Raw genomic sequence first — 144,179 nt, 5'->3', positions numbered from 1 at the left:
TGGCCTGATCTTGGCCCTGGTTGGCTGCCTACTGGTCATCTCACTGGCATGCTCCACTGGACAGACCTTGTGGAAGATCAGACACGGAGACTACGCCTGGTACATGGACCTCAACTGTGAGTGCAACGGAATAGACCAAAAATCAAAGTGTATGTCTTTATTTTCACAGAGAATCAAACATAACTTTCAAATGTGACTTTTTTTTATGTCTTTTTAACAGCACCAGGTACTGTAACAACCCTCTGAGAAACCGTGACAATAAGCTTTAGCATACATCTAGCTTTAGTACAGTACATCTGTCCCCAGACCACTAGAGCCGACAGCCCTCTGTTGACTAGCATAGAGATGTGGACCATAATTAGATATTGTAGTCTTGTTATGGTTGAGGCGTATTGTCATTGACTGTTGTGTGTGACTTCATATCCATCCATGAACATGCAAAAGGATTTAGATAGGTAGGTAATTACCTCTGCCCCAGCAACAGCACAGGGTGAGAGGTCATGTTTTCAGTGGCGTGTGTTTGTTTGTTTGTTCGTGTGTTCGCAGGATTACGCAAAAACTACCAGACCGATTTTCATGAAACTCAGTGGATCCGACTCACAGGGTAGTTTCATGAGCCGTCCAAACACGGCCGGCCATTCACCTCCATTCATTTTATAGACCAGGTTTACGCTAAAACTACAGGACTTCATGAAACTTGGTGGAGGGGTGTAGCATGGGCCAATTTAGAACCCATTAAATTTGAGAGTGGATCCGAATAAGAGGTTGTCTCCATGAGCTGCCCAAACATGGTCGCACATGGCTGGCCATTCACCTCCATTCAGTTTTTGGACTCAGGGAGTGAAAAATTCCCCCCATTCATTGTCAATATTAGGGGGATATGAAACGGCCATATCTCAACATGGGAAGGTCACAGAGACATGGGGTTTTAACTGGCATAAAGCTTTCGACCTAATAAATATAGCAATACCAAACATATCCTGCTCACACACCGAGCCACAAAATTCATTCGTGAGCGGATGTCTGTGCTCTCTGAGCACCATTTCTAGTTTAGAATAAAACTGCTGATGTAATCACTTTTCTTGCGCCCAACTCGTTCCCATAGATGGGAGTGCTGCAAACTTTGGCCTGAACTTCCTCACCTTCATCATCCTGTTCAACAACCTCATCCCCATCAGCCTCCTGGTAACCCTGGAAGTCATCAGGTTTGTCCAGGCCTACTTCATCAACTGGGTGAGAATCTTCTGTCCTAGCAACCCTTCATTTACACTGCTTATCAGGCACCTATCAATTAATAGCCTATGTTATCAAAGCATTGTGTTGTGTGATGAGGGGCCAGCGTGACTTTTCCTGCTGTGGGAAGGACTTCAGTGCCATGAATACACACTCGGCAGGCTATGCCCATTTCATGAAGACATGTTAAGCCCCTGTTTTCATTTGACACTATATTGATTAATACAAAAATGAGTGATATCTTCTTTTCATCCTCACTGTAGCTAAGATTCCCTTCACTTTCAAGACTGAAGATATTTTTGGCTTGTTAAGCCATTTCCATATTAATCATATAAACATATATTTTATTCTGTATAGCCCAAAACAGTTGTCAGCATTTGAAACAGACAAGCCAAACCAAGCTCATATTATTTGATAAATGTGTGGTTTATTTCCACTTCCTGTGCTTTCCTCAAATATATGGGCAGTTTGATGCAAATCCATAGACCCGTACATACACATGTAAACTTCACAACTGAACATTGCAACAAATAACCATTTTAAGAAAATGTTTTGATGGTTTATTTACTTGACTATGACATCTGTGTGCGTTTTATTCATTCAGGACATGGATATGCACTTTGAGCCGACAGACACGTCTGCCATGGCGCGTACGTCTAACCTGAATGAGGAGCTTGGCCAGGTCTGCTCCCATTGAGGCCCAGCTTACCTACACTACATTCATCACCCTTCATTCCTCCTGTACTCAATGTAGAATCTCTGATCTAAAGTGATTGGATGGTGGTTTATTTATCACACTCAGGTCAAGTACATCTTTTCTGACAAAACGGGTACCCTGACCTGCAACGTGATGCAGTTTAAGAAGTGCTCCATTGCGGGGGAGTCCTATGGGTAAGGATCTCATATGGGCAATCAGGGGAGTCTAACCTCTTGACTCCCCTGCGGCCGTCAGCATCAACCATCAGCGTTGACATTCTACCATCAGTCAAGAAATGAACCTCGGCAATTCTCTAACGTTGGATGCTGGTGTCGAATGCGACGCAACATCTGCAGTGGAGCAACTGTCATTAATTACAATGGATTCATTTCCTAAGCGTCTGTCTGATGGTTGATCCTGACGCTAATGCACACAGGGGAGCCAAGCTGTAACAGATCAGATAAGACAGTGAGCTCTTTAGAAGGGGGGGATCTTCACTGTGGCGCACTGTAGCGGGAAGCAACACTCCCCACTACCACATGTCAACCACAAGGGAGAGGTAGGATACTAAGAAAAAGCTGTCAGTTCAATTTGAATGCTGCTGAACGATGCTGCTGCACTACACTTCCGAATTTCACTATATGTTGCAGAGCTTTCAGTACACCATGGACCTGGGTAAATTACAGATACTCTGTTGTAATTGTATTTGAAAATAATTGCCTTGTATTTGAGTATTTGAAAATAACTAGCCCTAAAGCAACTACTTGTATTTAAAGTATTGGACTTCGAAATTGGAAAATACAGTACTATAATTAAGTTAAATATGAAACACATCATACATGCAATATTTATCAGTACATTTTAATTATTCTCAATTACTCTTTTCCGTAACACAACATGTTTTTTCCCCCACAAAGGCACAGAACAGAGGTGCCTGAAGAGGGAGGCTTTGATGACCCCACTTTACTGGACAACCTCACAACGAATCATGTGAGAGACGAAAACAGAAACTAATATCAAAACCGAAATCTACTCTGTCTGTGTGAACTTCAGCATTTGTTGTTTTGATTGTGTGTGTGTCTGTCTGTGTGTGTCTGTGTACACTCACATGTTTCTCATTCTGTCCAGGTAACAGCACCCATTATCCAGGAGTTTCTGACCATGATGGCTGTATGCCATACTGTTGTGCCCGAGGAGACCGAGGATGCTATAGTCTATCAAGCCTCTTCTCCAGGTACACAAACATGGATCAAACGTCAACGTGAATGTTTATTGTATTCATTACTGAAACATGTAAAGTTGAAAACATCTCTGCATTTTTACCTTGTTTGCCCACAGTCATGATATTGTGGGCTTGTTGTAAAAATGCTATACAAAGCTGTGAATGCTGCGTAACCATTGCCTTAAGGACTTTTGATGGTGCTAATTTATTTCACACATGAAGTTAAATTAAGTTTTAAATGCCTTTTAAACTGATATTTTGGCATTTTATGAATGTTTCAGATGAATGAGATAATGTTATTCAATTTAGTAGAAATACATTGCAGAAAAATATATTAAGCTCACTTTTTCACGGATAATATCATGGCCCCACCGCCACCACATCAAGATGAGGGTGCCCTTGTTAGAGCCGCTAGCAACCTAGGCTTCATATTCTCTGGGCGAACCCCTGACTCTGTCATCATACAGGCGGTAAGTACAGTAAATTAGACTTGTTAAGATCAGGGTTGGGATCTATGCAGTTTCAATTCAACCAATTCATAATTCAACTTGAAATAACAGTTTCATAACTGCATTAGTGCTTTTGTAAAAGATTGATAAGAAGCTTTTTGCATTAAACATTTTTAGATTTTGTATTTTAATTTTGTATTTCGATCTCACTTCCAGAATTAACTGAACTGAAAGTGAATTAATCCCAACACTGGTCTAGATGCTTTATTAGTTCCTAAAAATAAAATATCCAGACTACAAAATCTAGACTCCATTCTACAGTAATTATATGGCTGGCCTTCAATTAACTATTAATTAATAGGACATCTCCTTTTTACAGTTTGGAGCTGAGCAAAGGTTTCAGTTGCTGAATGTCCTTGAATTTACAAGGTAGTGTTTTTTACGGTGTATGTTTACGCATGCTCATATGTACAGTATATTCTTTATTGTGGGGTTTTCCATGTTTTGTTGTTCTTTTAAGCATTGGACTATGTTTCCTGGCTACGTTTTATTTAAAGCACTGTTACCCCTTTTTGCAGTGCAAGAAAAAGGATGTCAGTAATCATGCGCACTCCATCAGGACGGATCCGACTGTACTGCAAAGGAGCAGTAAGTACCAACATGTACTAATCATGCTTGTTGTCAGGGCAGCTAGCCGAGCTAAGACACTGGAAACAGTAAAGGTGGATAGAGAAGTTGAGATGAGAACTAAAGCAGAAGTAAAAAGTAAGTGTTCTAGTGTAACAGGTGCTAGTTGTTAGTAACATGTAATGTAATGTACTGGTATGTTTACATTTATGTAATCACAGCTTCTCTACAAAATAACAGGATTTGATGTGAAGTGTGAGAATTTGTTATGTAACAAAGTATGCTTTTCTTGTCTAAAGTTAAGGGCGAATAAAAGTATAGTCTCTCTAACTCTCAAAAGTACCAATCCTTGACATTTTTTTCTCAAGAACTTGTAACGTAGCTCTTTACTACCCATCTCTGGCGATGCTAAATTAAGTAGCCTGAGGGGAAAAACAGCTTGCATTTCATTGCATCCCAGCTCTGTTCTCTTTTTGCATCATTTTGTTGAGTTATAAGGAATGGCACCTTTCACTGATATGCACTCACATTGATTTGACATTGGCAACCCTAAGTGGCAATGGTAATATTGCAAGTAAAATGGTAGGCATAAGGCCCTATGGGAATCGAGCCTTTAAACATGTTTTTGGTGATAAGGTGATTCAACCGTGCCATTGTAAACTCTCACTCCCATTAGTTTTTTCTTATAGTAGTGGTTAGCTGATGTTATAAGTAGATTTGACTCCTTGGATTACTCTCTGTCTTTGACCATAGAGTAGACTACTCCCAGGGTAAAGAACCATCTGACTGTATAATGAAAATCCTACTCGCCCATTCATTCCACAGTGACTGCACATGAAGTTTATAATCTTGTGCCACTGTGTACCCCCAAATGTAACACTGTGCATTTTTTATATTTATTGGAATGAAAGTCAAACCAAAATGTGAGTTTAGTTATTGGAGATTTGCATTCCATTGCATAATCCAATCAATTGCTCTTGTTGGTGGCTCCAAAGAGGCTATTCTAGCCTGTCAAGGAACCAGATTAGATTTAACCAGTTGATTCCCTTGTCTCTGTGGTAGGACTCAGCTATCTATGAGAGACTGGCTAACAACTCCAAGTACAGAGACATCACTCTGCTTCACCTGGAGCAGTTTGCCACAGAGGGTAAATCTTGCCTTAAGATGACACTCAGACTGAATTGCCATTTCGTTTCACTTCATTATTCAGTGTGAAGGTGCTCCCATTGCAGCCCTTTTCTGAGATGGACATCGCTGAAGAGGAAGTTGATTAGTTCATCGTCTAACCTAACCTATCACATTGCACAGTTTAATTCTGGCATCACATTCAAAGGACACTGATTAGCTTTGTTGGAATTTCAACTGAGAAATCAATCTGGACGACAGCCTTTCCAGACCCTGAATTAAAATAAAAGCGGGCGGGCAATTCAGGGGCTGGAGCCAGGCTAGTCATGCCTTTCAATATCAGTGTCTTTGCTCATACCTCTTTCACATCATTTGCTCTTCTAATCAGAACTCTGGAATCAGAACTCTTTGGATGTATCTCTTTTTCTCTCGACTTCCTTTGTCAGGACTACGGACCTTGTGTTACGCTGTAGCCAACCTCTCTGAGGAAACCTATGCGGAGTGGTCAGAGTTGTATCAGAGAGCTGCCACTTCACTCAACAACAGAACTCTAAAGATGGAGGAGAGCTATGACTTCATTGAGAGGGTTAGTACACTTTAGATCAAAAGGAAACTAAAGTAAGTAGATTATTCTCTTCCACAAAGAACAATGGACCTCATTCCTGAACGCAGTTAAGAAAAAGTTCAGAATAAATTTCTTCTTAACTCCAGTTCCTGGGACAATTCTGGCATTCCTGAATGGTTTCTTATCTGGGATTTGTTCTTATCTAAGAACAGGATTTAAGAACGCGGAAATGCAGTCGTAGGTAGGCCAGAGTGCGCCCATGTTCGCAAGGGCTGAATTTATGAGAAATCCGAGGTAATTGCGTTCACATCAATTCTACAGACATCCTAGGCTTGAAATAAGAATAATAAATACAAGAATATTTGTGTCATTTACAATTACGTTTCACATTTATAGTCATGATTCTACGAGGCATCGTGGTGTCCTAAAATAAATAAAAGCTCTACACAAACACTGCAAATGGCAGTGAATGAATAAATAAGCACTAAACTCAGTCGCTATACTCAGACGCACCTTCTATTATATAGTCGTCAGAATGGACACATCTACATTCTGTAAATAAACGTGAATATCCATAACTAAAATATATCATATGGGCCTACATAATATAGATAGGGCATATGAAGATCCACAAGTAGCCTACTCATGCATTTAACTAAACTGTACAATTTAATCATCTGTTCCCAGCACATCCCATCTCTTTCATGTAGGCCATATATTTTGCCTTTTGTATTAAAAGTCCATATACCGTCTTGTTTTCTATTGTTATTTTGTATTGTTTTTTTCACCTTGCTTAAGCTTAGTGTGCACGTTATAAGAGCCAAGGGAGAAACATCTCACTGCTAATATTACTGGTATGTTGCGTGACGAATAAAACGTCAAATTTGCACGTGAACTTGAACATCAATCAACTTTTTCCGTGCTGTCTGGAGATTCTGTGTGCACACGAGTCTGTAGTATTTTAATTTCATTTCAAACCTTTATTTAAACTTGTGGGGCAATTGAGGTTTCCCCCATTTCCAATGCCGACGAGCTCACAAGCAAACACAAACATCAATCAAGTAAGGAGCTGGCGGGGCGTTTATGTATGCAAATTCAGGTGTACGAGAACACGCATTCAACTTAAGAAGGGGAGCACAGCTGAGAACACTTTGGCAGTTTAAGAACACATTTACACGCGTTCATGAATCCGGCAGGGATCTTTCTTAGGGTTGGTCTTACGAAGTTCATAAGAAGACATTTAAGAAGACACTTAAGAAAATGTTCAGGAATGAGGTCCATTGTTTCCCATTGTGACCTCTTTAGATTCTGGGGAAAAATAATGTTTGATGTGTTTGATCATTTTGACTGGTTGCAGAAAAAAACATGTTCTGTATAATGGGATCAAGTGGGTAATTTTTGTCCAGATAAGCAAACGAAAAGCAAACAGTAATTTCCTTGTTAGATGTTAAAGCATGAGGAGAACATGAAAACCAAGGGATTGCTGTGAAATTAAGTTGATTGATTGCTGCTGCCGTGGTAGCTATAGTATATTTGATATCTCATCTGAACAGCGTGGTTTCTGTAATTGTTTGGCCTTTCTTCAGGAGCTCCAGCTGTTGGGTGTCACGGCAATAGAAGACAAACTCCAGGACCAGGTCCCAGAGACCATCGAGAGTTTGCTTGGGGCTGACATCAAGATCTGGATCCTCACAGGGGACAAGCAGGAAACTGCAATCAATATAGGTGAGGACTTACAAGTGCGTGCACATAAGAGACACAAATAAGTTCTCTCTTGAACAAAAGGGGTGGCTTTCAAAACAAACAAAATACACAACCACAACAAATATAAATGCAAAGAGTTCACATACAGTGCATTCTGGCAGCTCTACTACTCTTCCAATGTGACTGACCTGGGAATGTATACTGCCTGTATGCATCTCATCCCACTCTCCCTCACTCGAATGTTAAGGTTACTCCTGTAGACTGCTGAGGAAGTCCATGGGGCTGCTTGTAGTGAATGAGGACACACTGGATGTAAGTGTCTTATATATGGCTCAGGACCTCTCCTAACCCTAACCCTTTCCTAACCCTAACCCTGCATGAAGAAAAACAGATTTCACCTAGAGGAGTTATGGGGAAACGTTTTGCTTCTGCCTGTACTCGCAGTTGGATTGAAGGTGGTAGTGCGTGCGTGCGTGCGTTCACATGCACTTGTTTGTGCATGTGTCTGTCCTCCAGGGCACACGAGAGGCTTTGAGTCGCCACTGGGGCATGCTGGGAGAGGCTCTCCACAAGAAGAATGACCTTGCCTTGGTGATTGACGGACAGACCCTGAAGTATGCCCTCACGTTTGAAACCCGTCAATACTTCTTGGATTTGGCCCTCTCATGCAAGGCTGTCATCTGCTGCAGGTAGCCAATCATCAACTTCTGGTACTTTTGGCACTGACTAAACCCTAGAAACACCTGTAGACTCTGGCATTAAAAGCATGTTAGAAAAGTGTACTGTAAATGGTATGTGTATTGTACTTCATATCAGACAGTTCAATTAAATTGTTTCAATTAGTTGGGACAAAGAGCGGGATTGAACCATAATTTAGGGTCAAACAATAATTTAGAATTATTTTCAGGCAGCACCAAAACTCTTTGTCAGCATATCACTTCTATGCGTCCGCGGCTGTCCGTGTACATTTGGGAGTATAACCAACGCTTCATATCTCAATCACAATTCATACAAATTTTTACATGTACCATTGTACAGTATTTGATCGTAAATAACCTTATAACAGGGCTTATGATGCTTAATACCAAACTAGTCTTTTAAATAACTTTCCTTTGAGTAATGATTCTCTAAGGCACATAAACAATGGATTACACCGTTTCCCCCCAGAGTGTCACCCATGCAGAAGTCTGAGGTGGTGGACCTGGTGAAGAAGCAGGTTAAAGTGATCACTCTGGCCATAGGCGATGGTGCCAACGATGTTGGCATGATCCAGACTGCTCATGTAGGTGTGGGTATCTCTGGCGAAGAAGGTCTGCAGGCTGCCAACTCCTCAGACTACTCCATTGCACAGGTAACTAATGGCAGCCCATCTCCATGGTTATCAACCTGTGAATCATTGCCTGTCAAAAGGTACATACTGTATGTATCTCCTGTTCAGGTCAAGTAATATGCAAATACATACATTTGGATTTGCTTCACTTTAGCTCAAAGATGATAGCAAATGCAGAAAAAATTAAAAGTAACCATGTTGCTGGAAATTCCCCTGTCTCTCTTGTAACCATCTGTAACCATGGTCTCTGTAGTTCAAGTTCCTGAGAAACCTGCTGCTTGTGCATGGAGCATGGAACTACAACAGAGTTACCAAGTGTATCCTGTACTGTTTCTACAAGAACATTGTCTTGTACATCATTGAGGTAAGATATCATATTGTAGATCTGCAGTACTCAGTCCACGGTTTATAACATTATACTAATACCAAGTACATACATGTCCTTGATGACTACCACACTCAGGAATCCATGTTCTTAGTATTGGCATGGCAATGAAAGCATTTCAAACTGAGGCCTCCACCCATGTATGCATTTTGTTGGTGTAACAGAGTTGAAATAGTTAAACTCACTCCTCAGTATAAATATCACCCACTTGCACCATCGAAGAGTAAGCTTTTCGGTGGCGTAAGTGTTTATGTCCATCCACGTCTAGTGCTCCAACAACTAGATTGATATAATTTTGTTTTATATGCATTGAAAGATAAGATAATATTGTTTGCGAAAACAGAAGATAAATAAAGTTGATATCTATCTAAAGATGAATTGACTCCTCATTGTAACGAAGATGAAGAACAAGTTTTGTTTTAATTTGTGTATTCGCCCAGTGATTCGGATCGGCTCCAAAATTTAATGGGTTTGTGAAAATCAGTCTGGTAGTTTTTACGTAATCCTGCTTAAGTAACAAACGAACAAACACATGGAAGCAAAAACATATAGCTCCACCCCAGCGATCACTGAGGCGGAAGCAATTACTCACAAGTTCAAATAAGCATCTGGTCCACATGACATCATCTGCTAGCCATCAAGCAACCCGACCAGATGCCTCATTTTGAGCCACTGAATAGATGCCAATTTCAAACCCAGCTTGGAAACATATCTGTTACGAGTCCAGCTGTTTTTCTGTGAGTGGGGTCCAACCTTGAATGGAGTCCAAAATTAAATCACTAGAGCAGCATGTTGAAGGTCTCTGTACTTTTTCCCCGGTCAGTTCTGGTTATTACTGATGTGTTTAGAGCAAGCTCCTTTGACAGAGCATGCCTGGGTGTTTATTTATGACATGTTAATCCCTTGTCGTATGCAATTCCTGAATTGAACTGATTTGAATGAAAGCAAAGGCATATTTTGAGATCAAGGCATGTTGGAATGTTTGTGGGATGTGATTCTTCCCCTCCTCTCACTTTACCTTTGTCACGCTTCTTCTCTTACAGATCTGGTTTGCGTTTGTCAATGGTTTTTCTGGCCAGATCCTCTTTGAGCGCTGGTGCATAGGTCTTTACAATGTGGTAAGCGTATGGGATACTACTCTCATATGTGTTTGTTCGTGAAGGTACTGTACATGTATTGATATAACTGTGTGTCAGATCTTCACGGCGATGCCTCCTCTGGCTATGGGTATATTTGAACGCTGCTGCAGAAAAGAAAACATGTTGAAATACCCCAAGTTATACAAGACCTCCCAGAACACATTGGACTTCAACACTAAGGTACATAATTTCCCGCTATCATGATATCAGCACAGCTTCATCATATCAACACAGCTTTATCATATTAACACGGCTTCATCACATCAACACAGCTTCATCATATCAACACAGCTTCATCATATCAACACAGCTTCATCATATCAACACAGCTTCATCATATCAACACAGCTTCATATCAACACAACTTCATCATCATATTAACCCAGCTTCATCACATCAACACAGCTTCATCATATCAACACAGCTTTATCATATTATCAACACAGCTTCATCATATCAACACAGCTTCATCATAATATCAACACACCATCATATCAAGTGTCATCATATCAAGACAGCTTCATCATAATATCAACACAGCTTCATCATATCAACACATTTTTATCATATCAACACAGCTTCATCATGATATCAACACAGCTTCATCATATCAAAACAGCTTATCATGATATCAACACAGCTTCATAATATCGACACAGTTTCATCATATCAACACAGCTTTATCATATCAACACAGCTTCATCATGATATCAACACAGCTTCATATTATCAACAGTTTTATCATATTATCAAAACAGCTTCATTAAGACATTTTACATGCTTGCAGACAGTTTCATCATATCAACACAGCTTTATCATATCAGCACAGCTTCATCATGATATCAACACAGCTTCATATTATCAACAATTTTATCATATTATCAAAATGTCTTCATTAAGACATTTTACATGCTTTCAGACACCCACTCATTCCCTGGGATACAGTAGGAAACAGCAACAATACACAATGAAAGTACATATGTTACAGAATATAAAATAAGACTTGGGTTATTTTTGGAGTAATATTGCTAGTGGTAAAGGTTTCGTAAAATGGGGGGCTATGTTCCATGCTACGGTTAAAGGGGTAGTTCAGAATTTTCGACAGAGCCTCATTTACCACTTACCCATAATTTTGATTGATGAAGAACATTTTCAGTTTTCTTTGAATGCTAGCCATTTCGGTTCGATTGCTCTAGCATTAGCATGTCGCTAACGCGGGAACAAGAGAGCATGGAATCGGCTGAAAATGTCCTCCATCAATCAACAACATTATGGGTCAATCGTATTTGAGGCTCTATGTACAAAATTCTGAACTACCCCTTTAAGTCAGCTAACAGAGACTAGATTGATGGAGCTAGACTGTTTACTGATCCAAATGTATTTGTCTTTAATTATTCTTATCCACAACTGGGACAAAGGTAAGCTGGAGAGGTCTCCAAAATGATGAGTGTCTAAATGTTGTTTACATTGTGCATAAACGATGTCTCCACTTTCATTGAATATAGTCCCAGATTAGAACACTTCGCTTGGAAAAGCATAATTAACAAATGAAAACTGGTTAATAAATGTAATTAAAGATTATAAAAAGTTTCGCAGCTGAAATTACATAATGATGATCTGTTATTCTTATTCCCTGTCAGCAGAATTCAATTTACAATTTGAAAGTTTGAATAGAAACGCATCAACTGTCTGGTGTTGGTAAACAGCTGTGTGTAATACTGTCACACCCAGACAAATAAGGACTGGACCATGGTCCAATTAATATGTGCATTAGTAAGAGTACAGAATACATAGTCCTGCTCCTTGGTGGCCAAACCTCCCCAAAGTACACATGAAATGAATAGATGACTCCGGTGCACACAGTTCCACAGCATACCTTTGTCTCCTTCTGTTCACTGGATCTAGCTCAATTCACCTGATTAACATGGCATCACTTGTAATAAGACCTCTTCTATATTTAATCAAAATCTTAAAGTCATTTGGTTCTGATGTTCCGGTGCAGGTGTTTTGTGCTCACTGTGTGAACGGCCTCCTGCATTCGGCCATCTTGTTCTGGCTCCCCCTGCAGGCCTTCCGACACGGTACACTCATCCACAGACATTTGTAGCACTGATACATTGAAATTCAGAACTGCCTTTTGTGCTTGCTTGTGGACATGTTTGAGTTTGTTTGTTAGCAGTTCTGTTTTGGGTGGTGCTTATGGCCCTTATGCTTATTCCAGACACTGTATCTTGGAATGGAAGGACGTCTGACTACCTCCTCCTAGGAAATACGGTTTACACGGTAAGCTCAACACTTAATGAAAGAATCTTTCTTTTACAATATATTGCATGAAGAACAACTAGAAATGGTGCTCAGAGAGCACAGACCTCGGCCCATGAATGCATTTTGTGGCTCTGTGCACAACATGTTTGGTATTGCTGCATTCGTTAGGTCAAGCTTTATGCCAGTCAAACTCTGTGTTGCTGTGACCTTCCCATGTCGAGATATGGCCAAAAAATGAATGGAGGTGAATGGCCGGCCAGATCCATGAGTTTCATGAAAATCGGTCTGGTAGTTTTTACGTAATCCTGCTAAAGAACCAACCAACCAACAAACACACCACCGAAAACTTAACCTCTCACCCTGCGCTGTCGCTGTGGTGGGGATAATAAGCTTTCTACTCAATGTTTTTCACCATGGTCATGGGGCCCTGAGGATTAATTGTATTGTTATAAAATTCATTCATTCAATCTTTATTTAACCTCGAGAGTCATTTGAGAGCAAGCTCTCATTTACATATTACATGTTTAATAACATTTGCAGTCTGTTTCATATGTATGTAATTCTGAAGCGGATATTGTCACGGTAGTATATATTTGAATATACTGATGATAAACACACTTGGTTTGTAACATCTCTTTCCTTCCTTCAGTGTGTTGTGGTAACTGTTTGTCTGAAAGCTGGATTGGAGACTTCATCTTGGACCATGGTGTGTTGAGTAAACTCATTCCCTTTTATAAATTGATCTTAAAAGATTATGACAATGACATTGTGACATTAAGAATCCTAACTATAAGAATCCTAACTATAATAATATTGTCTCTTATTTTGTTTTGACTGTAGTTCAGTCACATTGCTATCTGGGGCAGTGTCTGTCTGTGGGTTCTCTTCTTCTGGCTCTACTCCATCTTGTGGCCAGACATCGCTGTTGCACCGGATATGTCAGGAGAGGTATGGAATCAATACTGGGCATCTTTCATCAATTGGTTATACACTCATTTGTTGAAAAATGCATGTGGCTTTCTTTTTCCCTAGTAGTTATTTGGTTCAAATAACATGTTTGATAATTCTATTGTGTCTTGTGATACATTTTGTAAACATACGCTTGTTTACAAGAATTGATGTGATGAAAATCCTTGCCGATGTTTTGATTGCAGCGTATGACATCAACTTTATCTACTGTATTCTACTTATACATGTCACAATATAACAAAGTATGAAGGAATATTGAAGTGTGTGTGCATGCATGCGTGCCTGTGTGCGCGTTTGTGTTTTCCAGGCGGAGATGATGTTCACCTCATCAGTATTCTGGCTGTGTCTTCTCTTCATCCCTGTCACCTCACTGCTGTTTGATGTGTCTTTCAGCGTGTGAGTTAAAATAACTGGAATATAAACCACTGTATAAGACTACCTCCTCCTGTCTCTCTTCATTTTGTTGTGTAAAATAATTCACTATATACTTGGTCAATATTCAAAATAATTGAGAGTCCAAAATAAAGCAAGTTGAGGCACGCAGAAGTCCAATGCAATTGACTTGATTACTGCTGTTTGTCACTAAAGAAGCAAAGTCGGTGGTTCCCAAGAAGACACACACTCCTCTCGTCTGTGCGCCGTCTTATATAGTCTACGGCAATCCCCGCCCCTCTACCTTAACCACAACCCATTTTTTAAAACACGCCCCTAATTTGGCAGGAATCTAATTGTGTCCAACATGCCGTTTCTACAACAGAACATGCCCTAACACGCCCCCTCGAGACACCATTAGTTATGGCTGGGGCTTTCCAGTATTTAAAAAAATAAAATAATCCATGGCAACCAAACACAAACATTGGTCACTAAGCAGGTGCACAGGTAACTCAACTTGACAGACCAGGAGGGAGAGTGGTGGTCAGGAGAAAAAGGATTGCCGAGTGGTCACATCTGGTATTACTCTGAGCAGATCCTTGTTATAACATCGGTATTGTCTAAAACAATTAATACCATATTATGATTGATGATGATGAGGGGAGCTAAATCAAATTAAATCACAACAATTTCTCACATGGTATTTTGAGGGTGAAAGCATGCAGTTTTAAGGGTGGATGATGTTTATAAGGTGACGGCTGTTTTTAGGGCAGATGGTGTTTGACAGGGGAAAAACATTCATGTTACTATTTTACTGTCATCCTCTCAGAGTGAAGAGGTTGTGCTGGAAGACGCTGATGGATGAGGTGCAGGAGCTGGAAGCCCAGTCCCAGGACCCGGGGGATGTATTTCTTGGGAAAAGGTGTCTCTGGTTAATTTGTTTATCTGTCATTGAGCCCCAGTTTAGTACACACCTGGGTCAAAGTACAATTTTAAATCCTTTCAGATACTTAAGCATTTGCTTAGTCTGTGTCAGGTGGGTGGAGTTTGTATTTCTGGGGAAAGCCCATTGTTTCCATTGTGCCAGCAATCAAGCACAGATAAGTAATTGAAAAGATTTCAAATAGTACATAGTATTTTGACCCAGGAATGCTTGACAGTATCTTGGAGGCTTCTTCCATGTCAACAAATCAGTCATTTCTGTTTACGTACTGTATGTTGCATGTGCAGTTAGTAAATGTCATGAGTGATTGTTAGTGTACAGTAGTTTATGTTTGTGAGTTTGTTTGCCTCTAATGTGCTCCTCTATGTTGTGCAGTTTGATGGAGAGATCACAGCTCCTCAGGAATGCCTTGAAGAACACTGAACCAGTTCACCACACCCAGTTCACCCAACCAAATCTGCTTCGTGAGTTTCCTGAATACATGTTCACCAACATTAGTATTTAAAGGTGTCCTATTATGCTAATTTTCAACAATTTAATATAAGTCTTTGGGGTCCCTAAAACATGTCTTTGAGTATTTTTGCTGAAAATACCACTCAGAATAAGTGTTCTAGCATTCCTCTATACCCCTCCGTTGACCACGAGATCAGATTGAGTGGATTGGGCTCTTTTTTCATATGCAAATGAGCTCAGATAAGAGCAAGTCGGCAGGCTAGAGAACAAGGGCTATTGACGTCGCTATGCTACCTCAAATATAGCTGGTTAGCCTGCACTCGATGCCACTGTGACAAATTTCATTGTCCTCTTTCCCTGACTAAACGTGATAGCGTTAGTGCCCATGTAATTATCTCCATGGTTGCATGCGGTTCCCTCTAGCTACATTCGCTAGCTAGACAACACCAGGCTATATGACACCATTCGACTACAAACAATAAAAGCTAGATTCTGTAGGCCGAGGGGAATCCAATGATGTCCACTTCTTAGCATTTGATCTTTTATAATGACCGCTCGATGAACTAGAAGTCTACCAATTTCATTCCACTAACGTTACACTATCATATGATGAGACGAGCATCCGGTTTGAGGCAAAAGCTGAGTTTGTTCATGTTAGCTAGCTAGCGTTAGTACTATATGCAAACAAGCACACAGCATAATTACATAGTTTCTGCATAATTTCCACGGACAGTTGGTATTGCTTGATCATTCAGAAAGAGTTTATCTGAAAATCCTGCATTGTACTGACCCAGGTAAACAATCGGGCAAAAAATGGCTAGCACACACTGCCAGTGTTTTGCCAATTTCAGCAGGAACGTTGCCATCAAAAATAAAAATGTATCCTCTCGCCTCTGCTGTCCTTTGACCTTGGGATACGTTCTTTGCTGCTTAGTACATCCAAGAACAGAGCATTTTCCGTGCAAAGACATTATGCTAGCTAGCGGGATCCCCGAATGTGACATAGAGTGACACGGGAGATTTGAACAGCTTGCAGGGACTGACTTTTTTTTCTAATGTTTTCATTTCGGCTGACCACAACAAAATGACTGGGTTGTTTCACTTCATACTTTGTGTGTTAGTAGGCCCATCAGTAAATCAAATGTACATGCAAAAACAATGAAAAGGTTAGTTCTGCAAACGTGGACCCCTTTAAACATCCATGTACATATGTCTATGTATGAAACGGTATATAAAAAAAGTTAAATGTCCTCTCTCTACTTTGTTCAGATATGTTTGGACTGCATTGTTAAAGGAGAATGTTCTTTTTCAACAACCTGGACCTTATTTACGGCATATTATAAGATGTTTGACTCACTGAGATAACTTTGGTGTAATTCGGAGGCCTGTAGAAGAAATTTAAAATCCAGCGTGAGCCAAGTATATCCATGTAATGGCGGCGGACAGGGCACCGAGAATGCAGCTTCTAAAAAATGTATTTTCTGCCGCAAAACGGTTGTTTTCATCAATCTATTTTCATGAATCGCTAGTTGTGCTTCCATAGAGCGAGGGCTTGTTGTGGTTTTCACATGCCTCTGTAATATGATCTTCAGAAACGTCTTTAGAAACGAAATACAGCTTCCCCACTTGCTCCAGCGCACACTGGCTATTCTCCGTCTGTAGGCTACACTCGCGGCTCACATTCACTACGCTACGATCGTCTTCCATCATATTCTAAGTCATCTTCTATATCCTCAAAATCTGATAAATATTCAGCCATATTACACACAATATTCCAGGCACCAACAAGCCGATCGTAGCGTAGAGAATGTGAGCCGCGAGTGTAGCCTACAGACGGAGAATAGCCAGTCTGTGCGCTGTGCGCATGTGTGCTGGAGCAAGTGGGGAAGCTGTATTTCGTTTCTAAAGACATTTCTAAAGATCATATTACAGAGGCATGTGAAAACCACAACAAACCCTCGCTCTATGGAAGCACAACTAGCGATTCATAAAAATAGATTGATTAAAACAACCGTTTCGCGGCAGAAAATAGATTTTTTAGAAGCTGCAACGCCACCATTACATGGATATACTTGGCTCGTGCTGGATTTTAAATTTCGTTTACAGGCCTCCAAATTACACCAAAGTTATCTCGGTGAGTCAAATGTCTTTTAATATGCCGTAAATAAGGTCCAGGTTGTCGAAAAAGAACATTCTCCTTTAAGTATATTATCAACATGCAAACTCCCCCTCTCCAACACATAACTGTTACTACTGTCCCATAATGCAATTTCTTCCTCACTGCCCAAAACACTTGCAGAAATGCAGGGTGTGAAGTCACTCGAGGCGTGAAGGTTAGTGAGGTCTGTGGGAACTAGTGTTGGATATCCCAAGTTTTGTCATGTCACTAGTTTTTATGTTTGAGAAACCAGTAGTTTTTAGTTTGTGACAAAAGATCCCCTTACACAAGTAATGTATCACTTATAACACCTTGTGTAACACACCGTGGAAAAGGGGGTCCTACCAGTACTAGATACTAGATGTACCTAATAAAGTGGCCACTGAGTGTGTGACTCATAGTCTGTGACATAGACTGTGCATTTACAATAATATTTCGATCCATCTACCCCATATTATTTTGTCACTCGTGTGCTCTTAAACAAGGGCTTGAATGAGCTATAGGATCAGTGTGGTGTACTATGTGGTTGGTTGTTTTGCAGATGGCTATGCATTCTCTCAGGATGAACATGGAGCAGTTTCCCAGGCAGACTTGGTCCGGTCATACGACACCACCAGCAGAAGCTTGCCCACTGCTGAAGCTCCGCCCACCACTCAGCAGCATCTTGCCCACTGTTGAAGCTCCATCCATATCCATCTCAGTACACTTCACTCACTCCTCCTTTGAAGAGAGCAACAGGAAGTCAACTCAAAATGGGCCAATCAAACCAACAAGTTTGGCTTGAATGAAAATGCAACATTAGTTTTAAAACCAAGAGTTCATACTTAAGAACTTCATGGGGGAGCGGCTGATCAGGATTGTCTCCATTCTTATGTCATACATTTATACGTTTATTTTCCTTCTGTATCTTACTGCTGTAAAGCCACTAGCTTCTGCATTCCAGTGTGGTCCACAGATGTCCAGAGATTCTCAGAAGACCATGACTGAATCTAACCAGTCTTTTCACAGTTCCTTACTTACTCTCTTCTTGCCTTTAAAAAAAAAAGAAAAGAAGCATGTTGGGGGAGAAGATCCTCTGTTCCCTTCTCCTCGGCTGCACCCATGTGAAGTGACGTCATTTTCTTGTCTTGGGAGACCAAACTAACTTAAAATGGTGCATGATATAATACTCTTTTTTTTTTTTTTAGGGAAGTGCATCCTAGTTTTATAATAACTTGCTAAAAGAGGGACGGATAAACTGTTAAAATAGCTTTTGATTTGTCAGAAGCATTGATATTTTATTGAACCTAAAAATGTAACCAGTTTTTGTAAATATGGCATGTGCAGTGGATTCATCGATGTGCTAAATGTCAGTGTTTGACATACCCACCTGTATTCAAGATGTAAGCAAAACTTTGTACTGGAAAGGTAGTGTTGATCTTGTTTGCCAAATCATTTGTAATCCACAAACCAGTGCTCTAAATATGTTTTGATGACATGGCGAAAGGGATCTTTTGTTACCAATGATCAGAGAGTGAGATACCGTCTGTGAGTTATGGGTTCATATTTTATGATGTCTGTCTTTGTTTTTCTTTGTAATTTCTTTCATGGCAATGTCCTGTCATTCATAAAACAACTGAAACTTTTAATAGTCTACTTTGTTTACTACTGTGACTGATGATGATGAATACTGATAATATTGATAGCCTGAATAATCGTGATAAGTATTGATATCCAATCCAAACCCCCCATAAATTATGTTTGTGAATAGCACCACATCCGGACCACCAAACCATTTTGAAATGACAGGCCTTAGGCCTGGTTCCTCAGTTTAGGTAGCCAAAAATGTTTTGTGGTAACAGCTAACAGAGACCCCTGTCCATAAAAAGCATGCCACGTTTTATGGACCATTTGAACCTGTAGTAGTGAAGTAGAGTTAAGAAGAGAGTATTGATTGAGGAAGAAGACAATCTTATGTCTTGTGAGCGCACGTGTGAGAGTGAGGCTTTGAACTATGGGGTTAGATCTGTTTCAATACTTGTCAATATACACCACCTTTCACAAATGTTTTTTGGTGATTCACAATTACATTTGTGTGGTTCACAAATAAATTCTTGTTTCACAAATGTTTTTTGGTGATTCACAAATAAATTCTTGTTTCACAAATGTATTTTTGTGGTTCACAAATATATTTCAAACTCACAAACTTGTATTTACTTGCACCTGAGACACAAACCATTCTGGCGAGAGAGACACGAACCATGAAACTGCTGACACAAATCAAAATTGATTTTGAAACAGATCTACCGTCAACCCTATGGTAGTTATTTTTCATAATGTTTGCAAATATATTTATGCGATTCACAAATACATTTGTGTGATTCCCAAATAAATTCTTGTTTCACAAATGTATTTTTGTGGTTCACAAATATATTTCAAACTCACAAACATGTGCACCGCTTGTATTTACTTGCACCTGGGCGCTTGTTTTACTGGCACCTGGGAGACACGAACCAGAAAGCGAATTATGAAACATTTAGAAAAAAATTTCCCTGCCTCATCTCCAGCCAATCAGATTACAAGGCAGCTCCGACCAAACCGTGTGCACGGTCTTGTAAACAGTAAAAGTCTCACTTCGAGGACAGCAAGCGAACGAGAAGATCTGTGAAGAGCTGCGACCAGTGCAAGCTAACAACTTTCAGGTAAGTTCACGAGTACTTTATTGTGCTGGTTCGCCCGACATTGTGTAAGGAAAACTAAAGCCACATTTGCTACCTGAGATCTCTTTCATGCTAACGTTAGCTAGTTAGCTAGTCACGAGCTGTTCGAGCGCCTGATCCTCAACAGGCTTGCCCCAGTCACTGAACCAGCCATCATCCCTCAACAGGCTGGATTCCGACCTGGCAAATCCACAACAAGTCAACTTCTGAATCTCACACAACATATTGAAGACGGGTTCCAGAAAGGACTGGTGACAGGAGCCGTCTTTGTTGATCTGTCTGCCGCGTATGACACTGTAAACCACCGCCTCCTCCTGAAAAAGATCCTGGAGAATACCAAAGACCTGGCACTCACAGACCTCATTGTAGCCCTTCTGAAAGATAGGCGCTTCTATGTTGTCCTTAACAACAAGCAAGGTCGCTGGCGACGACAATGGAACGGATTGCCTCAAGGTAGTGTGCTGGCTCCACTACTATATAACATCTACACCAATGACCAGCCAATGGACCAGAACACTGAGCGGTTCATCTACGCTGACGACCTCTGTGTAACATCCCAAGAGAGTACGTTTGAAGCTGTAGAAGCGAATCTCACCTCAGCCCTAGATGAGCTACTCCTCTACTACGAGCGCAACCACCTACACGCAAACCCTGCGAAGACTCAAGTCTGCTCGTTCCATCTCAGGAACCGGGAAGCAAACAGACCACTTAACATCACATGGTCTGGAACACCTCTTGAGCACTGCACCAACCCTGTCTACCTTGGTGTAACACTGGACCGCACCCTCTCCTACAAGGAACATGTCAATAACACCAAACTGAAGGTTAACTCCCGGAATAACATCCTCCGGAAGCTGACCAACTCCAAATGGGGAGCCACAGCGCACACATTAAGATCTACTGCTCTGGCCCTGTGCTACTCCTCTGCAGAATATGCATGTCCTGTCTGGGAGAGATCAACCCATGCCAAGAAACTAGACCCAGCGTTGAATAACACCTGCCGCTTAATCACTGGCTGCTTGAAGCCCACCAACATAAACAACCTGCACCTCCTCACTGGAATTGCCCCCGCTGCTGTGAGACGGTAAGTCACCAGCCGAGCAGAGATGACCAAGGCCACCAGTGATGAACGCCACCTCCTCTATGGACGCGTACCCCCAGCCCAACGGCTGAAGTCCAGGAGAAGCTTTCTCAGCCATGTCCAGCCCCTAACAACATCACGGGAAGAAACCAGACTCCAACTATGGACTAAAAGGCTTGAGGATGACCCCCCTCCCATTGAAACGGGTATCCCTCCCTCTGAAGCCCTCCTTCCAGGCTCAGAAGCACCATGGGTCCAGTGGAAGACGCTAAACCGCCTGAGAACAGGAACAGGGCGATCCAAAGCTGCCATGGCCAGATGGGGCTATGAAACTGGCCAAACCACCTGTGAATGTGGACAAGAGGAGCAGACAATGCAGCATTGCCTCGTCTGCCCTCTACTACCCAACCAGTGCAGCTCAAAGGACCTCGCAGTGTTCAATAAAAATGCAAAGGACTGTGAAAAGACATGGGAAACTGTCATATAACCAACCAACCAACCAAGACACGAAAGAGAGAGAGAGCTAGTCACGCTACCATCGTGTGTCCGTCGTATACTTTCATGTTATCCGACTTCAGTGTTCCCTCGGTGGAATCATAAACACATTTCCAGGAATTGTAGCTAGCTAACGTTAGCAATTAGCATTATCCAGTCGGAATGAGTTCCCCAAGCTGCTAGCCAGCTTGACGGCAAGTGGCTACAAGAGGAAAATAATTAAAACGGGCAAGTTCGGTAGCCTGAAATACAGCCTGCTCGCTCCGTTCACCGTTTTTTCTCTCTACTTCACAAGTGAAGTGGAAAAGTAACCTAAAGTTCTCTGAACTGAGCGAGTCTGGATTCCATGCTACCAAATTTGCGCGTTTTAATTATTTTCTTTTTCTAGGCAGTCTATATTCTTAAGCCTTCTTGCATGTGTGTCTGACCTAATCCAGCTGCTTTGAGAATTGTACTTGCTGGTAACATGCTTTTCTCTCATTCTCTCACTCTGAAGACTGCAGAGCCCGCACGTTATTTGTGTTTATGGATTGCATTTCTGTCCCCCTTTTGGCAATCCTCCACATTCTCAGATTTGACGACCGCGTGACCTGGCTGGTGGTGGCCAAAGGCTCCAGGAGGAGGATCTACTTAGAGACAACTTGGGTGGGTCAGAACATCAGCACCAAAGAGGGGGAAGTGACAGGCGGCGCATCATCACTGACATCTGCAAGCGCAAAGGTCAGTACACGCACACACACACCAATGTTCTGTTAGCCTTCAGCCTTCTTACATGTCTGTACATAAATACAGCTACATCGTCTCGACTGCCATTTGCGTCAGTATGCCTTGACCTCCTTACCCACCAACCTTGCTCAATGTTGTCACCAGGCACCACGGAACCCAGTACACCCCAGGTGCCAGGGCGAGTGGAGATGAAGCTGGAGGTAGAAGGCAGCAAGTCTCAGAACTGAACAGACACTGGGACATTGAACAGAAAAGATATGAATGAAATAAAATGCGTACCAAGTTCCTGTTCTGTTTCTCAATGGTAAAAGTGCCTATTTATGCCCTCACTGTCTCCTGTGGGTAAAAATTAATCGATTGTCATAGATGCCATAGTGTACACATTTCAGTTCTATAAAGTGGAGTAATTAAAGGGTTAGTCTAGGGTTAGTCTTCCTTAGGTTGCCTTGTAATAAGCAGCTGGTGAAAATGGACACTTATGTACTGTATGTCCTTTCATACCCTCCTGTTGTACCTCGTCACTTATGGGGTGCACACAACCTGCTGAATTGGGCTGTCAACTAAGAATAATTAAACTTACAGTAAGAAAGACAAGTACCCCCCCCCCCCAACATGGTGTCCCCACAACATGGTGTCCCCACATCCTTTAAATTACTTGACTGAGTGACTGACCTTAACTTGTCAGTCATAGACCATGGCTAGCCTGCTGCGCTGTGGTAAAAAAAAAAAAGAGGACACTGTTTTATAACATTGCTTGTTTATGCTGTAAAATATAAATGCTTTTTTGCTGGGTAGCACTTCATATCATGGTAGGTTCTCCAGTAACACCTGCAAATCTTAGTCTGAGCAAATAAACACACCATCCATTCCTCAACTGCACTCTGCAACCCTGGAGGACAACAGCACAGGTGAGACCACAAGCATGGTGTTCCTCACAGTAAAATGCTTCTAAAACCCTTAGAATGAGGGTAAATGTATCAGCTGAGAATTTAGGGGAAATTGTCTTTACAAGTCTAAAATTCAGAGGGCATTGACATCACATCAGCCATACTTGGGCTAGAAGGTGCCCAGGTGAATTGAGCATCTACGGTAGTTGTAGAAGATACATTTGACTCCCATTATTTATTTTAATTGTATTGGGAACCTATATGGTGTGATCAAAATGTCCTGTAGCCTACTTCATAAAAAAGGGCAACAAAAAAGACAAGCCTGGGAATCGAAAGTGTGACTGAAAATGTAAGGTCCCTTCCCTAAGCTCTGGATTTAAATTAATCCCCTAACAAAATAAGAAACCGAAGCTGAGTGACGGAACCAAAACAAAACGCGCACACTGATTGGTCGGAGCTGCCTTGTAATCTGATTGGCTGGAGATGAGGCAGGGTACATTTTTTCTAAACGTTTCATAATTCGCTTTCTGGTTCGTGTCTCCCAGGTGCCAGTAAATACAAGCGGTGCAAGTAAATACAAGCGGTGCACATGTTTGTGAGTTTGAAATATATTTGTGAACCACAAAAATACATTTGTGAAACAAGAATTTATTTGTGAATCACACAAATGTATTTGTGAATCACATAAATATATTTGCAAACATTATGAAAAATAACTACCATAGGGTTGACGGTAGATCTGTTTCAAAATCAATTTTGATTTGTGTCAGCAGTTTCATGGTTCGTGTCTCTCTCGCCAGAATGGTTCGTGTCTCAGGTGCAGTTTGTGAGTTTGAAATATATTTGTGAACCGCAAAAATACATTTGTGAAACAAGAATTTATTTGTGAATCACCAAAAAACATTTTTGAAACAAGAATTTATTTGTGAACCACACAAATGTATTTGTGAATCACCAAAAAACATTTGTGAAACATGTGGTGTATATTGACAAGTATTGAAACAGATCTAACCCCATAGTGAACTGGTATATTATAGTTCCACTTTGACTAAATAAGTGGGTATACTGTATCAGAATTGTTGTAGTTTTAACATTAGTGCTGTGTAAAGAAGTGGGTAGGCCTTTGTGGATCCATGGATAAATTATAACCCGCCCCCACTACACCACTGGGTAGACTGCATGTCTGATTGGGCTTGTCTCAAACCTCAAACGCGGATTAAGAAACTTCACTCAACTGGCAGATTTGAACAGCAGGCAGCGGTCAGCTCTGATCGTCGCTGCCCAATCAGTCTGGCGCCTTTCTCGTTCGGTGTTGTTTCGCCCATGGTTTCGCCGGTCTAGAGCGGAAGCGCAATGACGCATCGCATAATCACCCAGTCTGGACCGGAAGACGAACAGTTGTTGTAATGTTTTTACTGTAGGCTGCACATGGTGAAGTTTCGAGTAGATAACATTCGCGATGGCATCACCAGGCATAACACCAACGAAAATTGTAAAAGAAGATGCTAGGAGAACTACCAGTTACGGAAAAATAAAGCAAGCGGATGTTGGAGGCGGGCTCTACAGGCTCGGGCCGGATGATGGGGCGGGTTTAAGGCAGTGAAGTAAATAGATACCAGGCTCTCCTCCCCGAGCAGTGATGCCAACTTAGCGACTTTCCAGACCCGCCTGGCGACTTATTTCATGAAAAGCGACTAGCGACAAATCTAGCTACTTTTTCTGGTCATTTGGGGAATTATTGTGTTGACAAGGAAGCGAGCTCAGCTCACGAGTCACGACGAGAGAAAACCTTTTTTGCTGCCTTCACGCCCTCTCTCCCTCGCTCGCCCACACACAACACACGCGCTGGGATCCCTCCCAACAACCAATCGTATTGTCAGAAACGCCTAGTTTACCTAGATCAGTGGTTCTTAACCTGGGTTCGATCGAACCCCAGGGGTTCGGTGAGTCAGTCTCAGGGGTTCGGCGGAGGTCAAGACACACACCCGACTCATATGATTCGTGATGACACGCCCCGCTTGGCCATCATTGGCTGCAGGTGACCACGCTACATCGCTTGACCTATCTGTGCTGCAGGGAATTTGGTGCGCTCAGTAGTCGACTTGTGACTGTCGTCATGGTACGTCGTGTGATTGTGAAAGGAACAGACTTTGTTGCGAAAATGACATGAGAGTGGCACTTGCCATGGTGAAGCTGCACATTTCTGAACTGGTCTCTGAAAGGCAACAGCAGAAGTCACACTGATTTGCAGTAAATATTCATTATTATGTTTTTGTTTTTGTGTGAAAATCATGTTTTGATGGTTTTGTTCTTTGAACACAGTGATGTTGATGCACGGTTCATTTTGTGCACCAGTAAAATATATACCTATGTTTTGAATTTGAAAAAATCATATTTTATTTTTCCAATTAAGGGTTCGGTGAATGCGCATATGAAACTGGTGGGGTTCTGTACCTCCAACAAGGTTAAGAACCACTGACCTAGATACTGCGACGTTAGGTTAAGTTTTAATTAAGCCCTGTAGGCTATATTATTTTTCCGTTATTCTTTAGGTTTACAGACCTACGTTTTTTAAAAGAAGCTAATGTTATACAGCAACAAAAAAACAAGTTTGTAAATAAGTAAATAGTTTGATTGTTTTTCCATGCCCATCATCATCACATGGCTGATGTAGGCTACTAGGGTTGCAGTGTTAAAAAAAATAATTAAAAAGATAAATAAATAAAAGCTAAAGCCCCCCCCCCCCCCCATCTAGCTACTTCTAGCGACTTCTGGGACAGCCAATAGCTACTTCCCTTACTGAAGAGTTGGCAACACTGTCCCCGAGGAGAGACTGGTGACGCGAGACTGCTCGAAAGCATGGAAGCTGTGCGATGCGGTGACTACGTTGACGCCTCGTTCTTGAGAGTGAAGCTTTTTGAAGGGTCCACCGACCCCTTTTGACATGCGCAGTTGTTTTTTTTTGCGTTTTTGCGAATGTTTCATTCCACCACTGTGAGGCCAGGACAGAAAAAAGCCATGGCCACGCCAATCTGTCGTAGGGGGGCTTGGAGCAACTGGGGAACCAATCACCTCAAGGCAGCAGAGCTTGACCATAGCCTGGAGGTAGGAGGGAGCTGTTCATTTGCCCTGTAGGCTTGCACCACAGTCCTAAACTTGATAGAACAGCGCAGGGAGCCAGTGCTGAGAACGGAGTAGGGAAGTTGTGTGGAAGAGCATGGAGCTGTTGAACACCAGGTCAGCAGCAGCTTTCTCCAGGAGTCTGATGGCCAACGCTGCAGGATGGCAGCAAGTAGGGAGTTGCAGGAGTCCAGGCGGGAGATGACTAACATAACAGCCTGGATGAGCACTAGCGACGAATCACAGCCAGATTTCTTTCCTAGCATAAAGTTTGATAAAAGAGATGAGTATTAGCAAAAGCAAGGAGAATGAATATATTAATGTACAATGAGCTATGATGGGGAAGAATCACAATATTAATTCGATTTCCAGGCATGGCATATACATGGCATGCTTACTTGCAATGGTAATAATGCCTTCAGGTAATAACAATAACCATGCTTGATTAATTTGATGTAAATTGTGGCAAATGCTATAGTAGCAGCAGCAAGCATCAGCCCACTATAGCTAAATAACGCCAGACAAGATTACAGACTGTAATCAATGTATGAACAATGTCACATTGAGCATGCTCAACATTATGTTAAAATTGAAATACATCTGAGACCTCCGAACGTAACGTTAGCATTAACTAACGTTAACCCTAAGCCGTTAGCATTAGCTACCGTTAGCATAGCTACCTAGCCTATCAATATAGTTGACGTTAATATAAAGAAATGTAACATTAGATAATGTTAGCTAAGTTATTCAACATTGACCCACTTACCCTCTAGATCTTTTCCAACGATGTCCTAAAGTAACCACGTCATGATCATTTGCATCATAGACATACGTTCATATCTATGATTAGCATGATCATAGCAGCTTCATTGCTAAAAGCATAGCAAATGTTAGCCGACGTCATTACATATGACTTCCTATCCAATCAGAGGCAGAGTAGGGCGGGTCTTCCTATGGTGACGTGTTTTCCGCCGAGTTCGCAGGACTCATGAACGCACGCCCAGCGTCCCCAAGGCTTGTTCACAGCACATGTTTCAAATGGGCTTGATACAGGTATTAGTGGCTTCAAAAACAAAAAAAAACAATTGAATTAAAAGTTTATATTGATTAGATTGGTCTCTGATGCTGAATGATACCCAGAAAATGTTTGTTTTCCTTTTCTAGCCCTATCTATCATAATCCACAAACCATGGGAAATAAGGGTCTTGGGCCGCATGCCGTCACGTGACTTGCAATACCGAGCTTTGGCCACTACGTCAAATGGCTTCATGCGCCAGTGAGCAACTTTCATTGAAATTAATAGGCAGCCATTTTCAATGCTGTCTCCAGTTTATATTATACCTCCATGTTCCTGGCCCCTTGCTCGAAAGCGCCACGGTGGCCCTTTCTGAATCCAGTCCCTCCCCACTCGCACTCAGTCACCGAGTGCACTCCGTTTTGTTGTCCCCTCACAGCTGAATGTAGTTCCCTTGATTAGGGTGTAGGGTCTACCCTTAGGGACGCACTCCCCTCACTCCAGCGGAAACAGGAAACACAAACCACAACGGTTACCATGGTTTCGCGTCAACAGCACTTTGCAGCGGTAGAGGCATCGTTAGTATCTTCCTTGTTACAGCTTATGAGGATTGCCTATATCAGATAGCCTACCTAGGTCCTAAGTGGAAATATCCAAATGACAATATGGCCATGGCACTCAATTATATGTATACATCATTACAAGAACTCTTACCTATTCATTTCACCATTACCCTAATTCATTATTATTATTATTATTATTAGGACTATTGTCAATAAAATAATTGTCATTTTTCCACCGCAGCTGCTTCAGCACGATTATTTGTAGGCTAATAGTGTATTCTTTGTTTGTATTTTTGTTTTTATTTGCATCAAAACAAAGCAGGCCTGATTTTGTTTGGCCTGATTTTATGCTCATTTCATCTTCACTGTTATGAAGCACTTTGGGCTGCAATTCTTGTGTTGAAAGTTGCTATACAGTTTATTAAAACAAGCCCATAAAAACTGCACAAGCTGGCCGTATGAACCTGTGTTTGTCCTCTTGTCATTTTCTGCAAATAATGTCTGGGTCTGGGTTCGACATGCATGAGGCAATGAGGACAGGTGGAGTCAAAGATGGTTTGACCCCACTGCCTCATGCATGCCATCATAGAAGCTCCAAGTAGCAGGGGTTTCCTCTCCCTGGTCAGTCCCAGGGCCAGTTGGTGGAGCTCTCAGCTCCTAAAACAAACAATAGCATGAGATCTCTGCAGCATCTAGAAGGCTATATTCATGTTATGTGAAACACATTTACTGTGTACTTCTTTAAATTCTCCCATTTCTTTGAGGCCTGTTTTGGACTTGCCTGACCCTCCAGGTTCATTTCTTTTATGATGAAGCTGTTAAGAAATATGTTCGGGAAGATGGTTAAAATGTTTTGGTCAGAATCAGTGCTGTGTGGCCCCTCCAATCACTCCACATCTTACCAAGTAGGCCTACACATCATTTGTCAAGTCCTAGTAATGGGATACAATCACCCAATTAATCTTTTTTCAAGGAATCTTAAACATTAAGGTGTTTTTGGTTGTAGGCCTAATCAGTGAAATCTTGGCCTATATCTCACTGAAATGTTGCTTGTTCATTGAGTGTCTACATTACGTGTACAAATATGTGTTAGGCGTGGTAGGCCATTCATGGACTAAACCTATGAAAAATAAATAAAGAAATAATAATACTTACTCCCAAGCTTCTTTAGTGCTGTTTCGTTTTTTTGTGGACAACTTTTCATTTTGCATTCTCAGTTTGATCAGCTGTTTAGTCTGAACAACAGTCCTGGTAAATATCCACCAGCCACCACTTCACATTACAATCAAAGGAACATAATCTAGCGTTTTCTGAACTGGAGAATGGAATTTGATGCGAAATACAATGCAAATGTCGTATCATTTGTGAGGAACTTACATTTGTACGGCGCGTTTTTCATTTCGGACAATAAACACAGCTGCACATGTGAATCGAGTCTGCATCGGTGCAGACTCGCTACCGAGGGTGTTATAAGCCACTTCCACTCGGCGCAAATTGGTTTCGGATGGCACTTAATATGGCGCGGCCTCCGCGTGAATGCGCAAACCGAAGGGGAGTGCATAGGGCGAGGAAAGAGGAGCTGGATTCGAAAAGGGCCAATGTCTGATACCCGGAAGTGGACTACTTTTTCCACATGTCGCATGCGTAAAAAAACAAACTCGTTTATCAACGCCAGGCAGAAAGCCCCACAAGCAGCTATAGCGAACGTAGCTAGATCGTTCAGTATCCTTCGTATGTTTTAGCATTTTAAATCATCGCGAACTGCTACCACCGACCAGTTCATCAAACGACGGGGAAGACTTTCGCAGATCATGTGAACTCCTAAACGGTAGGCTAACTAGCAGGAGTATTGTCTAACACAAATTACACAATTTACACCAGTTAACGCTACAGCTAAATTTCAATTGTGACTGCGCACCCAGGTTAGCAACTAGGCCTACATGTTTATCCTCAAGCATGTTGGTTAAAATTATCTGCATCTCTTTACGTTACCCCAACATCAGTAAAATTGACAATAGTCGAATTACTTAAAAGGCCAGACAGTTTTGGATGTTATCAAAGCATCTGTAGTGGGAACAAAATTATGACATGAATATTTATGATAATTGACTAAACTGAAATAATTTATATCTTAACCCGAATACCGTGTTTAGGTGCGTTCGGACCCGAGTTCGAACCCAGATGTCGCAAGAAGTGTAGCTCTACTGACGAACGGCGCACTGACACTACATTAGGAATAACATGCAATGTGATCAAACAAGAGAGCAAACTTAATAATACGTAGGCTGTTATACCAGATATGGGGTCTGATGCAAGCCTGCTCCCTTTTTGATCCAGTTGCAGGTCAGCATGGGCCGGAGCAACAGCACAAATCGTGGCGTGCCAGTGGTGTTGGTGTGCCTTGGTGCTCTGCTCCTCGGAAATGTGTTGATCTACCTGTACCTGGATTCACTGCACCAGAGCGAGGACCACCCTGTCTCTCCCCATGGCCCTTGCCCGCCCAAACACTTCAAGATGGCTACTATGAGAAACTGCTCTCCCTGGTTGAAGTGTCCACAAATGCATACAGAAGTACGCCAGTTGAAGATGATCGGCCAGGGAGCTGTAAAACTGGTAAGCCGCCTCAAAGGACAACAATGAAATATGGCAGTGCTCGAGAGTACGACTACAGTGTGACAACATTTTTAAAGGAGAATGCTTGTTTTTGACAACCTGGACCTTATTTACGGCATATTATAAGACGTTTCACCCACCGAGATAACTTTGGTGTAATTCGGAGGCCTGTAGAAGAAATTTAAAATCCAGTGCGAGCCAAGTATATCCATGTAATGGCGGCGGACGGGGCACTGAGAATGCAGCTTAGAAAAAATCTATTTTCTGCCGCGAAACGGTTGTTTTCATCAATCTGTCTTTATGAATCGCTAGTTGTGCTTACATAGAGCGTAGGCCTGTTGTGGTTTTTCACATGCCTCTGTAATATGATCTTTAGAAACGTCTTTAGAAACGAAATATGTTGTGCGCATGCATGCTGGAGCAAGTGAGGAAGCTATTTCGTTTCTAAAGACGTTTCTAAAGATGTTTCTAAAGATCATATTATGTTGTGAACTCAGCATGAGCCAGGGAATCCATTGCTATCATAATTTTGAAGATGGGACATACAGTTCAAAAGTTACTGGCATAAACGCAACTCCAACTTTGACACGCTGTTGGCGCTAGAGTGCACGAGATGTCAACATGAGGCTTGGTGACAGATGTCATGGGTGTGTCCCGGATGAGTGTGCCAAATGTGGTTTTGATAGATTAAAATATTACTGAGATATGACCCCAGTTCCTGTTTTGCAGCTTTTCTGCCAATTTTGATTGGCTGTCACGAGCGAACGCAATGGACAATCAAAAATCCCTGTAAGACTTTTGTGGACATCAGTCTATAGAAAACCTAGGAGGAGATGCATTCTAAAGCTGAATCCCAAATCGCGCACTTAGGCGAAAGTGCAGAGCACTCGCGGCCTTGTGGCCTTGCATGCGCGTTCCCGCTAAGTCCACAAGGGCTCAAGGTAGTCCCAAAACGGAATTGCTAGATCCACAAGTGCGCCACTGCCGCCATTTTGCGCACTTTAACAGCACTTACCGAAAGTCCGCGAAATTGCGGACTTAGGAGCAGAAAATACCCACAGTCCACCGCGTCTCATGTGACACAGTGCTTGAGTGCATCCGAGTCATGATCCGAGTGCATCACACATAAATTATGACATTTGCCGATAACACAACATGCAGCAGCTGCGCTGCTTGGCCCCCAAAGAGATCTATTGACTGCATGACCTGTTACGTCTCCGGACTCCGGAGTAGGCTACCCCTTGTCCGCTGTGCGCTCATGCCATGGAGTCTTGGTGCACGGCCCTCTGTCTCTCCAAACTCATCCATTATACTGAATCGCTGCGCTATGCGTGCAGTCTCCCACATAATTAGGGGTAGGATAAGTAGGCTACATGTAGGCTACGTCCTCTCCCCCTTTCTGTAAAGCGCACATTGTGTTGCCTTTGTATATGAAACAAGCTATAATGATTTAATTGATCTGACTAATCAGTTATTGCAGTGGTATTCCGCTTGATTCCTTTATATCACCACAACTGACAGATGTTCCCAGAACAGTGACGTTTCAGTGTTCAACTGGCTTTGTTGGACACCTACTAAGATAAAATATGCATTGTTCACCAGTCTAACGTTATTTATGTCGGTTTCACAGCGCAAATAATCCGTATTCTGGTAAGACCCACAATTATTTGACTAACTAGGTGTACTGTTCGTAGCTGTCTGAAAACTATAACGCCTAATAGCCCAAGCCTCCAAGCTTGCGTGGCCAGCTGCAGGGTGCTTTTCCTCGGTGTCGCGGGGGAGACGCACCATCGTTATAACTTTAGCACACTTTTTCCAAATAATGCAAATTCGAGGATATGGCCTATTGGGTAGCGTGTATCTTTATCATGTTTGGGGGTTAAAAGGTAGTGTGACATCTTACGTTTCTTATATTAAGGACTTTGTAAATGCCTGTACACTTCCTGGTGTCGAGGTAACTATGGTTACAAATAACAAATGTGTGGAAGTTGGGGCCGCGGCCTGTCAATCATTTCTGACTAACGCCCTATTTGACACGCCCACAAAACGAGGTGAGCATGGAGAGGGGGAAATTTGGTTTTATAGTACTTAAAAATGATTGAATAACAAAATTAATGGGCATATTCTGTTCTATCACCTAAAGATAACTGGCATGTGTCACGTTCAACAACTTTATTCCGCCTTTAATTGGTTAAATGGTAAATGGACTGCACTTATCTGCGCTTTTATCCAAAGCGCCTTACAATGACGGTCTCTCATTCACCCACTCTCACACACATTCACACACCAATGGCAACAGCTGCCATGCAAGGTGCCACGTTAGCCTGCTCATTGGGAGCAATTTGGGGTTCAGTGTCTTTGACACTTCGACAGGTAGTCAGGAGGAGCCGGGATTCGAACCGCCCACTCTACGATCATTGGACAACCCACTCTACTTCCTGAGCTATCCTGGTTATGTTGTGTGCATTATTTTGTTATCCTGCTATAACTAACAGCAAACCAGGCTTCATGTTATTAAGGAATGTGCTCTGAGTGGTCTAGCAGTGTACAAGTCAATGTTTATTCAAAATAATTGTACCTATAGTTCATATATTTGGATTTGAAAGCAAATCCATACAAATTCTCTGTTTAAAAAAAAAAAAAAAAAAAAAAAAAAAAGCTTATTTGCCTGGAGCCCAATTTGGGATTCATTGAACTCTTTGACACGCTGCCGGGACAGTTACTCCCACCGTTCCAATATGTTATATGAATGAAGTACTATTATACATCCCTCCCACACCTTTTCACCCAGGAGGGCATCTGGCTATTCAAAATGTGGTACTTTAGATCTCTTCGTCTTGCAGATTGATGGTATATTACAATAAAAATGACAGATCATAGTCCTACAACTTTGTGACATACTGCAACATCATTAACTTGACATGAGAAGATCTAATAAATGTTTCACATTTCTTGCAGATTTATCTCTCAGAATGGAAAGGTCACAAGGTGGCGTTGTCCAAGCTCTCTTCCCCCGAGTACCAGGAGGACTTCCTGCATGGCCTCTCCATGCTCCAAGCCCTCCAAGGGCCCCAGGTGACCCAGCTAGTGGGGCTGTGCCCAGAGGAGTTCAGCCTGGTAACCGAGTACCACCCACTGGGCTCTCTGCTCAACCTGGACACCATGCTGGCCCAGGATAGGCTTCATGCGCGTGACACCTGGCAGACCCGTCTACAGCTAGCACTGGACTATGTTTCTGTCCTGCACTTCCTCCACACCAGCCCTGCGGGAACCCGCGTCATGTGTGACTCCAACGATCTAGAGAAAACCCTCTCACAGTTCCTTCTGACTAGTGACTTTCATCTGGTGGTTAATGATTTGGATGCCTTGCCTCAGGCAGACAGAGACAGAGGCCTTCTAGTGAAATGTGGCCACAGGGAGCTCATGGGAGACTTTGTAGCTCCAGAACAGCTGTGGCCCCATGGCAGTGGGCAGCCATTTTCAGATGAGCTCATGCCGGGGTATGATGAAAGGAGTGACATTTGGAAAATTCCGGACGTGACTCATTACCTCATGGGCAGGGTAGCTGGGGGTGACATAGTCCACTTTCATCTCTTTCAGGTTCACGCCGAGTGTAAGAGAAGAGACCCTCAGCTTCGGCCCACTGCCATGGACGTCCTGAGTGTGTACAGATCAGTCTATACAAACATGCTTAGGGACAGTCCTGGCCCAGGCTCCAGAGACATGCTTTAGTCTCAATTTCTTTGTGAAGTCCTGTGAAAATGTTTTTTTTCTGCCTGGAAGAATAAAGAATTTTCAGCAAAAAATGAATTATTATGCATGTGCATTTTTTAAATTAATGTGTTATGATTAATAACAGCAACAATAAATATAGTGTTAAACAATCAGTCAAGATCCAGTCAGGACTGAGATGTCTATTTTGGGAAAAGTGTTTTGACAGTAAAAAAACATGAGTCTTCGTTGTGCGACTTTTATTTTGAAATCATGAGGAAATAAAACACCGGAAGTTATTTTCGTGAACGAGGCAAAAGAATAACATGACAACACTATAGACGTGCTTGCTTACTGTCGTCGATTACCATGTCGAACTGTTTTTAAACATACTGAAAACAGGAAGGTAACACCAAAAGTCTGCAAGTTGAATTGCTTCCTGATAATACAATAGCCCCAGACTAGAGAATGGAAAAGCTCATACGTGCGGTTTCAGAATACCCTGAATTGTACAACAAAACTCTGCCAGCTTACAGAGACCCGGTCAAGCGAGCAGAAGCCTGGAAGGCTGTGAGTGAGCGAGCGGAACTCAAAGGTGCCTAGCTTAGTATAAGTATTAAACTTATTCGCTAAAGAAACCATGTTATTTTGGACAAACCTGCTCGTTTGGTAAGGCTTCTATTGGGACTAGACCACTATCGACCTCCACGGCGATGACGCGTTGGGTCTCCCGCTCGTTTACTAGTGCAGTTGCCTCTTTGGTTTCTACGGATTTGGCTCTTGGTGTTTTATACTGTCTGATATAGCCTATTTGTGTTGTCATTAATGCTATTTTGCCGTCACTGTTATTAGTGCTAAACAACTGCATGACATACGGTACAATTTAACTGTTTTTAAATATGAAAATGTTTTCTTTCATTTTTCAGAGGAAATCTGTCGTAAGAAATGGAAGAATCTTAGGGATGTTTATACAAGACACAGTAGAACAGATCGGAATGGGAATGGGAATGCCCTAAGAAAATGGAGATTCAGCCGGCATTTGAGTTTCCTACTCCCCTTCCAACAACCTCGATCTAGATCTGGCACCACCAGTGCTGAGGAGGAGATTGAAGATGAAAACGAGGAAGAAGCAGAGACTACTAGCAACTCCGAGGTGGTGGTTGATCTTGATGAAAGTGTGAATGGTGATAAGATGTCCCCCAAACACAACGGTGTAGAGACAAGGTGGAAAGATAGCTTGCAAACTGATGAGGGAGACAATGAGGATGAGATGTTTTTCTTGAGCTTACTCCCTCACTTGAAGCGGTTACCGTACAAGAAAAAGTGTGCTATTAAGTTAAAATTTCACCAACTTCTCCATGAGGCTGAATTTGAGTAGGCTAGTTCTTTGAGGTAGCCTAATATTGGTGTTGTCTTTTCTAACATGAACATTGAAGCTTGTCTAAGCCAGACTTGTGTTGACTGAAGACTTCCATTGATCTTTTATTTCATTAGATATACTCATTGTGTATGATACCCACCTGGGTTAAAGGTTTAAATCTGTCTTGTTCCTTTTCTAGCATATCTGACTAGTAATGGTGATTAGTAGTGCATAGCCTGTCTGTATTTGTGTCTTTAATGCTTGTAAGCAAAATAACTATGCCAAAACAAACATGATCTCATCTACAGAGTTTTCATTTGATACCTGAACCTGTGGGATATTTCACAAAGCTGGCTAACAGAGAAAGCCTGACTTTTGCGATGAGTAAAACCTGGAAACTCTTCAAATATGGAACATGGGCTGAAGTAAAAAAATAGCTTTCCGGGTTTTACTTTGTGCAGAAGTCAGGCTTAGGCTACTCAGTTAGCCAGCTTTGTGAAATGCTCCCCTGATGAGAGTCAGATCTGAGCTGACTGATTGTTGGTGCAGCAGGTCTTCAGGTTGCTCTTCCCCTGAGCTATGGACTCATGTTTCTGATGGCTTGTATGCTCATACGTTCAGGGCTACCACTAATCCAGTATTTGTGAGAAGTACTTAGTTAAGATAGTGGACTTTGAAGAAAAACAGGGGATAAGGAAAGTATTATTGTTTGAGATTCCAACCCATGCAAAAGTAAAGTAAAATTTCACTTCTGGACCTGAACTGTGAGCGTAACATACCACCTATATTTTTCATTTTCCAAGCCTTCACTCTTGACAATTTATCTTTGAAGACCCCTTTTTTTTAATCAACTCACAATCTGACTCAAAACTGCAAAATACAAAGGAGGCTGGATGAATGGCATTTTGCTGAACTAGAACAGAAATTTGATTCTAAAAAAAATGTGATACAATGTCCTCTCTCAATTATGTCAACTTTCTAATTTGTATGAAGTTTTTTATTTTATGTTCAATGATGTAAAGGTTTTGTTTGCATTTCAGAAGCATCAATCAGTCCATCTTCGTGATTCCTCAACCTAAACCTTTTTTATTATGATAGTTATTATGGTTGTGTATGTTATACATGTTTGCAGCTTTTAAATTAGCTTTGACCTATGATTATACGGGAATTCCTGTTTATAACCTTTAATTTTTCTGGCATTTCTTAATGTGCCACTGTGTTTGTTTTGGACATATTCTGCTGCGATTGAAGATAATTAGTATCTAAAAAAAAGAGTAGCCTTTGACACTTTAATTTGTCGCTATTATATAACAGATGCATTCATTTCTATTGTGTGGTACAGTATGCTAAGACTTCATATAGCAGTGGTCATCTGGAGTAGGTTAGTCATCCAATCTGAGGGGTTGCCGCTGTCTGTGCATTAAGACAGGTTCTTGAAAGGCAAATGGAGTGCACTTATATAGTGCTTTTATCCAAAGCGCTTTATAATGGCCTCTCTCATTCACACACCAATGGCGGCCAGCTGCCTGCAAGATGCTAACTTGCTCTTTTGGATATTTAGCAGAACACTTGTGTCTTAAATGCCTAGACCAACACACATGGAGGCCAATATCTTGGTATACAGTACCTGCCTAAATGGGCAGTATCAGTCATCATAAGAGTCCTGAGCAGCAAAACTAATTATTGTTAAAATAGATCCAGATCATCATTGGCAGTGGACTCATTCTGTTGGATATACATGAGGATATCCCTTTGATCCTTCAGCTGAGCTGCAACTGGATCCCCTGCTGAGGCCCCACCAGAGCTCTGAGATGATGGCTTCTCAAGCAGATCTGTCTTTGTGGCTGGTGCAGCAGTCGGCTTGGTCTTGGCACTTTTCTTGACTTGGAGAAGCTTATCAAAGTCATCCTCTATCCTGAAAAATAGAAACATTTAGTTTGATTAATCACACATTTGGCTGTTCAACACCAGGATTACAATACACTGGCTGCCCTGTTTGACGTTTCACGACTCACTCATGAATCCTATGGTCATTAGGTCATTCTCAATCTAAATACAAAAAGTGCAAATTTGGATGAAGGTGGCTGTAAGTAGTTCAGAAAAAGACCCCAAAAAATCAATAAATTTTTTTTTTTTTATAAATCAATATATAAAATAGGATAAAAAATAAAGTGGGACAAAAAAGTGACAAATAAATGTATGAAGAAAATAAATACAATAGTAAACAAAATAAATAAAAGCATTTCAATTCTTTTACTACATTTATTTGACAACGATAAAGATTTTATTCACACTTGGATTTTTAAAGGTCTTTTGTATTAACTTGTTCTTTTGAACATCGATGAGGATATGAACAGCATGTTAACCTGTTTAGGGTTCACTAGATTTATATAAAACTAGAAATGGTGCTCAGAGAGCACAGACCTCCACCCATCAATGCATTTTGTAGCTTTGTGTGTGCCAAAATTGAATGGGTTCTAAATTGGCTCATGCTACACCCCTCCACCGAGTTTCATGAAAAACGGTCTGGTAGTTTGTGTGTAATCCTAGCCTAAAAAATGAATGGAAGTGAATGGCCGACCAGGCCTAGAAATGTTTGGGCGGCTAGTTGACCTGTGCTACACCCCTACACTTGAAATCAAGTTTCATGAAAATCAGTCTGGTGGTTTTAGCGTAATCCTGGTCTAAAAAAAATGAATGGAGGTAAATGGCTGGCCGTGTTTGGACGGCTCGTGGAACTGCCCTGTGACTTAGATCCGCTCTCAAGTTGGCCCATGCTACACCCCTCCACTGAGTTTTATGAAAATCTGTGAGGGAATTTTTGTGTAATCCTGCTAAAAAACAAACCAAGGAACGAATCGGATCCACAACATTTTTTAATGGGTTCTAAATTGGCCCATGCCACTGTACTGTTGAGTTTCATGAAAATCGGTCTTGTAGTATTTGCGTAATCCTAGTCCACAAATGAATGGACAAACCAGGAAACAGCTTGTAAACCCCCATGATTCCCATCTGTAATGGGTTTTAAGCTGGCCTATGCTAGACCCTTCCACCGAGTTTCATGAACATTGGTCTGGTAGTTTTTGCATAGTCCTGCTAACAGACGAACAAACAAACTAATCAACATACAAACACGCCACCGAAAACATCACTTCTCGCCCTGCACTTTCGCTGGGGCGGAGCATGGAGTTCATTTTGATTGATACAAGCATTAATCAAGCCATTTCTACATTAAGCCTCTTAGTATGTCCCTGAAGAGTAGCTGGTAGAATATGATGGGCAAACTTTATCTCCCACATACTGAATCAAATTCTTCAGACTCACTGATTCATTAGTTTAAATCAGCATAATCTTCTGCAGGAGTGTCGCACACATTATTAAAAATCTGATCTGTCCCAGGTACACTGACCTTTTATCATTGTTGCTTTTAATACTATAGTCACACTAAAGTCTTCCTGGGGTCTATGGTGACATGGGTATATGTAACATACTGTATGTGGCTTTACCTGAAGAGTTCATCTATATCATCTTCCATGCCAGAACCAGCAGATGCCACCACCTCATCATATGCTGTGGGAAGTAGCAAGGAATCCCCTAGCTTCACTGCCCCGCCCAGGTCTGGGTCCTCAAAGAGCTTCAGGTCACCTAAAAATATGAGCTGAATAAACAGACCTGAAAAATTCCTGCATGCTGTTTGGGGTTTGTCATTACATTACTATAATGTATGTGAACCTCACAGCTTTCAAATGACACTAGGGTGTTTCTTACAGAAAAGTATTTTAAATGTTGAAATAAAGAAGTTAAAACAACATACTGCATTTATAACCCAAAACACACTTACAGGACAAGGAGAGGGGGCCATTCTTAGCATTCACTGTCCCCCAAATGTGCATACTTACTCCCGAGGTATTTGAAACTGACTACATCCTCTACTTGGTTTTGATCCATGGTTATTGGTGCGATGTTCTTAGTGTTGATTCGTATTACTTAGGTTTTTGATGAGTTGATTTTGAGTCCAAGCGAGGCAGCCGTTATCTTGAGTTTGTGTGATTTTTACTGCATCTGTTGGGTGTGTGCTAGTACTGCCAATTCATCAGCAAAGTCCAGATCCTCTAGCTGTTTGGTCAGGCTCCAATGTATGGCAGTTCAGCTATTGCTGATTATACAGTATGTTTCATAGTTCAGTCTATGCAGAGGAGGAAGGGAGAGAGGAGGCATCCCTGCCGCACCCCAGTCAGGACCTCAAAGGCCTCTGATATATATCCTTCATGGAAGATTTGACATTGCATCCATTGGTGCTCTTTATTAAATAAAATTAAAAGTACCAAATTTGCATGGTACACTCTAATGTGGGGTTCAAAGCGTTCAACAGAATCAGGTAGAATTATCATGCTTTCCATTTTGTTAATCAACAATAATGAGTCATCTCATGGTTCTGACCTCAAATCTGAAACAAAACCTATTCCAACTCAGAACTCACTCCTGGATTGGTGTTATGGTGAGCTCCAGCCCAGAATGTGGACCTTGCTGTGGTTGGATCTGTGTGGACTTGGATGTGGTTGTAGGATAGCAGTTGAATCATAAGCTAATTTAATTCTACTTACGCTTATTATTACCAAACAAAGACGACTTTGCCATGGCAGGCTGCCTGTTCTCGCTCTTGCACCTGGTGGAAACGGCGACAGAGCAAAGAATATCATCAATACCTCATGTCAACACTTGGATTCTGTACAAATGCAACCTCCCTTCCTCCATACAGTTGAGAAATCCCTGATCTGATCTTACATGATTGGAATGGTGACAGCTGTCCTACCTATCCAATCATGAGTATCCCAAAGGAGGGGATGAAGGTTTATTTATTTTTTAAACCAGGTCCTTGAGACTATACTACTACTTCTAGTTTCAGAAGAGCCACTAAAGGGGCCACTCTGAATTCACATTTGGTTTGGCTCACCAGTGCTGCATCAGAAGATTCAAGATTCCTTTATTTGTCACATGTAATGTACAGTGTACAGTCACCTTGAATTGTTGCAGAACCATGCTTAATGTAGTCTGGTGTCCTTCCATAAGCAGGACCGCTCTTAACGCACTAAGCATAATGTGCCATGCCGAATTTCAGCGGAACGCACCTGCTTATCAGAGATCTGAATACCAACAACATCTTTTATATAATCTTCAATGACTTGAGCACTTTCTTAAAGTCCCAATATGTAACTTCTGCTTGGAAACACCAGCACCTGTGGTCTGCAAGGGTAAATTTAGCTGGCTTGAACAGTTTGACTATGCCAAACATTTCCATTTCCACATTTCCAAATAAAGCCGGAGACGAACACCTTGTGCTGCTGGTTGAATCTCAGCGCACACACATGGTTTGAACTAGGTGTGATCATGCGTCTATGGGAGGAGTGTAAATATTGGACAACTCCAAATAGGACCCATAGAAAGTCATAGAAGACCATGTACATGCTTGCAGTTCCAATTATTGTAAGGTTATGTATTCTGGTTATCATTCGCATTTCCTGTTATGCTGAACTTCACATCTCTATTACAAGACCTTGAGGGGTCTTTAATTAGTACAGAGCCTTGAGGACTCTTTAATAACCACACGGCAGTGACACACACAAGTACACACATGTGAGTGGTGACAGCACACAACACACACACACATGGAACTTGAGGAGGTCGCCAGTGGAATGTGCCCTCTGCATTTTCCCATCCAAGCTGTCCTCCTCCGGGGGCAGCCAGAAGCAGCTCAGTCCAAGTCCTGGTCAGGGACAGGACTGATGAGCATCTGTTCTTCTGCATGTTTTTCGTATTGGGTTCTTGGGAGGAAACCCAGTGCGAACACGGGGAGAACATGCAAACTCCGCATAGAAAGGCCCAGGAGATACCCCACCTGAGTACCTGACAACCCTGGGGAGAACATCCCCAGTGCCGACATCGTTCCAAGCGGGAATCAAACCCAGGACCTTCTTGCTGTGAGGTGACAGTGCTAAGTACTACACCACCGTAGAAACAGCAGCAAGGTAACCAGTCAGCTCCTAGCAACTGTTGTAGAAGACCTAAGCAAACTTAGCTCCATGTTTTTCTAATTGACTTGCTCTGAGTGCTTGTTGTTTATAACATTATCGTTCTCAGAATATATATTGACGTCACAGTTATAAGGCACACCACGGTTATTGTAAAGTAAGTGTGACTGTGTACGAGGCCTTAGTAACACAGTTCTAATGCTATGAAGTCAGTCTTACTTCACATTTCCTAGGGGTCCCAGGTATTGCTCCTCATTGTCACCTGCCTCGTTCTCCTCCTCCTCACTAGGCTTCATAGCATCTCTGGGAGCAGCAGTAGAGGTTACATCCCTCTGAAAAAAATTGAAGTTGTCCTCCTGTTCTGTGTCTTCCCCAACTGCTATACCTGTATTTCTGGTTTTGGAATCAGTCCCGTTGAACTTAGCACCTACAAGAATATATTGTAAACCGTGAGCCAAACATAATTTTAAACAGTAGATCAGGATGACCATTTCCAGACCTTTACAAGTGCTATGCCACATTATCACACGTTTGTCACACTTGTGTTAAACTCCATCTTACATTATAGTAGTAGCATAGTAGTAGTGGCATACAGCAAGATTTTTGACATTTGATTCAATAAAACTTTTAAGATTTTAACTCTCATCTTGGAGACAGTAATCCTGCTGAGGAGCACTACTCAGAACAACTGGGAAGCATCTGCGACTGTATGAGAAATACATCTTAAAGGTTGTTTGCTTATTGCGGTACCTTACCTAAGAACTCAAGTACCTCTGGACACACAGCAAGCACTGAATTCTTGGAGATGAACTTAACTAGTTCATCAAAGGCCAACCTGCGTTCACGGATGTCTGCTTCACCAACAAATAAGGCCTTACAAGGCATTGCAGGTATGGATATCTTTGGATATTGGCCAGAAAGTCGCCGGTAGAACTCATCGATTTCACTATATTTCTTTGGAACCTGTTGAACATAGACCAGTTGAATAATTTCTCCCACAAACAGAATTAGCAATATGGCTTTGTTATGCATTATACGAATTTTAAAGCTGAATGTTTAGCTTGGTGCTGGTTTGGGTGGCTAACCTCTCGGAGTTGGGCCAACCCTTTTTCATCACACAAAGAGTTACACATTATTAATACAGAGTTAGTTAACTCCTAAAGTATTTGGTATTGGATTGGACAGAATTGGGAGTATTGGACAGTGACATATTTTATTTTGGCAATGGACTGCTCGTCTTCAGGTTTGAAATGATACTACTTAAGTGCAAGCTGTCAGCTTTAATTTCATCCATATACTGGATAAACAATTCAGAAATGACAGCTCTTACTTAGCTGTAACATGAACAATGACAACTCGTCTAAATTTTGATATGGACCATTGTATTTGATCATAAATAACCTTACAACAGGGCTCATAATGCTAAACACCAAACCACTGCTTTAGGATGTATTTGGATACTTTGATTCAAAGTTGTTATCAGGTAGGTATATATTTCTTGTGTTGTGCATAGGGTTGCAAAATTCCAGGAATTATTCAAAGTAGGAAATTTTCCATGGGAATTAACGGGAATATACTGGGAATTTTGGGGTTATTTACAAACTACTGTATTTACCTTGTCATAAACAGACATAAATATAAACTGTTATAGATTTATTCTAATAATTAAGAAAAGAGGGTCGGGAATGCCAAGGTTCATCTTTGAAAGTCCAAGCTGGTTACCTTTATTCAAGCTAAGTTAGGAGTTTGCAAAGTCGGGCTCAGAGAGGAAGGAACATTATTACTATTATTACTATTCCTGGCTTCTCTGGCATGTATCTGACTAGTACAGGTTAAATTGTATTGTTTTGTGCAGTACAGAGTTCTGTGTCAATAACGTCGGCGCGCACACCCTGGCTCGTTGCTAGCTATCTGGCGAGTAGTACAGTGACTACATAGGCTACATTAAAGGCAATTACTGTAAGTTGCTTTGGATAAAACCATCTGCTAAATGACAAATTTAATGACTAATTATATATTTTGGTTAATAATATTACATTCATTTTGTAGTAGTGGGATTCTCCAGCAGCCTCTTTGGCTGAAATGAAACCATTGGTGGATAATTTTATATGGTGGTACAGGAGTGTAACATCAATTGCACCTGACAGCTTTGAAACACCATGCATGTAGACAGGATTGGACCTATAGTCTTCTGGTTATGGGTTTTCGGGAGTTCTAATCACTAGACTACCATCTCCATTGCATTGCAACTTAAAACTGAGGGTGAAAACAAGATTTATCACTTCATGCTCAATAGACCTTTCCGACCTGTCAATCACACAGAGAATAATAACCAATAAGGCTGCCTGCTTTCTTAAGACCACGCCTCTGATGTCCCACAAACCAAGCTTGTCCCACGTTGTGTTCATAGATTAGATATTAGTTTGAAGAAAATGGTTCTTAAAACATACAGAAAACTGGCCTGCCGGCTGCTGCACCATAATGTACAATAAGCTGTACGATAGAAAACAAGCTGTACGATACTCCACCTCCCTCCACACATCAGTTTACAGCAGTGCCGACACAAAAAGCTACGAAGCTATAACGTTAGGTGCTTGATGTACAGTAGCTAATTAGCCAGTAGCTAATAGTTAACAAATCATTCTTACATGTTTATTTTCTAAGAATGGAAACTTACTCACCCTGCTTTACATGCAGTTAGACTCCACGATTTTGTCCCATGAATTATGCACAATGTGCTACCCATGGTTTAAGCACGATATAATGGATAGTAGGGCATTTCCTACCTGAATGTCTATCAGAATGCCCTATAATGTGCTTATAGCGCATCCTGTCAGAGAGGAAATGTCTATCAGAATGCCCTATGACCCATTATTGTGCGTAATTCAGGGGTAGCACATCCTGCCAGGTAAGAAATGTCGAAATGTCTATCAACATTTCCTACCTGACAGGATGCGCTACCCATGAATTAAACATAATATAATGGGTGATAGGTCATTCTGAGGAGGTAGGTCAACTTTTCAGAACATGCCATACAGCAGTCTACAAAGACCGTTTATATACAGAGGAGCTCAATCACTTAGGCTATACCTCTCGATTTATCATAGTAGCCTATTGTAGTAATACTTAAATGTTTAACATCTTATGAAAATCTATTTAAACTGGGCTATTTGACACACTATATTAGATATTTGATGGTTCTAGCTTTCAAGGTGTTGAAGCAGTGTTGGTACTAATGTTGGCCTATTTTTAATTCAGCACCTCCACCAATCCCTCAAGAAACGTAATTTGGGCTATTTGGCACATTTTGGTTTGGTTGTTGTAGATTTAAAGTTGTTGGCTAGGCATTGGAGAGAATATGCTATTTTATCTAAATGCACATAATGTAGCCAGGAACAATCTAAATGATAACATTGGAAGTGGTTTGGTGAAGCTTTTATTTAAAAATAGAAGAAGAAAATCACACTACAAAAAATGTGTCACTTTCCAAATATCTAATTATATCCTATTCACTGTATGACTATTGGTGCTGGAAAAGGATTACCCACCACTAGCTGGACAATATCTCCTGGTTTATGCTTTGGAGATTTAAAGGCAGCCAGCCGCGTCACAACAATGATCTGATATTCAACATGGCCAGTCATCATGGTTCCACGGATCTCCTGGTAAAGTGGGACATGGAGGTCTATCCCGGTCATCTCATTCTGCAACTGCCTGGCAGGGGTCAAGAGGAGCGTTTAGCATGATGGACAACCCTTCAGTTCGAGATACATTGCGCAGAATAAAATTAGTGTAGGCTACAATAACACCGTGCAACATTCCAGGATGCTAGGCTACTGTATATCAGCTGAAATATGTCAAAATGACTTATGTGTGCCTTTAAAGCTAGAGACATTCAATGTTACCACTGTAAAACACTATGAAAACGTTTCAACTGCGTTAGCAAGCCAAGCACACACATTTTCTTGAAAAGTGTTGCCTACTTTTTACACTTCCATTTGATAAAAGTGTTGCTTGCTAAAACAGCGTGATCATGCGATGTGACAGTAAGCAGAGATCTACAGATCGGCTAGCAACTAAACAATGTTACCCCACATAGTCTACTGGATTGTAGGATTAGATAGGCTATGTGGCGTTTATTGCGAATTGCAGCACGACTCAAATAGCGTAATAACCCCGACAAGACAAGCATGCAATTATTTGTTGTTTTTACCTACCTATTGGTTACAAGACCCTCCGACATTGTCCAAAGTTGTCCTTTACGAATTGCGCCCAGAACGACACAATATCCTAATATATAAATGCAAATAGTATTTTTCCGTATGCTACGTGTCACGAGATATGATATTCGTGATGTCCCTAAACTTTGGTCGCTACTCAACAAAGTGAACTCTTTCACCCTCAAGCAACTGGACCCTTGTGACTTCAGGGAATCCCATTTGTTTCATGTTGTGCAGAATTATGGGGCTGTAGACCCCGCCCCACACATAATCACATGATATTGACATGAAACACATGAAAATATTCTGTGATATTAGTTTATTTATTTATTTATTTATTTTACTCTGTTGGAACTTCAATATTACCAAGATTCCACTGACACTTTCAGCTTTTCATAAATAAAATGCCTTTAAGATGTACACAAACACAACTAAATATTTTATTAGGAACAATGATGAATAAGGCTCTATTCAATAGAAGATGGGTTGACAGAGGCATACTTTTAGCTAGTCAGTTGGTCAATTCTGCAGGGCATCTCACTCTAATGAAGAATTTAATTTGTATGATTTTCCAGTTTAATCCAACAGACTCAGATTATGCTATTGTGTCCTATACAGTAGGCTACCCACTGGTGCCAACATGCTATTACCATCTGCGCCCAAAAGAAAAAATTGCGTGATTCCTTCCTTAGACCCTGTTTATATATTGATGTTGAATATCCTTTAATGAGTGTCAAAGCTAAACATTCATATTAAGGAAGTATGAAACCCTAATTCATATTTTTTGGTATTGTTAATATCGTCTGGACTGAAATAATTTGATACACAAGGAAATCACTAACTTCACTGTGGAAAAAGAGCCTTATTAAAGTCTTATTTGGAGTAACTACAAATGTCCATAATGATGATTGATTATATTAATAACATTTTATTTTTGGGTAAATTGTTGTGGGCCCGGCTCGGTCTTTGGGTCCAGTCCGGGAGTCGAGTCGTAGGGGCAGTGAGGCACACGCTTCGAGGACGCGGACTCCACCCCTTGCCGGAGAGGCCGGCTCCGCCCGGCAGCAGCAGCAGCAATCACCGACCAACTCGTTGCAGCTGTTGCCTGTTAGCGGAGCCACTACAAGAGGACGCTGGAACCATCGCTCGGGGCTCAGACGTTTCTAGCCCTCATAGGGTAATCAGACGAGCCGGCTATCGCCCTGATCTATTTCGAAGTTTGCTTATCGACTAACCATTTGTTTTCCCTGTGTTGTGTTCCCTCTTTTGTTCCCCCCGGAAGGTCCAGCGTCCTCGCGCCTCTCCGGCCCCCGCGTCCTCCCGGCCTCCGCGCCGCGTTTCCCATTCGCTTCCTGCCCTCGACTCTCCCCTCCCGGACTCCGCTCCCCGCACGCCTCCTGGACCTCCCTCGCTCCGCGGGCCTGCCGCCGCTCCGCCTCCTCTCACCACCAGAGACCGCAATAGTTCCCGGACCCTTCCCTCCACCTCTCGTAGGGCCTCGCAGCACATACACAAACACATTCCGGCTGATACCCATACCACACACCATACCCACACACCCCTCTTTGTTTCCCCATCTCATGTACATACCACACACACGCATCCATACATACCCCCCATTGGTTTGCACCTCCCCCATTTTGTTGTGGCACCAGTTCTCCCCATTTTATTATTTATTAAACGGCCAAGTGCCAACCACTCCCTTCTGTCTGCCTGTTCTGTCCGGGGGTCTCACTACACGGGTCCAGGGTCCGCGTTCTGGCCCCTGACAGAACCTCTGAGCCATGTCGGACCCAAGTGAGACTCCTGGGCAGGCAGGCGGAACCCCGCCCCCTCCCCACATACCGCCGCTGATCCACTTAGTAGTTTCCGCCCACACTACCCAGCTGGCTTCCCTTAATGCGGAGCTAACCAGGGCGTTCAGCCAGGTTACCGGGGAGATTGGGTCCCTCCGTGGGTCCTCCAGGGCCACCACGGAGGCCCTAGCCTCCCTCGCCGGCCAGGTGGCCGCCCTCGCCCGGTCGGTCAACCAGCCGCTCGCCTTCCCCACGCCTCCAGCGGCTGACGGTTCCCCTCCCGTGGCTGACCGCCCCGAGCCCAGTCCCGCGGCTCCCCCTCACGCTCAGGCCACTCCCCCTGATCCCCGCTGCGAACCCAACCTTCCCTGCCCCAGGCTGTTCGGAGGGGAGTTCGAGCTGTGTCGGGGGTTCCTCGGCCAGTGCGAGCTCCTGTTCCGCCACCAGCCCTCCCGCTACGGTTCTGGGGAGGCCAGGATTGCCCTTGTAATGTCTCTGCTCACCGACCGGGCCCTCCGCTGGGCCATTGCGGCGGCTGGCAGTGGCTCCCGGCTCTCGGTGGACTACCAGGCGTTTATCACTGAGTTCCGCCTGGTGTTTGACCACCCCGCCGATGGGCCGGATGCTGCCAGCCGCCTCCACACCATCGCTCAGGGGATTCGGTCGGTGGCAGATTACACTCTGGAGTTCCGCATCCTGGCAGCGGACAGCGGATGGGACGACACCGCACTCCGGAGCGCGTATAGGAGGGGCCTGAGCGAGGCCATCAAGGACCTCATCATCCGGGACCGGCCCACATCTTTCGCTGCACTGGTCTCCCTTGCACTGCTGATGGATGAGCGGCTCCGGGAACGCCGCGTGGAGCGCGCCCAGCGCTCTGGGGGGACCCCCAGACCCCCTCCCGGAGGCTCACCCAGTGGCAGCAGCAGCAGCGGTCGTCGGGAGAGTGCCCCCCCGCCTCTCGCCGCGTCCCCAGGTCATTTCTCCTCCACCTCGCGTGAGGAGGAGGAGCCCATGCAGCTGGGCCGGTCCCGGCTGTCCCAGGAGGAGCGGGAGCAGAGGATGCGGGACCGCCTGTGCCTCTACTGCGGGAGACCAGGACATCAGATCCGAGCATGTCCCACGCGGCCAAAAGACCAGGCTCACTAGGTAAGGGAGTACTAGTGAGCCTTATCAACCTCCCACGGGGTGCACAAGAGCCAAGCCATCTGTTTCCGGTTACACTCACTTGGGGTAAGGACTCTCTCTCTGTTGGTGCGTTACTCGACTCGGGGGCGGACGAGAGCCTGATTGATGTCACCTTGGCTCGCCAAGCAGGCATCCCTCTCGTTCCCCTCGAGCGCCCTCTCACGGCTCAGGCACTAGACGGGCACTCCCTGGGGCGCATTACACACACCACGACCTCCCTCACCATATCCGGTAATCACAGTGAACAGATTAGGTTTATGGTTACGCACGCTCCCACTTCACCCCTGGTGTTGTGCCGACCGTGGTTTGCCAGGCACGAACCCCATGTATCCTGGGCCTCTGGGCGGATCTTGGGGTGGGGCGTGGCCTGCCACGCCAACTGCCTTCGCTCTGCCCCCTCTCCGCCCAGCGGTTCCGGTTCTGTGCCTGCGGCCCCGGTTCTCACGGGCGTGCCCTCCTGCTATCACGATTTGGCAGCCGTGCTTAGCAAGGAGAGCGCGCTTTCACTTCCCCCTCACCGGCCATATGAATGCGCCATAGACCTCCTCCCGGGGGCCTCCCTCCCTGTCGGCAGGTTATATAACCTGTCCGTCCCTGAGAAGGAGGCTATGCGCAGCTATATCGCTGAGTCCCTAGCCTCAGGCATCGTAAGACCATCGTCTTCCCCGGTCGCGGCGGGCTTCTTTTTTGTGAAAAAGAAGGATGGCAGCCTGAGGCCCTGTATTGATTTCCGCGCCCTAAACGACATCACTATCAAGAACAAGTATCCACTCCCCTTACTTAACTCCACATTCGAGCCACTCTCGCACGCCACTGTGTTCACCAAGCTCGACCTTAGGAATGCTTACCACCTGGTGCGGGTTAGGGAGGGGGATGAGTGGAAGACGGCCTTTAACACCCACCTAGGGCATTTCGAGTACCTCGTCATGCCCTTTGGCCTCACCAACGCCCCGGCCGTCTTCCAGGCTCTGGTCAATGATGTGCTCAGGGACATGCTCAATACCTTTGTGGTGGTATACCTTGACGACATCCTTGTGTTCTCCCGTTCCGAGGTGGAGCACCGCCAGCATGTCCGCCTGGTCCTGCAACGGCTGCTGGAGAACCGGCTCTTCGTGAAGGCCGAGAAGTGCGTGTTCCACGCTGCCTCCGTGGAGTACCTGGGTCACATCGTGGAGAAGGGGCAGGTGCGCGCTGACCCCAAAAAGGTGCGTGCGGTCGAGGAGTGGGACCGCACTCAGCTCCGGCGGTTTCTCGGTTTTGCCAACTTTTACCGCCGGTTCATCCGAGGCTTCAGCCGGGTCGCTGCCCCCCTCACGGCACTGACCTCCACTCTCCGCCCCTTCTCCTGGTCCCCGGAGGCGGAGACCGCCTTCTCGGCCCTGAAAGAGCGGTTCACGACGGCTCCGGTGCTCTCTCTGCCCGACCCCGACCGTCAGTTCCTCGTGGAGGTCGACGCGTCGGACGGGGGCATTGGGGCCGTCCTCTCCCAGCGGTCGGCGGGGGACCAGCGCGTACACCCCTGTGCCTTTTTCTCCCGGCGGTTCACCCCCGCGGAGAGGAACTATGACATCGGCAACAGGGAGCTGCTGGCGGTGCACGCCGCCTTGGAGGAGTGGAGGCACTGGCTGGAGGGGGCCAAGCAGCCGTTCGTGGTGTGGTCAGATCACAAGAATCTGACCTACATCCGGACGGCTAAGAGGCTTGGTCCCCGTCAGGCGCGCTGGGCCTTGTTTTTCAACAGGTTCGACTTCACCCTCACCTACCGCCCGGGTTCGGCCAACGTTAAGGCGGACGCCCTCTCCCGTTGCTTCCCCGAGGGTTCCCCTGACGCGCCGGAGGTCCCCGACACCATCCTACCCCCCGCCCGGGTGGTGGGTGTTGTCACCTGGGGGGTCGAATCGGCGGTTAGACAGGCCCAGCGCACCCAGCCTGACCCTGGCGGCGGTCCCCGCAACCGCCTCTTTGTTCCCTCCACGGTCCGAAGCCGGGTGCTGGTGTGGGGGCACTCCAGCCGGTTTGCCTGTCACCCCGGCGCCACGCGGACTGTGGAGTTCATCCGCCGGCGGTTCTGGTGGCCCTCCCCTGGAGGCGGATGTCAGGGAGTTTGTGGCAGCGTGTGAGACCTGCGCACGGAGTAAGGCCACCCATCGTCCCCCTGCGGGCCTCCTCCACCCGCTGCCTATCCCCGGTCGACCATGGTCTCACATTGCCCTGGACTTCGTCACCGGCCTTCCCATCTCCCAGGGCAATGATACCATCCTGACCGCGGTCGACCGGTTCTCCAAGGCCGTCCACTTCGTGCCGCTGCCCAAACTCCCCTCGGCGGCTGAGACTGCGGAGCTATTGGTCCTCCACGTAGTGCGGCTCCATGGGATCCCCCAGGACATTGTGTCTGACCGTGGTCCCCAGTTCGTCTCCCAGGTGTGGCGATCCTTCTGCCGTGGGATTGGGGCCACGGTCAGTCTCTCCTCCGGGTACCACCCCCAGTCCAACGGGCAGGCGGAGCGGGCCAACCAGGCCCAGCCTCCTGGGCCAAATACCTCCCCTGGGTGGAATACTCCCTGAACTCCATGGTGAGCGCGGCTACCGGTCTATCCCCCTTTCTTGTGTCCCTGGGCTACCAACCCCCCCTGTTCCCTAGTCAGGAGGCTGAGATCTCGGTGCCCTCCACCCGGGCCCACCTACGCCGGTGCCGCCGCGTCTGGAGAACCGCCCGGGCCGCTCTGCTGCGGGCCACCGAGCGTTCAGAGTGCTACGCCAACCGGCGGAGGTCACCAGCGCCCACCTACCGGCCGGGGCAGAGGGTCTGGCTCCTCGCCCGGGATCTCCCTCTCCCCCTCACGTCCCGCAAGTTGGCCCCCCGCTACGTCGGTCCCTACACCGTCGACCGCATCGTTAACCCTGCCGCGGTTCGCCTCATCATCCCTCAGAGTCCACCCCGTCTTCCACGTGTCCCTGCTGAAACCGGTAGCCGCCAGTGCCCTGTCTCCGCCTGCCCAGGTGCCCCCTCCGCCTCGGGTCCTCGACGGGGGTGACATGGTGTGGGAGGTCAATCGCCTCCTTGCCGTCTGCCGTCGGGGCCGGGGGTACCAATACCTAGTGGACTGGGTGGGGTACGGGCCCGAGGACCGGAGCTGGGTCCCACGCTCCTACCTGGCGGACCCTGCCCTCCTTAGGGAGTTCTACCGGGCCCACCCTGACGCCATCGGGTCGCCCGGTGTCTCCCGTCGGGGGGGGGGGTCCTGTTGTGGGCCCGGCTCGGTCTTTGGGTCCAGTCCGGGAGTCGAGTCGTAGGGGCAGTGAGGCACACGCTTCGAGGACGCGGACTCCACCCCTTGCCGGAGAGGCCAGCTCCGCCCGGCAGCAGCAGCAGCAATCACCGACCAACTCGTTGCAGCTGTTGCCTGTTAGCGGAGCCACTACAAGAGGACGCTGGAACCATCGCTCGGGGCTCAGACGTTTCTAGCCCTCATAGGGTAATCAGACGAGCCGGCTATCGCCCTGATCTATTTCGAAGTTTGCTTATCGACTAACCATTTGTTTTCCCTGTGTTGTGTTCCCTCTTTTGTTCCCCCCCGGAAGGTCCAGCGTCCTCGCGCCTCTCCGGCCCCCGCGTCCTCCCGGCCTCCGCGCCGCGTTTCCCATTCGCTTCCTCCCCTCGACTCTCCCCTCCCAGACTCCGCTCCCCGCACGCCTCCTGGACCTCCCTCGCTCCGCGGGCCTGCCGCCGCTCCGCCTCCTCTCACCACCAGAGACCGCCAGAGTTCCCGGACCCTTCCCTCCACCTCTCGTAGGGTCTCGCAGCACATACACAAACACATTCCGGCTGATACCCATACCACACACACCGCACCCACACACCCCTCTGTTTCCCCATCTCATGTACATACCACACACACGCATCCATACATACCCCCCATTGGTTTGCACCTCCCCCATTTTGTTGTGGCACCAGTTCTCCCCATTTTATTATTTATTAAACGGCCAAGTGCCAACCACTCCCCTCTGTCTGCCTGTTCTGTCCGGGGGTCTCACTACACGGGTCCAGGGTCCGCGTTCCGGCCCCTGACAAATATCATATACATACCAGCAACATTTCTGCCCAAAGACAGAACTTCTTTGTATTGTCATATTTGACCAATATACAGAAACTAAATTAAGTAAACACTGTAAAGCCACTAAGACAAGAATGTATGAAACCTTTTTGTCTTCCTGACCATACTATGCTGAGCACCCTTTCAGTCTCCCATCTTTTTTATTTTTTAATGTATGCTTTGTTCTACGTGTATCCTGTTTGTATATAATTGTACTGCAGCTGTTACAATACTGTATTGTTTTTCATTAATAAAAAATGAAAAAAAAAAAATTGCAGCTAATGTAGCCTAAGCTAACTTTCTGTTGTGAATATTCTTGGGTTGTGAAGTACTTCTGTGCTCAGTCATCCTATGCAAAATGTAGGCTAAATAAAAAGTATTTAGTCTATTCCACAAACTCTACTGTATAAGACATAGACTAATTACTGTATACCCTGGGTATAGTCCCTATACCGACCTGGACCAGGGCTAACTATACATCTGCCTGTAGGATCACATAAAAACTGCTACGAAAGGTGACCTCAATCTAATAAAAGGTGACCTCAATGCTGAAATTCTGATGGTTCATTCAAGCTATAGTGGTATGCCTCCATAATAAGATTTTAAATTAAGCTTGCAGATGATTGCTGCTGAGTGATGGAAATACCATCCTGTCAGCACATATTGAACACTTAGCACATGTTGGCTTTCAGTCAAAAACATCGTTTAAAAAAAATAAATAAAGTTTTTGTTTTGTTACAAATGCTCAAATGAACAGGGGACTCTAGACATGGTGGCTCTCAATTGTGAGAGTCTACTTATGACATTTCTCAACCAATATAGGGCAGAGAGTGCTTGTGTTTGTGTTGCTTACCAGGAGAAGAAACTGTAGGTGTCAACAGTGGAGTAACACAATGTGTTACCAAAACAAACACGATATTCACTTTGACTGGTTATACATTAGCTGAATTATTGTGTTCACTTTTAAACACAGATTTTGTTTTATACCAGTTTACTCTTTGGGGGGTCACCAAATCACATGTGAAAAATAAAAGCTCTTAATTCTTATACTGTATTTTTCCCTCTTTTCACCCCGGCTTACAAGTTTGAACTCTCCTGTTGCACACACGGCCTTTGGAGTTAAATAGTTTTACTTGCCATTTCTTGTCTGGTGTTTTGGTCGTCATAAAACCCCCACAACTATATATTACAGTTACATGTTTGTCCAGAAGTTCCTGAATTACTATGAATTTACACACAATGAAACCGTCTAGGATGTAGGTTGTAGGAATGTAGTTTTATGATATTCAAAGTTTCAAATGTGTAGCAATGGCACATATGGACTGAGACTGTAAACAGCATCACCATGATCGTTTTGACTAGTACTGTATAGGCTATGGCCTAAGCAATGAGGTCCAGCTGGAGTAGTGCTCATAGGGAGGGTGCACATGTCACTTTACTTACCAAAAAAATAAAAATACAATCCATATGTTTAACACTCTTAATACTTGTCTCGCAATAAGTGGAAATAAGGATTCCTCAGAAAAACAAGTTTTGTTTAGGTCTCAAATACAGTAGACAAGATCCCTTAAAGACAACATGGTGGACTACGTTGACTAAACATAATTTGCAAGTAGGATCAATAGCCTACTTGCAAATTACCAATACATATTGGAAAAATGATTGTCTGACTACTGTGTTGTCCAACTAGTCACAGCTCTTGAACTTTGGATTGGCTTCACAACATTGATTTATCTTTATCTCTGTTGGGCCTGCTGTGGGAGGGACTGGGGAAGAGCTGGATAGACATAAAAGATTCAGATCACTTGGTGTACATGTATTAGTTAAGAAAGAGCTAGAGCTCAACAACACTTTTTAAGGAACGGGGCCTTTGCTTGCCCAATATGGGGGACATAAAACTCTGTCTGTTACTGCTCCTGAGCAGCAGTGCCTTGGCTCGTAAGTTTCTCTAATTTGCTTATTTGAGTTAGAGCTTTTTAAGTTGCTGTGCACTATGCAGTGTTGTTTAGGTATTTGGAAGGATTTTTTTTGAATGTTTATATGTTCGTGTAATGTGTTTATATGTTAATGTAATGTCCTATATACATGTATATATATAATATAATATATATAATATAATACAATATATAATATATCATATATATATATATATATATATATATATAATGCTATATGTGCAAAAGTCTTAGGCCACCATAAAAGCACTATATAAAACATTGGAATAAACACAAATAAACATGAATAGAAAAAAGTAATGCAAATATCTTAAATATAAATAAACTACAGTAACTGTCCATTATCGAATCATGGACCAAAATATGCATTTCTTGTTTTTTAAAGAAGTCGGTATTTTGTGTTGCTTCCCTTAGAACACAAAATTCACGTTGGTACACTGCTGTGTACAACAAATATATATATACCTGATGAAGCTGTAAGGTGAAACGCGTTGTTCAATAAAAAAACCTCTTTCATCCGTTGTGTGCGGTGAAACTTTTCTATTTTTGAAATATATATATATATAGGACGTCAGTCAGATAACAGATGAGACATTACCAGTTTCTCCTGCACCATTGTTTATTCATTTTCCAGAGCAAAATGATAATGGTGATGAACCGACACCAAGATGTCTATGTAAGTACTGTACATGTGTGTGTGTGTGTGTGTGTGTGTGTGTGTGTGTGTGTGTGTGTGTGGCACTTAAAAGGTATCATCATGGTTTCTTTCTTGTGACATCTTCAAAGTGAATGTTTAGGCTATTCCTTCAGTTTTTCAGCATGACTTTTAGGGCTCTGTTATTAACATGGCTGACTAAGCCATTTGACTATGCGACAAGAAATGCAAAGGGTTCCTGAGCTCTTGGGCCCCTGGGTCTGGAGAAGTTGCAGGCAACAGACAATACATAAGCTATAAACCTACAGGAAACCTACCAGTAAAATATGTTGTGTGCAGTTTGTGTCTGTTAGACTTTGATATTACAGTACCACTGAAGTATCTAGACAGGGTCATTGGAAGTGAGTTGTTGCAACGTATGTACAGTACATTGACCTGGGAATGGATCAATGACCCAGCTTATCCTCACAAAGGCATGACCTGCTTTTGAGAGATAACAGATCAGGAACCTTGCTCCATGTTATTTATGATTAAGAGCAATAGATGTCATTCACTAAGGGGGGAGTTTGTCAGTGAAGGGTCCAAAGGTCTTGAGCTCAACTGATGATGTGGAAGTTTGACTGTGAAACAAGGATCTTGTGTGGAAATAATAGTATCGGGATGTTTTGACTGAACCAACTGGAGAAAAAGCTAAATTATCATTAAGGTAGTCTGGAGTCAAGGACCACAAAACATGGGCATAGGGACAGGGCCAGCACTTTACCTTTTAAATCCAGCTGCCTTTGAACAGCCAATCAGTTTCCCCCCACAGCCCACTCTCTGCGCGGACCAATTATCCTCCCCACACAAAATCCGAGTGTATTCCCACTGGTGTCCATGAATATTATAGCTTGTTCCCAGAAGGTCTCACCACAGCGAGAACTTCTGGGGACTCTGATTATCGTAAAGACAGCCTGAAGAATAAATACAGTATCAGTGCTGCATCATGTGAGTTATTGTCTGTTCTTTTGGGACCTCTAGTGGCGGCACGGTTTAAGACCTTCAAGAAATACATGTACCAGTACACTACAGAGAGCAGCAATGGTGTGACTGGCACGGCTGACCTCAAGAACGGCCCCAAAATCACCTGTCAGGTACGAAGGGTTTGTGTGTGTGTCCCAGTTTGCCAGTCTAACTGGTAATGTCTCATCTGTTATCTGACTGACCATCCTATGGCCGTTTACCCTTATGTTTACCCCAACCCTAACCTTATGCAGGTGGAGATCGAAGTCCCACAGGCATGCAGCTTCCAGATGCACACCAGGGACTGTGCCCTCAGCGAGGTCTCAGCCATGGACTCTCAGGGTCAGCCAATCTACAGACACGCCACAGGGGCACAAGCCTTTCAGTCTGCTATGGAAAAGTAAGTACAGTATACACCATGATTTATATAACAAGGATTCATAGAATATAGTGTGTTATGATATTGCAGAACCAAACCCATACAATATTGTAAACAGCAGTACTAACATAATGGAAATGACAGTAGCGTTTCATCCTGCACTGCAATGATTTACTGTACTACCATAGTTTATTATGTCATTCTGGTATGAAAAAGCAGCTGTGTGGCTATGAGACAACATAGTTATAAATTACCAGCTGTGTGTCTATAAGACAAAATTATTATAAATTATTTCTTAATGTATGAATATCCTTTAATGAGTGTCAATTCCGTTCTATGCCCAATCACAATATAAATAGACTAATATGAAGTCACAAGTGTGCCATAATCTGCAGTGGTAATGTGAACATACTTTGCCTGATAGGGTATTTTGGGTAAAGGTTTGAACACTTCTAAAGCTGTACTCCACTCCTCTAGCTGATCTAGTACCTCAGCTCTCTACCTTACATTATATTTACATTACATTACAAACATTTAGCTGACAGCTTTTATCCAAAGTGACTTACAATAATTGCATTTAAAATAGGAAGTCAGTGTACTACTAGTCACTAAAGTCATTATACTACTACTCACCAGAACACACAAGTGCATCTCCTTTCTAAACAAGTGACTAAGAGCATAATCTAGTGCTGAAGGCAAATTACAAAAGTAGCAAACAAAAAATACAATAGGTGCTTAAGAGGGGGGGGGGGGGGGTCCTGGTAGTACTTCTTGAAGAAGTGAGTTTTGAGCCTGCGGTGTCATATGGGCGCTGCTGTCCTGACATCGGTGGGTGGTACATTCCACCACTGTTGGGCCAGGCTAAAAAAGAGCCGTGACCGTGTCGGTTGACCGCAGGGGCCTCGGACTGATGTCAACCAGTCGCCCCGACGTAGCAGAGCGTATTGCAACCTGGGTCGGGAGGGGGGGGGGGGGGGTACAGCTGGACTATGGCCTGGTGGTAGCAGGGAGCTGTTCCTTTCATTACCCTGAAGGCTACTACCAGAGTTTTAAACTGGATGCTGCTACTGGGAGCCAGTCTCTCACAAAGTGAAATGTTAAGAAGGGAGTAACTACTGTCAAACCATTGAGACAGTTGTGAAAATATAGTATGCTTCATAGAGTTGACACAGACTCACCTTTGCTTCTACACCCATATTCAGGAACCCTTTGAAGTTCACGGTGGAACAGGCTACTGAGGTGAAGCTCTTCCCTGAACCAGACGAGCCTGTCAACATCCTGAACATCAAGAGAGGCATCATTTCTTTATTCATGGTCCCTGTCATAGAGGAGGAGCAGATCTACCGCATGGTACAGTAGGCAATAGTCATATTTCCCTTTCTCTCCATTGCATGTAATCAAATGACAGTAGTTAGTTCACGTTTTTCCGAATCTCTGAAATTGTTCCTGTCCAATCGAATGATCAAAACACTTATTGGCAATTTAAATGCTATTGATAATATCAGCTTGGAGAAGGCATGTTCAACCATGTTCATCAGACACGCTGAATGAATCTAAAGGTATGGTGAAATCTATAGGAAGGGACTCTATTGATACTTGTAATTGTTGTAATTGAAATAGGATTATGACTTCCCTGGACCTTTATGGTATGGGACTTTTGAGTTGATCTTTTGTTTTTAATGTGTGTATTGTATGAAACTGTATGAAATTATTTTTACTGCCGCAAATCTTGGCCAGGTCACTCTTGAATAAGAGATTTTAATCTCATTGGGCCTAAACCTAGTTAAATAAAGGTTAATTAAAAATGTTTGTTTACATGTACATGCTGTCCACTTGTTCTGAGTGTTCTGATATTTTTTTCTCCCATATGGCCATTTTTGCTGGAGCAAATTTTGATGTTTAGATGCATAAAATGAATACAATTATTAGTTATGAATGGAGGTTACCAACTGAGATTTACAGTATAATCATTGTCAAGTAAACCATTTTTATCTTTCAGAACACCGTGCATGGTCTTTGCAAGACTGACATCATGATAAATCATAGGATGGACATTGTCACAGACATGACCCTCGTCAGAAACCTGAAAGATTGTGACCGCTTTTACAGCAGGAGGTTGCCTGGAAGTCCCCTGGCCCTCCTACAAGGCTTGGTGAGACCTCCCTCTGTGTTGCCCCTCTGATATGCTACCTATGTACAATCTGATAAAGTAAGGTTGAGGTCCGCACACAGCTACTCCACAGGCCTATTTATTAGGTAAAAGGTGACAACGTTTCGACCCGTGTGGGTCTTCGTCAGGTGATGTTTGTCACTGCCCCAGCCCCTTAAATAGGGTTCCCCTAATTGACACCACGTGTTTTCAAGGTCACCCCTAGGGATCAAAGTTCATAGTGCAACTATGTACAAATTTGAATGGTTCAGTGTGCAAACATTTAGGACTGGTGTATGCATTAGTTAACAGTACAGATAAGGTTTTCTATACACTTCACAAGGTAATGTGAGAAATGACTCATATTAGTTAATCACATTCACAATCGGCCATGCTGTTCCTCTATTCACATTCACAATAAGTGTTCATGCTGTTCGCCTGGAGGTCCAGGGACTTGTCGTTCTTCATCGCCTGTTTTATGGAGCACACGAGAAGATAGAGGGGTTAGTTCTAGAGGAAGGGAACCACATCATAATCCTCATTGAGGCCTCCAGGTTGGCGAGTGCGGAGGGTGTAGATCCAAAATGTCTCCCGCTGTAGTAACAGAGTGTGGATATCCCCTCCCCTACGGGGAAGATTAACCTTTTCTATCCCTACATACCCTGTGGAGTAGCTGTGTGCGGACCTCAACCTTACTTTATCAGATGTAATTTTGTCCTGCACCAGCATGGTGGATGTGCTTGGCATACATTTTATTGTGTTTCATTGACCTATGTACAATCTCACACATGAATAGTTAAATGTAGACTGTTGTTAGCCGAAGACAATTTTTGAGTAGCTTTACTGTGCTGTATGAATGTCTAGGTAGCTCCCAACAAAACTTACAGTAACAGTGATATGATTAAACTGTGACGGAAAGACATTTTGAAAGTTATTCACGTTAAAAGGTACAGTAGTGAATAAAGACATCATATTTTCAATGTCATTTCTTTCAGCATCGACCTGTATCTAAGCTCATCAGCAGCACTCAAGATTGCACCTATCAGTATGACAGCAGGAGAAAGCACATGACCACTGCTAAATGCACAGAACTGCACATGTACCTGCCCTTCTCAAATATGTAAGTAATTTCTTACTGTGCGCACATGTGCATGTGTGCTTGTGTACAGTATGTACAGTATCTGTCCGTCTGCCTAGAGTTGGAGGCTCTTAATTCAAGACGTATTTCTGTATGTTTTCACTCACCAATTATATTTTATATCCTCTGCAGGGACAATGGGATTTCATCTGTGGCTATGCAGACTCTGACCTTGCAAGACTCTGCCAAGATCAACAACAGACACTTTGGTGAGGATAAACAGTATACAGTATAATTATTACAGAATAAAATATTAAAATATGCAATTTCTTTGTGTCTGAAACAGTCATTATACCGTAGGAGGTCCTATAGTATCCCAACTTTATTGTGTTTACATGATTTATGTTTTTATCCATCTCTTTTTATGTAAAGCACTACAGTATGTGCTACATTGATTTGTATGAATGGTACTATATAAATAAAATGACATTGGCCGGGTTTAACTCCAAAGTACTTCTTAACTCCCATGCAAAGGGTTGCTTAAGAAGGGTTCCTTAAGAAGGTTCTTTATCGGGAAACCCGGCCATTTACATTGACAACTGGAACAGTCCCTTAGAAATCATTTATTTGACATCATATTGCCTTTACATCACAGTATTTCATGTTTTAAATCAAATGTTTTAACTGATATGGTATCTTGTATGTTAATATAGAAAGTGACCCCAGCCGCAGTAAGCCTCTCCACATGGAGGACCCAGAAGTCTCGGCGTCAGTTCAAACCAAAGATGCTGCACTCAGCACTCTGCGAGACCTCAAAGACCTGTCCAGCACTGACCAGGGCCAGATGAGGGCCAGCCTGTTCCACAAGCTGGTCTCAGGCCTTCGAACCCTGAGGAACGAGACGCTCAGCCAGGCCTTAGGGGAGATGATGGAGGTGTCTGGCATGCTAACCTGGCAGGCTCTGGCTCAGTGTGGAACCACCGAGTGCACCAGTGCCATCCTTCAAGCCATCAGAGCCACTGAGGGTGTGGCTCTAGAGATGGACGCGTTTGTTTACGCCCTTGGTCTCCAGTCCAGTCCAGACTCCCACCGTGTCAGGGACATGCTCAGTATGGCAGAGTACAAGCAGAGCAAAGCCATCATGTATGCTCTCGCAAACACAGTCAGGAAGTAAGTCAAATATCAAGCTCCTCTCTTTCACAAGGACTGTCATGACTCATTTTTTGATTGTGAATATTTGCTGAAATTCACCAATAGGGGGCAGTATAAACTTTCACAACACAAACGTTTGCCGTTAAAAGTAATGTTAAGCAATTACCTGCAGGTTTCATGAAGGATATGTCACCCCAGAGGTCACTGAGGTGTCAAATTTTATGGAAATGATGTTGGGCGACTGCTCAGGGGATGAGGACATGACTTTCCTGACTCTACGGGTAGGCTCTTTCTCTGACAGGCAATATATTGAACAACTTAAATCTCAACATGGCTGAATATTTCCTTCTTTCTTATCGTTTAGGTCATTGGTGTTATGGGCAAAGCCATGCAGGACGTCAGCCCATCATTGATGTCCTCCCTCCTCAACTGTGTGCATCAGTCGGCTGCTTCTCCCTCTGTTCAAAATACAGCCGTTCAGGCCTTCAGACTGATGGCTATTGAAGGAGAGGTGACTCAACATGCAAGTTTACACTCACTACCAACTCCTCACATAGACCAAGAATGTGGAAAATAAATAGTTGAGCAACAGATATAAAAAAGGACAATGGTATCAACTTGTGGAAAAAAATCACCATGTTCTTGTCAAGTCATTTCATATTAGCCCAAGCATAACAAAGCATTTCTGTAAATCTGTTTATTCTTCGATTTGCCTGACAGGTTAAGAAGACACTCTTGGAGGTGTACCAGGATGCGGCGAGTCCTGTTCAGAAACGTGTGACAGCTTATCTGATGCTCATGAAGAGACCAGACCAAGCAATGGTGACAGAGGTGGTCAGCCAACTGGAGACTGAGCAGGAACCACAACTCAGAAGCTTTGTGGCTTCCCACATTGCCAACATCCTACGCTCTGAGGATGCCACAGTTTTGCAGTGAGTGATTATTCCCTGTACAATGTCCTCTATCAGTCCCTTCTGAGCTGTAGCTGAATCACTTTCACTTTCTTTGTAATGCAAAATGCAAAATGCAATGCAAAGTACTTTGAATGAAAATATTTCTAAATACATTCATGTAATTGATGGTATGCTGATGAGTAATATCACATTCATTATAGAATATATATATATATATATATATATATATATATATATATATATATATATATATATATATATATAAGGAGTGTACTTTTGTACAACTTGTTAATGCATGCAGTTGAGGGTGCAGAGATTAGTTACCCCATAGTGTTTGCAGCAGTTGTGTGAAATTTCGGTTTGATTATTCACTAAAATGGATGTAATGCCTATACAACATGCTTTCTAATGATCTACCTCTTCTCTTCTTCACCAAAGAACAAAACAGTACTTCGAGACGGCTTTACAAAACCATGCGATCCCAGCCAGCATGGGCTATTTCACAGTGTCCCGCAACTACAAAATGGACAACTCCTTGGCATCCACACAGGGCAATGTGATCTTTGATTCCGCTGGGTCTATGCCAAAAGAAGTCATGCTGGAGACCACCCTCAAAGCTTTTGGGTTCAACCTTGACATGTTGGAGGTATACTTTTTGAACAGCATGAGAAACGTATTTGGTAAAGATGAAATAAACTGGTGTTCTAACCTTTTTTCCCATCCATTTTAAAGGTTGGCTTAGAAGGGAATGGATTTGAATCAAGTTTGGAAGCCCTGTTTGGAGAGGGCGGTTTCTTCCCTGACTCTGCTTCCAAGGCTATTTACTGGGTTGGTGACATGGTTCCAGATTCTCTCAAACAAGTTTTGGAGAATTGGCTTGCCCCAATACAGAATGAGAGAATGAAAAGACAGGTAAAAAAAAAAGAAAAAAAAAAATTTTCAGCAATCAAATGTTTCTGTTTGGGGTTTGAGAGTGTTTGGGGTTTGAATGTATAAGTGAATACGTGAATATGATAATATGTATGATGGTACATAATAACATGTATTCTTCTATGTCTTCACAGGCCCCACAGGACCTTCTCAGTGACATTGGTCAGAACTTTCAAAAGCTTGTTGAGAACTTGCGCTCTCAAGATTCCCCTGAAGCTATGGCCTACCTACGGATTCTCGGAAATGAATTAGGATACATCAAATCTAGTGAAATGCAGCACATGGCCAGCACTCTTTTCACGTACTATCACATGTTCTTCAAGGTCATGCCCGCCCAGGTAAACAATTTTTTACTTGAGCTCGTTGTGGGGGAACACTGCAAGAGCTATTGTATATTGATTCATTCATAATATACAATTTTATGAATTAATCATATTAAATAAGAAGGATTCAATTTTCTAAAATTGTTCTCTATCAATTCCCTAACGTTGCATAGGTAATGGATGCACTTATGTCCAGTACTGACAATGAGCTTTTTGCTCATTATATCTTCATGGAAAATGCCTTCTCTCTGCCCTCGGCATCCGGCTTACCTCTGAAATTCTCCTTGTCTGGTGTTTTGGCTCCTGGTGCCAAAGGAGGCCTCAACCTCTCCCCTGGCATGGTAAGGGTGAAATGTAGTCTATATCAATACATTCCTTACACGTTAGCCCTCACAAACACTTCCTCTTCTATAATGTATAATGTTTTGACGTAAACTGTATACAGAGCATATTATGAAATGGTTGGTATGCACAATAGATTGCATTGTAAATGTGCTGAACATTGTGAAGCACATAATCCAGAGTTGCACATAATCCAGACATTTTGGCCCTGGTCATGTTTAAAACGGTACAGTACCACACGGCCCCAACTAACTACCACTCAGTTAGCTTGGTTTACTGACACCCCTTTGAGGATGAACATATGCAGAGTCTAGTACTGACACTGCAAAAGCCTGCAAAGCTGTGTTACCTGAGAGAGCTAACCAAAATTTTGTCCCTGTAGTGAATTATCATGAAAATATTTGGACCACATTGTGACCCATGCATTATTTGTTTATTATCCTAGTGGATTAGGTTGGCTTTCTGCTACAGTACTTCAAATGTCTGACATGTCGTTTTTCCTACAGCAACAGCTGTCTTTCATGCCTTCTGTTGGTGTGGAATTCATTACACACATGGGCATCCACATTCCTGACTTTGTGGTAGCTGGCGTCGAGATGCACACCAACATGTATCACGAGAGTGCTATGAATGCCAAAATCACACAGAGCAAAAACCAGATCAAACTTTCTATACCTGCTCCCAAGGCCAACACCCAGCTCATCAGTGTGAGGTGGGTTTGTGAAATTTTGCCAACTAGAACTTCTACTTGATCAAACTATTACAGTATTCATTAGTATCCTCTATGGCCAGTTCAATTAACCAAGTAGTTCACAAGGACGCAAAAAGAAAACAAATAGCCTAGTTCACATCCTTGTAAGTCAAATAATATTTCTAGAAAGAACAAGTGTGACTGATATTGAGGAAAATCTGCTTATTTTTACACACCCTACAACACATAAACCATGCTGAACTCAACTCAAATGTTGTCTTTCTCACCAACGCTCTGATGATGCAGCAACACACTGCTGTCAGTGTCCTCCAGCCAGACTAAGATAGTGCCGTCCATAGAGAAAGACAGAAGAGATTCCACTGACTGCCAGCCTCTCCTCAGAGGTCTGAACTACTGCACCATACTGCGTTATTCCAATGGCAGCTCCACCGACAGAGCTCCTTACTACCCCCTGACAGGAGAGACCAGGTGAGAGCTCCTTAAGTCACTTGTATTTCCAAACCAATCTCAGTTCATCAAGACCTTAGAAATCCTTAAGACAATTACTGTAGATTTAAGAGAGTTTGGAATGTTGCCCTTAGATTCGCTGTTGAGATCCAACCCACAGGCGAAGTTTCAGAATATACTGCTGCCATCGCCTATCAGACACTCAGAGAGGGCAAAGAGGGGCGCCAGAAAGTGGAAACTCTGAAGCTGACACTGAGGGCTGAAGGTATGTGTCATTTGGATAGAGATGCAATGGAACACAGTAACCTCTCCTCACATTATTTAGCATTTGGAACACGCAAAGCATGCTCACACACACATGCACAAAACACATGTTTATCTCCCTCTTTGATTTTACTCATGCATGACTGACTCTTCAGTTATTCAAAATACCTACACTGTTCTCCTACACTATTCTTCTACACAGTTCTCCTACACATGTATCCTATACTGTTCTCCTACACAGTTTTCCTATACTGTTCTCCTACACAGGTCTCCTATACTGTTCTCCTACACAGGTCTCCTATACTGTTCTCCTACACAGGTTTCCTACACTGTTCTCCTACACAGTTCTCCTACACTGTTCTCCTACACAGGTCTCCTACACTGTTCTCTTACACAGTTCTCCTACACTGTTCTCCTACACAGTTCTCCTACACTATTCTCCTACACAGTTACCCTACACTGTTCTACACTCCAAAACTGTACTCTGCTCTCCTACACTGCTGACTTTTGAGACTGACAATTTGATACCAATATCAAGCCAATGATGTGTACACATATTCAGGTACCGAGCCCACAGAGGCAACTGCAACACTGAAGTACAACCGCAACAAAGGCACTGTCATCACTGAGCTGCAGATCCCTGATTATGATTTGGAGGTTGGGATTAAGCTGGCAGCCACAGACAGTATTGTCAAGGGACAGAAGATACGTGGCATCACTGTAGATGTAACTAACAAAAATATTCCAGAGTTGACCCTGATTGGACGTGCCAGGTAAAAAGAAAGTACATTTATGTAAAAGATTGCTAGTACTAAACATTTTACTGCAGAAGAAAATTTGCCTGCAAACTAAATCTGGAAATGTATGCATTGTCCAAATTAAAGTGATGTCTTGCTTTGCTTGTTTCTTTAGACTTGAGTCCATGAAAGATGGCATGCTGCAAATCCAACTGAACATCCCCAACCTGAGGACTGATGCTTCAGCTACTGCAACCCTGAAGAATGCTGAAGGTCTGGTCATGCAATTGGAGACCACTATCAACATCCCAGAGACCTCTTCCCTGCAAAAAGTCCTAGTTAAATATGGTAACTGTCCAACTATTGTGTAAAGGATAAGTAGCAGCATGCCTTCTGTTGGTGTGTTGGTACTATAGCAAAAGTAGACTATAGTATATTGATCGATGGACTACTGTACATGTGTAGCCTATCCTGTAATGTAGTTTATCTTTCAGATGACAGCAAGTTTAAGGTTGAGATGATGTCAGACATAAACTCTGACATCCAAAAACTCATCCCAAACATCAACAACTACCAGGAGCAGCTGCAACAGCTCATAGATGATGTCCTAGACCAGAAGGTGACCAAAACTGATATGAAATTGCGTCATATCGTTTCCAAAGCCATTGAGGTAAGAGACACAGCCACACTATGTATGCATTGTCTACTATTATGTAGAATCTGAAGAAAAATGTATGCTAGTATTTATTTTTAAATCCAAATGCAGTGATTTTTTCATTTGTCTATATCATTTAATGAAACAATGTTGTGATTTGTGAGGAAGAGTTGATTATCTGTACATATCTGTACAGTAGAAGAACATTACAATCCAGTACACAAACAAGTTGGTTCCTTCCCATTCCAAAACCTTTGTTGTTTCCCTTGATAAATTGGGTTTGACTTTTAACAAGACCTTTACTTACCAAGTGACTTCCCTCATTAGGCAAGCAACATCTGGCTTGATAAAGTTGCAGCAACTGTCCCATATATTGAGAGTCTGAGAAGCAAGAGGAGCATCGCTGAACTCACACTGCCCACTATGCCTGAGAAACTTTTCCTACAATCGTGAGTGCCTAATTATTTGCATGTTGAACAAGATTCAAATCTGTAGTCAAGTTCCAAGTGAAAATTCATTTTTTTATAGTAGAAAAGAGGCATTTGTTGTAGTTTTGAGTGTGTACTCTCAGTCGTGCTAAGTGCCACTCAACATAATATATATCAAATATAGGCTCTATAAGAACTGCAGACAGTGACCATGCCCACTGTTCATTCCTGCTGAAGCCAGAATTTGGGAATGGTTATTGACTTTGCTAAATCAAATATTCAGATATTAGTACAATGTCATGGGTGCATCACATGGAATACACAAATTAACTTTAAATACTCACAGTATTTAAAAATTAGTCAACTGTATTCAGACATTCAAAATCAAATACAAATTCAACATAATTGTCTCCCTCCATATTCTTTCAACAGCGACAGCTCATTCATATACCAGTTCAACCCAAACAAAATGTCCGTCTCGCTTCCTGTGCCACTGGGAGGAAAATCATCAAAAGACCTGAACATTCCCAGTACCTTATCCGTTCCTTTCATCAGCGTGCCTGAAATAGGATTAGAGATTCCTGCCAATGACTACCAAATCCCACCCTTCACCATACCACGCTCCTTGGACTTCACACTACCCCTCATTGGCCTCGCTGAGATATCTGCCAAGGTAAACAGCAACTTCTACAACTGGGAGGGATCCATCTCTGGAGGCAACAACACTGTAGATGTTCCCAGCTACATCGCCCAATACAAGGTCATGGCCCAATCCCCTGTCAACCTACTCTCATACAAGCTTGAAGGTAAATTCTCCACGCTTACTTGCAGAGATTACATTTCTGATAGAAATGATGAATACAGTTATGAATATAATATCACAAAGACTTTGAAAATGTCTTGGTGCAGAGCAATTTAAAATGGTTACTTTATGAATGAACACCTGAGTGGTCTGGTAGACAGTGTGTAGGAGCAAAATACAAGTTTAAAGAAAGAATGTTCCCACACACTGTCTTAGCGTACACATAAAACATTTTTCTAATCTATTAATTATAAATAAAAAGTGTTTTATGTGCAAGCTGCGCACTCTTTTGGTGATTATTTTTCCAAGATGGAGATTGCTTTTTCCAAGATAGAGCTAGAAAAGCAGCTCAAACTAATTGCCAACAAGCTGTTTATGCTAACCAGACACCTCATTGTCCCCAAATCAATTGCTTTTTTTCACATCAAATATGCATGGTAGTTATATCACTCTCAGTTTTAGCCTCAAGTACATTCATTTAACATTCATGAATTTCGTTTAACACTTTTTACTACTCTGTGGATGACCTTTTAAAAATATTTTAAATGAGTTCATACTGATACAGTACTGCATATTTGTACAGTAGGTCATCATCAAGTTTGAAAATCCAATAATATAGTACACTGTTTGGATGATTTTGACAGATATTGACAATGTTTCCCTTTCTTTCTGTGCTTTAAAAGGAACAGGGATGATCTCTGGAACAGATGAAGATAACCTGAAGTGTATTGTACATGGCTCCTTAAGCCACAGCCTCTTGGATGCCAGTTTCAGTGTCTTTGAAAGCCTAACTGTGAATGACAAAGTGAATGAAAGGGTGAACTACAAAATTGAAGCCTCAAGTCCACTGGGTCTGCAGACCTCTCTGTTCTATTCTGCTAAATCAGCTTCCGCAATTGAGGAACTTACAGGAGACGCCACCGTGGATGGAAGTATTCGGGTAGGCTCGCTGTATGCCAATTCCACCTACAGCCTTAATTATGCCATTCGACCCTTGGAAAGAGAAGGAAGAGGAGAATCAAACCTGCATGTGAACTCGCCATTGATCCAGGCTCACAATATGATCAAAGGAGTGTATGAACATTCAGAGTTGTCCATCGTGTCTAAAACGAATGTGCGAAATGATGCTTTAAAGCATGTAGCAGAGCTTAAATACAAGGATGCCCAACTAACCCTGACGTGTGATGCTACTTCTACGGCCTTTGACAAAGCACTTCGTAATAAAGTTGAACTCGGTATCTCTAGTGAGGTCGCCATCCTGAGAGTTGAGTCACAGGCTGATGATGCAACAAATCGGGCATACTCCCTTATTACAGGAACCCTGAACTCCAATGGCCTTGAAGTGAATTCTGAGGGTTCCCTTACCTTTGAAGATGGCCGTGGATTACACAAAGCTTCTGTAACAGTTAACATAAATGGCCTGCTTACTAGTAGCACCACTAGCCTGCAGTGCAGTCCCATAACATTTGAGAGCATCTTTAATGGTGGATTAGATAGCAGTGGAGCCTCCTTGTCACTCCTGTCCAAAGGATTGGCTCAGGAAAGCAGAGGAGAGCTGTCCATAGAGGGTAGAATGTCCACCACTGAGGCTTCCCTGAACAGCATCTTCAAAGGCAACGCCCCTGATGCAAGCGTAAGAAACACTGCAAACCTTATGTTAAGCAGGCGAGCTTTGACGTTCTCCAACAACATGATAGGCTCTTTGCAGTCGATGAAAATGGAGAACAGCCATACTCTGACTCTCACACTATGGACCCTAGCCTTCCGCTCCAAGATAGACAACTTCATCTGTGATGGTATATCCTACAAACATGATATCATGGTTGACATGAAGCCTTTTGTTACCTCTATAAATACAAATCATGATCTCCAGTTGTCTGATGTCAGTCTGAACAATGAAGGCCATGTGAAAATGGAACCATATAAGATAGACTTGACGGGAAGTCTCAGTGGAGCTTATGGAAGGGACCATGACTTCAAAAACACATATGAAATCAAATATGCAGACCTTGCTGGCACACTGAAGTTCAGCACAACCGGAAATGTTATGGATGCACAAATAAGTCAAAACTGTGAACTTGAGATTGCAGGACTTGCCTCTAAGTCTAACTGTGAAGCCCGCATAAATTCCAAGTCCCTCCGTTTTGACAGCACTCTTCGCACTGTGGCACTACCATTCAATATTGTAATTGATGCCATCGTCAACAGTGATGGTGAGATTAATCTGAATGGAAAACACACTGGGCAGCTCTATAGCAAGTTGCTTGTGAATGCAGAGCCTCTTGCACTTGCATACTCACATAACTGCAGGGTTTCAACCACACACCTGCTGGAAGGCATAGAATCTGCTTCACACTTGGATAACAAACTTGATGGTCTTCTCACACCCAGTGAACAATCATTGACTTGGAAGATTAAATCTAAGCTTAACGACCATGCTTATAACCAAGACATCAACACTTACAACAATCCTCTGAAGGTTGGATTGGAATTTGCTGGGGTAATGTCCACAAACCTTTTCAGTAAAGCGAGTGAAGGGCGAGAGAGAAGGTCGGAAAAAGACAATCAGGAATTCAGTGTATCAGGCTTCTTGAGTTACGACAAGAACAGTGACTCTCATATCATTGAGCTTCCCTTTATTGAAAGCCTTCCTGTTGCATTTGAGCATTTCAAGACTACTATTGTGAATGCCCTCGAGTCCCTGCACCAATATATTGAAAGCTCAAACATTGACCAATTTAGAGTCAGTTTGGAACAACTGCCTCAGCAAGTAAGTGAATTCATGAAAGAGATGGACTTCGACAGCAAGGTGAAACAGATTATGATGAAACTTAATTATCTAACACATGAATATATCATAACAATTGAGGACTTAGAGGCCACTCTGGAGAACTTGAGGAGTAACCTGGAACAAACTTTAATTGATCTTGCAACTCGAATCCGGGACCTGATAGCCTCAGTACGCCAATACATTGAGAGAGGAGATTTGTCTACCACCATTTCAAAGATTATTTTACAGATTGGAGATGAGCTTATGACCTTTGATAGGAATTATAAGATCCGACAGACAATTTCCTTAGCAATTGATGCAATTGAAGATGTATTCAGACAAATTGATCTCCAGAAGCTCGGGGGCAGCAGTTTAGCATGGTTGCAGGACCTTGATGCCAAATTTGGAATTTTATCAAAGCTTCAAGAGAAAATGGCTGAATTGAAACAGGTTATTGACACCTTTGATGTCACCATGTTTTCCCAAGACCTGAGGGATTATATCCTCTCAATCAATTTTGCCAAATATGTTGAGCAGCTAACCACTCAAATTCCCTCTGAGGAGATGACTAGAGTTCTAGAGTCTATGAAAGATGTCATTATCAACTGGATTGAAGAATATGAGATAGCAGAAAAAATGAATGCCGTCTATTCCTACATCAGAGGTCTACTTCTTAGATATGATATGGACCAGAAAATTGAAGCATTCATGCATCAGGTTCTAGTGCTCATCAGAGAATACAGAATAGAACATACAGTACATTCACTCGTTAATAATTTGAAATATATTTACACTGAAGTTTTCTATGGGTTTCTTCAACTCCTGGATAGTGTGACAGCCCAGTTGAAAACAATTGACTTCCAGCAAAGCATTGATGAACTAAATAAAAGCATCTCCTCATTTACTAGGACCATGACAGCATTCGACTATCCTGCATTAGTTTATGGGGCGAACCAGAAGGTCACTGAAATAACAAATTATATCAATGAACAAATTAGAGAGTATGAAATCCCACAAAAACTTGAGGCATCCAGAGATTTTTTAAGAACGATACAGGTTTCTATCCTCAATTACTTGGAGCAACTGAAAGATACAGAACTTGCAGATGTTTTTAAGATGTTAAAGGATGTAATTGACACTACAGCCTACAATGATATCAAGATGAAGGCAGTGGAAATGCTTGAGGACCTGAGAAACAGAATCAAGGGTATGGACATTCGAGATGAAATTTTTATCTATCTTCAAAGGGCAAGTGAATCCTACAGCAACATGATCGCCTACATCTCTGTTCAGCTCAACAAAGTAATTGAGGAGATTCGCAAAGTGGCTGATGGCGAAGAGATTGTAAATCAGATCAGGCAGGCTGTGGATGGAATCTTAAATGCAATGAAGTCAGCAGAGATTCAGATTCCATCTTTTGTTATTCCCTTTACTGACCTTGTCATTCCTGCCTTTGAAATCAATCTGAATAAACTGCAGGACATAAGCATCCCAGCTGAATTCTCAGTCCCAGAGTTCACCATCTGTAGTGTCTGCACTGTCCCAGCCTTTACCATCAATTTTGAAGAAATTAAATCAAAGATTATTGCATTCATTGATCGCATCAAAGAATTTGAGATCCCAATACCTGAACCTGAGGAGATCTTTGGAGACTTAAGAGTGCTTTATTTACCTGACCTCCCAGACTTAACCTTCCCAGAAATAACCATTTCAGAGATCAGGTTTCCAGTAATAAATATTCCAAAACTGAATCTGGAAAACTTTGAAATCACAATGCTTCCAATTCCAGAAATCAAGTTGCCTCAGGTCCCCAGTGAAGTTCAAATTCCAGCTTTCGGCAAGCTCTATGGTGAATTTAGAGTGAACTCCCCTCATTATACACTTGTGACAGCAGCAGCTCTAGAGAACTCAACAACGACACTGAAGACACCACAGTTCACAGCAACTCTCAGCTCTCAGGCCAAGTCAACCTTTGAGTTCCTGGACTACTCCTTGGATGCCACTGCTTGTCTAGAGGCCCCCAGGATGGAAAAGCTGGTCTTCACTGAGAGAATTCATGCTACCCATATGGCTTTCTCTATTGATCATGAGGGATTACTGACTCTCAGTGGCCCATCGGCAGAAGCAACTGGAAAGACCACTGCTAAAGCCACTACTGAGATGTATACCGCTGATGTGGTCAACAACTTAGCATTTTCTTTGAAGAGTGGAATATCGGCTTCCGTTGACACTACCTATAACCACAACTTGAATATCCCAAATGCTGAAACCTCTAGCCAAGCTACCATGACCCAGACTGCAGCAGCCACTCTTGAATCAGGCTCTATCTCTGTGACTGTTGTAAATGTTGGAAGTGGAAAGTGGTCTATCAATGACTATTCTGATGAAGGCACACACAAAAGCAATCTAGAGTTCAACGTAAATTTTGGCACTGCCAAGTTAACCTTTGCTGGAGAAACTAACAGCAAGGCTGTGAACATGAAGCAAACTATGACTGCTGAATCACTCATCTTCAGCCACATTACTGTTGAAGCAAGAGCTGAGACAGAGCTTCCGTTCATCAAAAGCAGTGTTGTGGCTTTGAATGGAGAGGCTTATGTAGAAGACCTGAAAATTGCACTGACAGCCTCCCACAATGCAGAGCTCATTGGAAGAATAAGTGGAACTATTTCCAACTCTTTGGAATTCTTGGCCCGGCCTTTTGAGATTGTTCTGGAATGCAAAAACAAAGGAAATTCAAAAACCATTTTCCCCTTTAAACTTACTGGAAAGGTTGATTTCCAGCATGATTATGGGGTTATTCTTAACTCTGAGGTGCAGCGTGTCTGCTGGGCTGGTCTTGCTAGATTTAATCAGTACAAATACTATCACAACTTCACAATGGACAACAACCAGAAAGATATAAGCTTTTATGCAGCAATGAATGGGGAAGCTAATGTGGAGTTCTTGACCGTTCCCCTCACCATCCCAGAGATGGCATTGCCTTATCTTGAAATGAACACACCAGAAATTAAAGAATACTCTCTTTGGGAAGATGCCGGCCTGAAGAATCTGCTGACCACACCACAACAGTCATTTGACATGAACCTTAAACTTCAGTATCAGAAGAACCCTGACATGCATGCCATTGACTTTGACCTGGAACCCATCTATAATGCAATAAATGAAAATGCAGATGTCCTTCGGACACACTTTGAGGCAGGGAGAGATGAAGTAGTAGTCCTTCTCACAAAATCTTACAACAAAGCCAAGTCACAGTTTGACAAACACAAGATTGACACATCCAAACATCCTCCCAGGATTTTCACTGTCCCTGGCTACAAAATCCCCATCCTGAACATTGAGGTTTCAGCTTTCAGGGCAGAGTTACCTGCCTTTAGCTTTGTCATCCCCAAGGAGGTTAGTACACCAAGCTTTAAAGTTCCAACAATGGGTTTTTCTGTGCCATCCTATACCCTAGTGCTGCCATCTTTGGAGCTGCCTGTGCTTCACGTTCCTGAGACATTGAGTGAGTTAACTCTTCCCACTTTTACACTACCTGCCATTCAAAAAAACATCATGATTCCAGCAATGGGCAACTTTACCTATGATTTCTCATTCAAATCCTCTGTGATCGCTATGACTGCCAGTGCAGGCCTTTACAACCAGTCTGACATTGTGGCCAAATTCGGGGCTTCTTCAACATCTTTATTTGACATTCTGAATGGAAAAATTGATGGAACCACCAGTCTTACAAAGAAGAGGAGTATCAAACTTGCCACCACTGTGTCATTGGAGCACAGGAACATTGAGGGAAGGCATGAATGCACTATTAGCCTCTCAAGGAGGAACATGGAAGCTTCTCTGACAAATGTTGCGAAAGTCAATATGCCTTTCATATCTCTGGAATTAAATCAGGAACTCCTAGGAAATACCAAGACTAAACCTAATGTAGCCTCCAAGATGAAACTTAAATACACATTTAATATTCCACTCCTTCAGGCCGCTGGCAAAGGGAACATTGACCATAACTTGGCATTGGAGGGACTTTCATCTTACATCTCATTGGAAACCTCATCCAAAGGAAAAGCAGACTTAACAGTGATGGAAAATTGCAATGTTGCTGGAGATATAAACAATGAGGCTAACTTCTACCTAAATGTAAATGGCCTGCGGTCCACATTGAAGACTGATCTAAATTCATACATTGATTACAAAAAGGCCAACCTTTTAAATTTGGATATAAATGAGAATCTTGCTCTTGAGGCATCTCTACGACGTGTGTATGCAACTTTCAACTACACTAGCAACAACAATGCTAACATTGCATCCCTCAACACAAATGGAAAGCATGTTGTTAAAGCAACATTAGATGTGATCCCTTTGAAAACCTTAACAGCTAAAATAGAAATGGATATATCCCAGCCATGCAATTTAGGAGATGCAGGAATCATTCAAAACATCGACCTTATCATCACTTCAGACAAGCAAACACTGAGCTGGAGCAGCAAGGAGCAGGTTGGCTCAGTGGTCCATAGGCATGACTTACAACTGTCGAATGATGACACTGAGGTGCACATGGAAGTCACTGGATCTTTGGAAGGACACCTTGCCTTTTTGAAGTCCATCAAGCTCCCTGTCTATCAGAAGACAATCTGGGATGTACTGAAGTTTGATCAGGCCACCAGCATAGATAAGATACAGTGCCTTAATGTGTCATCTACTACAGTTTACACAAAGAACATGGAGGGATTTGAGTTTGCCATACCAGCAAAATTATTTGACAATGGGGTAATTTTCAGTGTCCCAGAATTTACACTTCCCGTCCCTAATTGGGTAAAAGAGATCCCTCAGACCATTAGGAAGATTGACATGCGATTTGAAGATATTGATCTGCCTGATCAAATCTCGGTACCACCAGTCTTTTCTGTACCAGCCTTTGATGTACCCTTCACCACTCTGCATGTGCCATCATTTACAATTGATATGAAGACTCTGGAAATCCCTAAAGTGATAACCACCACAGCCTTTGACATCATGCTACCTTATCTGCCAAAGATGGAAGTCCATAGTTTTGATATTGACACAGAATATCTCCAAAACAAAATCTCTTCCCTGTCAGTGAAGCTACCACAGTATGAAATTACCATCTCATCCTTCACCCTCCCCAAATCCTTTACCATTGGCAAGCACATTATTGACCTGGATGAGATAGCAAATTACATGTCCAACTTTGAAATACCAACTATTACCATCCCTGAGCAAAAGATGGAAATTCCTGAAATTGCCCTAAATCTGCCTGCAAGTGTATTTATTCCAGCCTTTGGTGCCCTCTCCACCACGATGAAGTTTTCCTCTCCAATTTACAATGTGACAACGACTGCCAAGCTGGAAAACAAGGATTCTAGTGTGGTCACCTCACTGAAGTCCACTTGCACCTCCACTATGATTCTTGTGGAGTATGATCTGGATGGTAAGACTTACTTGATTATCATTCTCAATATTTTTGTACTACCTGACGTCTGTTTAAGGCGAACTTCTGTAAGCACATGGGGCTTTATTATTTTCTTTTTCTCCTTGCAGCCCTAGCAACTCTTCAGTTTGACAATGGAGCAATCAGTTTAAATGGAAAGTGCAACTTGGTTCACAGTGATGTTAACATGGACTGGCAGCATGTCTTTGCACAAAACCTAAGGTAATGAACCATTTGAATATAGCATGTTACTACTCTGTATGAAATACAAGACAGTACATTATTGTATAGAGTAATTTAATAACACTGTTAGAGGAATATATTATTTGTATTTTCTCTGCTATTTTCATGTTTTTCCCAATTTCCTGTGAGATGCTTTGAGCAAGGGACTTGATACTTAGCAGTCCTACAGAGGGCCCTAAGCCATACCCTCACATGACACATCTATTTTGAACTTGAATTGTTGCATATAGTTAATATACAGTTCTTATATCTCCATAGACAATGCATTATCAAATCAAATTTTGATTAATATCTTTGGAACCCCTAGTGAGTGAGAGACAGAACCATAGTGTACAAGTAGCATCATAGCTCTGTCCAGTAGTTAATCATACAAGTGGTGTCATTGCTCCAGAGCTGGTAGTCTAGTAATCACCCTTATGAAACAAAAATATATTGAGATATATTGGGAAATATAATGTAATATATCAAACAATACATTTCCATATATAGGAAACTAGTGGTTATATCTTCCAGTATACTGCAATATATGAAAAGCGGCAAGTCATTTTGTATTATTCAACATATTATGTATGTATGTATGTATGTATGTATGTATGTATGTATGTATGTATGTATGTATGTATGTATGTATGTATGTATCATATATTATAGGGGAATATATATTCTTTGCATAAAAACGCTGGATCCACAACTGGCAGATCAATGGTTTAAATCTCAGAGAATCCTTGGTGGATGTTCTCAGACAAAAATATTCTCAGACATAATCTGATAAATGACAGAAGGTTTAGGTGGGTTTATTTCCATATGGGCAGTAGGCAGCCCAGTGGTTAGAGAATTCGACCAGTACCGGGACCAGGCAAGGCCAGTGGTTTCTCAACAATCATTGCCTACTGTTGTACCCTTGAGCAATGCACTTAACCCCAACACTAGCTCATGTAAGTCTACTATATGACAAAAAAATGTAATTGTACATATGAACGAGCAGCTTCTTTGGCTGGTGTTGAAATGAATGATCATATAGTTGTAAGAGGAAGATGAAGTAAAGCCCAAAACACACCAACCCGATGGTGGTCAGACTGCTCCAGACCACTTCTTGGTTGGGGCCAGCCATAATTTAACATAATGATAATCATCATAGGGGTATACACATTTCCCCGATGGTTGTTCACACTGCATTTGCACAGCTCATTCTGAGTAAAGCCAGGTGGTAGTCAGGCTTCTAAACAATTTCATGTTTTTCAACACCTTAGTCCATATCATTTTTACTCAAAATAAAAGGACATTAATCCCAAATCATTAAATTATACTTCATGTTGTGAATCACGTTTTTAATAAGTGTAACTTTTAATTTTATACAGAAATATCATATTATTCCCTAAAATTCAGACCCGTTTTCTGACCGAAGGATTGATAATGACAAGCTTGTATTGAAACTGAGGGGTGCACAAAATTAACAATTTGAGTGGACTTGTAGGTTTAGTAAATATATTTCATAATTGAACTAGGCTAATCTAATTTAGTTGGGAGTGGCACTCTCTTTGGGATTTGAAATCTATTTTCTGACAACAGCATTATTTACTCTTTCAGGATGAAACGGCAAGCATCTCCTGGCACTATGTAAGTATTGTCACTGCAGCAAAAGCATTTATGAGATTTTATCATTAGCCTACCATGTTTTAGCATTCATACTGTGTACTGTATGCCAACTCTGCATTTGTCTTCCATTTTTTCTCTCGTCACAGTGTCTCTCGTCATACTCTGAATGTAGACATTACCAGCCCCACCTTTGTTGATGTGAGCTTCCGCTATGCCTCCCGCAAAGATGGCATCACTGCCTCTGTGTCCTCCCCATCATCTGGTTTCCTTGGATTCCTCCTTCAGCGGAGGTCACCTTCACAGGTGTATGGAAAACTATTCAGCCGTTACCTGGTAAGTATGCCAAGTGCTGCACAGTGAATTGATCCATTAAAACAAACTAACGAAGGGTTTTCCCTTCCAACTGTATCAACTCACAGCTAGTTGGCTAACTAAATGTGGGATATGACTGGCTAATTTCCAAACCAGGGGACCAAGCGACCTTGGGTTTTATGAAAGGCGCTATATAAATGAAAGTTATTATTGTTATTATTATTGTTATTATTATTATTATGCAAACTTTTCAAGTGACCAGAAGAGATGTGAAAACTGCCTATAAGTAAGCCCAAATTTTAGAATCAGCCAATGGCCTTTATCTTTTAAGAGATTTACCTCAATGAGATGTACCTGTCTAAATAAAGGTTAAATAAAAATGGCCTCTCATCCAAAATACACAGGGTTACATAGATTGAAAATCAATACATGACAGCGTGTACAGTATGCCAGCCATAGAGGGAAGTCAGCCAATATCCCTTACTAAAATATCCCTTACAAAACAGTTTACAAACAATTTTTGGCACTCAAATGTTGCCATACTGTGCATTTCCATGTATTCTATAATGTAATAACTAGTAGCCTACATGTAATTAATATTAATGAGTTCAACCTTGCAGAGCTCATTCAAATTAGTAGAATAAAAAAAAAATTGATTGATTTATCAACATAGATTAACATTGTCTATATTACACTATTTTACCAACACTGAAAGCATAAACTTATTTCTGATCCCCTTTTACTTATTATTTCATCCTTCAGTCGACCCCTGACAAGGATACAGATATTCTGAGTGTCAAAGCCTCTCTGAGAAACTCTGAGAAGTTGAACCTGCAAACCGCCTGGAACCTGGATGTCCTCCATCACGTCATTGAAGGGTCTAAAGAGAGGATGCCAGCTATAACTGAGGCACTGCTCAAGTTTGTAAACAAGTATCACAATGCTCACTTTGGCTATGATGTAAATCGAGCCTCAATGAAGCTGAAGAACTCCATCTCCAATGTCATAGAAAGGGCCTATCATGAGGTCCCAATGAATATTGACAAATTACAGAACTCACTGGGCCGGCTCAGTGACCAGGGTAGACAAATGTACAGGAAAGCTTCTGACAGCATACCAGATATGAACATGCAGGAATTAAGAGACAGGTTAGTTAATAGTGTCAGGGAAGTACTACAATGCAGTGAGCAGAACATCAAAGTCCTGTTGGATGCAGTTATTATGTTTTTGAGTGAGACTACATTCAAACTTCCTGGATTTGAGGAGAAACTTTCTGGACAGGAGATCTACCAGACGGTCAGTCGCTCTGTATCTATGGCCATTGATAGGGCAGTCCAAAGGTTCTCAAACCTTATGGACGACATAGCCGATAACATTGGAAGTTACATTAGAGGTATTGAGTTCACAATCTCTGGCTCCAGAATAGTTGTTAATGGAAAGGATATACTGGAAAATGTAAGGTCTAATATGGGTGCTATCCAGGATCAGATAGCTCAGGCAGTTAGAGGCTGGGAAAATGTGAGTTTGGAGATGCTCTTCCAGAGAGTGAGTGACCTCTTGCAGCAATGTATTCAAAAGGCAGAGGAGCTCATTGCCTCCCTCAGAGCTGAAAATCTGGAGATCACCTCTAATATTGATGCCATCTATGCAGAGATCCGGAACACCCTGCAGTCCACAGAGCGTCAACTTGAAGAGGCTAGGAGAAGTGCAGCAGAGTATAAAGACCTTGCCAAAATGAAAGTACAAAAAGTCTATAATGAGATGACAAAAGAACGTGTAAACAATGACCTCAAGGACCTGATTTCCGTCTTCCAGTCACACTTATATGGGGGCATTAATGGAAGCATTGACTTAATGAGGGAGGCAACACTGAACACAGCTCCATACTTAAGAGTGAGCAACAAAAAGATGGACATTGATGTTCCCCTGCCCTTCTTTTGGAAATCTTTCAGTGAATGGCCCACACAGATTAGACAGTGAGTAATGCTAGCACTGCCACCAGACTGGTAAAGGCTGACGACATTGTTATTTTATATTTCAATGGGAATATATTTAAAGTCGTTATATGAGTATGAGTATGAAGATTATAATACAGTATGTGGCGTGAGTACTAGCCTAACCCATATATAATTATATGTGGCGTGAGCACTTTACATCTTTTTTGTTGTTCTCCTTTTAACTGCAAATTGCAGTATAACATGTTTACAACATTTTGTTCTAAGGGCCTGAATAAACTAACAATACATGTAATTTAATATAAAGTATTTTAGTGTTCATTGAGATAATAAAGGTAATTTTTGCTGCAGTCTTTTGTATTTTCCCCCCATTTTTATATTCCTTGTGAATTGCATTATTTGATTACACAAAATGTAATACAACAGTTGACGAGAAGATCTTGAATATCTCTGAAAGAAAATATGTTGCAAACAATTTGAAGAACCCATGAGAGTTCATGAAGGACTACAGTGTAATGAATGTATACTGTATGTGGCCAGTATTGTACGAGGCCATGTCACAGCACTTAATACTGAATACGAAAGACTGTCAAAGTTAATAACATTTATATGTATATATGTATAAATATAGCGGACAAGTAGCCTAATCGTATTTCTGTGAAGTGGTGAAAAGAAAAGAAAATGTCTGACTCTGATGTTCCACTCTCTGATATGCCCACATTACAAGCTGTGCACTGAACAGTTATAGAAATCAAAATTATGATTTGACCTTCCAGTTCAAATGGCTACTATGATATTTGTGTGTCATTACCACCTTGGCCCGGGATCTCATTAGTCAAAAGGTCATTTGTATTCTCTCCCTCAGGGTGTACTAAATGCTTAATGAAAACCCCTTCTATGGCCTGCTGGTTGGTCTTGCACCTGCTGACCCATGCCATTCTATACCTCAAACCTATTTACACATAAGTTCTCCAAACAAAAAAAGGCCTTCCATTACCATTTTCTCTCAGCCAATTAATTGCAGTGAGCCAATAACAGCCGTCATCCACTCAAAATGGGTTTTGCCTGCTAGACAGGCATCTAGCTCCCTGACTGGGTGACGGACATCCAACAACATTTGAAGAGAGATGTTATAGCCACACACAAGGTGTAAAATCTCTCTCTACTACTCCCAGCTGGTTGCCCCTAAAAGATCAGTCTGATACTCCCTACCAATTCATCATCTCGACATTCCACTGGAGACATTATATGTGGCATGAGCACAACCCAATGTATGCACACACGAACGCACGCACACTTTGCTTATGGCTGTCCATCGAAACTGATGATGACGTCCACTTCTATCGATGAGTTCTTTGGTGGCTGAATAACCCTATCCTGGACCCACAAATCCTATTGCAGGTAGGACATGTAAATGTGGTGGTAGTGGCAGCGGCAACCGTAGGTGTGTTCCTCCTGAGTCTCCTCTCCTGTCTCCTGGATGTCCTTTCCTCCTCCAGCATACGGGTCCCATCCAGGCACAGCTGACGCCAGGTGTTACGCAGCAACATCCTCCAGGGCTTCAGGTCTGATTCTGCATTTCCTTAACACAGTCTTCAGCTGGTCTTTGAAGCGCTGTGTAACACACACACACACACACACACACACACACACACACACACACACACACACACACACACACACACAAACACACACACACACACACACACGCACACACACACAGAGTATGCGAGATATGGCAAACCCGAACATCAGACCAGCTCGTCAGAGAGACAGACACGAACACACTCCAGACATATATATATATATATATATATATATATATATATATATATATATATATATATATATATATATGCAACCATTGATACTAGGTTGATCCATATTGTAAATTGGTACAACTAGCCTACATACTTGCATAATTTGTCTTTCTCGTCTGGGCATGAAGCTTTTTTGCTTTGTTTTCCCTGTGGAAAACGTATGGCACGAAATATTAAGTTACTCTCCTTGCAGTAGGTTGGTGGGAAACTTTTAATCGCTGTCCAAAGGTTCTCATCGTAGCCTCTTATCAGATTGCTACAGTGAAAAATGTGCAATGACAGCTCGTGCCTCGTGAAGGAGAGCATCCAATCAGAGCCCGGAAATTACTCCACGCGGCGAAGCGCAACATCCTCCAGCTTCAGCTGCTGAGTGGTCGCTGCTTGAGCCACAACAACTTGGTAGGTAGCTATCTTTCCTGAGATGGAAAGCATTTCTAGTCAATGTTGTCTTTCGCAAACATTGGCACCCTTTCTCACATACTTGACGGTCAACCGTTCTATTTGTTAGCCAGCCATAGAACTGCGCTACTAGGTAAGATTACTTGCATTCGCGAGGGGTTGTCTCAGCTGGTTATCTCTGGCTGTATCTAGATAAGGTAATAGCTAGCAAGCTATCGAACTAGCAACTATAAGCTACTGGTTGCATTACATGTTCAAGCTCTCTTTTAGAACGAGCTGAGCTGCTGGCCAACTGTCATGTGTCAAGTCAAACTTCCCTCTAGCTACCAGCTAGATGGTGAAAGCTAGCTAGTAGCTAGGCTACGTTACCTGCAAGCGACTGAAATTATGGGTGTCCACTTGTTGCCTAACGTTACCTTGCTTGACAACTGACCTAGCCTTGCTGGCACTAGCTGTTCGTTCCTTTCTGGTTGATGGCCAGCTAGACAAGCTGGATATGTAAAGTTAGTATGTGACTGCAAGCTACATAACTATAGCTAGCTATGCTAACTAGCATAACGTAAGGCTAGCAATTGAGATGGAAAGTTAAGTGCACCAGTTCCTTTTGGTAACTACGTTCAGTTAGCAGCCGTCTGTCTGAAAACAGGTGTAACAATAGGGAACTAATCCCCAGTCCCTGTAGAACACTGCCCATCATTTATCATCACCAGTGGTATAGTGGAGGGTATACTTCTCTATCCAAGGACCCACAGTAGGCTATACCCACTTCTAACACCACTAATGTAAAAAGTAACATTTCTGCTACACACTTCTTTATCGGAGTATACCCAGTTCTTTAGTCACCACTACATCTGGTCATGCCTAGATCCTCTTCAATTGGAATCACACCCGTGAAAGCATCTGTGATTCACATCTGTGATTGATTGGAATGTGAAAGTGTCCTTTGATTTCTTCTTGCTTTAGAGATGGAGAACTCAGCATTGGGAGCTAGGGATGAGGCACGCACAGAGCATGTATACTGTTGTGGGGCAGTCACAGAGGTGCTCAAATTTGGACCCAACTTTGAAACCTCCAGGCATGCTCCCCCTAAACTACTTTTTCTCATCATTCCAGGTCAGTAACACATTTTACTGTTCAGTGTTTCCCACGGGATTTTGTGACTATGGGGGGTGGACCTCCAACCCTGTAGGGGGGTCTGGGGGCATGGTTCCCCGGAAGAAATTTTTGAACATTTTACATTTAAATCCATCAATCTTGTGCACTTGGAGAGCAAAATCAAGAAGGTAGAATAACAATGTAATCATAAGCACATTTGGTTATGAAAGGCGAGGACATTGGCAAAGAAGTCACACCCACAAAGCATGGTAAACGAGACGGGACTTTAATGTTCGGGACCAGACCTTAAGCTATTTAGTAGTTTCACTCTGCATAAAAAACCCCAGATACATACACACACTGTATTTACAAAGGCAAAGATAACAAATACAAATCTACCCTTCTAAGAGATTCCATTTCCAGTATCACAAGTAACATATGTAGTCACAGTGAAACTCCCATACAGCAGAGTCATAAAGAAAGAGGACAGGGTTGATGTGAAATGAGCAATGAGTGAAAGCAGGAGAGAAATGTGTGTGTGTGTGTGTGTGTGTGTGTGTGTGTGTGTGTGTGTGTGTGTGTGTGTGTGTGTGTGTGTGTGTGAGAGAGTGAGAGTGAGAATGATGAGTGAGTATGGCTCCCTATTTGCAAACTTTGCACCCTGAATCTGAACATTGGATTTTTCTGGGCTTTCTTTTTTCTGCTAGAGCCAAAGCGATGAGGCTCGGCAGGTCGAGACAATGTTTTTGAGTTTCTTCCTCATCTCTCTCTCTCTTCTTGGAAGTATTTAAAAATACTGATGACCTGAGTCATTTCATTAGGGGCCAAGCATGCAGTGCGAAGCCCCTATTGTAATTAGGGGCCAAGCCCCTATTGTAATTGATGGTATTATTATTATTATTATTATTATTATTATTATTATTGATCTGCCATGGAAGTCTATGGCAGGCCCTATAACCGACTGGTCGCTTTTTACGAAAACTTGAATTTTTGGAAAAACGCTTAAAATCTATCTCGTCCTAGAGACTTTGAACACTCTGCATGGAATCCGGTACACACAATCTAGGGAACGATATCTAAAATATCATCTCAGCAAAAGTTTAAAAAGTTAAATTTAACAGCAACTATGAGCCAATGAAAATGGCATGGGGCGTGGCTTTTCACATAAAGTGGTATACTTTCTTAAGGGTTGTGCAGAACACTACGCCACTTGGTAAACATCTCTGCAGAGATAACCTTAGGTGGCCACTGCATTATTGGCCCAATCAAACCAAATGGGGGCGCTAGAGAGCTCATTTTCAGTTTAGGCCTAACCGCCATGCAGAGCTTTCCGAAACACGTTACAGTGGTACCAGGGTAGGTCTAATGGTCACTGGAGAAAGAAGAGCCTGATTGGCCACAGGGTGGCGCTATAACAAGACAAAATACATAAAAGGGGATAAAATGCAAACTTTGAATGGTCATGTGTCATGCCCCGTTGGAGCTAGAGTCATGAAGCTTTGGAGGGATTTATGTCTCATCAACTTGAACAAATTTGCCTCAAGGAGCCATAACTTCAGATTATGTTAATTTGCAACAATCTTGCATTTTTTGAAAAACACTTAAAATCTATCTCCTCATAGGAAGTTTTGTCAATCTACATGAAGCACAGTATATATAATCTAGCAATGAATATCTAAAGTTCCATCTCGGCATAATTAAGAAAACTTGATGAAAATAGCCACTGTGAGCAATTGAATATTGCAGAGGGTGTGGCTTTTCACAAAAAGGCATATAACTTCTGAAGGAATGCATGGAACACCACAAAACCTTGTGTTCATATCAACAATGTCAGCCCGAGGCAAAGCCTCCGTTACTGGCCAGAATAAACTGTATGGGGGCGCTAGAGAGCTCATTTCCTGTTTAGGCCTAACCGCTTGGATGGTATTTCCGAAAACAGATATAGTAGTACCAGAGCATATCTTGAGGTAACTGAAGAAATATGAAGCAGTTAGGCCAAAGGGTGGCGCTATAACGAACCAAAATTCTTAAAAGTGGCTTAAACGCAATTGATTGCTGTAGCGCCCCCCGTGGCTAAATGGGGTTCATAATGCTTGTATGGGTAGCTGATGACATGCTCTACAACTTACTAATTGGGCACAACACTGTCAGATTACATTTTGATGTTTATATAAGCATTGTTGTGCAAAGGGACCACCATTGCACTTTCATTGTATTTTCATTGCTAGAATTAAACTAATGTGTCGTCTCTTCTTATATGAAGAATGTGCTTGTTTAACTGAAATAATCAAGATCACTACAATTGAATGCATATGGACTCCACTTTAGTTTGAGAGTAGTCATTCAGGTCAATTGGATGGAAATGTAGACCTTAAATTACATAGCCTACTTACACCAAATGTATGGGTAGGAGAGGGGCATTCTTCTGAAAACTGTGAGGTTAAGAGAGAAACAAGAATTGTGAGTGTTGTTCACAGATTGCTGAATTGTCAAGCTATCCTTGCAGTGATACTTGATGGTAAAGGTGGGTCTCCCAGGCAGATGTAAGGCCTGGACAATGACCAGGTGGGATGTTGACATGCAGAGAAATAGTCACATGCATAGCTCAAATGTGGCTATGGCAGATGTTAGCCATGTTTCTGTTACACAAATGCAATCAGCGTTCATAAAGAATTGATGTGTGTGTACATCTTTAAAGTCTGCTTTAAGACTGGATATTGTGTAGAGCCATTGTAAATGAACTGGCTTTTGTAGGAGTCAGTGTGTGAGAGGCATTTAGTGTAAAATGTGACATAGGTAGAGAGGTAATAGTTGGAGAAGGGTGCAAATGAGATTAAACTAGGGAATGTTATGACAGGTTTGATGGGAAGGTTAGTTGTCCAAAGAGTAACGAGTGCAGTGGTGTGTATTGTATGTGGCATGGGTGACAAACTGGATGGTAGAGTGGTAAAGAGTATCAAGTTTGGATAGTGTACCTTTTGCAGTATATAGCTTCACACTTCAACCAGGGAGAGGGTTTTAGCCTTTAATCTAAACACTTCATCCTGGGAGAGGACAGTAGCCCACAGACTACATAGCCTACTTACACCAAGTGTAGGGGGGGCATTCTTCTGGAAACTGTGAGGTGTAGAGAGAAACAAAAGTTGTGTGTTCTTCATAGGTAGCTGAATTATCAAGAAATCCCCGCACTGAGACTTGATGGTAAAGGTGGGCCTTCCAGGCAGATGGAAGGCCTGGAGAACGATCATGTGGCATGTAGACATGCAGAGAAATAGGTTCTAAAACATATGTACCAAAATAGAATGAATGTAATGAGATTCTAAAAATGACCTGACTCTCACTTGACGCTGTCAGATGAATTAAATGTGAATGCAGTTGTATAATGATGATGATGATGATGATGATGATCATGGTGATCATGGTGATGATGATACTGTTGCATGAATTTGACCTGATTCTCCTGGTCAGGCGACATAGATGCTCACATGCATAGCTCCAATGTAGCTATGGCGTGTTTTCCTCGTTGGCTTTGATGCGTTCATTGTGCTTGGCCCCGTTATTGCTGCTTGCAGCTATATTTGATGGTATTATTATTCCTCTGCCATGGGAGTCAATGGCAGCCTATAGAACGGAGTGGTAACTTTTTACCAAAATTTGCATGATGGTAGAGGATGATGTGCTGAGTCCATGGAGCAAGACCTAGATTGATTGGCCAATAGGGGGCGCTATAGCAGCCGACTGAAATTGCAAACTTTGAACAGGCATAGCTCATGCCCCGTTTGACCTAGAGTTATGACACTTTGCACCCATATGTCTCTTCTCACGATGAACAAATTTGCCTCAAGAACCTATAACTTCCGGTTATGTAAATTATCTGCTATTTTGCATTTTTTGGAAAACGCTTAAAATCTATCTCCTCCTAGAAAGTTTCACCGATTCACATCACGCTCGGTAGACAGAATCTAGGGAGCAATATCTAAAGTTCCATCTCGGCACATTTTGGAAAAGTTGAATGAAACAGAAACTATCAGCCAATGAAGATTGCAGAGGGCGTGGCTTTGCATGGCTTTTCACATAAAGGGGTATATTTTCTGAAGGGTTGTACAGAACACCACACATATTTTCAAGGATGTCCGCACATATAAACCGAGGCTAGCCCTGCATTAATGGCTCGATCAAACCCAATGGGGGCGCTAGAGAGCTCATTTCCCGTTTAGGCCTAACCGCCAGGTCGATTTTTCTGAAACTTTGTACACTCGTACCAGAGCATATGTTGAGGTATCATGTGAAATAGGAAGCAGATTGGCCACAGGGTGGCGCTATAACAAGACAAAATGCTTAAAAGTGGCTAAAACGGAATTGATTGCTGTGGCGCCCCCTATGGCCAAATGGGTTTTGTAATGGTTGTATGGGTAGGTCATCTCATGTTCTACAACTTACTCATTGGACTCCTAATTACCAGATGTTAATTTGATGTCGATATAAGCATTTTAGTGAAAAGCCAGCCATCACTCTCTCAAAGACATATGACAGGCATATCTCATGCCCCGTTTGACATAGAGTCATGCGACTTTGCCGACATATGTGTGTCCTCACGATGAACAAATTTGCCTCAAGAACCTTTAACATCCGGTTATGGAAATTATCCGCTATTTTGCAAATTTTGAAAAATGCTTAAAATCTATCTCCTCCTAGAAAGTTTGACCGATTCACATGACGCTTGGTACACAGAATGTCGGGAGCAATATCTAAAGTTCCATCTCGAGACATTTTGGAAAAGTTGAAAAGTTGAAAAAAAAAGAAATTATGAGCCAATGAAGTTTGTAGAGGGCGTGGCTTTTTACATAAAGTGGTATAATTTCTGAAGGGTTGTACAGAACACCACAAATTATTGCAAGCACGTCCTCACATATACCCTGGGGCTATCCATGCATTATTGGCCCGATCAACTCAAATGGGGGCGCTAGAGAGCTAATTTCCTGTTAAGGCCTAACCGCTACGCCGATTTTTCTGAAAATTGGTAGAGTGGTGTCAGAGTGTATCCTTAGGTAATCTTAGAAATATGAAGCAAATTTGCCACAGGGCGGCGCTATAACAAGCAAAGTGCTTAAAAAAGGCTAAAATGCAATCGATTGCTGTAGCGCCCCCTTTGGCCGGATGGGGCTCATCCTGCTTCTATGGGTAGGTGATGGCATGCTCTACAATTTACTAATTGGACAGAAAATCGTCAGATTAAATTATGATGTAGATATAAGTGTTTGTGTGCAACAACACCCCGGTTGCGCTTTCATTCTTTCAGGGAGGAGTTGTAGAGGAGGGATGAGGAGTAGGAGAGAGAGGAAGTGTAGAGGAGGAGGTGTTGGGGTGGGAGGAGTCAAAAGCGTAGGTGTAGAGGAGGATGTGTAGAGGAGGGGGAGTGGTAGAGGAGGAGGTGTAGAGCAGGGGGGGGGGTAGAGGAGATGTAGGGATGGGAGGAGGTGTAGAGGAGGGGGGAGGGGTAGAGGAGGAGGTGTAGGGGAAGAGGTGTAGGGGAGGGGGTAGGGGTAGAGGAGATGTAGTGATGGGAGGAGGTGTAGAGGAGGGGGAGGTGTAGAAGAAGGAGGAGGTGTAGAGTGGGGAGGTGTAGAGGAGGGTGGATGTGTAGTGGTGGGAGGAGGTGTAGATGAGGAGGTGTAAAGGAGCGAGGAGGTGTATTGTTTTTATGCAACAACACCCCCTTGTGCTTATATTGTATGTTAATTGACATCAATGGCTAGTGGTAGCTCAATGGTAGCTCAAATGTGGCTATGGCATGTTTTGCTTATTGGCTTTGATGCGTAATGGCTTGGCCCCGCTCATTGCTGCTTGCAGCTATATTTTCATTTATTATTTGTTCTGACCAAGACTGTAACAACTCAACAGTTTACACAATCCTTGGCCAGAAAGGAACAGGAAGAAGAAAACTTATTAAGCCTGCCCCTTACTTGAACCTTAAAAAATGATAGATGGTCTGCCAGTGCTCATACCGTATTTACGATAACAAGCTACATACTGAGCATGACAGTACCGAAACTAAGTAACGTTTACATCTGCGCAATAAAATTAAATAAATAAAGTAAACATAACTATGCAGAAATCAAGTAATTACAAAAATACAATTTAGAACCCATCCCACACTACACTCTACTCATCCAAAAGCTTCATATTGTCTAATTATTCTCTCTTTGAACTTCTTTTTAAACAGAAACAAATTTAAGAATTTTAAATAATTCGGAAGCGAGTTCCATAATTTGACACCGATAACTGAGACACATCTGTTTAAGTGTGGTCCGTGCATATTGGTGCTTAAAATTATATCTTCTTCTGTGGTCCTCATCCAAAAATAAAGAGTACAAACATATTAAGTTTAAGACGGTAGCGTTTTTTCAATGATATTGGCCTGACTTCCAGCATTTCAACCTATTCTCACACTCACACGCCACACTTCACAATTCTCACGCAGAGAAATGACCAACCTCTAAATAGTAGCGCCTCAATGTTCATAGGACCCTTATTTTGAAATTACTTGAACGAACGCTGATTTCGCCTCCCAGTCTCCTTCGCGGTCAAAGAACTCTACCCAAATTGTTGTTAGCTAGTTAACGTTAGGGAACGTTAGCCTAGCTAGCTAATGCTAGTTGTCAGTGTCGCTGCTGATAATCTAGTATAGCTAGCCTGGAAAATAACATTAGCTAGCTAGATATAACGTTAATAGATATGTTATATTATACTTATATTATATATTATTATATTATCATTATATATATATATATATATATACTTATAATAATATATTATGTTATATATATATATGGTATAACCCCCCTCTCACTCAATCGAGAGGAAGCAACGGCTGACATGCCTTGTGGACTAGGGCGATTCTCCCTTGCAAGATCAGGCGTAGCACAGTGGATAGCAAGTCGGCCTTGCAAGCAGCAGGTACTGAGTTTAAATCTCGTTCAACCCCATGTCAGATTTTCCTCCTATCTGCATGAAACGTGGTAGGCCTACACATAATCTGTAGACCAATCCTAGTCTACAAAGGTTCAATATGAGATTTGGATGCGTTCGCTTGTGACAGCCAATTGCATTTGGCGACAATGCCACTAAACAGGAAGTTGGGTTGTATCATAAATGCTTTAATAGCATTTAATTTAGGGCCCTTCCGCTCTCTGGCCCTTCCAGCTGACATTAATTAGGTGCTCAGGACTCAGACTCAGATTGGGATTCAGCTAATAGGTTAGCGAAGGCTTACATGCCTTGTGGACTAGGGTGATTCACCTTCGTAACATCCGGCGTAGCACAGTGGTTAGCATGTTGGCCTTGCAAGCAGCAGGTACAGAGATCGAATCCCGTTCAACCATATGTCTGACTTCCGAAAATCTCGGGCCCATCCTTGACCCTTGTCAAACATGTCACCATGTCAGTCTAGCTGATTCCTTGTCTGCTTGCAGTTAAACTGCTTGGCCCCCACATTCCTGCTTGCAGGTATATTTGGGGGGCCAAGCAGCGAAGCTGCGCAGGCCACCATTGTTCTTGTACCTTTTCTTATTATTCTTCATCTTCCTCTGTCATTGGAGTCTATGGCAGCCCATAGAACCGTATGGTAAAAAGTTGTGAAAATTGGCACACTTATTCATGACAGTCCCCTGAGTCTTTTCACCAAGACCAATGTACACAGCTCGAACCCTCTAGCGCCACCAACATGTCAAAGTTGGAGGTGCGTTTGTGCACACAACTTTTGACCTGTAAGCCCGATTTTCAAAAACGAGGTACCGTTGGATTCCTTGGCTCAAGCCGAGTTCAACGCACCCCATGACATCATTTTCCGCCGTATTGGATTTCCCGCCATTTTGGATTTTGTGAAAAACACTTAAAATGTATCTCCTCCTAGGAATTTTCACCAATCTGCACGAAACGTGGTAGGTGTCATCTCTAGACCAATGTCTATAGAAATCTTAAAGGGATTTTCGATTCTCGAAAGCGTTCGCCAGCTACAGCCAATCGAATTTGGCGACCAAGCCGCTAAACAGGAAGTGTGGTCATATCTCAGCAAATTGTTAATGTATCAAAGCCACATTTGGAACACTCATCAGGGAAAGTCCCATGAAGCCTGTCAGCAAGTGTCATCCCGACAGCTCGAACCGTCTAGCGCCACCACCATGTCAAAGTTGGAAGTGCATTTAGGCACACAAATTTTGACATGTTGGACCAATTTTCAAAAATGAGGTACCGTTGGAATCCCTGGCTCATGCCGAGTTCATCGCACCCTATGATGTCATTTTCCACCAATGGGATTTCCCACCATTTTGTATTTTGTGTAAATCACTTAAAATGTATCTTCTCCTAGGGATTTTCACCAATCTACATGAAACTGGCTGTACACATTCTCTAGACCAATGTCCACAAAAGGATAACAGGGATTTTCGATTGTCGAAGGCGTTCACTCACTACAGCCAATCGAATTTGGCGTCCAAGCCACCAAACAGGAAGTGTGGTCATATCTCAATAACGTTTTGTTGTATCATAACCACATTTGGCACACTCGTCGGGGACGGTCCCGTGACCCCTGTCACCAAGTCAACACCTTGAACTCTCTAGCGCCACCAACCTGCCAAAGTTGGAAGTGCGTTTATTCTGAACCGTATGCCCGATTTTCAAAACTGCGGTAGGGATTCGAATGCGGCTATGGCGTGTTTCGCTTTTTGTCTTTGATGCGCTGGTCGCGTGTCCTGCTTGGCCCCCACATTGCTGCTTGCAGCTATATTTGGGGGCCAAGCAGCGAAGCTGCGTAGGCCTCCATTAAGTTTCTACCTTTTCTTATTTATTATTATTAGTGTGAATGCTTTAGAGCAGGGGTGTCAAACTCATTTTGGTTCAGGGGCCACATACAGACCAATCTGATCTCAAGTGGGCCGGGCCAGTAAAATAATAGCAAAATAACCTATAAATAACGTCAACTCAAAATCTTTACCTTTGTTTTTCAATATTATGCCTTAATTTATCATTTAGCCTACATATGTGCACTCACAGATCACAGTGGATCTACAAAGGCACAAAACATTTATTCACAGATAGGCCTATGGAACTGAAAAAATCGCTCAAACTCCCACAGCAATCCTGTAATCTTGTCTTTGTATTGATCCATGTCAGCATTAAGTCCGGTCGCACGCACATCTCTTAGACAAGGGAAATGAGCGTTGTCACCGCTAGATAGTTGTGTCTCCCAGAGTGACAGTTTCAACTTGAATGCGCGTATGCTGTCATAATACTGAGTGGCAACTTTTTTGCGGCCCTGCAACATTTTGTTAAGATTATTCAGGTGCTCTTTAATATCCACCATAAAGGCAAGATCCTGCACCCATTCTGGGCATTTAAGTTCCTTCACTGGTTTGCCTTTTTTCTCCATGAACTGTCCAATTTCCTCTCATAGCTCAAAGAAACGCTTCAGCACGGCACCTCGGCTTAACCACCGTACTTCAGTGTGGTATGGCAAACCATGCGTAATGTCTTCATCACTGAGAAGACTGTCAAACTGACGGTGATTCAGACCTCTTGCTCGGATGAAATTAACGGTGCGGACAACCACCTCCATGACATGATCCATTTTTAATGATTTGCAACACAATGCTTCCTGGTGCAAAATACAGTGAAATGTCCAAAAATCTTGTCCTCCATTTGCGGCCTGTACTTTCTCTCTGAATTTTGTCACAACGCCTGCTTTTCTCCCGATCATTATGGCGCACCATCTGTAGCCAGGCTGACGGCACGGGACCAGTCCACTCCGACCCTGTCCAGCGCTCCAACGAGAGAGCTGATAATGTCATCCGCTGTTGTAGTATCCGTCATAGGTACCAACCCAAGGAACTCCTCGGTGACTGTCAAAGTCTCATCAACACCACGAATGAATATGGCCAGTTGAGCAACATCTGTAATATCAGTGCTCTCATCAATTGCAACCAAAAATGCAACAAATGACTTGACTTTGTGATTCATTTGGCTGTCCAAGTCTGCCGAGAGATCTGAAATTCTATCTGCGACAGTGTTCCTCGTTAGGCTAATGTTGGCAAAGGCCTGTCGCTTTTCAGGGCACACGATTTCTGCAGCCTTCAGCATGCATGTTTTCACGAACTCACCCTCAGAAAATGGCTAGGATCCTAACGCTATCTCGTTAGCAATAAGGTAGCTAGCTTTCACCGCTGCATCACTGACCTCTCGGCTACGGGTAAAAACAGACTGCTGTTTCTTTCGACCCACTAACAATTCATTTATCTTCTCTATTCTCAGTTGTCCTCGCAAATGGTTGTATTTTTCACCATGAGTCTCATAGTGGCGCCGAATATTATTTTGCACTGAAACTTGCTGATTACACACCAAGCACACAGGTTTCCCATTCACTTCTGTGAATAAATAAGAATCAGTCCATTTTTCTTGGAAAACTCCTTTTTGACAAAGACATTTTGGTAATGAGGGTGCATCCGTGGGTAATTTTGACAACAAGAGCTTAATAACGATAAGGCAAGATTGCCAGATGGCGCATTCTGGGCGCGTTGCTGTCACGTGCTGTTTATTTCCGGATCTCTCGTTATGTCAGTGCGACCTCTGCTGGACAAATTTGGAATATCTGTTCCTTTTTAAAAATTTTGGACGTCGTCTCGTCGGCCGGTTTGAACCATCTGGCGTGCCGGTTTTGGCCCGCGGGCCGTATGTTTGACACCCCTGCTTTAGAGCATTCACACTATTGTTATCCAGTTCTTTATTATTATTTTTTTTACTTCTTCTTCCGTACGTTTTTTGGCTCTCTGTAGCTCCTTCATACTTTGAGCCACTTAAACCATTCAAGTATCAAAATGTTCAGCTTGTTAAGGACATGCGCGGAATCCTTTCAGATTTTTTATACCTTTTATACTTTTTAAAATATTCAACTTTTTCAAGAATTTTTTTGAATGGAAGTCTATGGGGGAGTTTTGAAACCTCCTTCAGCCTTCAACTCCTTCATACTTTGAGCTACAGAAACCATTCAACTATCAAAATGTTTAGCTTGTTAAGGTCTTTATGGGATATCTTTCAGATTTTTAATATATTTTATACTTTTCAAAATATTCAGCTTTTCTAAAAGAAAAATTACAATGGAAGTCTATGGCAGACCTTGAAACCCCTTGTCAGCTTTGAAACCTATCTCCTCCTTAATGTTTTGCTAGAAACCTCCTTCAAAGTTTAAAATGTTCAGGACCTTTAGCTGAGTAAACGATCTATTCAGATTTTTGAAATTCCTTATAGTTTTTATGTAATTTAAGTTTGTTTTGGACCTTTTTTAACATTGAAGTAGATGTGTGGAATGTTCAGTATTTAGAGTGTGGCAGCCTGTGTTTTGAAAACATTACACGTTTTGTAAACTGCTGTCGCTCCTACAGTTTTAACAGCTCATACACATATTATACATTAAAACGTTCACACAACTGTGCTGATTCGTACAATGTAAGTACCTAAGCCGTGTGACTTATAGTTTTCGCTGTATGACAATTTGTTCGGCAACTGCGCTCTCCATTGAAACGTATTGGCCCACACTGACTTTTGAGCTGCTCATTTTGCATTTTTTTTGCAAATGTTCAGCAAGTTCTCAGGACTCCTACGGTGTCAATAGCTAAGCTGTAGCATTTATACTTTTTGAGAGAGAGCTGTCTGAAGCCGGCATGCCTTTCCATTGAAGTGAATGAGAGGATGCTCAGTGTCAGTTAAGATTTGAATTTGGGGACACGCGCAGGCTCTCTGTACAGGCACCCTTTTATGACTACTGTGGTAGCATTCATATTCCTTCCTTCCATCCTTCCTTCCTTCCTTCCATCCTTCCTTCCTTCCTTCCTTCCTGCCTGCCTGCCTGCCTGCCTGCCTGCCTGCCTGCCTGCCTGCCTGCCTGCCTGCCTTCCTTCCTTCCTTCCTTTCTTTCTTCCATCCATCCATCCTTCCTTCCTTCCTTCCTTCCTTCCTTCCTTCCTTATATTCAAAGAAATATTTAGAATGACACTCTTTTTCAGGCTGCAAACTCATATTAATATCTTTTCTCCTCTTTCAGCTATTGAACTCAATAAAATTATGAGTTATGATGAGTGGTCTAATCTATTTTTGAGTGTAGTACTAGCTGTACTTATAACAAACACGTACTGCTTTTCACTGCTACTGCTTCTAACCTCAACTTCCATACAACACCTCCACAGCTACTGCTCGGCCCCGGAGTGGGCTATAGACACATGGTCTCCAATGAGGGGTGCATGGGGATGGCCTGGCAATCACTGACCTGCCCCCCACAACCTCTGACCTGAGGGGGCGGAGTCTCGCCACCACGCCACTATCCACGCCACCGTCCCAACATCTCAGACCCTGAGTTGGCTAAAGATGCAGTTTTCACGGTTGGTTGCATGTGGGTGGCCTGGGGAGCAGTACACTGTCCTCGACCGACTCTGACCCAAGGGGGCGGAGACTCGTCACCACGCCACTATCCACGCCACTGTCCCCACATCTCAGCCCCTGAGTGAGCTACAGACACACGGTCTTCACTGTTGGGTGCATGAAGATTGCCCAGATGTCAGTGCACTGCCCCTGACCTGCTCTGACCGGAGGGGGTGGAGTCTCGCCATCACGCCACTATCCACGCCACGGACCTCACAACACAGCCTCTGAGGTGGCTAGAGACACACGGTCATCACTGGTGAAGGCAGGGGGGTAGCCCGGCACGGCCTACACTGTCCAAGACAGGCTATGACCCAAGGGGGCAGAGTCTCGCCACCACGCCACTATCCACGCCACTGACCCCACATCTCAGCCCCTGAGTTTGCTACAGACACACGGTCTTCACTGTTGGGTGCATGAAGATTGCCCGGATGTCAATGCACTGCCCTCGACCTGCTCCGACTGGAGGGGGCAGAGTCTCGCCATCACGCCACTATCCACGCCACGGACCTCACAACACAGCCTCTGAGGCGGCTAGAGACACACGGTCTTCACTGGTGAAGGCAGGTGGGTAGCCCGGCACGGCCTACACTGTGGCTGCGTTCCGAATCGCATACTTCTACTTCTTACTACCAGTACCTACTACAGCTGCCCTTAGAAAGTACGTACTTTGCAAGCAGTAGGCATCCAATTGGGACATACTACCTTGTCATAACATTGCGCCTTGAAATTAGCCCACATCCGTCGCTGTCCATAACGCGACATTCGTCTACAGCTGTCAACTCGTGCATGTGACGCACATTACCGCTGCGCAAAGGATTGTGGGTCAGAATAGCCAGAAAAGCCTGCTGGCGTGCATACTGCAAAATACGACCGGATGTAGTAGGTCATCCTGGTACTTTTGCCATACTGCATGTGGCATACTATGTATTGGGACATACTACATTCTGTTTTGGCATACTATATAGTAGGGTAGTAGGCGATTCGGAACGCAGCCTGTCTAAGACTGGCTATGACCCAAGGGGGCGGAGTCTCGCCACCACGCCACTATCCACGCAACAGACACCACAACTTAGACCCTGAGTGAGCTACAGACACACAGTCTTCACTTGTGGGTGCACGGAGATTGACCGGATTTCAGTGCACTGCACTCGACTGGCTCTGACCCGATGGGGCGGAGTCTCGCCACCACGCCCTACCACGCCTCGGACCTCACAACACAGCCTCTGAGGTGGCTAGAGACACACGGTCTTAACTGGTGAAGGCAGGTGGGTAGCCCGGTGCGGCCTACACTGTCCACAACCGGCTCTGACCCAAGGGGGCGGAGTCTCGCCACCACGCCACTTCCACGCCTGGGACCTCACAACACAGCCTCTGAGGTGGCTAGAGACACACGGTCTTAACAGGTGAAGGCAGGTGGGTAGCCCTGTGCAACCTACACTGTCCACCACCGGCTCTGACCCGAAGGGGCGGAGTCTCGCCACCACGCCACTATCCACGCCACAGACACCCCAACTAAGACTGAGTGAGCTACAGACACACGGTCTTCACTGTTGGGTGCATGGAGATTGCCCGGATGTCATTGCACTGCCCCTGACCTGCTCTGACTGGTGAAGGCAGGTGGGTAGCCCGGCATGGCCTACAGTGTCCACGACTGGCTCTGACTCAAGGGGGCGAAGTCTCGCCACCACGCCACGCACCCCACAACTCCGACCCTGAGTGGGCTAGAGACACATGGTCTTCACAGGTGGGGGCTGGTGGGAGGCCCAGAGCGGCGTGAACTGTCCAAGACTGGCTCTGACCCTAGGGGGCGGAGTCTCGCCACCACGCCACATTTGACATTTCAGATTTATCACATTCATGCATTTTCAGCAATGCTTTTGCGATTTCGTTCAGCTGCTCAGCATTCACACGCATTTTCTGCAGGAAATGCAATTTTCTAGTTATTATTCCTCTGCCATTGTAGTCTATGGCAGCCCATAGAAGCTTATGGTAGAAAGTTATAAAAATTGGCACACTCATTCAGGACAGTGCCCTGACCCTCCTCACCAAGTCTCATGTCCACACCTCAACCTCTCTAGCGCCACCAACGTGTCAAAGTTGGAGGTGCATTTATGCATGCAGCTTTTCTTCAGCAAGTCCAATTTTCAAACTTCAGGTGTCCTTCAATTCCTTGGCTCAAGCCGGATTCAACGCACTCTATGACGTCATTGTGGCCATCTTGAATGATGTGCAAAACCCTTAAAATGTATCTCCTTCTAGGAACTTTCACCAATCTGCACGAAAATCGGTGGATGTCATATATACACCAATGTCTACAAAGGATGTACAGGGATTTTTGATTATCTATTGCTTTCGCTCGTGACAGCCAATCAAAATTGGCAGAAAAGCTGCAAAACAGGAACTGGGGTCATATCTCAGTAATGTTTTAATCTATCAAAACCACATTTGGCACACTCATCCGGGACATATCCATGACATCAGTCACCAAGCCTCATGCCAATTTAAACAACGACACCCCCCCCTCTCACTCTACCGAGAGGAAGCAACCCTACCAGGTGACATTAATTAAGTGCTCAGGACTCACTCTACCAAGAGGAAGCAGAAGCTGACATTATCCACTCAAATCTGCGAAGCGCGTTGGTAAGATCCGTCGTGGCATAACGGGTAGCGCGTCAGTCTCGCGAGCAGCGAGTTCAGGGTTCGATTCCCGTTCATCCAAAGTGCATTCTTATAATTATTGTAATTATGCTGCTGTGGAAGTCAATGGCAGACAACAGAATCATTGTCGGTCGCTCCTGCCAGTTAAAAGTTGTGAAATTTGGCTCACAGACCAGGGACTCGTGTGCCTATTGTTCAGAGTAAGTAATATGTGTGTATTACAAATGTTTTCCATGTGGGGGAGGCATCTTACAGTACAGTACATCATATTCATGGGTTTTGTTGTAGAGACGATTATCCAGACAAGCACATACAGTAGAGACAATCACATAGACAAGCTCATACAGTAAAGACAATCACATAGACAATTGCATACAGTAGGAGAAAATCAGACGGAAGCACATACAGTAGACAATCACAGACATACAGTACAGCAGAGAACATAACATACAATAGACACAATTACATAGACACAAGCACATACAGTACAGACAATCACATATAGTACAATAATGCGCTCCTCTTGTGTAAAATGCAGCAGATGGAACTTGGTTGCGTATTTTTTGCCATGTTCATGGCCGTGTACAAATAGTCAAAGTGGGTAAAGGAAATGCAGTGAGTGGGTGTAGACTTCTGTGGAGTAGGGGAAGGTTTTGAAGATTCATTGGAGTCTAGTTTGTCTGAATGGGAAGGTACAAGTGAAGAAGTGAAGAACACTGGCCAGACTCCTGTTTACCTTCATGGCTATCAGAAGGTAGGCCGTCTTTCGCTGGTGCAGCAAGAAATTCCACTCTAGGCTCCCATTTTGTAGTGTTCACTGACAACATTCTCGCAAACTTACAAGAGGTGAACCTGAGAAGCTTGGAGCAACAGTGGGCAGCCAGACTCTACAACTACCACTTCAACATCAAGTTCCAGCCTGACAAAACCAATGTTAATGCTGATGCCCTATCTCGTGTACCTGTGGATGGAGGAGAGGATGGTGAAGAGGAGGAGATCCTGGCCCTGAAGACTTTTCTCACCGGGGTGGAAAACCCATGCCCAGAAATGCTTAACTCTCCTGTCCAAGTTGACCTAGAAGAAGTGCAGCTGGGCCGAACCCCCTGGAGAATGGAAGGACGCCCAGCAAAAAGATGACATGATTCGCCACATGCTGTTATCCTTGCAGACAGGGAAACCGCCCAGTGCAACAGAAAGGATCGCCCTGCAACGTGACACTCGGCAGATCCTCAAGGAGAGATAGAGGCTGACTCTGAGGGAGGGAGTCTTGCATCAGTGTGTGAGGGACCCCAACACCGCAAACTCCATCTTTCAGCTGGTCCTCGCTACAGCCTTGAAAGAGAAGGTGTGGCAGAAATTCCACGAACGGGCTGGCCACACGGGTGTGGGAAAGACTTAAGCTCTCATCCGCTGCCCACGAGTGTTGAGTATTAGAACAGCCTACTTTTCTTGTTTTATTGATCTGAATGATTTTCATAGTTTGCAGTGGTTGAAGTTTGCAGTGGTTATAACGTTTGCTGTGTTTACCAAGTTTGCAGTGTAGTTGCGTCCGACAAACATGTCTCTAAAGCCTTCAAAACATCAGTCGCATTTGCTTCATCTTTCGTGTGGTCAGCTTGGCCCCCACAACGCTGCTTGCAGCTTTAATTAGGGCCCGAGCACTGGCGGTGCGAGGCCCTATTGAAACTCGAAGGATTATTAGGGCCCGAGCACTGGCGGTGCGAGGCCCTATTGAAACTCGAAGGATTATTATTCTCCTTCTCCTTCTCCTTCTCCTTCTTCTCCTTCTTCTCCCCAAACAAATGCCTTTTTGGCGGCCTAAACATCGATGAAAACGGATGAAACTTTGCAGATACATCAGTCCCGGTGTAAATCGGATATTTCATGGGTGACGGAAATGGGCGTGGCAAAACGGCTCAAGAGCGCCCCCTGGAAAGTTTAAAATGGCGAGCCCCACCTTTCAGTTTGATGTAGGCGAACGAAATTCGGTGGGCATATGTATTTCATCGAGCCACACTAAAATGTCTCTTGGAGCTATACCCAACATGCAACAGGAAGTCCGCCATTTTGCTTTTAATGTGCCATTTTGTCCTTGTTTTGACCATTTCCATGCCTCGTACTTCGACGAACTCCTCCTAGAGATTTCATCCGATCAACTTCATATCGGGTCGGCTTCATCTTAAGACCTTTGTGATCAAAAGTTATCAAAAAAATTTAGTTTTCACCACACACCCTTGCCGTGGCGCCCCGCTAAAGTTTGACATTTCGCCATAAAACACGAAGTCCTCATAACTCCTCCATACATTATCCAATTTGTCCGATATATCCATGGATGTATTATATAAACTGGATACAGCCACTCCATTCACTGGCCGCTATCAACAATGAAGCCCTATTGAACCGCGCCATCTTGGCAAAATTTGTAGTCATTTGACTATTTCCGGTTACTTTTGACTTGCGCAGTTGTGCTTTTCTGGCCTTCCGGTTACTTTTGACTTGCGCAGTTGAGCTTCTCTGGCCGACGCGCGTCCACGAAAAAGTTCACATTTATCTGAAATGTAGACGCGCGTTCCCGGCTCTCTCTGCTGGATAGCCTAACGTTAGAGAGATAAATGTAGGCTATGGTTATGTTAATAAAGCTAACAATGATGTTGTAACATGCATGCAGCACTGCCGATCTGATCTGAACGATTGATTCATTATTACCATGGATCGGTATTGGGATTGATCAAGGGCGAATGTGAAATAGCAGCCATGAACTCAGCGGGTTTTCCGAGATGCGGTAGCCGCGGCCAGAGCTCCTGCTGGCGGGGAGTGAAGCTCTTCAACTCGCCTGTCACTGGCTCCCTGGAGGAATTTAGCCTGGCTGCAATAACGTTATCGCGAACGGAATGAATACCATCTACTAGCAAACAAAACATGTTCAATTATATTTAACCTGTTAAAACTAAGATGCCAGGATCAAAAAATAATTTCTCCAATTGATATATTTGACAAAAACAGGTTAATATGCAAGCCGGTTTTCATTGCTAAATCAAAGCGGGGAGAGCCGGGAACGTGCGTGGACGCGCGTCGGCCAGAGAAGCTCAACTGCGCAAGTCAAAAGTAACCGGAAATAGCCAAGTGACTACAAATCTAGCCAAGATGGCGCGGTTCAATAGGCCTTCACTTTAGATTTCGATTCCTGGGGGCTTGGATATATCTCACGCTTCATGACGGTCCTGTCCTGAACACATCTATGTGTCAGTATTGCGTCATACTTATAGCGCCACCTATTGGTGAAACAGGAAGTCCTCATAACTCCTCCATACATTATCCAATTTGTCCCATATATCTCACGCTTCATGACGGTTCTGTCCTGAACACATCTATGTGTCAGTATTGCGTCATACTTATAGCGCCACCTATTGGTGAAACAGGAAGTCCTCATAACTCCTCCATACATTATCTGATTTGTCCGATATGTCTCACGCTTCATGACAGTTCTGTCCTGAACACATCTATGTGTCAGTATTGTGTCATACTTATAGCGCCACCTATTGGTGGAACAGGAAGTCCTCATAACTCCTACATACGTGATCCAATTTGCTCAACATTTCTCACGCTTCATCAAGGTACCGTCCTGAACACATCTATGCTTCGGTATTGAGTCACGCTTAGAGCGCCACCTACTGGTGACAGAAAGTTTCTCTCAGTACTGCACACCGAAATAGCACACCCTTTAACGGCGCCACACCCCGACACGCATGGGGTGCGAGGGCCCGCTCACTGCTGCTCGCAGCCCTAGTTATTCTTCTCCTTCTTCTCCTTCTCCTTTACTCCAAACAAATGCCTTTTAGGCGGCCTGAACATCGATGAAAACGGATGAAACTTTGCAGATACGTCAGTCCCGGTGAAAAATTTGATAATTCATGGGTGACGGAACTGGGCGTGGCAAAACGGCTCGAGCGCCCCCTGGAAAATCTAAAATGGCGAGCCCCACCTTTCAGTTTGATGTAGGCGAACGAAATTCGGAGGGCATATGTAGTTCATCGAGACGCACTAAAATGTCTCTTGGAGCTATACCCAACATGCAACAGGAAGGCCGCCATTTTGCTTTTAATGTGCCATTTTGTCCTTGTTTTGACCATTTCCATGCCTCGTACTTCGACGAACTCCTCCTACAGATTTCATCCGATCAACTTCATATCGGGTCAGCTTCATCTTAAGACCTTTGTGATCAAAAGTTATCAAAAAAATTGAGTTTTCACCAAACACCCTTGCCGTGGCGCCCCGCCAAAGTTTGACATTTCGCCATAAAACACGAAGTCCTCATAACTCCTCCATACATTATCCAATTTGTCCGATATATCTCACGCTTCATGACGGTTCTGTCCTGAACACATCTATGTGTCAGTATTGCATCATACTTATAGCGCCACCTATTGGTGAAACAGGAAGTCCTCATAACTCCTCCATACATTATCCAATTCGTCCGATATATCTCACGCTTCATGAAGGTTCTGTCCCGAACACATCTATGTGTCAGTATTGCGTCATACTTATAGCGCCACCTATTGGTAAAACAGGAAGTCCTCATAACTCCTCCATACATTATCCGATTTGTCCGATATATCTCACGCTTCATGACGGTTCTGTCCTGAACACATCTATGTGTCAGTATTGCATCATACTTATAGCGCCACCTATTGGTGAAACAGGAAGTCCTCATAACTCCTCCATACATTATCCGATTTGTCCGATATATCTCACGCTTCATGACGGTTCTGTCCTGAACACATCTATGTGTCAGTATTGCGTCATACTTATAGCGCCACCTATTGGTGAAGGAGGAAGTCCTCATAACTCCTCCATACATCATACGATTTGCACCAAATTGCTGACGCTTCATGAAGGTCACCTTCTGAACACATCTATGCGTCGGTATTGAGTTACACTTACAGCGCCACCTACTGGTGAAACAGGAAGTACTCATAACTCCTACATACATTATCCGATTTACTCCAAATTGCTCATGCTTGATGAAGGTCGCATCTTGAACACATCTGTAGGTCAGTATTGCGTCATACCTACAGCGCCACCTACTGCTTACAGGAAGTCCTTATAACTCCTACATACTTTGTCCGATTTACACAAGATTTCTCACGCTTTATCAAGGTACTGTCCTGAACACATCTATGCGTCGGTATTGAGTCACGCTTAGAGCGCCACCTACTGGTGACAGGAAGTTTCTGTCAGTACTGGACACCGAAATAGCACACCCTTTAACGGCGCCACACCCCGACCCGCGTGGGGTGCGAGGGCCCGCTCACTGCTGCTCGCAGCACTAGTTAGGGCCCGAGCACTGGCGGTGCGAGGCCCTATTGTATTTCGAAGGATTATTATTCTCCTACCTTCTTCTTCCAAAACAAACGCCTTTTTGGCGGCCTAAACATCGATGAAAACGGATGAAACTTTGCAGATACGTCAGGCCCGGTGAAAAATTTGATAATTCATGGGTGACGGAAATGGGCGTGGCAAAACGGCTCAAGAGCGCCCCCTGGAAAATCTAAAATGGCGAGCCCCACCTTTCAGTTTGATGTAGGCGAACGAAATTCGGAGGGCATATGTAGTTCATCGAGACGCACTAAAATGTCTCTTGGAGCTATACCCAACATGCAACAGGAAGGCCGCCATTTTGCTTTTAATGTGCCATTTTGTCCTTGTTTTGACCATTTCCATGCCTCGTACTTCGACGAACTCCTCCTACAGATTTCATCCGATCAACTTCATATTGGGTCAGCTTCATCTTAAGACCTTTGTGATCAAAAGTTATCAAAAAAATTGAGTTTTCACCAAACACCCTTGCCGTGGCGCCCCGCCAAAGTTTGACATTTCGCCATAAAACACGAAGTCCTCATAACTCCTCCATACATTATCCAATTTGTCCGATATATCTCACGCTTCATGACGGTTCTGTCCTGAACACATCTATGTGTCAGTATTGCATCATACTTATAGCGCCACCTATTGGTGAAACAGGAAGTCCTCATAACTCCTCCATACATTATCCAATTCGTCCGATATACCTCACGCTTCATGAAGGTTCTGTCCTGAACACATCTATGTGTCAGTATTGCGTCATACTTATAGCGCCATCTATTGGTAAAACAGGAAGTCCTCATAACTCCTCCATACATTCTCCGATTTGTCCGATATATCTCACGCTTCATGACGGTTCTGTCCTGAACACATCTATGTGTCAGTATTGCGTCTTACTTATAGCGCCACCTATTGGTGAAACAGGAAGTCCTCATAACTCCTCCATACATTATCTGATTTGTCCGATTTATCTCACGCTTCATGACGGTTCTGTCCTGAACACATCTATGTGTCAGTATTGCTTCATACTTATAGCGCCACCTATTGGTGAAACAGGAAGTCCTCATAACTCCTGCATACATCATCCGATTTGCACCAAATTGCTGACGCTTCATGAAGGTCACCTTCTGAACACATCTATGCGTCGGTATTGAGTTACACTTACAGCGCCACCTACTGGTGAAACAGGAAGTACTCATAACTCCTACATACATTATCCGATTTACTCCAAATTGCTCATGCTTGATGAAGGTCGCATCTTGAACACATCTGTAGGTCAGTATTGCGTCATACCTACAGCGCCACCTACTGCTTACAGGAAGTCCTCATAACTCCTACATACTTTGTCCGATTTACACAACATTTCTCACGCTTCATCAACGTCCCGTCCTGAACACATCTATGCTTCGGTATTGAGTCACGCCTAGAGCGCCACCTACTGATGACAGGACGTTTCTCTCAGTACTGCACACCGAAATAGCACACCCTTTAACGGCGCCACACCCCGACACGCGTGGGGTGCGAGGGCCCGCTCACTGCTGCTCGCAGCCCTAGTTATTATTATTATTTATTCTTCTGCCATGGGAGTCTATGGCAGCCCATAGAACCGTATGGTAAAAAGTTGTGAAAATTGGCACCCTCATTCATGACAGTCCCGTGAGTCTTTTCACCAAGAGCCATGCCCACAGGTCGAGCCCTCTAGCGCCACCAACGTGTCAAACTTAGAGGTGCGTTTGTGCACGCAACTTTTGACCTGTAAGCCCGATTTTTTAAAATGAGGTACCGTTGGATTCCTTGGCTCGATTTTCCGCCATTTTGGATTTTATGAAAAACACTTAAAATGTATCTCCTCCTAGGAATTTTCACCAATCTGCATGAAACTCGGTGGGTGTCATCTTTAGACCAATGTCTATAGGATTCTTAAAGGTATTTTTGATTGTCCATTGCGTTCGCTCCTTACAGCCAATCAAAATTTGCATCCAAGCCGCCAAACAGGATACGGGGTCATATCTCAGCAAATTGTTAATGTATCAAAACCACATTTGGCACACTCATTGGGGACAGTTCCATGACCCCTGTGAGCAAGTGTCATTGCGACAGCTCGAACCCTCTAGCGCCACCACCATGTCAAAGTTGGAAGTGCGTTCAGGCACACAACTTATGACCTGTGTGACCGACTTTCAAAAATGAGGTAACGTTGGAATCCCTGGATCATGCCGAGTTCATTGCACACTATGATGTCATTTTCCACCAATTGGATTTCCCGCCATTTTGTATTTTGTGTAAAACACTTAAAATGTATCTTCTCCTAGGGATTTTCACCAATCTACATGAAATTGGCTGTACACATTCTCTAGACCAATGTCCACAAAAACATTACAGGGATTTTCGGATATGGCGTGTTTCACTTGTTGTCTTTGATCCGCTGCTCGCGCGTCCTGCTTGGCCCCCACATTGCTGCTTGCAGCTATATTTTAGATTGCTATTCTTGCATTTTGCCTTCAGCACTAGATTATGCTCTTAGTCACTTGTTTTAGAAAGGAGATGCACTTTTGAGTTCTGGAAAGTAGTATTACGTTGGCTTTTCCTGCGTTAAATGCAATTATTGTTAGTCGCTTTGGATAAAAGCATCAGCTAAATGACTAATGTAATGTAATGTATTATATTTTAGAGCCAATCCTAATGACGGGGCAGATATATCCACTAGATTTTTTTGTCTCTTAATGTCTCACTGCACATTTTGATGACATACATCATGGGCAGAGGTATGCCCTCTCCGACTGTTATTTTTATTTCTAGGCTGTACTTGGTGTATAACATGTCAACTATGTCTGCAGTTCCTTTGTTGATGAAAATTAATAAACATTTGATAGAAAAAGTGCATACAATAACTTGAATTAACATTAAATAACTTTTCCGAAGAAAGTCCCCTGCCCTGTCACCTTTACAAGAGATCCCCAGAAGGCCCAGGGTTGCCCTTTGTCCCAGGGTGAACCAGGTGTTTACACTTTCCCTGGCCTCAAAATCCTCCAAACTAGGCCCCTCAATTCTGATTCTAATAAGTTCCTCCACTGTGTCTGTGTGGAGAGATGCTCTGACGTCTAATTTGATCCTCTTTTGAGAGGTGGAAAAAACACCAATGAAAGTCAAGTGGCAGCAATGCCACTGGACTTATGTTACATTTTAGACAGAATTGGACACCTCCTTTATTCGTTTTTATCTTTTTTTCTAATTGTGTTATTTTGTTATTTTAAACTTTAAAATTTACTTTTGTATACATGTCTGGTAATAGGAGGGTCACTCACTCATATACATACTAAAGTAGATGTATTTCAGATATAGTAAGAATTCAGTATGTGTGTGTGTGTATATATATATATATATATATATATATATATATACATACATACCCCCCCCCCCCCCCCCCACACACACACACACAGTATATATACTTAAAGCTCTTCCCCCTAGAACAGAACTGCAGTGGGACATCTAACATCAACTTTGACTATGTGTTGTGGTGTCTGTTATTTCTCCAGTTTGAAAGTTGTGTGACAAGTAAAATTGTAGCTTGTTATGTAGCTTGTATCTAATTTTGTGTCTAATATTTTTTCGGAGACAGAGGGCAAACATACATTAAAAGGGATGAGTTTAGCCAAACTAATGCTAACACATTTTGTCTCTACAGGCAACCCAGGAGTTGTTGACTTTTACAAGACCTTTATGCAGACGCTTCGGTTGAAGTTTGGCTGGCACTTCCCAGTGTGGGCAGTGAGCCATGCTGGCCATTGTGTGCCTCCTGACACTATGGACATGGTTGAAGGTAATCTACAATAATTGCTGTATGCCTCCTGACCAGTGTTGGGAATACTGTGACGCTTCACTGTAACTCCACTACTTTTGGCGGTAACTAGTAATGTAACGAATAACTAAAATAAATAATGTTGCAGTTAGAATTACTGAAATTATATATATATGTATATATATACCTCAATCAAATCAATCAATCAAAGCTTTATTTGTATAGCACATTTCATACCCAGAGGCAACACAATGCGCTTTACAGAGAACAAGGGAGGTGGGTATACGACCCACCCCTACATATTCCAGAGGGAAGCAAAAAAACACCCGGGGGCCAGATAAGTGAGCTGTAAATAAAGTATTATATTATAGTATATAAGTATAAGTAATATAACATAATATATAGTAATATATAAGTATATAATATATATTACAGTATATATATATACCATACTATAAAAAATAGTCTTGTGGCCATTTCATGAAATAAAAAATAAAACTAGCAAGTACATTTCCTGGAGAAAATGTGAGGTGGGCTAGCTGCTGCAGCTGTTTGTAACAGCTACTGCTAGAACTACTATGGACAAGGCAATCTCCATGCACCCACCGGTGAAGACCGTGCGTCTCTAGCCCACTCAGGGGCTGAGTTGTGGGGTCTGTGGCGTGGACAGTGGCATGGTGGTGAGACTCCGCCCCCTCAGGTCAGAGCTGGTCGAGGACAGTGTACCCCTCTCCGCGCCACCTACCCGCCCGCACCGGTGAATACCATGTGTCTCTAGCCCACTCGGGCTGAGTTGTGGGGCCGTGGCGTGGATAGTGGCGTGGGGGTGAGACTCCGCCCCCTCAGGTCAGAGCTGGTCAAGGACAGTGTACCCCTCTCCGGGCCACCTACCCGCCCGCACCGGTGAATACCATGTGTCTCTAGCCCACTCAGGGGCTGAGTTGTGGGGCAGTGGCGTGGATAGTGGCGTGGGGGTGAGACTCCGCCCCCTCAGGTCAGAGCCAGTCAGGGACAGTGTACCCCTCTCTGGGCCACCTACCTGACTCAACCGGTGAAGACCGTGTGTCTCTAGCCCACTCAGGGGCTGAGTTGTGGGGCCCGTGGCGTGGATAGTGGCGTGCTGGTTAGGCCCCGCCCGCTTGGGTCACAGCTAGTCGGGGACAGTACAGTGACCTCTGGGCAATTTCCATGCATCCACCAATGAAGACTGTGTGTCTCTAGCCCACTCAGGGGTTGAGTTGTGGGGCCCGTGGCGTGGATAGTGGCGTGGTGGAGAGACTCCACCCCCTCAGGTCAGAGCCAGTCGGGGACAGTGTACCCCTCTCCGGGCCACCTACCTGCCTCCACCATGAAGACCTCCGGGCAGTCTCCTTGCACCCACTGGTGAAGACTGTGTGTCTCTAGCTCAATCAGGGGCTGAGTTGTGGGGTCTGTGGCGTGGTGGCGAGACTCCGCCTGCTTGGTTCAGAGCCAGGCGTGAACAGTGTGGGCCGCAGCGGGCTATCCACCTGCCTTCACCAGGGAAGACCATGTGTCTCCAGCCCACTCAAGGACTGAGTTGTGGTGTCCATAGCATTTTCAGTGGCGTGGTGGCGAGACTCCGCCCCCTTGGGTCAGAGCCGGTCGTGGACAGTGTAGGCCATGCCGGGCTACCCACCTGCCTTCACCAGTGAAGACTGTGTGTCTCTACCCACCTCAGAGGCTGTGTTGTGAGGTCCGTGGCATGGATAGTGGCGTGATGGCGAGACTCCGCCCCCTCCGGTCAGAGCAGGTCGTGGGCAGTGCACTGACATCCGGGCAATCTCCATGCACCCAACAGTGAAGACCGTGTATCTGTAGCTCACTCAGGGGCTGAGATGTGGGGACAGTGGCGTGAATAGTGGCGTTGTGACAAGACTCCGCCCCCTCGGGTCAGAGCCGGTCTAGGACAGCGTACTGCTCCCCGGACCACCCACATGCACCCAACCGTGAAAACTGCGTCTTTAGCCAACTCAGGGTCTGAGATGTGGGGACGGTGGCGTGGATAGTGGCATGGTGGCGAGACTCCGCCCCCTCAGGTCAGAGGTTGTGGGGGGCAGGTCAGTGATTGCCAGGCCATCCCCATGCACCCCTCATTGGAGACCATGTGTCTATAGCCCACCCCGGGCGGAGCAGTAGCTGTGGAGGTGTTGCAGTAGGTGTTTGTTATAAGTACTGCTAGTACTACACTCAAAAATAGATTAGACCACTCATCATAACTCATAGTTTTATTGAGTTCAATAGCTGAAAGAGGAGAACATATATTAATATGAGTTTGCAGCCTGAAAAAGTGTCATTCTGAATATTTATTTGAATATAATGAAGGAAGGAAGGAAGGAATGAAGAAAGAAAGAAAGATAGGAAGGGAAGGAAGGAAAGGAAGGAAGGAAGGAAGGATGGAAGGAAGGAAGGAAAGAAAGAAAGAAGGGAAAGAAGGAAGGATTGAAGGAAGGATGGAAGGAAGGAAGGAAGGAAGGAAGGATGGAAGGATGGAAGAAAGGAAAGGAAGGAAAGATGGAAGGAAGGAAGGAAGGAAGGATGGAAGGAAGGAAGGAAGGAAAGAAGGAAGGAAGGAAGGATGGAAGGAAAGGAAGGAAGGAAGGAAGGAAGGAAGGAAGGAAGGAAGGAAGGAAGGAAGGAAGGATGGAAGGAAGGAAGGATGGAAGGAAGGATGGAAGGAAGGATCGGAAGGAAGAAAGGAAAGGAAGGATGGAAGGAAGGAAGGAAAGGAAGGAAGGATGGAAGGAAGGAAAGAAAGAAAGAAGGATGGAAGGAATGAAGGATGGATGGAAGGAAGGAAAGAAAGGAGGAAGGAAGGATGGAAGTAAGGATGGAAGTAAGGATGGAAGTAAGGAAGGAAGGATGGAAGGAAGGATGGAAGGAAGGATGAAAGGAAGGGTGGAAGGAAGGAAGGAAGGAAGGAAGGGAGGGAGGAAGGGGGGGAAGGGAAGGAAAGGAAGAAAGAAAGAAAAAGAAAGAAAGAAAGAAAGGAAGGAAGGAAGGAAGGAAGGAAGGAAGGAAAGGAAGGAAGGAAGGAAGGAAAGAAAGAAAGCAAAAAGGAAGGAAGGAAGGAATGGGAGGAAGGAAGGATGGAAGGAAGGGTGGAAGGAAGGCAGAAGGAAGGAAGGAAGGAAGGAAGAAAGGAAGGATGGAAGGAAGGAAAGTTAGGAAGGAAGGATGGAAGGATGGAAAGAAAGAAGGAAGGATGGAAAGAAAGAAGGAAGGATGGAAGTAAGGGAAGGAAGGAAGGATGGAAGGAAGGATGAAAGGAAGGGTGGAATGAAGGAAGGATGGAAGGAAGGAAGGAAGGATGGAAGGAAGGAAGGAAGGAAAGAAGGAAGGAAGGAAAGGAAGGATGGAAGGAAGGTTAGGAATGGAGGGAAAGAAAGAAGGAAGGATGGAAGGAAGGATGGAAGGAAGGAAGGAAGGAAGGAAGGAAGGAAGGAAGGAAGGATGGATGGAAGGAAGGAAGGAAGGAAGGAAGGAAGGAAAGAAAGAAAGGAGGAAGGAAGGAAGGAAGGAAGGAAGGATGGAAGGAAGGATGGAAGGAAGGAAGGAAGGAAAGAAAGAAAGAAAGAAAGAAAGAAAGAAAGAAAGAAAGAAGGAAGGATGGAAGGATGGATGGATGGATGGATGGATGGATGGATGGATGGAAGGAAGGAAGGAAAGAGAAGGAAGGATGGAAGGAAGGAAGGAAGGAAGGAAGGATGGAAGGATGGATGGAAGGAAGGAAGGAAGGAAAGAGAAGGAAGGATGGAAGGAAGGAAGGAAGGAAGGATGGAAGTAAGGAAGGATGGAAGTAAGGAAGGGAAGGAAGGGAAGGGAAGGGAAGGGAAGGGAAGGGAAGGAAGGAAGGAAGGATGGAAGGGAAGGAAGGAAGGGTGGAAGGAAGGGAAGGAAGGAAGGAAGGAAGGAAAGGAAGGAAGGAAAGGAAGAAAGGAAAGAAATAAAGAAATCAAGAAGGAAGGAAGGAATGGAAGGAAGGAAGGAAGGGTGGAAGGAAGGGAGGAAGGAAGGAAGGAATGTGTGAGGTTTCAAAATTGTAGGAGTGCCAGCAGTTTACAAAATGTGTGAATATTTTCAAAGCAACTGCTGCCACCACTCTAAAAACATAACGTTTCTGAACATTCCAAAAGCAGTTTCAAGCAGTTTCAATGGGACAAAAAATAGTTTTAAAAGTTAAATTACAAAAAAACTATAAAAAAAATATCAAAAATCTGAATGGACCCCTGAAACAGCTAAACATCATGAACATTTTAAAGTTTGAATTAAGTTTCTAGCACAAAATATGAAGAACTAGTTAAAGTTCAAAAAAGTGGGGAGAACTAGAATAATAATAAAGAAAGAAATAGTGTTCTTTATTACAAGCTAGCCCACCTAATAAAGAAAGAAATAGTGGGAATATCACAAGTTGGGCTAGCTTTTGCAAGCTAGCCCACCTAATAAAGAAAGAAAGAAAGAAAGAAAGAAAGAAAGAAAGAAAGAAATAATGGGAATATCACAAGTTGGGCTAGCTTTTGCAAGCTAGCCCACCTAATAAAAACATTCTTGTCTCAACAAAACAACACCCCCTAAGGGTGAAAACTAAAATTCCCTGAAGTCAGGATAAAACAGAGATGGGGGGGGGGGTTACAATTAACAAAATATCAATTATCTAAAACTTCCCTCTTCTGCATTTGAGGACAGAGTATTGGGCACGCTTCGGACGAAATGGTCTCTTCCCTAGGTCATACTAATCTGTCGCTCACGGTGAGTCGGTGACATGGCGTTGGCCCTGCATCCCACGAACCACAGGTGTCGCCCATCTGTAGGGAAGCAGGCCGGTAACCTCCATCTCCACCTCCGGTCCCGTGCCCGTCTTCTGGTTCGGCATTCACCCGTCACTCCCGGACAGTGTTGGGCTCGTTACTCAAAAAATGTAATATATTACTTATTACTCATTACCCTTTTTAAAAGTAATATCGTTACTTTACTTATTACTCCCAGCCAAAAGTAACTAGTTACTTATGTAATATATTACTTTCCATATTGACTACCTTTTGCAGCGTGCTCATCACGGTCCGGTTCTCTTTCCACCAACTTCATGTTGCTGTGTTGGCGTAGCAAATGTTTCAGGAGATTTGAGGTGGTGTTTCTGGCACAAGAGAGAGTCTTAGTAGAACTTACACACAGTTTACACTTGACAACATTCTTGTTGTCTTTCAGTTCCAGGAAATCGAAATAGTGTGCGTATTTCCAGCCATGGAATGTTAACGTCATGTTCAAATAGCTCCGCTCGCTCGCTGCTTGCCTGGTTATAATGTGACGGGACGTGATATGAGCGGAACGTTCTTCAATCTGAAATCAAAACTTTATTTCACCCTTTGTAAAACGAAAATAAATAAACAGAGCAGGCCTATGACAAAAGTAATGCAGTAGCGAGCTTTCTGGGGGCAAGTAACTGTAATATTATTACTGAAATGTGATTAGTAACTCGCTACACCCCTCGTTACTGGAAAAAGTAATATTATTACTGTAGCGCGTTACTAGTAACGCGTTACTGCCCAACACTGCTCCCGGAACGACAGTTGTCCAGCAACTGGTCCTTTGTTCTCCCTCTGGCTCGATGGCGGATCACAGAAGAGTTTTCTTCGTCTCCCACACGACCAGCTACTAAATCTAGCAGTTAGGATTTAACAGTCGAAACAGTGTACAAAATGTAAACAATACCTGACTGGATAATAGGCGCACTTAACCAAACATATAAGACAAGAGCTGAAGCTCAAACAGTAAACAACAAAACAAACAACCCGTGCAGAGACACAGAACATAAAGGACGAACAAAGGCCTACGTTAAAAAAAAACAAAAAAACATGCCTGCCCGGCTGAACACCAGCCTCTTTGTTGGAAGCTAACTCCTAGTTACTACACCAACCACCCGGGATAAAGGGGAAAACGTTTCTCCAAGAAACGTGGATTGGACACACCAATCACTCCTGTAGCTAAATTAGTTGGTAATCGTTCCAAAACGAAACATCAACAATCACTTCGAAGCTAGTTGGCAATCGTGCTAACACGAAACATCAACAATGGGGCTTAAGCTAGTTGGCAATCGTTTTAAAACAAAACATCAACAATGAGGCTTAAGCTGGTTGGTAATCGTTCTAAAAACGAAGAATCAACAACAACGAGCGCCCTACCCTCGGTAGGAAACACCCAACTCCCCCCGCGGCAACTCAGCATGCGCTCTGGCACAAGAGAGAAAATTGATTTTCCAAACCCACTATGGACCGACACGTCTGTCGACCAGTCCATCCACTGGAATCCCGAATCAACACACAGGCAGTCCTCCCTTTCATCCATGTCGCCAAACTGTAATGGATTTTAACTGATCTAGTCAAAAAGGATTTACCAAGATTCGCTCAAACAGGTTAAGTCTGGTTTATTGAGAAAACATACGAGCGCAAGGACTTCCGGACAAACACGAGTGGTATCCCCAAGAAGTGAATTCAAAGCTTGTCATGCGCAGCCTTATATTCAAGCAAAACACAGGTACAGCGCTTTGAGGATGTGATTGGCTAACCCATTGTACGTCATATGAAATGGCAGGCGTGGTCGAGAATACAGACACGTGACATGAGAAAAGGCGGCAATTTCTTGGAGACAAAGGGACAAAGAATGGTTATTCTGGAGTAGACAGATTTCTAGGTGTGTGGACCTCCTGGAGGTCATCCTGTAGGTTAGCACAGCTATATGAACGGTTGAGGGAGGTGGTGAATTACAAAAGTGGAGAGAGGACAAAGGTTTAAGGTGTTTGGAATAGCAAAAGGCAGGGGACTGGATCAATAGGTTTTAAGAACAAAAGCTGAGATCTGAAAGGTCTTGAGGCCATTTGTAAATTCTATGACAAGTAACACTATAGATTAATGTGTAACTGAAAATGTCCTCTAAAGAATTCCTGTATTCAAATCCAACCGCGTTTTTTTTTTTTATTTTTTTTTTATTTTTTTTTAAGTTTTGCGAATTTTGACAATACCCCCCTGCAATTCCTGACTCAACAGAATGTGTTGCGTAACGACCCCGCATCTAGCCTACCCCACTCAGAGTTAATGTAAGCCTAGTAATAGTTCTCATATCTCTCATACACATAACAAGCTGAAAATATGATATATACTAAACAGCCAGATTTGTCACTGTTTGGGCTACCAACACTCCCGACTGCTGGGATGTATACATAGCCTATATGCATAAGAGTGTAGGAAATTACATCACTATATGGTTAGAGATGCATGGGTAATTAACCTATGCATTTTTAAAAACACTGTCAACATTATAGTCTGGTGGTTGTAAACACAGACACCTAGGCTGCTATGGTAAATGATTCATACATTGCTACTTTCAAAACAAACTAACCAAAGACTACACTCATTATTTAAATATCACACCACACACACACACACACACACACACACACACACACACACACACACACACACACACATTTACACACACACACATTTACACACATTTACACGCATTTACACACACACACACACACACACACACACACACACACACACACACACCACAATTTCTTATTAAACACCAAAAACACAAGGGGGAGTAGCAACATGGATGTGAGGGGTGTATGAATTTACATCACTTTATGGTTAGGTAGGGAGGGAGGGGGAGAAGGAGAGAGAGAGAGAGAGACGTGGGGGGATAAGAACAACGAGAAAAAAGCGGATGTGATCCAACCCACATTGTAACATATGTGACAGCCACTGGTGATTTGGTCCGCAACTCGGCAAACCCCGAAATGCGCTAGGGGGCAAAATACGTAAATAATTTTTTTTTTTTGTTTTTTGTTTTTTTTTGTATTACCAAAGTTGAAGTTGTGAAGAACCCACTTACTATAACAGACAACAGTTTTAGGTTCACGAAATACATATAATTAGTCTGCAAACTAAGCTCGTTTTTAGCTGATTTCGAGCCGGGCTTGGGGGCGGGCAGATCGATTAACATGTTTTGGTTTCATTGGCTATTGCTTCCGGGTTCTCCGCCCCCCCACCCTTCCCCAACACGCCGGCTTTGTTTACAATCAGTCCAAAGTTTAACTGTGGATGCTACAGCTTTTGCTAATGAGAAGACAGGGATGGCATCCAGGACATGGAAATAGTTTTAAGAGCAGCTAAAACTCCAGCAGAGCAGGACTCGTTCGTACACAGAGTTTATTCTTGATGACCTGTGATACAGAGATGACTGTATCAACAAAGCAAGTTGCTACCAAGCGAAAGTTGCGTCGAACAACGTACCAGATTCACACCACTGTTGTCTGCCGCCAAGCATTCTGCTTTGCTTTGGGGTAAGCTATCTTTATACTATCTGTGCTGTTTACATTACATTAACGTTAGTCGTTTAGCAGTAGCTCCTTTCTAAACAAGTGACTAAGTCTTTTCTAGCATAACAAAGGCACTAGCACTAACTAACAAAGGCTAGCTAGCTAACGTTAGCTAACATGCTAGTTAGCTGAGCTGTCCCTTCGTTCCTAAACTAGCCAGCTACCTAGCACAGGGACATGGCTATAGCTAGTGAGCTATCCCTTTGTTCCTAAACTAGCCAGCTGCCTAGCACAGGGACATGGCTAGCTAGTGAGATAGCCCTTTGTTCCTAAACTAGCTAGCGAGGCAGCTAATATCCAGCCAGCTACCTAGCACAGGGACATGGCTAGCTAGTGAGCAAGCCCTTTGTTCCTAAATTAGCTAGCGAGGCAGCTAATATCCAGCCAGCTGCCTAGCACAGGGACATGGCTAGCTAGTGAGCTAGCCCTTTGTTCCTAAACTAGCTAGCGAGGCAGCTAATATCCAGCCAGCTGTCTAGCACAGGGACATGGCTAGCTAGTGAGCTAGCCCTTTGTTCCTAAACTAGCCAGCGAGGCAGCTAATATCTAGCTAGGTAGCTATATTATAGAGAGAAACAGAATGAGAGAGCATGAGAGGTATGGTAGTCTGACACCTTTGTTTTTTGTTTTGGTTACATGATGAGCAAAAACAAGCTCCAGGCCTGTGAGGATTTGCAGCTCTCCCTTGGCCCCTCCATACCAGCCAGCAAGAAGATCACTATGCACTACAGCTTTGATTTTGCGCAACAGTGAGAATACGTTCATCCTATCATGCATTAGCTAGTCTATTTAATCAACACATTCTGGTACTATTTTATCTATATGGAGTGCCAGTACTGTGGGCAATAGTTTAATGTACTTTCTTCCTTCTATTCTATTGCAGTTTTGATGCTGAGAGACCTGGCATGGTTGTGGCCAGAGAACACCGTGATGCACCGGCAGTCGAGTTTCAGCTGCTGTCCGCTTGTAGATTCACTGCAGATCATCAGGACGGACAGCACTGCAGGAGAAAGGCCACAGCCTTTTCCTGTTTGTATACTGAAGCATTGCTTGTTCTCTTGCACAGACTTGCGCACACTTGCACAGACTGCATTGTTAGAATATTGAATACTGAGCCGAGTACTGTTGTTATTACCTTGAGTATTGAGCTGGGGACTGTTATTACTTTGTTGTACACTTGATCACAATGAACACTATGCACCTTGTCTATACAACAGACAACTGACTGTACACTTTAACACTTAGACTGTTGCCTTTTTTTGTACACTTAACTACTTATGCTTGTACTTTATATGATGTATGTGACAATAAAGAACGTTACATTTGAACTTCATCTTATATTGTGTTGTGAATGCAGTTGAGAACAAGATTAATACTGACTGAAAGAGTGTGGGGTCATCAGTGAGAGAGCACCCCACTTCCCTACTAACACAATCAGGTTGCAGCAATGTTGCAGAAACGTGCAATTTAGACTTTTGTATGGTCCACTCAACGTCAAGTTAAACGTGCATGCAACGCAAACGCGGTATCTGCACACAAGTTGCTGCAACGTGCAGGTCCAACGTGTCTGCAACGTGCCTGCAATGTGTACACAACGTTGTGATTTCCGTGATGATTTCGATGTATATTGCTGCAACGTTGTATACACGTTTATATATTACTTTGTTACGTTGCTGCAACGTGGTCTACACTTCCGTTGGCTACATATATAATTTGCATTACAAAACAAATCAGCTCCTTGCGCAAGCTCCACTACTTCCTGAAACTCTCCAGGCATATTTCTTTACCGTCCTATACTATTGGATAGCAATAGCGATGAATCCGGTGTGCAGCACACCTGATCAATCACTTCCATCCACTAGTATAGGACAGGAAAGAAATGCGCCTGTAGAGTGTCAGGAAGTAGTGGAGCTTGTGCAAGGAGCCTATTAATGTCAGTCAATGCAGCAAGCAAAATTATGGTACAAAAGTTATGACACAACACCATTCAGTCAAGAACAATTTATTTTATTAAAAAAGTACACAATGTCTGGCCTGCAACATGATAAACAAGTTTAAAAACAAAAAGGATTAAAAAAAAAATACAAAAACAGTTATTTACAAAAAAAAGTTATTTACAAAAAAAATGGCAGGCTGTGCTCAGATAGGCTGGCGGGGGGGGGGGGGGGCTGTGCTCAGATGGGCTGCGGGTGGGCGTCAGATGGGCTGGGGGGGGGGGGCTGTGCTGAGATGGGCTGGGGGGCAGCTAGGAAGGGAAGTCTTCCTCATCAGAATGCTGGGGAGTGCTCAGATGGACTGTTCTTGGATGGGCTGTGCTCAGGCGGACTTCTGCAGATACCTAAAGACACAATGAAATGGCCGTAAATACACAACGCACATACATGCACAAAAAAGTGGTACACAATCTTTGGAACCATGCAGTCACACTGGGTAGGAGAAACCAAAAAAAAAGACATCACTTACCCTTCTGCATTTAGCAGGGGCATGTTTCAATGTCTCCTGCAGCTGGGCGGCCACCTCCGCCATCGTAGCCTTTGGCATGGAGACCATCACTGCACCTTTAAGTTATCAAGAAAGGTAATGGTTTCAATTCACATCGGTCATGGAACAAAGACGATGTATTAAAAAATATTCAAAATATGAACCATTTCTTACATGTTAGAACATTGAAGAGTGTCATACTCTTCAGTGGCTTCTTCCCCTTCTTCCCGTGCACACTGTAGGCGCTCCACACCGCATGTGTGGCTACAGCTGACAGCACCCGCCGGACTGTGTCCGCCAAGTCTCTGCCACCAATGGCACCTAGGTATTGTGTCTGCAAAACAAAGAGTCATTTACTGTACCCTTCCCTGCACTGCAAAAATAAGACAAAGTTCCGCCCTGCAGACACTCACCATCTTCCTCTGATGTTCCCGGTCCTTCAACCTGGCCTCACAGACCTGCAGCTCCTCGTCCGTTTGGGCAGGGTTCAGTACATCCAGCACTTCTCCCTGGGCTCCAGACTCCACAGGCCGCGTGCTCTGGGCCAGTTCCCTCACAGTCCGTGCAAGCTCACGGAGTTGCTCCCGCATCTCTGAGAACTGCTGATGTACAGACCTCTGGAAATCTAGATAAACACAGATGTGGCTATAAGTACATTGACATAAAACTAAATGAAACTCAAAATATATCCCTGCATGCAACATGAAGTAGTCCCATACCAGCATCTGCAGAGCAGCATCGATTAGGTAGAGGGGTACATGGAGTCAATGGTGCTGGAGCCGTTTTATTGGGCGACGGCATCACAGACCTAACTGAAAAACAAAAGGGATAAAGGAAAGGGATGAGCAGGAAACTGTATGGTGTTGGCAGCATGCTTTGGCTTCTGGCATTTGAAGGAAAATAAATTAAGACATTAACAGGTAGACATCACAACACCACAGCAGTACATGCCACTCTTACCTGGTCTGGCTGGGGTGCTATACATGAAGCCTGGGCTCGCATGGTTTTCGCTCACAGGGGATGAGCTCGGAAAATCTGCAAGATGAGTAAATGGTATTCAATCTAAAAAAGCCAATCACAGAGCTAACTGAATGGGATTAGCAGGAAACTTTATGGTGTTGGCTTTGGCTTCTGGCATTTGGAGGGAAACTAAATAAAGACAAGACAGGTAGACACCACAGCAGTACATGCCACTCTTACCTGGTCTGGCTGGGTGCTGTATGATCTGGCTGGGGTGCTATAAATGGGGCCTGGGCCCCGCTCGCCCACATGGGACAAGCTTGGAAAATCTGCAAGATGAGTAAAATGGTATTCAAAATAAATAAAAAATAGTCCAACTATCAGTGTGCAGTAGGCATAGACATTTCATTTCAACACAAACATGCATACCTGGATTGTACAGCACACGTGGATTGTACTGGACCGCTGGCAGAGGAGTCCAGCGGCCATTTTATATTAACGCTAACTAACACAAAACTTAACAGCTCAGACCGTTCGCTTGGTTATGTTTCTGCAAATGTTCGCGGCGAACACAAAGCCAGCAGTAACAGAAAAAAGATTTGCAATAGTTTGTCGGAGTATTTTCAATATTGTCTAAACATTAGTCAAGTTCGGGCCTTGACTTAGCTAGCTAGCACTAGGTAGCGTTAGCTAGCACTAGGTAGCGTGTTAGCTAGCACTAGGTAGCGTTAGCTAGCACTAGGTAGCGTGTTAGCTAGCACTAGGTAGCGTTAGCTAGCACTAGGTAGCGTGTTAGCTAGCACTAGGTAGCGTTAGCTAGCACTAGGTAGCGTGTTAGCTAGCACTAGGTAGCGTGTTAGCTAGCACTAGGTAGCGTGTTAGCTAGCACTAGGTAGCGTTAGCTAGCACTAGGTAGCGTGTTAGCTAGCACTAGGTAGCGTGTTAGCTAGCACTAGGTAGCGTGTTAGCTAGCATTAGGTAGCGTGTTAGCTAGCACTAGGTAGCGTGTTAGCTAGCACTAGGTAGCGTGTTAGCTAGCACTAGGTAGCGTGTTAGCTAGCATTAGGTAGCGTGTTAGCTAGCACTAGCTAACGTTAGCTAGCTAGCATTGGGCTTCCAATTCCTGAACTTAGTTTAGCGTTCAGGTTATAAGTTACTTCTGTTTAATTAAATTATTACCGGTAAGTAAACAAATAAATAGCTAAACCAACAGTCAAATCAATGTAATTTGATGAGAAAAAACCCCGAGGTGACTGGTATAACTTACCAGAGATGAGTGCGCACCACACAAAAAAAGTGTTTTAGTCCCCAATCTGCTCTCTTTATGGCTTTAAACCACAGCTTTCGACGGTTCCTCTGAAAAGGGTGACATCTCGAGGGGATGCTGAAGAATCTGAGGCCATCATCTTGTCCTTTTCTGTTTGTACAGTTCACAGCACAGCAGCTTTGAGGCATAATTAGCTACATGAAACGGGGCTCCTGGCTACTGTGGCTAGCGAGTTCGTTCCTCGTTCGCTCGTTCCTTTTTCCCCAAAGAGGCTGCGTGCGCACCCCGCTGTGACGTAGACGGCGAACCCATCTATAGGAGGGAAAGTGATCTCATCGCCCCCTAGTGGAAGTGTTCCATAATGCCGAGAGAATGAATGGGATTTCTCGACACGTCTTTTGAAAAATTATATCTTGGTCGACACCGAAACGTTAGTTTTAATTAATGAAAAAGCATTAAATGTTAACAAACAGGGAAATATACAATCAATAACATTTCTAAGGTGAGTTATTCACCTCAACATAGTACAATATGAAGGATATAAGCGAAAATTTAAAAAAAGAACAAAAGACAGGAGCAGTTTGGCAAAGAATCCTGCCTACTTTAACTGTGAACCAAGCAAGCAGTGACGTCACGGGATAGCCCGATTGCAATCCTAATGCTAGCCTAATAGGACTTTAATCCAACGTCACAGCAACGTTATTTAACGACGTTGTAGGGACCCATATTGCCAATGTTTCTGCAACGTTGCAGAAAAGTCTAATTAGACTTAGGAGGGTAAAGTTATTTTCGACCTTAGATGGACGTTGTCACAACATCGCCTGATGGTAACGTTGCAACTTACCTAAGTACAACTTATGTGCAACGTTGCTGCAACCCACTGTGTTAGTAGGGTTGGCAGTCACTCTCAGTTAATACCCCAAGTTGACAGCCACTCTGACAGATAATGACAGATCGTCCAGTGGGGGAGTGGCTGGGGGTGGGGTTACCAGGCTATTGTTCACGCCCATTACCTGGCAGTCGAAGGTGTGAAAATGTTGGAGAACTTTTGAGGAGGATTTCTCAGCTAAGTTGATTTGGCAGTACTAGCATTCAAATAAGTATATCTTCTTCAACTATGTTCAAATTTCAATGTATGAGACCTAATTTGAAAGCTTACAATCTGCACTTTCATAATCTGTAAAAAAACTGAAAAATGACCTTTGACTAGTTGAGGACCCAATTACCAGCGGCGGTCACATATACATCACTATATGGATAGAAATGTGAGTAATTGTGTTAAAAAAAAAAACACAAAAAAACAAATGCTCGGTCTATCAATGTCATAGTCTGCTGTTGTAAACACAGCGAGCTAGGTGCCTATGCTAATATCTTACACACACCTGGGTGATACAGTTAAGCACACGCACACACACACACACACACACAATTTCTTGGTAAACACCAAAAACACAAGGGGGGTGGGGGAACAGACATCTATGGCTGTGAGGGCTGTATGAATTATATATGGTTAGGTATACCCATAACTGCACGAACACTATATGGTTAGGTAGGGAGGGAGGAGAGAGAGAGAGAGAGAGAGAGGTGGAGAGAGAGAGAGAGAGAGAGAGAGAGAGAAAGTCATGGGGAATAAGAACAAGGAGAAAAAAGCGGATGTGATCCAACCCTTTTAGAATAGCATTGTAACTTATACATCACTATATGGATAGAAATGTGGGTAATTAACCTATGTGTTTTTTAAAAACAAATGCAGGGTCTATCAATGTCATAGTCTGCTGTAAAACACAGCGAGCTAGGTGCCTATACTAATATCACACACACGCACCTGGGTGACACAGTTAAGCACACACACACACGCACACACACACACACACACACACACACACACACACATGCAAAACACCCACTCTCAGGGGGCACTCATTTAACACCACACTGATGTAAAAGACAGACTCCAATGCTAAATATCATTCACGCATTTCTACTACAAACAAAACTAACCACAAAAAACATTCCTTATTTAAATTGCTGTCATTCACACTTTTCTACTAAAAACAAACTAACCCAAAACAACATTAATTATTTAAATATCACACACACCTGTCGCAGTTAAGCACGCACACACATTTACACACACACACATTTACACACGCACGCACACACACGCACGCAAAACACCCTCGGGGGACTCATTAACATAACAATGACTTTGATACACTTTAATTACCTCATTAATTATGCATACCGCACCATACATACTACTGCTGTGTTTCTGCCATTGCACAGGAGGACTAACATTACCAAAAGCAAATGCATTGAGAGCTAACGTTGGCTTACTACTTATTACTTTTGCACAATGGACAACAGCAGACAATAGCCTAGATTTCCTGTTCATGATCATGTTCACATCACCCGTGGCACAACAAAACAAAACAACAAACATCTTTATTTGTCACGCGGTGAGACACGCACATCACACCGTGTAGGCGGTGAAACACACACGAGATGGCTGGAGCATCCACCGATGAAACCTCTCTGCTCTTAACCCATCCTGGTTGTTCAAACAAGAACAAATAATGCTTCTGTCGGAGGTGGGATGGAACCGAGGACCTTGCGATCCCCAGTTGGCCACTCTACCTCCTGAGCTACATGCCTAACTAGCCTAGGCTACTCCTGATTCCTCTAATATCATGCTGTGAATGGACCCGCACCACCAATAGAAGCGACCGCACTGTGAAAACATGATTGACATGGCTGTGGGTCAGCCATTACTTAAAATTGATGCATATCATTGTGGATGACCACACGTTAAAAATGCCCATTCTGTTTGCAACATACTCTAGGACCTTATTTTCACTATTCATTTCATTTAGGCGACTAAACATAACTGAAAAGTGATCACTAGTGACAAAGGCAGTGGGCTGAAAGCTGACAGTTCTATCATTCAGGGAAATTTGCATTGAGAGCTAGCAAGGCAGGTGTGTCAGCTAGATTTCTTTCAAACCCCTGCTACCTACATCAAAAATGAAGCTTAGAACCTGTAGTTTTTAGCTCTATGATATCTGTATGTGTTAATTTCCCCCCTTTAAAAATCCCATGGGTACCTTTTGTTAAACTTTACAGATATTATTATTAGTAGTAGTTTTAGTATTATTACTGTTATTATTACAGTGTGCTCATTAATAAGAAAATTGAAGCAGACATTTAAAAGTAACAAAAAAGTTACTTTCCCCAGAAACTAGTTACTTTTTATATGCAGTAATCACTAATGTAATTCAGTTACTTTTGAAAGAAGTAACTAGTAACTGTGACTAATTACACATTTTCAGTAATTTGCCCAACGCTTCCTGACATTATTGCATGGACATGGTTTAAGGTAGTCTACAATAATCACTGTCTGATTCTTGACACTGGACATGGTTAAATATGGTCTTCAATAATCAATATCATGCTCACCCAGCCTAGTTGAAAATACTGACTGTCAGTCAACCAAGACTGTTAAGTCAGTTATGCACGCCAATACACAAATACAACTGAGTTAAAACACAGGCATAGAATGCAAGCACATTCTTCAGTAAAAAGGTGATCAGTCATTCAATGAACTAAAACATCCAATAAAAAATTTAGGTTATTCTACAAGCTACAATGTAAGGTGCACAAACCTACTAAAATAAAAGCTGATTTACCTAACTGTAGAGACTGAAGGAATAGCCAGAGATAGCCATCCCTGAGATTGGGTATTACAATTTTTTTTGTTTTTGGTTTCTTGAATTATTATTTAATTTAACCTTTATTTAACCAGGGAAGTCCTGTTAAGATTACAATCTCTTTTTCATTTTTTATAATGTGTTAGGGACTGTGGGAGTTTTTGACACAACATCAAAGAGGTCCAGTCTATTTTCTGGTTGAGAATGCAGTCAGAATGAGTGTGTAGACTGTACAATCACTGTAATATCGCATGCGTGTCTGTAGGGATAGTAATTGTCTAGTATTTGTCAATAAAAAGAATAATAAAAAGAAAAGTACCTCTGATCCCCAGTGGTCCACCATAAGACTGTCTGAATCCTCTCACATTTCTCTGTAATTGGATGTGGATGGTGATAATTGATTGGCAGTTTTTTGTACAGATTCCTCAGTGACCGCAGTGGAGGATACGTTTGGACTGAACGGTCAGATCGAGCACAAGCTTGCCTTTCTCAGGGAACATGTCCCAAGAGCCACCCGACTGGTTCTCATGGGCCATTCTATTGGCTGCTACATCATCCTGGAGATGATGAAAAGGGATCCTGAACTTCAGGTGAGCACATGTCCTCTGGGATTGAGACGAAACTACACACAGGAAAACTTAAGACCATGATGTATACCTGCAGCATACCTGCTGTACAGAATGAAATGCAGTCTATGAAAATAAATGAAAAAAAAACAAGTTACTTTATAAATATTAAATTATAAATTATCCTTAATCATCCTCACATAATGCACACCAAAAAAAACCTAGGGCTGCCCCCTGAATGTCTACGAGTCGAATCATGTCAGAGACCTGTCGACTGAGATTCATTAAGTTGTTTTTTTGCTCCACTGTCAAGATGCGCTGGTGGGCTAAGACCACCCTTGCTATTCATATAGGACAGGCCAGTCATTCGTTTTAGACCTAGGCTATTACTGTAGCTATTTTTTGTGCAGTAAAAGGAGACTTATGACTGATATAGCGGACAGAAAAAGGCAGGGAACCACTCCCCTCCGCTGTGCATCTCGCCTAGCCTAGGCTACTATGCGCCAGCAATCATGTGCATTTCCCAAACGGAATATCACAATACAATACTGCTTTCCTGAATCAATCTTCTTATATTAACTAAGATATCCGCTGGAATGTTTGTTTTTTCTTCCAATAGACAGATTGAGCTCTAACGTCTGAAAATGCTTTAGTGACAGCCTAAACATTTACTTACCCAACGCATGATACTATTCGCGCACGCTTTGAAATGTGCAGTTGAGGAGACTATCGTCAAATCATCCAACCCTAATTTCGGCTATGGGAAACACTGCATAAAAACATGTGGTCATCTGAAGTAGATGGACAATATGGGATAGATCAGGGGTCTGCAACCTGCGGCCCTGGAGCCGCATGCGGCTCTTTAACCCCTCTACAGTGGCTCACTGGCTTTGATGAACATTATATGGAAATTAATAACTAAATAAATATATTACTATTAAATACATTTATTTATTACTAAAATAAATGGTCATGTTGGCATTCAAGTTAGCTAACTAGCTAGATGGCAGCTAGCCTCGTGAGACCATCCTGATTTTGTGAGCTCACATTCTGTTTCTTTCGCAAATCAGTCTGGATACTCTCCATAAAGATCCGTTTGTGCCAGATCAGAAAACGATCTCTCCAATCAGCGTTGGTTGTGAGGAATTTGAAATACAAACAGGCAGGGTGGGTTTAAGTGTGGCGACAGTGAGGAGCGGTTGAAGTTAGCGCGTGATAGATGGTGATACACAGATGGTTCATCCAATCACTTGCCAAGTAATTTTGAAAGTGCCTGCCCTTTTCCAAACAATACCAAAGGAGATTTCCCAGATGATAATGCGAAGCAAACTATCTGGCGCGTCAGGTTAGATAGCAGCAGACTGCGTAGAAATTCACCAGAATGCAGGAAATGTAGTGTTTGGTGCTCAAAATTTCCCCCTTGGAACCCCGGACACCCCTGCCCCCCTTTTTGTCCCCCCTGGGTGCATATACCACCACGCCTGAAAATAAATCTAAGGGGAAGCATTACCTTCATTTTAAGCTCAAATATGTTTAGGTTTTTTCATTTTTTGGCCAAAAATGGCTCTTTTGATAGTAAATGTTGCCGACTCCTGGGCTAGATTATTCATGTTTAGCACCAAAAATAGGTGTCTTTTATTGTGCAGCCTGAGAATTTGCGTTTAAAGTTTGACAGCTGTGGTCTCCCTTCAGCCTAGGTGAAAAAAGGAGGAACGAATGATTGAACGAATCATCAAATCTCTGGTTTGAACAGACGAATCTGATTCAACTCACAAAATTCAGAGTCGGGTACAGCCCTAGAAAAACCCATAGACTACTACTAAGATTTCACTGTGTGTGTTACTTCAGCTACTGTAGGTCAGTCATTTACTGTTTATGATTTTGGTAGATAGATAATGAGCATTGGGCAATTAGCTTGCAGATTTTGACTAGATTAGATTCTGTTTCTACAATGGCAAGACCTAATAACAAGAATATAAGAAGAAATACATCAAACTGTTCATCAACTGTTTTACGTCCCCTACATCCCCACTGTATATCCATTACAACAGAAGTGAAATCCCCCCTTTTCTGTGGGACCTTATTCTTTTTTTAGACATCATTATTAATATCCAAATTCCAGAGATAATACATATTTGTCTACTATCTGAACTGAAATTACTATGTGGTGCTCTCCTATTTTTATGTCTGTGAAAAACCAGAAACGCAGCAAGTTTCGTTTTCAACATTTTTATATACATTTATCTAGACCAGGGGTCTCAAACTAGTGGCCCGCGGGCCATTTGCGGCCCGGCACAACACTCCAACCGGCCCGCGACATGATGTCAGAAATAAAATATAATCTGGCCCGCAAAATAATTTATTGTAAACGGCGCCAGTAGGCAGGCCTACAATGTAAATTCAAGTCGCTCAAACGTGGGGCGGAATGCTGTTATTGTGCGCAGCGCGTGAGGTGAACGCTGCATACAGTCACAGGTGCAATCAATCTGCACGCGATATGAACTATGAACGGAATGCAGCTCGCCACCGAGAGGCTGTTTTCATGGTTAACTAACGTTAAGAACACAGACAGTTTCAAGAAATATGGACATTGCAGTATTTTTTGTGGTGTCCAATGGAAATGCTACCTGCTTGATATGCAAGAACAAAGTCGCCGTTCTAAAGGAATATAATGTCAAGAGCTATCCATTACTAAACATGGAGTGTCATAAGGAGACCAGAGGAAAAAACGAGCCACACAGCTGAGAGGGCTAATGTCTCAGCAGTCTTTCAAGATAAGTGTCTGGCAAGAAATAGAGCAGTAGCCTACAAATGTATTCAAGTGTCTGGTAAGAAATGGAAACAAACTTGAACTTTAATAAATGCAAGTACAGGTCCAGGGCAGGCTTACAGTAGTGATGCATCTTGCAGCTAAAACAGAATAAAGTACAAATGTAGGCTATTCAAGATAAAATAAAAGTCAGGAAAAATGATTTGCAGCACTAACTTATGTTAAAATATATTAAAATGAATGGAAACCGGTTTGAATTTGTATGATGAAAATGTTAGTTATGGAATAGTCTTGCAACATTTAGAGACTGAGTTTTGAGTCTAGTTATGGAAATGAAAAATGACATTTTCAGAAATATTGCACTTTCTTATAGTTAGTAGTAGTTGAAGTTGACATTGAAGTGGCCCTCCTATGAGTTGACGATACCAGCAGTGGCCCCAAGCCAATTTGAGTTTGAGACCCCTGATCTAGACAGTGATATAGGCTGCAACAATATCAACCTAGCTAAAGTTATGTGAGAATGGGAGATACCTTTTTGAGATAAAATGGTCAGGCCATGTAGTGACAAGGGCTTTATTGTAACTTAAGTATCTCATGTCCTATATTCTCATTATGCAACTTTTTTTTATTATCAAGCTCTGGGATTTACCCATAAAGTAGGGCATTAGCATGCCATGCTAAAAATGATATTTGGTTTTGACCTCCCTCTTAGCAAGCCTCATCAGACTGTGGAAATTGATAAATACGGGGAAAGTTTTGAGGCAACTGGCACTACCGTTCGATGGAGCTTTAGCCTCATCTTGTTACATTTAGAAAGTCTCATTAGACCAAGATGAAGGATCAACAGTAAACACAAATCATGTATGATGTCATTTACTCTTCTCTCTTGCCTTTATTTGCAGGTGGTGAAGTCAGTGCTTCTATTCCCAACCATTGAACGCATGGCACAGACCCCCCAGGGGAAGGTCATGACCCCAGTGCTGTGCCACTTGCGCTACATTGCTTATCTGCCTATCTTCCTTCTCTCCCTGCTGCCAGAGAGACTTAAGGCCACTATGGTGAAGCTTGCCTTGGGTGGTCTGCGTTCACTGGACCACTCTGTTGTACCAGCTACTGTTAGCCTCATTAGTGTGGACTGTGCTGGTGAGTCTCTCAGTTCATTCTGTCCATTGATATCAAGTTAGTCTGTGGCAATGGTTAACTTTAAGGTTAGTAGGTTATAAACAGCAGATGAACAATTCACCCTTCGCTAAGCCATGCCCCCTAAACGCAGACTGGCCAGTCACAGTGCAGCACAGGCTCTGACAGAGGTCTGACACTTTCGTGGCGGCGCTCCGTGGACTCCAATGTAAAAGTTTCAAACTTTCTTAATTTTTGAGCTGGTTTTGTGGACCTTTCAATCAATCAATCAATCAATCAAACAATCAAACAATCAAACAATCAATCAATCAATCAGTCAATCAATCAATCAATCAATCAATATCCTTTATTTAACCAAGTAGAAAAAAACCTCAACAATACAGTACATATACAGTAAACAGGTCATACAGAACAAAAACCTATCACACTGGAATACTAGAAACAATTACATACAAAATGGTGCTATTTTCTCTAACTTTTAAGATGGACTTACATTCCCCAAGGATGATCAGTTCAGGTAATTTTAGATCCTTTTGCACATCATTCCAGGAGGAAGGTGCAGCAAATCTGAAGGCCTTTATACCCAGATCTGTCTTAGCTTTGGGGACCAGCATGAGTAGGAAGTCCTGAGAACGGATACTGTACTGACTTAAGTTTCTGCACGTGTCTACTTAAATAAGGAGGCACTAGGCCGAGGATTGATTTATACACAATGACCAACCAATGAGACAGTCGACAGGCAGATAATGATGCAAAATTTGCAGAAGCATACAGGGTACAGTGATGTACATTAAAACCACAGCCAGTAATAAAACATAAGGCACAATGATACACAGTGTCTAATTTCTTTAGGTACTGATCAGGTGCATTCATAAAGAGCAAATCTCCATAATCCAACAAAGGTAGGGAAGTTGCAGAAATTAATTGTTTCCTAACCTGAAATGAAAAGCAAGATTTGTTTCTAAAGAAGAAACCTAGTTTGAGTTTCAGCTTGGAAACAAGTTTGTCTATGTAATTTAAAAAACAAATTCTCATCATTCATAATGCCAAGGTACTTATAAGATGTAACCATTTCAATTTCAGACCCTTGGGTAGTATTTTAGCTCGCTATGGTTAAACATTGTGCATGAGGAACTTGTAATAGTGACACTCGTTACCCGGAGAGGTTGGAAGGAGGTATATGTTTTTTTCCCTTTCCAAAACCACCCTGAAAAGTCAAGTGTAGACTGTGGATATAGCTACTGTATATGAATGTCCTCAAATCCTGTTGAACCCCTCAAATAACCACAGGCACAGCTTTTTCTACTCTAAGGTAATCAATTACTAAAATAAATAAATAATTCTGTTGTTTTTAGCAGATGTTAGCTTGTTAACCTAAATTAGTTTAAGTTAACTTGTCACTATGCCTACAGTTTTAACAGCTTATACAAATATTATATATCGAAATGTTATATTGAAATGCACAACTGTGCTGATTCGTACAATGTAAGTATCTAAGCTGTGTGACATAGTTTTCGCTGTATGACGATTTGTTCGGCAACTGCGCTCCCCATTGAAATGTATGGTGAGTGAGTCAGCGAATTCTGTGTGTTCTGTGCTTTGGTGCTGTAGAGCAGTGCTCCTGCGCTGTGGTTGCTATGGTGACAGTTCACATATTCCTGAGCTAGCTGTGACTGCTAAAAATATGTTGATGGCTTGTCATCGAAAATCTATTCATATCCTGTTATAGGCATCATAGTTCTTAAGTTAACTTGCATCAGCACCCTCATTAGTCTACTTGAATTCTAACCCTAATTGTACTGTAACACTACTTGAACTTTATAATCCTTCTACTTTAGTACCAGTAGTACTAACTGTGGTAGGCTATTTATAGTATAGTTTATAGTAGTTTATTAATATTTAGTTATATTTATTATTATTGGTAGTGCTAACAGTTATATATGTGTAGCTATAATAGTAATAGCAATTGAATTTATAGTAGTTATATGTACAGTCAGGGACGGACTGGGACAAAAATTCAGCCCTGGCATCTTGGCCCAGACCGGCCCACCACAACCAGCGCGCAGATGCTCTACCGACTCGCCAGGTCGCGCTCAGGACTGGACTGGGTGAATATTTCCTACCGGGAAATGTAGCCCCAGTCGGCCCACTAGCCGAGCCGACGCGGTGAGATGGAACACCTTCAGTTTCGTTTTCAAGCTGCTGCGCGATTTGTTGACGGGGGGGGGGTGCTGTTGCGCGATTTGTTGACGGGGGGGGGGGGGGTGCTGCTGCGGCTCTCTAACGGCCCACGCAAATGACACCTGAAACTAACAGAGGGAGGGGTGGGGCCTACATATGATTGGGCCAGCCCAGTGTCAGTATAGAAAATGGACCAATGGGCCGCTGTCCCTGCTCTATGGGCCGTTCGTTAGCTCGTTTTTTTAGATCGGCCCACAAGTAGGTCCGGCCCACCGGGCATTTGCCCGGTACGCCACATGGCCAGTCCGGCCCTGTGTACAGTAGTTATAATAGTACTGGCAGTAGGGATGGGAATTTCGACTAATTTTAAAACCGAGTAACCTAACCTGATCCTACTCGAGTAACCGATTACTCAAAAAAAAAGATTACTCAAAAAAAGATACCGTCCAGACAGAGCGCATTTAACCCCGGCCCCCTCGGAGGGGAATACGTTTTTTTCCGCCGTTATTACCGTGGCGGTGCTTTCATGTCTCGTCCATGCCCTTGCAAATAAACATATTTAAAAGCTGATGTGTGGTTGGATGCATTACTTATCGTCAGATTGAATAAACCACAGGTTTTCATGAAGCTATCGGAATCGAAAAACGCAGCCTTTTAATGTGGATGCACTGCCCAGCTCATAGCCTATTAAGCCTATCGTTAGGCTACTCTGAAAACTCCAAGCCTACAATATGCAACCAGACCTCTAATTTACTAATCAAAATTAAGTATTAAACCAAGCCTTTACTGCTGATGCCGGATAACAAGTGAATTAATTTTTAGCGTTAAAAAGCACCGCGGCACTCACTGCCTATTTCCAATTTATTGGACAATAATGGATGTTTCGGCGTCAAGCCTTCATTAGAGAAATGTCCATGCAAAACTAAATAGATTTATTGAACAACAGGCCTATTCATTCAATATTTCTTTATAGGCTGGAAAACGAGTAGGCTATACGCGCATGGACCTGTGCTGGTACTCGCTGTCTTTTTCAGCACCACCTCATTACAAACATGATTAGACTACCGCAAAATGATGGGAGTGCTGCTTGGAGCCAGAGTACAAAGTCCACTCACACCACTGCCTACTATGCACAGTATGCAGATAAACAAAATCAGAGACCCGGTACCAGCGTTTAATTGTCAAAACAAAACAAATGAAGTGGCATATACTGTATATAGGCTTAAGTCTATAGTTCTCTCATAGGCTACCTACGCTGTAACAGGTTTGAAAGTCCGAGGCTCGATCCATAAAATGCTTTAACACTATGCAAAACCACGGTGTAGTTTGATCCGAAAATGCTTAACAGTATGGGAAACCGAACCATGGACAGCTAGCAGTAGCAAGCCCATGGGCTTGCCCATATTGCTAGTTTTTGTGACCACGTAACTTTGCACCCAAGAACTGTGTCCATGTAAATAAATAAAGCTTTTAAAACGTAACCAGTTAGCTGGCTAGACAGTAATCAACTAGTAATCAGTCATCACTGCCCCTGACAACTGGCTGCATTTATTATTTTTACGATCGGTGCACTTTCAGATATTCAGTTTAATAGCCAGGCAGGGGTTCCCCCGGGATCCCCAGACAGCTGACGAGTCATGCCCTATCTAATATCTGATCATTGGTTGCCTGAAAGAGCCGCAGTGATGTTGGCAGCACCTTTCTGAAAAGTTGAGATGGCAATGTTTTCAAAACGCCGGAGCGCTCGAAAAAAGACTCCGTACACAGCGCTTTTCTCCAGGCAGCCGCCAACGCTCTATCCTCTTTGGTAACAATGGCACAGGCGCTCAGAAATGCGCGCTTTCACGGCCAAACATGCCATATTATATAGCCTTTAGATTAACCGAGTAGTGTTTATTTTCCGACTAGCAGATTGCCTACTCGGGTACTCGAGTACTCGGTTAACCGTGCACATCCCTAACTGGCAGTATTTGTTATATACCCGAACTCTAACAGTAAGGTTACTGTTAACCCTAATACTACTGTTTACCCTTACACCACTGCAGTGATGATCTGTTAATGTAGGGTAATCCTCTCAACAGGCATCCCTTTTATAACAACAGTAGTAGCATTCACCTCAACTTCCATACCAACACCTCCAACTACTGTGGTAGCATTTGTATTCCTACCTTCCTTCCTTAGGCTACTAACTTCCGTCCTACAATCCTACCTTCCTTATATTCAAGTACATATTCAGAATGACATTCAGACTGTAAACTAATATTTATACCTTTTTGAGCTATTTAGCTTATTAAAACGATGAGTCATGGGATGTTTAATCTATTTTTGAGTGTATTACAAGCAGTCGTTTTTTATATTTATATAGAAATGTATTTAGTAGTATTGGTAGTGCTAACAGTTATATTTGTAGTTATAATAGTAATAGCAATAGTGTTTGTAGTAGTTATACAGTATTTACAATAGTTAGTTATACTATTATTGGCAGTAGTTGTTACAACGAGCTTCAGCAACTAGCCCACCTCACATTTTGTCCAGGAAATGTATTTTGTAGTTGTTATTATTATTATACTTATATCAGAAATTATATATATTTAACAGTTCAGTACAGTCAAGAGTGTTGGAAAGAGGGAATGATTTATGGGTTCTGACCCCAGGCTGGGAGCGGCTTATTAATGTCTGGATGCATAGGTCTTTCATTGCCCAAGCTGCTACAGTATGTATCATTCGGGGGCCCCTCTCCCCCCTATAAGAAATTGTTTACTCCACCTTCACGTTCGCCATCAAGTAGCTGATCTGACTGTGGGTAGGTGGCTCTCTGAACACGTTGGTTGCAGTGAAAATTAGAATTATAGAATATATTTTAAATATGAAACAATTAGATTATAAGGAACGACAGCCCTGATTGAAGCACAGTAGATCAACATGTGTGAAGTACAATAGAGTAACAGATACAGTACTAAAAAAGGTGTCAAAGAGTAACTGCTACAGTATTAAAGAATATGTCAAAGCTGAGTTATTTGTGGTGGTATTCCAGAATACAAAAACGTGAACATTGATGAGCATCATATGATGAGCTTTGCCTCATGCAATATTGTAAGAAGAAACAATTTACACTGGATGACCAACTGATATTTGTCTTCTGCTCTTCTGTTTTATCAACGTGCAGCTTCACACTCACAGTTGAGACAAGCACAGGTGTTTTGCTGCAGAATTCATTGTATTACTTTTTCTCCTTTTCTTGTTAGCCAATGCCATGTACATGGGTGGTCAAGAGATGAGGAAAGTTCAAGAGAGAGACAACTTCACGATCAGTCAAAACCTTGACAAGGTAAAGGACAGACTGACAGCTTTAATTCAAGAATATTTACATTCATTTTGGATGAACGGTTTCAGATCCCCCCCATATTTCCTCATTTTCAGACAGTATTCTTGGCTTCAAAATAACATTTTACACTCTTACAAAAACAGTACCAACAATTGTGACAAGTACACTCTTAGAAAAACAGTACCAAATCGAGCCATTTGTAACCATGGTGGAACCCTCTGAATATAGAACCCTTTTCTGGTTAGAAACACTGAGTTCCAAACAACGTGTTCCAAACAACTTATGAACCTGAACAACAGGGTTCAACTGTATTTGTTGTATGTTCTCAATTCTGCTAGAGCCATTAACTCCAGATACATTGTTGGGGCTCAGCTTGATCAGCTGTTGAAATGGTTCTCACTCCTTATTATTATTTAACACGTGTACTGCTCACGTGTGCCATCAGATTGCTAGCTTTTCAGTGGTGGTGTGCTACATGTAGATTTTAAATATATCCACAGTTTTTGTGCACTAATGGCACCTTCTTGTAGGAGAGTGGTAGTTGTGTGGTTAGGGTTGGTGTGGTTAGTGAAGGTTTGCAAGTTAGGAGGCCCTCCTTCCATGACCTTTCCTAAATATGTATTTTCTACACTAGTATTATTAGACTGGCAAACATTCTTACACCTTCTGATAGTATGCATTTGACAAGCAGCTGTTACATGTGCAGTATATCTTTGGATGTTTCATTTGTCAAACATCACAATTCTCAGTCATTATCTCTGCTCTGACATATTTGTTTCCTTAATATTTTATTTATATCTATAAATATCTCACAATCTCAAATTAAATAGATAAAATGGTTCTTTATGTCCACACAAAGTGAATTAAAGTTCTCTTTTATTCATATTTTTTCATTCCACTTTTCAGCTTGTGTTCTACTATGGAGCCACTGATCATTGGTGCCCCGTACAGTACTATCATGACATGAAGAGGGATTTCCCGAATGGAAATATTAAACTGTGTGAAAATGGAATTCGTCATGCCTTCGTTCTTGATGCCGGGAAGGAAGTTGCCAGTATGATTTTTGAATGGATTCAAAGTGACTGCAAACATGATTGAGGTAGTTTTAATATTGTAATTTTCTCAAGATGATAAGCAAAATAATGATGACTAACAAGGAGGTTTGATGACTATAATTTTAACCACAAGCTGTATGAATTGGTTGTTTCAACCATTAGTGTATAATCAAGGTGTTCATTCTTGGTATCTGTTTGTTGGCATGTAATATAGCTTCAAAATACCTGTAAATAGGGATTTTAGCAGCTGCATTTAAAGTTTAAGAGGAACTTTTTGTTTTTGCTGTTAGCCTGTCATGATTTGCTGTCTGCCTTACAGTGGTGATTGCTCCTATAAGCCAGGGTAAGCCTGGCTTACCCATACAAATCCAAATAAAACTTGTTTTTTGCTCCTTCTTTCAGTGAAAGAGGGCACGACAATCGACTTTCAGACTGTTTTTGACTTAAATGCGTCTTGTATTCTGCCATATCGCTTCATTTTCATCCGTGTTTAGCATTTGGGTAGTGCTCCATCTCCCCTACAGTCCTCAAGAAAATACAGTCCACGTTACGGTCCGTTGACAGCTGTTTTACTAGCTCGTCATTCACTTAACATTGTCGGCCAGGTAAAATGATTCTGGCTTACGGAAATCAAGACCGAATGAAAAATCAACCAATCAAATTAGCCCACACATACAAAACCGCGAATAGCGTCGTCATCAGTCGAAATGTAACCTAATCTGTCATTTGTCGAAATACTTAAAAGTGGGCATAGGGTAAGCCAGTTCTCAAAGTGCTTACATTGGAATTCCCATTGACATTTTAACATTGGGACAATTTATCCAATCAAAACTTGTCATGACTGTCCCGTTATTGACGTCACCTGTCAATCACATTGCCCACTTTAGCTATCTAGCTAGCATCAATGAACATGGAAAACGGAGATCTTGAGTATTTGTTGAAAGTTGATTCCAAAATGAAGTGGATTAAACGAGTTTGGGTTACAATATAAGGTAGGTCTTTTGTGATTAATTACCAGTTGTTATGGCTGTGTGTTTTGCTTTGCCGAGATTTAACACTAGCAGCGCCAAGCATTTGAAACTTACCGGCTTCGCCACGGAGTGGGTCAAAAGCCCCCGCAGTCTTTAGAATGGGAGGCTGTTATTGACACACAGTGGCCGCTAGATGGCGCTCGTGTGTGTGTTTGTGACACCAAATGCGGCTATATCGGCTTGGGCTACAAATAGATACACCTGTGTAGAAAGAAGATGGTCGTGTCTGGGACTACATTTTCCCAAGCCCTATTATCAAATAGAAAGCATATCACTGATAACACTTGAAAAATAAGAACACATTGGCGCAGTATGATGTAGGACTATTCACCTATTGAGCAATTTATGGATAGATTTATGGATAGATTTATGGATGAATTATATGTTTACTCAGGCCCGGTCAGATTTAGCTAAACCGCTGGGGTAGGCTTGAGTTGCAGTTTTACCACATTAGTTATTATTTTCGGAATTTGAGCTGAAAGGCATTTTTCTTAACATGTATTATGATATATAGATATATATTATACTAAATAAATATATAATATTTGGGCGGGTTTTTATCGCATTGGGGGGATTTGGAGCACTCATTGGGGCTGGAGCACCAATCTGGCAATCCAGCTTGTTTACATCCGGACGTGAAATATGTAGCAATATTCTGTGGTGGGCAGTAATAGTTGCATCGACACTGCTGGAAAGCCGTAAGAAGAAGTGATTGAATACATTTTCAGCATGTTTGTTGTATTCTATTTGACATGTTCCTTTGCCTCATTTAGCTCCAGCTGCAACAATCTCCTCCAAATCCGTTCTCTCCGTTAGCAGGGCTAACGTTGCACTCAGTAGCTTGTGCTTATTAGCTAGGTTTGGTAAAAAGCTTGTGCAGTGGAGGGGTTCTTTTGGGGGAATTATTGGATTATGCCAGCTAACGTTAGTTCCCAAGCTTGTTTGATAACTATTTGATGCAGTCTGCCAGGCTAGTGCCTGTCGCCGTCATGAATGAGACGGCCCGAGTTTATAGACTGCCCCAGCTTTTGTTAGCTTTTAACTTCAAATTAACGTGTTTGTGTTTTAGGGCTAACTCTTAAAATAATATAATACGGCATGCATAGCTAGCGAGAGATATGCCCCCGCATCATTTTACAACCTATATTGTTTGACTTTGCAACTGCTTGCTTGCTAGCTAGCTTAGCTAGCCTAACGTTGGGTGTTTGAAGCTGGATAGTGGCCAATTGCACCACCCTCATCCCATGATGGAGGCTATCAACTGGGCTTGGGACTTTGCCTCTCATCGCTAACTGGCAACTGTCCCGGTTGAGCTAATGGTAGGTAATGTTAGCTAGCTCAAACATATTTTTTTATTAGGCTATTATTAGCCTATCCAACCAATGTTATGTAGTTGTAGGCCTACTGCTGTATGGGTGGGGTTGGTATTTGCAGAGGGCTACAAACACAGTGTGACACATGAGCACAGTTTTCTATGCAATATAAAGGCTACTGAAAAATAAATTGACTCCAACAATAATCTGATTCAGTTAACACTTTATTTTTGAATAAGTGGCTCTTGTGGCTTAGATAAGGGTCTGCACGACTATTCTAGTAGGCTAGAGTTAATTCATGTTGCACATTAAAATTCAGGTATTGCTTAGCCTATATTCACATTTAGCTTCCTCAATGGGTCAAGACAATATACAATGTAAACATTTACTCGGTACAATAAATATCACAGCCAAGAATAGATGTGAAAGTTGTGATCAAGATGCATTGGACTTGGCCGGCTTGTGGATTTATAGATCTTTCAAACCTTTATTTATGCTCGAGAGGCACTGAGGTTGCCCTCATTTACAGTGACGACGAGCGATCTTGCACCCAGCCACTGCAAAACTGTCAGCTAGCAGTCTAAAACTGGCAGCTAGCAGCCTAGCCTATTTGCAAAACTGCTGCAAAAGTGGCACCTACCATCCTAGGCTATTTGCATGACAGTGTGAGCCTGCCCACTGACTGTGCAAAACATTGGGTTTCAAAATGAACTAATGTTAGTGGACGAGTGTGCCTGACAAATGTGAAATTAGCAGAATCTTATTGTCTAACTCAGTAGTGGCGACCGCCCATGACTGTTGCCCTCGATGTAATTTTGTGTGTGGAAAAACGAGACAGTGCCAGTTTCCAGTGCAATGTTGTTGTTTTTTTAGGCTTAGCCTAGCCTAGCCTAATGTGTGGCTGAACAGCCAGTCAGCCCCGTTGTGATTTCAGATTATTCTCAATCTCACGCACCGTTCCTTCATGGATCACGAGGGTAGCCTACCCACAGATGTGAGAACATAAGAATGTTACTTGACCCGCGGTATTCTAACAGGCGCTTTACGGCATTCCGCACCACCGCTCGCATGCCCATAGGGGCGCAGTAATACTACTTATTGACCCATTGCTGTAGCTCATCTCGCACATTAGATTAGCCTACCGTTCTCAAACTCCTTGTTCTCTGTCTGGTTGTAATTTAATTATTACGAACAAAGCCTATCTATTTATAGTTTCTATCTCTGTAACTGTCGCCGGGTCTATATCTGTTAACTGTCGTGACAAGTAGAAGTTTAATACAGTAGGCTAACTTGAGTGTTCTCATATGGAACATGGCATCAGGACGAGTAAGATGGCTAACGGAGCTGACCAGAGATGTGTTTGAAATGGTTCACTCACTCCCTATTCCCTATGTAGTGCTACCATGGATGTATTGAGTGCGACTCATAGTGAACTACATGGGGAATGATTTAACAGTTTTGGGACACTACATGGAATGTAACTGCGTAAGATATTCATGACTCAAACAAGCAGACGCGCCGATCACTGATGGCAGCAGGTTGAAATATCAGGTAGTATTCAGGTTCCATGTTTAGTTGAATGATAAATCCCATATAAATGGTTGGAATTCTAATGATGTGCAAGTGTGATTTTGTCAACTGTAGTGCTGGCTGCTAATAGCAGGCTGTGAAGCTGCACGATAAGACCGTGATAGCAAGTTAGCTCACGACAGCAGCTTCCATAATATTAACGGTAGCTGTCGGTGGCTAAAAAGCAGATAGCTAACTTTACAACGATGATTCCTGTAGCTATTTTGATTTTGATGCTATTAGTTCAACTTCTGTTTCTCGGGCAGGAACGGAGACGAACTCGCATTAGCAGCAAAGCAGCTACAGGAATCTTAAATTAGCTAACTGCTTTAGCCACTGATAGCTACCGTCTTCTTCACTTCTCCTTCGGTAAAACATGACACCGTTGTATTGTGGAGTGCTTAGGCAGAAGCAGGAAGAGAAACCCGTCCTTAAATCAGAAAAAATATGGAATGGTAGTGAATGGCGTGAGAAGCTATTGTAAGAAGCTTCGGATATTCATGGAATGTACACACCAGTTAGCTAGCAACTACGTGGACACAGGCTGATCTACTATACGGTATTGGACCGAGGAGTGTTCTCATATGGAACTAGGCTAACACAGTTGTTTCAAGACCAGTAGTAACATTTGTGGTTTCATTTTTGTCCTTCTCTTGGCTATTCTTGTTGGGGTGAATTGACCAGCTGTTTCAAATCGCCGGACGAGATGCCCGCTTCTATGACTGGATCTACACAGCAAACAAGCATAACAGTGCGTCATGAAGACCGAGGACTTGCTACATTAAGGCCGTTTCAGACGAGGAGCGATATCCGCGCATTGCAATTCATTTTCAATGAGAGAGGCGAGCGGACAATTTGGGAGCCGCGGACAATCTGGGGCGGAGCGGCTGAATCTGAAATTGTCGCGCGCGTGCTCGTTTCGTGCACACGCCCGCCCGTGATAAGAGCTGAATTGTAGTCAGCTTTCCCCGCTGCGCGCAGGACGCGTGCGTCCCCCGCTGATCCGAGCGAGAACGCAGGCGGAATATCGCTCCCCGTCTGAAACGGCCTTTAGGCTACCTCCTGGAATACCCCACTTAAGGTCTTTCATATTGAAATTCTCTTGATAGTCTGGGGAGTTGCGAGACGTGTTAAGGGAGTGCATCAGTCGTGATCCTTGACAGTAGGCTACCAGCCTGCGCTCAGCACAAAGTTGGATGAATGGATGGACTTATTGGAATCCTGGAAAATGTTTATTGCGCTCTAAAATTATGAAAGCATAAATGTAAAAATGCAGCAACAGAAGTAGTCTAGATGAGATGGTGGTTTAAATGAATGGCAACACGTAGCCTAGAGGAAAACATAAATTGAGACTGGTGATAATGCTGATAATCTACAGTAGCTAGGGCCTACCTCTGGCTGAGTTCATGGTTACAACCATTCATCTCTTACACATGGGCCTATACAATACTTGCACAATCTACTTTGGACGTTAAATCCATCCATCTATCAATCAAACTAGCGAATTCAATCCAACACCTGTGGAATGGCCGGTCATGGCAAAGCACCCGCTAACGTAGGCTACCCTCCTCCCTCACGATCCAGGGCTAGGAAACCGGTCCATCCAGTTTATTTGAATATAAAATAATTTGGGGGGGGGGGGGGGGGGGGGGGTTACAATAGTCTAGTCCAGGTTCGCTGGCAAGTGGCGAGCTAGTCAGATGGCGCATACATGTGTGGACATTGTAGGCCTGTTCTCTAAAACCTAAAGAATAAAAGTAGGCTACGTTCAACATTCATTGGAGTGGTCCAGTTGGATAGGCTAGTCTAATCTAAATAAATTGTGGACCTGTATTTTCAGTGTTTGCTGGTAGCGAAAGCCAAAGACAGACAGGGAGGAAATATATTAGTTTCATTGTTTCATTGTTTGTGCTCTGTATGCACAAGATAGTTAATGTTCGGATACAATTGGTAGTATAGGGCGGGGAAAAACCCTATCAAAGGCCAAGATTAGAAGGGATTTGAAGATGTAATTGGTCATTTTAAATGGGCCTACTTTATCTTTTGATGCCTATTTGAACGGACTGCATCGATCAATGCAAAGACTCTTAACATGTTTTTCAGTTTTACCCTTTTCATCAATAAAACATAATTTTTACAACCATGTCTCATTGATTGGGAAGGCATTTAGAGCTGCCGGTCTATTAGCCTGCTTATTCGGACTCAGAGGATGGCATAACTGTTTATTGAGAAACAATTGATAGGCAGGCTGGGCTATATAAAGAAATACCACAATGCATGTACAGATATATTACATTATGGTTAGGCTATAGCCTACACTTTATGGTAGACTGCCCTCTCGCTCGCTAAGCAGGCTACATTGTGGCTGTTTTGTTCATCGCAGAAGCCTATAGCCTAGGCTACACATTAAAAAAATGTTTTTTTTTATATAGGCCTAGAAGGAATCAATATGTGGATATTTAATTTTAGCCTATTTTAATACAATTCAAATTCTGCTTAGAGGGAATTATTTTCAACGGACATTATGACCTGAGCATAATTAATAATTATCTAAGTTAATATAGGCCTATGAGAACGCAACGCTTTTTACGGTAGGCTAGGCCTATGCGTCTTGTGATTGTACTGTAGCCTAGGCTACAACTTAAGGCTTATTAGGCCCTATTGAATTCCTTTTATAGCCTACTAATTATTATTGAATTATCTAGTTGATATATGAATAAAACAATAAGCCGTTTTAATGGCTATGGGCTACTAGTTGTAGCTATACACAAGTTGATGCGCTCTGCTCTTACGCACGGTTGAGGCAGCAGCTCAAATACACTTCGCACATATCCTCTGCACCTTGGCAGTGCAACTGCCACAGACAGCTATGGTGCACTTCATGCATTGGTAGACAGTTCTGTTCTTGCTGCAGCTTGTCTTCACCATGCAGGTATTTTGGTGGGGGTATTCTTCTGTGGACACTGCGAGGGGCGCCGCCGGTGGCTGTTTGGATGCCAGAGCACGCAGCTCTTCAGCCAACTGGAGGTTGTCACGTCTGGGGAGGCTCTGCGTCTCTCCACCAGTCCCCAGCGAGTCCAAGCTCCCCCAATGAATAATACTTATTTATAATAGCCTACATAGCGCGAAACTGTGCATATAATAGGCTGTAGCCAGCGCGAAACTGCACATTCCCTATAGCCGTTCATTGAACGGCTGGCGGCCGCTATAAATAAATAAAAACATACACGATATTTTCTTATTTGAATGATCTTGAATCCCTACTAACACAGTACGTAAAGCTGACGGGACACATTGGTGGTAGTTTGGTAAATTTGCGACGGTACCAACAGCAGACCTAGCTGACACCTAGCTGACACTTGCCTTTTCAGTCGCAAAATAACCAAAACTAGTGCTGCGAGCAGCAGTGAGCGGGCCCTCGCACCCCACGCGTGTCGGGGTGCTGCGCCGTTAAAGGCTGTGCTATTCCGGTGTGCAGTACTGAGAGAAACTTCCTGTCACCAGTAGGTGCGCTCTAGGCGTGACTCAATACCGAAGCATAGATGTGTTCAGGACGGTACCTTGATGAAACGTGAGAAATGTTGAGTAAATCTGATAACGTATGGAGGAGTTATGAGGACTTCCTGTTTCACCAGTAGGTGGCGCTGTAAGTGTGACTCAATACCGACACATAGATGGGTTCAGAAGGCCACCTTCATGAAGCGTCAGCAATTTGGTGCAAATCGGATGATGTATGCAGGAGTTATGAGGACTTCCTGTTTCACCAATAGGTGGCGCTATACGTATGACGCAATACTGACACATAGATGTATTCAGGACAGAACCGTCATGAAGCGTGAGCTATATCGGACAAATTGGATAATGTACGGAGGAGTTATGAGGACTTCCTGTTTCACCAATAGGTGGCGCTATAAGTATGACGCAATACTGAAACATAGATGTGTTCAGGACAGAACCGTCATGAAGCGTGAGATATATGGGACAAATTGGATAATGTATGTAGGAGTTATGAGGACTTCCTGTTTCACCAATAGGTGGAGCTATAAGTATGACGCAATACTGACACATAGATGTGTTCAGGACAGAACCGTCATGAAGCGTGAGATATATAGGACAAATTGGATAATGTATGGAGGAGTTATGAGGACTTCCTGTTTCACCAATAGGTGGCGCTATAAGTATGACGCAATACTGACACATAGATGTGTTCAGGACAGAACCGTCATGAAGCGTGAGGTATATCGGACAAATTGGATAATGTATGGAGGAGTTATGAGGACTTCCTGTTTCACCAATAGGTGGCGCTATAAGTATGACGCAATACTGAC

At 43.0% G+C, this 144,179-nt stretch overlaps 7 protein-coding genes across 10 annotated transcripts in view; 5 read left to right on the top strand and 2 right to left on the bottom strand.

Moving 5' to 3' along the window:
* LOC311308797 (putative phospholipid-transporting ATPase IA) overlaps positions 1-18,719 on the top strand; it is a 34,747-nt gene extending 16,028 nt beyond the window's left edge. The window contains exons 10-35 of one of the 2 annotated variants that reach the window (XM_084437842.1): positions 1-116; positions 1,106-1,233; positions 1,838-1,915; positions 2,036-2,124; positions 2,848-2,920; positions 3,059-3,164; positions 3,540-3,622; positions 3,981-4,030; positions 4,180-4,249; positions 5,291-5,375; positions 5,800-5,939; positions 7,505-7,643; positions 7,870-7,934; positions 8,139-8,311; positions 8,790-8,973; positions 9,206-9,316; positions 10,381-10,455; positions 10,534-10,656; positions 12,479-12,557; positions 12,698-12,759; positions 13,391-13,447; positions 13,582-13,689; positions 14,018-14,106; positions 14,912-15,004; positions 15,401-15,489; positions 18,178-18,719. The exon at positions 1-116 is cut by the window's left edge and continues 162 nt beyond it. In XM_084437842.1, the coding sequence (XP_084293968.1) occupies positions 1-116; positions 1,106-1,233; positions 1,838-1,915; positions 2,036-2,124; positions 2,848-2,920; positions 3,059-3,164; positions 3,540-3,622; positions 3,981-4,030; positions 4,180-4,249; positions 5,291-5,375; positions 5,800-5,939; positions 7,505-7,643; positions 7,870-7,934; positions 8,139-8,311; positions 8,790-8,973; positions 9,206-9,316; positions 10,381-10,455; positions 10,534-10,656; positions 12,479-12,557; positions 12,698-12,759; positions 13,391-13,447; positions 13,582-13,689; positions 14,018-14,106; positions 14,912-15,004; positions 15,401-15,489; positions 18,178-18,314 (2,602 nt within the window). In that variant the 3' untranslated portion in view covers positions 18,315-18,719. The remainder of the gene's footprint in view (positions 117-1,105; positions 1,234-1,837; positions 1,916-2,035; positions 2,125-2,847; positions 2,921-3,058; positions 3,165-3,539; positions 3,623-3,980; positions 4,031-4,179; positions 4,250-5,290; positions 5,376-5,799; positions 5,940-7,504; positions 7,644-7,869; positions 7,935-8,138; positions 8,312-8,789; positions 8,974-9,205; positions 9,317-10,380; positions 10,456-10,533; positions 10,657-12,478; positions 12,558-12,697; positions 12,760-13,390; positions 13,448-13,581; positions 13,690-14,017; positions 14,107-14,911; positions 15,005-15,400; positions 15,490-18,177) is intronic. The other variant, XM_084437843.1, reaches the window with a different exon arrangement.
* Positions 18,720-29,671: 10,952 nt separating this feature from the next.
* Positions 29,672-34,633, top strand: pomk (protein O-mannose kinase). Its single transcript, XM_084438196.1, has 3 exons — positions 29,672-30,050; positions 30,560-30,835; positions 33,794-34,633. Exons 2-3 carry the CDS (start codon positions 30,572-30,574, stop codon positions 34,565-34,567), a joined length of 1,038 nt encoding a protein of 345 aa, XP_084294322.1. The 5' UTR covers positions 29,672-30,050; positions 30,560-30,571; the 3' UTR covers positions 34,568-34,633.
* A 381-nt stretch (positions 34,634-35,014) lies between these two features.
* On the top strand, positions 35,015-36,401 carry LOC311309593 (uncharacterized protein; the record flags this gene model as incomplete). Its single annotated transcript, XM_084438923.1, has 2 exons — positions 35,015-35,141; positions 35,473-36,401. 2 exons carry the CDS (start codon positions 35,015-35,017, stop codon positions 35,922-35,924), a joined length of 579 nt encoding a protein of 192 aa, XP_084295049.1. The 3' UTR covers positions 35,925-36,401.
* Positions 36,402-36,965: 564 nt separating this feature from the next.
* On the bottom strand, positions 36,966-46,334 carry hs1bp3 (HCLS1 binding protein 3). Its single transcript, XM_084439198.1, has 7 exons — positions 46,153-46,334; positions 45,484-45,649; positions 42,691-42,898; positions 42,155-42,362; positions 40,511-40,572; positions 39,413-39,551; positions 36,966-37,821 (listed from the first exon to the last, which is right to left on the bottom strand). Exons 1-7 carry the CDS (start codon positions 46,176-46,178, stop codon positions 37,593-37,595), a joined length of 1,038 nt encoding a protein of 345 aa, XP_084295324.1. The 5' UTR covers positions 46,179-46,334; the 3' UTR covers positions 36,966-37,592.
* An 8,715-nt stretch (positions 46,335-55,049) lies between these two features.
* On the top strand, positions 55,050-80,835 carry apoba (apolipoprotein Ba). 2 transcript variants are annotated; one of them, XM_084437632.1, is made up of 29 exons: positions 55,050-55,171; positions 55,823-55,864; positions 56,864-56,976; positions 57,100-57,245; positions 58,427-58,574; positions 59,224-59,376; positions 60,369-60,493; positions 60,644-60,720; positions 61,165-61,621; positions 61,776-61,884; positions 61,968-62,114; positions 62,324-62,535; positions 62,956-63,163; positions 63,250-63,429; positions 63,582-63,785; positions 63,944-64,111; positions 64,619-64,824; positions 65,110-65,292; positions 65,406-65,536; positions 66,098-66,308; positions 66,448-66,620; positions 66,767-66,942; positions 67,255-67,376; positions 67,788-68,161; positions 68,841-76,379; positions 76,490-76,601; positions 78,210-78,239; positions 78,365-78,551; positions 79,293-80,835. In XM_084437632.1, the coding sequence occupies exons 1-29, from the start codon at positions 55,117-55,119 to the stop codon at positions 80,508-80,510; spliced, it is 13,206 nt and encodes a 4,401-aa protein (XP_084293758.1). In that variant the 5' UTR covers positions 55,050-55,116; the 3' UTR covers positions 80,511-80,835. The 2 variants fall into 2 exon arrangements, with proteins under 2 accessions (XP_084293758.1, XP_084293757.1); XM_084437631.1 differs by having other exon boundaries at positions 61,968-62,126.
* Positions 80,836-82,652: 1,817 nt separating this feature from the next.
* Positions 82,653-136,362, top strand: ldah (lipid droplet associated hydrolase). Of its 2 annotated transcripts, none has more exons than XM_084438057.1 (7): positions 82,653-82,704; positions 83,668-83,817; positions 107,975-108,109; positions 125,322-125,491; positions 129,140-129,380; positions 134,804-134,886; positions 135,790-136,362. In XM_084438057.1, the coding sequence occupies exons 2-7, from the start codon at positions 83,670-83,672 to the stop codon at positions 135,979-135,981; spliced, it is 969 nt and encodes a 322-aa protein (XP_084294183.1). In that variant the 5' UTR covers positions 82,653-82,704; positions 83,668-83,669; the 3' UTR covers positions 135,982-136,362. The 2 variants fall into 2 exon arrangements, with proteins under 2 accessions (XP_084294183.1, XP_084294182.1); XM_084438056.1 differs by having other exon boundaries at positions 125,310-125,491.
* Positions 119,119-120,402, bottom strand: LOC311309154 (uncharacterized protein; the record flags this gene model as incomplete). The annotated part of the gene is made up of 4 exons (XM_084438331.1): positions 120,357-120,402; positions 119,928-120,256; positions 119,381-119,592; positions 119,119-119,301 (listed from the first exon to the last, which is right to left on the bottom strand). The coding sequence occupies exons 2-4, from the start codon at positions 119,950-119,952 to the stop codon at positions 119,119-119,121; spliced, it is 420 nt and encodes a 139-aa protein (XP_084294457.1). The 5' UTR covers positions 119,953-120,256; positions 120,357-120,402.
* Positions 136,363-144,179: the final 7,817 nt, after the last annotated feature.

Source organism: Borostomias antarcticus, assembly GCF_949987555.1.
Source record: "Borostomias antarcticus genome assembly, chromosome: 5".
NCBI classification, from domain to species: domain Eukaryota; kingdom Metazoa; phylum Chordata; class Actinopteri; order Stomiiformes; family Stomiidae; genus Borostomias; species Borostomias antarcticus.
The sequence above is the reverse complement of the archived record's forward strand: the minus strand, read 5'-3'. Positions and strand labels throughout refer to the sequence as shown.

What these genes read in the sequence shown, in the direction of transcription:
- pomk (XM_084438196.1), top strand. Translation starts at nt 30,572, where the DNA reads ATGGGCCGGAGCAACAGCACAAATCGTGGCGTGCCAGTGGTGTTGGTG. An exon ending in GCCAGGGAGCTGTAAAACTG is followed by an intron (nt 30,836 to 33,793) that starts GTAAGCCGCCTC and finishes CATTTCTTGCAG; the next exon opens with ATTTATCTCTCAGAATGGAA.
- hs1bp3 (XM_084439198.1), bottom strand. Translation starts at nt 46,178, where the DNA reads ATGTCGGAGGGTCTTGTAACCAATAG. An exon ending in AGAGGTACTTGAGTTCTTAG is followed by an intron (nt 42,363 to 42,690) that starts GTAAGGTACCGC and finishes ATATTCTTGTAG; the next exon opens with GTGCTAAGTTCAACGGGACT. An exon ending in GGACCCCTAGGAAATGTGAA is followed by an intron (nt 40,573 to 42,154) that starts GTAAGACTGACT and finishes CGTTTCCACCAG; the next exon opens with GTGCAAGAGCGAGAACAGGC.
- apoba (XM_084437631.1), top strand. Translation starts at nt 55,117, where the DNA reads ATGGGGGACATAAAACTCTGTCTGTTACTGCTCCTGAGCAGCAGTGCC. An exon ending in AAGGAGAGGTGACTCAACAT is followed by an intron (nt 62,127 to 62,323) that starts GCAAGTTTACAC and finishes TTTGCCTGACAG; the next exon opens with GTTAAGAAGACACTCTTGGA. An exon ending in ATGAGAGAATGAAAAGACAG is followed by an intron (nt 63,430 to 63,581) that starts GTAAAAAAAAAA and finishes ATGTCTTCACAG; the next exon opens with GCCCCACAGGACCTTCTCAG.
- ldah (XM_084438056.1), top strand. Translation starts at nt 83,670, where the DNA reads ATGGAGAACTCAGCATTGGGAGCTAGGGATGAGGCACGCACAGAGCAT. An exon ending in AAAGGGATCCTGAACTTCAG is followed by an intron (nt 125,492 to 129,139) that starts GTGAGCACATGT and finishes CTTTATTTGCAG; the next exon opens with GTGGTGAAGTCAGTGCTTCT. An exon ending in CATTAGTGTGGACTGTGCTG is followed by an intron (nt 129,381 to 134,803) that starts GTGAGTCTCTCA and finishes TTTTCTTGTTAG; the next exon opens with CCAATGCCATGTACATGGGT.